This window comes from Petaurus breviceps, unplaced genomic scaffold (genome assembly GCF_028583685.1).
Source record: "Petaurus breviceps papuanus isolate PSGF00001 unplaced genomic scaffold, PetGlider_PUasm1.0 91133, whole genome shotgun sequence".
Lineage (NCBI taxonomy): Eukaryota > Metazoa > Chordata > Mammalia > Diprotodontia > Petauridae > Petaurus > Petaurus breviceps.
Window position 1 is genome coordinate 30,642,488 of NW_027187419.1, and position 131,035 is coordinate 30,773,522.

The 131,035-nt window shown below is 39.4% G+C and overlaps 2 protein-coding genes across 3 annotated transcripts in view; both read right to left on the reverse strand.

The window, feature by feature from the left end:
* Positions 1–25,837: 25,837 nt before the first annotated feature.
* Positions 25,838–83,841, reverse strand: PANX1 (pannexin 1). 2 transcript variants are annotated; one of them, XR_011166803.1, is made up of 6 exons: positions 82,922–83,841; positions 55,439–55,578; positions 39,932–40,155; positions 32,880–33,538; positions 27,733–31,165; positions 25,838–27,603 (listed from the first exon to the last, which is right to left on the reverse strand). XR_011166803.1 is itself a non-coding variant. In XM_069080536.1 (5 exons), the coding sequence occupies exons 1-5, from the start codon at positions 83,100–83,102 to the stop codon at positions 31,077–31,079; spliced, it is 1,293 nt and encodes a 430-aa protein (XP_068936637.1). In that variant the 5' UTR covers positions 83,103–83,841; the 3' UTR covers positions 25,838–31,076. The 2 variants fall into 2 exon arrangements, 1 of the variants encoding a protein (XP_068936637.1); XM_069080536.1 differs by having other exon boundaries at positions 25,838–31,165.
* Positions 83,842–113,236: 29,395 nt separating this feature from the next.
* HEPHL1 (hephaestin like 1) overlaps positions 113,237–131,035 on the reverse strand; it is a 93,537-nt gene continuing 75,738 nt past the window's right edge. Inside the window, exons 14-20 of the mRNA XM_069079896.1 lie at positions 129,475–129,615; positions 127,113–127,219; positions 121,923–122,145; positions 119,797–119,936; positions 115,574–115,736; positions 113,741–113,815; positions 113,237–113,646 (exon numbers count right to left, since the gene is read on the reverse strand). Coding sequence (XP_068935997.1) covers positions 113,447–113,646; positions 113,741–113,815; positions 115,574–115,736; positions 119,797–119,936; positions 121,923–122,145; positions 127,113–127,219; positions 129,475–129,615 — 1,049 coding nt within the window. The 3' untranslated portion in view covers positions 113,237–113,446. The remainder of the gene's footprint in view (positions 113,647–113,740; positions 113,816–115,573; positions 115,737–119,796; positions 119,937–121,922; positions 122,146–127,112; positions 127,220–129,474; positions 129,616–131,035) is intronic.

Below are 131,035 nucleotides of genomic sequence, written 5' to 3' on the forward strand. Positions count from 1 at the left end.
ACAGAGAGAGAGAGAGACAGAGAGAGAGAGAGAGACAGAGAGAGAGAGAGAGAGACAGAGACAGAGAGACAGAGAGAGAGAGAGACAGAGACAGAGAGAGACAGAGACAGAGTAGGGTAGAGGGAAGGGGGAGAGAGAGGAGTGTAAAGACAAAGAAAAAGAAATCATGCTGATTCTTGGCAGTGGATAAGACTGAGGAATTTTTTCTCTTGCTATGAAAATAGCAATGTTCTATGATATGGTCATTTTGTAGTGGTTTGAGAAGAATATTAAAAAGTAATTCAATAAATAAAAATATGGTCTCTGCCCTTTGACTTTCCTAAGTCTATTAGAAAGTACAGGTATCCTTCATTAGAGAAAGAAATAGTTGGAGGAAAGGAGGGAAGAAAGAGGAGGTGCCTGGGGTTGAGTTGGTCAATGTAATTTATGTAAAAGGCTAGATGCCTCATTATAAATTAACAAATTAGTACTGTGGTTTATGAATCAGTCCCTGGTGAGCCTGGTAAGGATAAACTGGTTTCCCAAAGCCTGATTACCCCTAGGTGAATTGATATAATTGCTTTTCTGACTTTACTAGTCTAATCCCAGGGTGCTCCTCAGAGCAGGGATTTCTGAGGCACTGGTGGGGGTGGATGGTACTTGTGTATAAGAATAGTCTGCCTGGAGGAAAAACCAGGCATGTAAATTGTTTGTCCCTGGCAATCTAAGAGTACCTCTTCCTGCTCTAAATTATATCTATCCTAGGGGGCGGCCAGGTAGCACAGTGAGTAAGAGCACCGGCTCCAGTGTCAGGATGACCTGGGGATCGAATCCAGGCTCAGACACTTAGCACCACACCCAGAAATAACTGGCCGTTTAACCTTGAGCAAGTTACTTAACCCTGATTGCTTTAAAAAAAAAATAAATAAATTATATCTATCCTATCCCCTGCCCCTCTCCTGGGAAGGGGCTTCTGATCTTCATCTGGGCTCCTGATTCTGTAACCTTTGGGTATTCCCTGGTTAGACCCCTCTCCCCTCATTCTGTAACCCCACCTCCTTGCTTCCTTGATGTATATAATTATCCTAAGGCTTCCCCTGAATTTAGGCTGCGACCTACCAGTAGCTATAGTTACAGAGTACTGGGTCTGGAGTCAGAAAAATCTAAGTTCAAATCCTACCTTAGTCATTTATTAATAGAGTGACCCTGGGTGAGTCACTTAATCTCTGTTCGCTTCAGTTTCCTCATCTGCAAAATGGGAGTAATAATAGCATCTACCTTGTAAGGTTATTGTTAAGCACTGAATGAGATAATATTTGTGAATTATTTTGCAAACTTTAAATGGGAGCTATTATAGACTGAGAGTATTCTATGTCACAAATTGATGCCTTCACAGATCGATAAATTTCTGGTAGTGCAAGGAAGAAAATATTATCTCATTTCTCCCTCACAACAATCCTAGGGTGTAGGTGTTATTATTAACCTCATTTTACAGATGAGGAAACTGAGGCAAAGAGAAGGTAGATGGCTTGTCTAGAGTCACAGTTGGCAAGTGTCCAAGGCAAGATTTGAACTCAGATCTTCCTGACTCCAGGTCCAAGTTTCTACCATCTAACTACTTACATAAGTTATTTTCTTTGATCTTCACAGTATTTCCCATCATGTAGGTACTAGTATCCCCAATTTATAGATGAAGGATATAATAATTGTTTGGAAAGGATTTAAGTTCTATCAAGAGTTTCCGACATTTGCCGCTTGCAGTTTTCTGTGGGCAGTCAGTGGTATTTTTTATACCTCCAGTTCCCTCTGAATTAGCTGTGGCTGGACTTCTTCCACTTACACTAGAATTACTTAGAGCTTAGAGGGAATTTAAGGATCATCTAGTCTAGCCCCTTTGTTTTTACAAATGAGGCAGTTGAGACCCAGAGAGGAAGAGAAGAGACTTGACCAAGGTTAGCCAATATAAGCAGAGCTATTCAAATACAAATCCTTTAACTACAAATCTGAGGTCATAGTCACTACACAAGGGCTGACTCTCTGAAGATGGCCATATGCCGCTGCTTATGTGGCCATTGTGATTACCTTCCCCTAACCCCTTCTAAAGTCCCTTAATGCTGGTTCCTGACATGCTCCGCAAATTCTCCTTTGTTGGGCTCATTTCTATTAAGGCCCTCTATTCCCATTCTTCTTTAGGTCAGAAGAACAAATAAGACATCCCCTTAGAACTCTGGCTTTAGCAGAATTGAAGATAACCCCATTGTGAGGATAGAACTAGTGTGTCTATAGCCTCTTTCTTCCCACCCACAAGATGGGGAGGCTTTACCTAAAAGAAGACAAAGACGCCCCTGGAACCATCAAGTCACAGGCTTCACTAATGCAGTTTCCTGGTCATCAAAGGGAATACAAAGTCCCAGTTATGTGAAGTCTAAACTCCTTGGGCTTGGTAAATTTCTGAAGTTCACCTGAGGCACCTACCTTACCCTGTGTAACACCAAGCATGAGCTTCCCCAAGGTTCTGATTACAAGCATAGTAGACTCCATTTATTCAGTAACAAATTAAGGTAAAACATTCACAGAAAATCAAAATACAGCATTCACCATGTGTAACTCAATCATTTAGTAAGTCCTCAATTCAATAACAAAGTACAAAGTCAAAGTGTTATATCCCTAGGTAATACATTCATTTAGTCAATCACAAAGTCTTCTTTCTTCTCAATTGGAGATTAGTTTCCAAGCATAAACAAAGTATATTCACCTTGTCAGTCACAAAGTACAAAGGTCAAAAGTTTTCCACCCCTGGATCACAACTGAATTGCAATATCATCAGTCACCAAAAAGCACCCTCTCAAGAGGCAGTGGAAAACACAAAGGCATTCATCCCTAGGTCACAACTTGGTTACAATATCATTACAGCATTCAATACCCAAGGAGACGTCTTTTCTTCATCTTGACCCAAGGCAAGTTCACAGCAGGTTCTGCTCCTGGGAAGACAAAGCTTAACAAAGACATAACGTAACATTCATTCTCATTGCCGGCATCCTCTTCAATTCACCTTCCTCCAGTGAAATCAACCTAGGCCCAACAAGGTCCGAGGCCTTTATCAACAAATGAATCTGACAAAGTAATGTCAAAACAGACAGTCATGCCTCCTCAGTTCTCAGCAGTTCCGAGTGGCAGTTCTCAGAAGTCCTGGGCAGCTCCAACTGGCCCTCAGCAGTCCAGGTGGCTTTGGCTGGCAATTTTCATTCTCTCTCATTATCTCTCTCTCTCTCTCTCTCTCTCTCTCTCTCTCTCTCTCTCTTTCTCTCTCTCTCTTCTCTCTCCTCTCTCTTACTTTCTGCCTCCATGATGCTGCTCCCAAAAGTTCTTCTGGCCTCTCTCAGCTTGGGCCTCTCCCTATCCACGGCACTAGCTCCTCCCAGTTCAGCCCCCTCTCTCTTCATGTCAACAAGTCCATCCCACTGAGGGGTTCAAATTCCATTACCATTACACCCTGACCTGCTGACCAGATATATTTTCATAAGGAGAGAGGCAACCACATGACTGTACCCTTGCTGTATAACCTTGCTGTGTTAGGGTAAAGTGAACCTTTTGTAAATGCTTAGTGACTTCACAAATATGAATCCCAGTATTGAACAGTGCTGGCATTAGGGCTACCCTCTGATAACCATTTTTAGAAAGCTACACCTACAAAGATGAAGAACAGACTGTAGACCTGTGATGAAGACACACAAGTGTGCTGTGGTTGAAGCTAGTCAGCCTCATTCTCTTACTCTACTACCGAGGTAGCTAGGGGATATGGTAGATAGAGCCATACATTGGGCCTAGAGTCAGGAAGACCTGAGTTCAAATCCCACCTCAGATACTTTATTTGTTGTATGACCCTGTACAAGTCACTTTAAAAAAAAATCCCCTTTTGCCTTAGTTTCCTCATCTGTAAAATGGGAATAATAATTATAGTACCTACTTGATAGTGTTGATGTGAGGACCAAATGACATACTATTTGCAAAATGCTTAACAGCTCCTGGCATATAATAAATGGTTATTGACTGAAATATTTATGGAGCTCTATGGTGTGAAAGAGCACTGAATTTGTTGTCACAGGACCTGAGTTTGAATCTAGACTCTACCACTTGTCTTCTCTAAGACCTAAATTTCTTCCTCTGTACAGGAAGTCAGTGGGATATTACCTGTAAGGTCCCTTTCAAATCTGGGTCTGCAGTCCTTAGAGAGTACAAGGAAGCAGAAGTCATGCCGGTAGCTCCTAATCGGTCAGAACAAATGAACTACCAAGTCTCTAAGCTGAAGCTCCCTCCATGATCTGTTCTGAGACCTCATCATGATGTGGGGGGAATGGGCTTCCAAAGGATATAGCAGAGGTTTATTCTGCACTTTCTGGAAGAATAAACCAAGCTAGAAGGTGTCAGAAAATGGGCCAGGGAATGAATGAACTTTATGCAGTTGTCTGAGGATTCACTTAGTTAATGTGGTGAGGTTTGCCACTGGGCTTGCCACAGGTTGATGAATTTTTTAAACTGCAGCTCTCAGATAATCTGTTAAGTTATAATTAGATCATAATCTGCATCAATGGAGAAAATAGTCACAAAGTGAAATCACAAGTCCTTTGAGTGCTGAAATAAAAATGTGAGATTATACATGCCAATTATAACATAAGTTGCTTGTAGTATGGCATCCTTCCTAAGGCAGATCCAGGGGTACCCTGGTTAATATCACCTGCCTTCACATCAGCTGTCAAGCAACTGCAACTGGAATCTCTCTCAAACAGAATTTAACAAGAGAGAGAATATGGGAGCTGGGTTCTCTGTCCTCCTCAGCGCTCTACATATAGGAAGAGAGATGGGGATGATGCCATCTATTATTATCTATTGCCAAGTGTCCATCAGAAGCTTCTAGAATTTCCAGGGTCAACTTCTGTGCCTTTCATCTGTGTGGCTTGAAATGCTGTCATGGTATATGAGAGCAGGAAGTTGAAGAGGAGCTGAGAGTACTGCGTGCATTCCCTTAAACAGCTTGGAAATATCCCTGACTCAGAATCCCTGTGAAAAGCAGCCAGATGGTTGGTGGGCCTAGCGGGCTGTGTGGGCATCCTGGGCCTCTGTCATGCAGCATATTAGGAAGAGGAGTTGGAAAGGCCAGAGGAGGGGATTCCCAGCTCTGTGGGTGGGTTGCATAAGACTTCATCTCTCACCCTACACCCCCATGTGCAGAGTCAGGATTCCTTTTTGGAAGAGGTTTCTATAACAGCTCATCGTTCAGTGTTCTGCGTCACAGAGGAGAACTGGCTGGTTAGAGCCCAAAATAGGCCACTGGCTCCTCCCTGACTACCTATCCTTCACTCCAAAAAGCATCTTTCTCTCTTTGTGTGTGATAAAAGAGGAGCTCCTCATGTCCACAGCTCCTTAGATTGTAGATAGAGACCTACAGCAGGGGCCAGAGTCCTTGCTGGCTGCAGGAAGACTTGTAACTGGACCAATCCAGATAGACAAGAAAGAAATCGATTCCTTACACAGAAACCAAATTTCTACAAGAAGTCTGCACCATCCAGTTTCTGTCAAGACATAGAGTTCAGGGAGATAACCCCTGAGCCACCAGGACACTTTTGTTTTCAGACATGTTTTTCTGTTTTCCTAAATTCTAATGCCATTTTGCTTTTTTGGGTAGCATTTAATTGCTTTCCTCATTACCACCTTGGAAGGTCAGGTGGTACAAGTATTATTAGCCCCATTTTACAGATGAGAAAACCGAGGCTCAGAAAGGTTCACCAGGATTAGGAATTCAAAGGGATTTTAGAGATTAATTAGTTGAATGCATTCATTTTTATATGTGAATATCCTGAGACTCTAGAACAAAGCCTGGCAAGTGGGTCTTTAGTTAGTGCTCATTTTTGGCAGATGGATAGTAATTAGAGAAGCTGGAATTTGGGTTCCATGAGTTCAACATTGCCTCTTCACTATACCACACTGTTTACAAAGCAAATGCCAATGGGCTTAAATACCCAGAGGGTTATGATTTTCAGAATTACCATATTAAGTACTGGGGGAAGATCCCTAATCTTGAAAATCTATGCTGTTGAGGTCTAACCACAGCTCTGGCTGAGCAGTGATAACCACTTAGCCACCAGTGGTTATCTGCTTTATTTTGGAATCAATGATTTCTAAATAATTTTTTATGTTAGCTTATGTAATAATATAATTCTACATTTCTGTAGTATATAATAAAATAAAAGAGCACTTTTCTGTCCTGGGTAAACTTGAGTCTGTAGGCCCTGAAGACCTACATCCCTAAGTACTGAAAGGAAGGAAGGGGGAAAAAAGCAACCAAAAGTCACCTGTGTGATGGCTGGAAACTCTAGGCCAGTGAGCTTGATTTTGATTCATGGCAAGATTATAAGCTAGACCTGGATCCAGGGGAGTGAGACCAACATGGGGAAGGGTCTCTAGATCATGACACAAGAGTATCTAAGAAGGTTTAGCCTGAAGAAAAGAAATCTTGGATGTGGGACATGGAAGCTGTCTTCAAGTATTTAAAAAGCTTCAAGGTAAAAAAGATCAAAGAAAGAGGAAATGACTCATGTTAAAAAAAATAGTAGTTCTTTTCATGGTGACAAAGGTCTGAAACTCATCAGTTGGGAAATGGCTGAACAAATTGTGATGTACGAATGTAACGGAATAGTATTGTGCTGTAAGAAAGGATGAAAGGGACACTTTCAGAAAACCTGGGAAGACCTATATGAACTGATATAGACTGAAAGGGGTTGGGAGAAGAATTTATACAATAACAGCATTAAAGAAAGTTTTGTGAATGGCTTACCAATTCTAATCGCCCCGTTCCAGGGGGCTGATGACGAAGCATGCTCCCCATCTCCTGCAGAGGGGCGATGGACTCAAGATGCAGAAGGAGACATATGTTTTGGCCGTGGCCAAATTGGGCCAATTTGTTTGCTTGCCCATGAGTATTTGTTACAAGGCTTTTGCTTTGCTTTTCTTCCTTCCTAAAGGAAGGAGGAGAAAAAAAATGCGTATGAATTAAAAACAGAAAATTTAATTAAATGAAAAGGTTTTTCTATGGAAGAGGGATGGGACTATTTCAGCTCAGCCTGAAGCGGTGGAGATAGAATAGGTGGAAATGTCAGGGAAGTAGATTTAGGTATGAGGTCAGGAAAGGGCTTTCTAACAATTAGAACTGTTGATAAGTGGGAAGGGCTGCTGCCTGCCTCAGCCAGCAGTGGGTTCCATTTCAATGAGCAAAGGTGGGATGACTCCTTACCAGGTACATGGTAGAGATGCTTCTCAACCAGGGATGGATAGAACTAGTTGGCCTCTCAGGTCTTTTCTAACTCTGTGGCTCTATGGCTGTTCTCACTTTTGCTAATATTTTTAAAGCCTCATCACACTCTGCTAGTCACCTTCCCTTCCCTTCCCTTCCCTGAGAGGAGTAAGAAAAAGAAAAAAATTTTTTTTCTGTGTATGTGTATATCTGTGCATATCTGACAGCATATCATTCTGTTTTCTTTTCTTAAAAGATGATGTCCTTTAGGGTAGGAGATATGGAATATCAAGGATTTGCTTCAGAATGGGGCTTCTGTCCAGATACCTAGGATGTTTGGGAGAGATTAAATTTTTGTTGTTCAGTCCTTTCAGTTATATCTGACTCTTTATGACCCCATTTTGAGGTTTCGTTGGCAAAGATACTGGAGTGGTTTGCCATTTCCTCCTACAACCACTGTAGAGATGAGGAAACTGAGGCAAAAAGTATTAAGTGACTTACTCAGGGTCACCCAGTTAGTAAGGGTTTGAGGTTGGATTTGAACTCGGGTCTTACCAGCTAGGGCTGGTGCTGTATCTACTGCACCATCTAGTTGCCCCACAGATTAAATTAGAATCATAATAGTAACTGGTAGTTATATAAGTGCTCCAAAATTTGTAAAGTGCTTGCCATATATAATCTCAATTAAGCCTCACAACAACCTTGTGATGATAGATATTATATCACTGGTCAACAAGTTAACAAGTATATTTATTTAAATACTGGCAAAGAAATTTGAAGGATGAAGAACTTTGCTGTTTGGAAGTCACATATATCAGATGTCATTTATTTATTCCCATACCAGGAATATTCATTTTTTCTTTCATTAGTTATTTTTTCCAATTTCTTTATTTTTAGTTTTCAACATTCATTTCCACAAGATTTTGAGTTACAAATTTTCTCCCTATCTTTCCCCTATCCCCACCCCAAGAGAGCAAGAATTCTGAACACCCCTTCCACCAAATGTTCTCTCTTAGATCCTCCCCCATACCCCTCCCCATCCCCTCACCCCCGCAACTTTCTAGTAGGGCAAGATAGATTTCTGAACCCCAGTGACTGTATATCTTATTTCCCAGTTGCAAGTAAAAAACAATTTTTTAACATTTGTTAATGAAACTTTGATTTCCAGATTCTTTTCCTTCTCCCTTCCTCACCCACCCCCACTGGGAGGACATGCAATTCAACATAGGTTATACATGTGTAGTTACACAAAACATTTCCATAATAGTCATATTGTGAAAGACTAACTATATTTCCCTTCATTCTATCCTGCCTCCCACTTATTCTATTTTCTCCTTTGGCCCTGTTCCTTTTCAAAAGTGTTTGCTTCTAACTACCCTCTCCCCCAATCTGCCTTCCCTTCTATCATACCCCCTTTTATCCCCTTCCCCCCTACTTTCCTATAGGGTGAGATACCCAATTGAGTGTGTATGTTATTCGCTCCTTAAGCTTAATTTAATTAGAGTAAAGTTGACCCATTCCCTTTCACCTTCTTGCTCTTCCCCTACATTGCAAAAGTTTTCTCTTGCTTTTTTATATGAGATAATTTACCCTAATCTATCTCTCCCTTTCTCCCCCTCCCAATATATTCCTCCATCACCTCTTAATTTTATTTTTTAGATATCATTCCTTCCTATTCAACTCATCCTGTGCCCTCTGTCTATGTATACATGTACACACATATACACACACTCACATATGTATTTATACACACATACACCCTCCTATACATACATATATATGTATGTGTAGATATATATATATATATTATATATTCCCTTCAACTATCCTCATACTGAGAAAAGTCTCATGAGTTACAATTATCGTTTTTTCATGTAGGAATGTAAATAGTTCAACTTTAATAAGTTACTTATGATTTCTTTTCCCTGTTTCCTTCTCATTTTTCTCTTGCTTCTTGTATTTGAAAATCAAATTTTCTGTTCAGCTCTGGTTTTTTCATCAAGAATGTTTGAAAGTCCTCTATTTCATTGAATGACCATATTTTCCCATGAAGCATTATACTCAGTTTTGCTGGGTAGGTGATGCTTGGTTATAATCCTAGCTCCTTTGACCTCTGGAATATCATATTTCAAGCCCTTCGATCCCTTAATGTAGAAGCTGCTAGGTTTTGGGTTATTTTGATTGTGTTTCCATAATACTCAAATTGTTTCTTCCTGACATCTTGTAATATTTTCTCCCTTGATCTGGGAACTCTGGAATTTGACTATAATATTCCTAGGAGTTTTCTTTTTGGGATCATTTTCAAGAGGAGATAGGTGAATTCTTTCAATTTCTATTTTGCCCAGGGCAATTTTCCTTGAGAATTTCTTGAAGGATGATTTCTAGGCTCTTTATTTTTTATCATGGCTTTCAAGTAGTCCAATAATTTTTAAATGATCTCTCCTGGATCTATTTTCCTAGTCAGTGGTTTTTCTAATGATATATTTCACATTGCCTTCTATTTTTTCATTTGTTTGGATCTGTTTTATAGTATCTTGATTTCTCATAAAGTCATCAGCTTCCATTTGCTCCAATCTAATTTTGAAGGAATTATTCACCTCAGTGAGTTTTTGAAATTCTTTTTCCATCTGGGCAATTTGACTTTTAAGGGCCTTTTCCTTATGACTTTTTGGGTTTCTTTTGCCATTTGATTTAATCTATTTTTAAGGTGTTATTTTCTTCAATCAGGCTGTTGACTCACTTTTCATGATTTTCTTGCATCATTCTTATTTCTCTTCCCAATTTTTCCTCCACTTCTCTTACTTGATTTTCAGAATCCTTCTTGAGCTCCTCCATGGCCTGTAATTAGTTCATATTTTTCTTGGAAGCTTTTGATGCAGGAGTTTTGACTTTGCTGTCTTCTTCTAATTCCATGTTTTGATCCTTTTTGTCCCCCCAAAAAGTTTTTATGCTCTGATTGTGCTTCCTCTGTTTGCTCATCTTGCCAGCCAATTACTTAACTTTTGAGCTCTTTGCCACAGTAGAACTCTGCTTTCACAGTGGAGAGTTCTGTGTGCCAAATTGCTGGGATTTTCACAGTTGTCAGAGCTACGAGGAGGGTGCCCTCTCTACAGCCACCACAAGCTCTGTCACACTAGCATTCCTCTTCCCAGGACCACCACCCAAGACTGTGACCCAGATCTAAGCAGGTCAAAGCAAGAGTGATTACCTTCTGAATGCTTGCTTGGTCCCCCTCTGATCTTCAGACCAGGAGGTCTGGAGGCAACCACATGGCAGCAGCTGTGGCCTCCTCACTGCTGCCACCTCTTGCCCCAGGGACAGAGGCTGGACCCTACTCTTCTCTCATCCAGTTCCAACAGAGTTCCCTACAGAGCTTTTACTTTCTCTTTGGCATTTATGAGTTGAGAAGTCTGGAAACCACCACAACTGCTGGTGATTCACTCTCCTGAAGTCTGCTCCCGCTGGTCAGAGCTGCAAGTCTGGGCCAGTGGGCTCAGGCGGGACTGCACTCAGCTCCCAGTCCTGTGCAGTAGACCCTTCCTGTCGGCCTGCCAGGTTGCCTTCAGCAGGAGATTTGTTTCTCTATGTCACTTTGTCACTCTATGTCACTATGTCACTCTAAAATTTGTTTAGAGTCATTTTTTTTACAAGTATTGGAGGTGGTTGGAGCAGGAGCTCAAGCAAGTTCCTGCTTTTACTCTGCCATCTTGGCTCCACCCCAAAAATGTTCATTTTAAGGAACTGATCTTTGGGAAAAACAAAAAACAAAACAAAACAAAAATTAAGTTACAAATGAGTTCTTTTGTCTAAACTCAACTACATGGAACAATGGAAAAAGCACTGGGCCTAGAGTCAGGAAGATCTAAGTTCAAATCCAGCTTCAGACACTTACTAGCAGTGTGACCCTGGGCAAGTCATTTAACCTCTGTTTACCTCCATTTCCTCATCTGTAAAATAAGAATAATAAGAATAGCATCTACCTCACAGTGCTGTTGTAAAGATCAAATGAGATAGTAAAAAGTAACACAATGTCTAGAACATAATCAGCACTATATAATTTTTTTTTTTGCTTTTTGGAGGGCAATTGGGGTTAAGTGACTTGCCCAAGGTCACACAACTTGTTTTTGTGTTAAGTGTCTGAGGCTGGATTTGAACTCAGGTCCTCTTGACTTCAGGGCCAGTGCTCTATTCACTGTGCCACCTAGCGGCCCAGAACTATATAAATGTTAAGAAATTTCAATTTCACTTTCAACTCTATAGCACTATGTGGCAGACAGTGTACTAAGAGCAAGGAATACAATGAAGGTCAAAAGACAGTCCCTGTTCTCAAGCATCTCACAGTCTAATGGACAGTATATCATATAGAACAGGAACCTCACTTGCCCATGATCACACAGCTAGCAAGTGTCAAATACGGGATTTGAACCCAGTCCTTCAGGCTACAAGACTGAAATCCTGTCCAGTACAATATACTGCCTCTGAATCATAGACTTTCAGAGTTCTAAGCGTCCTTTAGAGATCATCTGATTCCACTTCTTTTATTTATAGATGAATGAACCAAGGTCCAAAGAGTGACTATTAGAAGCAGAGAACGGTATATGATGTTTTTACCTTACTTCTCTCATTCCCTGTCTCTTCTTGCAATCCCACTCACTGGGAAATCATAAAATCCTCTTTCTTGCTTCTGAGAACTCGTCATCTAAGGAAAACCAAATACCCTTGGCTTCCTGCTCCTTTTTAATTAATTCTGAGCAGATCAGTGCTCAAGGATGAATCATCTTGGTTAGAAGCCCAAATCCCTAGCTGACATATCAGAGAGACTGCTTGTAGGTAAGTCAAGTGAGAACAAGAGTATAGAGCATCACCCACACACGCAGTGCTTCCTTCCCATACATAGAACAGTATCCTTATTCTGTCCTTCATTGTCCTTGGACTCTCCTTCAGGCTCTGACACTCGGGAGCACATCCTTCTTCTTGATATTCTCTCTTTGTTTGCATTTACAAAATCATCTCAAGATTACAAAGCACCATCAGAAGTCACAGGATCATAGATTGAGAACTGGAAGGGACCTTGGAGGCCATCTTGTTCAATCCTCCTTGTTTTACAGGTGAGGAATTGAATTGTAGGGAAATTAAGTGACTTAATCAAGGTCACACTAGTCTTAAGCATCAAAGGCAGGATTTGAGCCCTAGGAAGGACCTGAATGGGGCTGTTATACCTTATACCTACACTGAGCTTAAGTACAAAGTCCCTGACCTCAAAAGGCTTAAAATCTAGTAGGAAGATAATAATTACAAATAAGAACAAAGTTGTTTCAGTTCTCAAAATACATATATATGTATGCATGTGTAGGAATATCTATATCTATCTGTCTGTCTTTCTAACTAAAAAACTCAGGTTTTTTAAAGATGAATAACTGTCTAGCTATGCATACCTCCTTCCTCTCGTACTTGTGAATTTGATTTTCTTTTTAATGTTGTTCAGTCGTCTCAGTTGTGCTTGACTATAACCCCATTTGGGGTTTTCTTGGCAAAGAAGGCTATTTCCTTCACCAGATCATTTTACAGATGAGGAACTGAAACAAACAGGGTTAAGTGACTAGCCCAGGGTCATCCAGCTAGTAAGTATATGATGTCAGATTTGAACTTGGGAAGATGAGTCTTCCTGACTTCAAGCCCACCCCTATATCCACCTAGTTGTGCCACCTAGTTGCCCTACTTTTCACCTAATACTTTACATTTATTCCTGTGAAATGTCATCTTATTAGATTTGGTCTGATGAGTTAGCCTGCCAATATATTTTTGAATCCTGACCTTTATCCAGTAAGCTAGTTCTCCCTCCCAGATTGGTGTTGTTATATGTATATTACTAGAAGGACAGGAATTTAAGAATACATACATGCATATGAATGTATTGCATGTGAATGTATAATGAAGTATATATGTGTATGTGACAAAGGTGGCTCTTGAACCACAATGCCAGTCCATCTACCTCATTTTGTAGATGAGGAAAATAAACCCCAGTGAGATTGTCACCTAAAGGTCACAAAATCAGTCAGTGACAGAGCTAGGATTAGAATCTATTGTTCTAATTTGGAACTATGCCCAAAGGGCTATAAAAATATGCATACCCTTTGACCCAGCAATACCATTACGAGGGCTGTATCCCAAAGAGATCATACTAATGGGAAAAGGGCCCACATATACAAAAATATTTATAGTAGTTCTTTTTTGGGGGTCTGAGAATTGGAAATTGAGTGGGCACCCATCAATTGAGGAATAGTTGAACAAGTTGTGGTATATGAATATAATGGAATACTATTGTTTCATAAGAAGTGAAGAGGTGGACTTCAGAAAAACCTGGAGAGACTTATATGAACTGATGCTGAGAAAAGTCAGCAGAACCAGGAGAACATTGTAAACAGTAATAGCAACATTGTGTGGTGACTAACTTTGATAGACTTACCTCTTTTCAGCAATGTAAGTGTCTAAGACAATTCCAGGACTCATGATGGAAAATGCTATCCACATACAGTAAAAGAGCTATGGATTCTGAATGCAGATTGAAGCATAGTATTTGCTCTCTCTCTTTTTGTTTCTTCTTTCTTGTGGTTCCTCTCATTAGTTCTAATTCTTCCTTACAGCATAGCAAATTTGAAAATATGTTTAATATGAATGTATATGTAGAGACTATATCAGCTTGCATGCTGTCTTGGGGTGAGTGGAGGGTAGGGAAGGGAAGAAAATTTGGAACTCAGAATCTTATGGAAGTGAATGCTGAAAACTAAAAACAACTTAATTAATATTTTAAAAGAATCTATTGCTCTGAACTTCCCATCTAGTGACATTTAGTTCTGTGACACTTTATCTACTGTGTCTCCTACCTGTCAGGACCCTGACCTCGTGTGCCATGCCACCCTCAGCCATCATCCTGGGGAGCAATTCCCGTGGAGTTGCAACCTGCCAACTGCTTCTGCAGACACTACAGCCACAGTTACTGACGACCCAGGAAAGAAAGTTCTAGTCAAACCTTGGCACTGTGAGATAGTTCAACATCAGAAACTGATAGGATTTTAGTAGTGGAAATGATATTAGAGAAGAAACATCAATATCTGCTTTGCCACTGCACCCTAAGGGTCTTGGGACTTTTGCATCTGACTTGCAACTGAAACTTTCTATATGTAGTGTCTCCTCCCATTAGAATGTGAGCCCCTTGGGAGAAGGGACTGTTTTGCTTTTCTATGTGCATCCCCAGTACTTAGGAGAATGTTTTGTACTTAGTATGTATTTAATGAATATTTCTTTCTTTCATTCATTCATTCATTTATGAGGTTATCCCACCTTTGGAGGCACTTTATTCCATTTTGGGGCATCTCTAATTGTTAGAACCTTTTCCTTAGATTGAGCCTGATCTTCCTCCTTGCAGCTTATACCCATGACTGCTTCTAGTTCTATTTTCTAGGGCCAAGTAGAACACATCCACAATCTCTTTTCTATATGACAACCCTTTAAATACTTAAAGAAGCTAGTCTGTCCCCAATGAGTTTTATTTTCTCCAAGTTCAACATCTAAAGTTCCTTCAACTAAGGGGCGGCTAGGTGGCACAGTGAGTAAAGCACCAACCCTGGAGTCAAGGTGACCTGAGTTCAAATGTGGCCTCACACACAACACAAAAACTAGCTGTGTGACCTTGGGCAAATCACTTAACCCAAATTGCCCTACCTCCCCCACTCCAAAAAGAAAAAAATAAAATAAAGTTTCTTCAACTAATCTACTAATCTGATTATCCTTCTCCAGATTCTTCACATAGTCAATGACCTTTTTAAAATGGGGCATCCAGGACTAATATTTTTAAAAGTTAAAAAATACATAAAAAACACCTCTCAGTCATATATTCAGGGTCCAGTACAAGCTTCCAACCAGCTTCCCAAATTTTCACATTCTATGCCACTTCTTACATGCTACATTTCAGCCAAATTGGAATCACTTCCCCAGCCTCATCCTATCCTTTCTCACCTCTATTTCTTTTCCCATTCTGGACCTCATACCTAGAATGATTTCCTCCCCCAAATTCTGCCCGCTGAAAATTTTCCTTTCTTTTAAAGCCCTTCCTAGGTGTTATTTCCTTAATGAGACCTTCCTAGCCTTGGATAGTGATCCCTTCAAGTTGATGGGTTTTATAACCTTATGTTCATTTTTTTGTTAATTTCATTTCTTCCTTTATTTCCTGAAGTATATTTATTATGCCAGTGAATATATCTTGTATTAGAGTTCTAATTTCCTTTCTTGGGACATTATTGATGTTAATTCATTATATTTTCCTTTTGACCACTTCATTTTCTTTTAATACATTATATCTATTCATTGAGCTGGACATTTTCTTTTGTTTGATCCTCTTTTTATTATTCTTTTTCTTTTTCTGAGAAACAATATTCTTTTATGGAGATTTTTTTTTATCTCTCTGCTTTCCTTTTTCTCATGTTTTCAAGTCTATTGCCATATTTGAAGAGGTCATTGAGGAGTGGAGTTCTTTTGTGACCTCTCCTTTCATCATCTATTCTCAAGTTCCTCAATAAAAAAAAAAAATTCCTCTCTCAAAGCCCCTATCCCATTCTGTTTGCACTTCTCCTATCTGCTTACCGTAATATAATTTTGTCTCATAAGGTAAAATGTAAGTACCATGAAGCCCAGACTTTTTTGTCTTTGAATCCTTGGATTGTGTATTTTGTGTAGTAGATACTTAATGTTTACTGAGTGGAAATTTTTTTATTGTATTGACGTGTACATATGTCTGTATTAATTTATCTATTTCTGCCTAGCTATCATTTATCTATCTTCTATTGTTGCCCCCTTAATAGATCAGAATATCATAAGGACAGGAACTTTGTACCCACAGGGTTTCCTACAAATATTATACTGCCATATTTCTGTTCTCCATTCTCTACCTCCCCCTCCTTGAAGTTCTCTTCCTATGACCTGTGTTCCTAATTTTTAGGAGCTGAGGATCTGGGTTTACTTCTCTTGTATTCTACATTCAAGACATAACACAAGGAAAGATACGTTGACTATGAAAATCTTTTACATTGATTAATTCTGAATTTTCCATCTTTCAGAAGAGCACATTCATTATGGCAAATAGGTGCCTTCTCCAGGCTCTCCTCATCCCCCAATACTTAGCTCAATAGTACATCATACAATATAAGTACAACTCTGTGTGACACATCATCTTTCAGGCTTTTGATGTCTATATCTTAGCAAGAAAGGTCAGGAATGTGTCTGAGCAGCTGGAAGGAGGCAATGGTTCTGCCTCCCAGCATTTGGCATTTACTCTGTCACCCATTCATTACATGGGAGAAGGAAAGAGACTTGAACTTTGAAAACTAAAGACCACTGCTCTCCAGAGTCATTTATAGCCTTGCCATCATAGATTAAAATGGAAGGTATGGAATGTTTGTTGTTCACAGAGGCCCCAACTGTGAAAGATAAAAATTAATAGTATCTCTGATTTTTACTAGATCAACTTTACAATGTAATTGATTTTATGCTATATTGATTTTTATAATTATTAGTATCTGCCTGAATTCACTTCACTCTGAAATGTGATCTTTCCTAATCTGAATTAGTTTAAAGGAATGGTTGGAAGGAAATGTTATCACTCATGTGGTTAGCCCCTGGAAATTTGTCTATTGTCTGTAAACCTCAACCAGCTAAATCTGCTAACACCCCCTTCCCCAAGACATGTCTTCTGTCCTTAATACTGATAGCAGAGGTTTTATTTCTGCCAAGGGGGCATCAAATCTGGTGGTTCTGGTACCCTAACAAAGATTACAAGAGGCAGGTGAGTCCCATAAAAAAATGAACATTCCTGAATTGTCAGAACAAGAGTGATTAACCAAACCTGAATGCCAACCCACTTTTCCAAGTGTAACCAACTGTAATGTTCTCAAACTACCCAGGTCACTCCCACCCACCCATTCCTGAGTGTTAACAAAGAGGATACCCTTCTCCTCGCTGAGGTTGCTGGCCTTGCTACAGTGGCCAGTCTGACCCTCTTTGTAAAGTTATACAAGTCACCATTAATAAACGGATTATGTGTGGAGTATATATCAGTTTACTTTTATTACATTTATTCTCCACACAGTCTAGCAACCTGTAAGTTTAATTAAGAAAAAAAAAAGATTAAACCTGAGGGTACTAGCTATCTGCTAGGAATCTTGTCTTTGTTCTAATGAACTTGAAGCTTGTGTCTAAAAAGTTCCCGAAGCATTTTAATTTATTTAATACCCAACAATTTGAGAGAACAAAGACAGGAGAATCTGCAGGGATTTTTGGTTTTTGTTTTTGTTGTTGTTGTTTATTTGTTTGCTTTGCTTTCTGAGGTAAAAGTTTCTGCCTTTTTCTATAAGACCTGAAACAGAAAAAGACCTATGAGCTCCAAGCTAAGAGAATATAACAGTATGTCCTCCTCCCTTAAGGGAGAGAGAGTCAAGGATTTAAGCTGATCCTAATTCACACAGAATCCACTGGAGTAGCACCTAAGCAGACACTACATGACCAGCATCCCCCAAAGGAGGAGGGAGATGACATCTTTTATGCCTTTTATTTTTATCTTATTATTTTTATGACTGAAAGACCTGCGGGGTCTGTAATGTTGGAGACATGAGTGGCCTCTTTATTAATGTGCTCTGGTCATATGGGTTTTTTTCTATGTGTGTGCACCTCTAGCAGGCATCCTAGCTAAACTGTGCATTTGTGGGAGAGTGAGCCCTAGATTTATAGGCTGAATATTTGATTACTCATTGATTAAATGCCTTTGCTTTGAACTGGCTGACTACTAAGGGTAAATGCATGGGTGGTAGCTTATGAGCTATGGCTTTAGGGGAGTTGGAGGCATAGAGTGCCTTGAAGTTGAGATAACTATTTCTGGGGTATCTGTCTCATGAGTTGAGAAATACCTTCAGATGCTACAAAGATTCTTAATAAATATTTTCAGGATTGAATATCTACATATCAGCTAGAAGGCTGAGATGAACTGAATGACCCCTGGATAGGAGAACTTCAGAGGTACTCAAAAGAAGCACCCCTTTCACATCATGAGTGTGCTCCTCTGAAAGACAACTCAAAGTCTATCAATCTGGAAGGCTTTCATGGTTGGTGTATCTTGCCTCGTGTTATGTCCTGAATGAGGAATACAAGAGAAGTAAAACCCAATTCCTCACCTCTTACCACAGGGAGGGAGCTTCAGTGTGAGGGGAGACAGAGAGTGGAGCACAGGAGTATGGTGGTGTAGCTTCTCTGTACGTATCTGGGAACAGAATATGCTTGGGGTAGAAGATGAAGCCAAAAGGAAAAAGAGTGCTCTCTCTTGCCTTTCCACCTTTGGAACATGAGCATTGCCAGCCAGGACCAGTCACAACTTTTCTCTTCTTACCTGGCAATTCAGTTCAGCCACCACCTCCAACTTTGCTCTGACTTTCTCTGTGAATGTGTTGGGGGGTTGGGGTGAGTAGGGAGAGAGGAGTGGGGGTAAGGAGTGAGAGCACATGTTCTAGCCTTGTCCCCCAAGAACACAAATGGTGCTCCAAATCCTTTTTAGCCTAGGACAAAGGAAGGAAAACCCCAGCTCCTGTTTAGTTAAACTTTGAAGAGTTTATAAAAACATTCCTAAGGTGGTATAGTGGATAGAATGCCAGGAAGACACATCTTCCTGAGTTCAAAACTGGCAACAACTGTGTGAGCCTGAGAAAGACACTTAGCCCTGTTTGCCTCAGTTTCCTAATCTATAAAATGAGCTGCAGAGGGAAATGACAAACCACTTCTGCCTCTTATGAAGAAAGTAGTGGGGGCAGCTAGATAGAGCAGTGAATAGAGAACTGGCCCTGGAGTCAGGAGGACATGAGTTCAAGTCCAGCCTCAGACACTTAACACAAAAACTAGCCATATGACCTTGGGCAAGTCACAACCCCAATTGCCCTCCAAAAAACAAAAACAAAAAAAAGCAAAAAAAAAAATAAAGTAGTGCAAATATTGGTATCCCCATTTTACTCATGAGCAGACTGATGTTCATAGAGGAGACAGGAGGAGCTGGTGTTGAGAACATAGAAGTTACTCGAATATTTGTTCTATTTGAAATTCCAAAGAAAATGTCCCCAGTAAACCAAATCATCACCCAAGGATTAAATGGCAGGTAGAGGATTTGAACCTGGGTCTTCCTGACTCAAGGCACCCACTAATCCCAAATTCAGCATTCAAGGCACATTGGATAGAGTGCCAAGCCTGGAATTAGGAAGACTTCTCCTCTTGAATTCAAATGTAGGCTCAGATACTTAGCTGGGAGACCTTGGACAACTCACTTAATCCTGTTTGCCTCAGTTTCCTCATTTGTAAAATAAGCTGGAGAAGGACATGGCAAACTGCTCTAGTATCTTTGCCAGGAAGACCCCAAACAGGGTCACAAAGAGTTGTTCATAACTGAACAACAACTAGTCCAACCCTTTTATTTTATAAGAGATCAAGAAAAATGAAATTGCTCATACAACGAATGAGTGGCTGAGCTTGGAGCTAGATCCTGAATTTTCCTGAGTTTCCATCCTAATCTTCCTACTTAAAAAGAGATCCAGGAAAGGAGTCCAGTCCCCAGTCCCCGGTCACGGAGAGTCAGGCATGACTGGAATGACTGAACAACATGAAGCCAGCACTGGGTTTAACTCCCATCTCAGTTAACTACTAGTAGTGTGACCATGGGTAAGGCACGTATCTTTGAGTTTCATTTACTTCATCTGTGAAACCGGGATAATAACAGCATGCAATTCACAGGCTTGTGGTGAGGATGAAATGTGATAATGTAGAATAACAATCACTAACATTTATATAGCATTTTAAGGTTTACAAAGATCTCATTTTATCCTCACAACAACTCTAGTAGGTGAATGCTATTATTGCCCCCATTTCACAGATGAGGAAACTGAGGCAGAGGTTAAGTGAATTGCCCAGGGTCACATAGCTAGTAAAACGTCTGAAGTGAGATTTGAATCCAGGTTTTCTCAAGTCTGGGACCATCAATTTATCCAATGCATCACCTAACTCTTTCATATGTAAAGCATTTTGCAGATCTTACTGTGCTATATGCTTTATTTATTTATATACTTTATTAACAAAATGTGTATCTGAACATAAACTGGCAAAAACAAGAGAAATCACTCCCTCGAGAAAGACAAAATTGGTTGTTTCTTTTTAATGTGGTTGTCTTCTTCTTTTGGGGAGTTAGGGACTCTGGGACCAGGGAGCTGAGGATCAGCCAGAGGGCTCCCCCAATTCATCTGCTCCTTCCATCCTCTGGAACCACAGTTTTGCCTCCAGCTCACAGAATCATAGCTTTAGGGCTAAGAGGGACCACAGAGGCCACCCTGACTTGAAGTGACGTTTTACATCTGGCCTCTTCATCATGTACACAGCTGGAATTGCGATAAGAATTTCTCTTAAGACATGTCAATCAACAAGAAAGCATTTATTGAGCATGTGCTATGCGCCAGATATGGGTAGTAAGTACCTTAGTTGGTATTTGAATCCAGATCCTTTGACTTCATTGTTACCGCCACACAGGGCTAACTGCATAGGTTGTAATGCGCAGAGATATATTACATTTCATAAGTGTACATATTTTTTAACTCTAGGAAATTTCCATTTCTGTGGTGGACAGGTATATTGTGACAAATTCAGTCCTCTGTGTTGTAAATAGAAAAGGCACAGAACCTCAGACAGGCAGTAAAACACAGAAGACACCATTTTGAAATGCAGGTCAAGCCTTATCTCCAGTGCCTCCTAGGCAGTTTGTTCTCATTGAATGTATCATTGCTTATGCCAAGTGATAATATTTTTTTATAAAGTACTTTGAAGGAGGCAAGGGGGTCTCATGGGGCCTCTGTACTTAACAGTGTCTTCTCCATTGTAATGGCTCTCATATTTCCCAAAATGAACTGAATTGTTTCACATTAAAATCCTTATGGGTATCCAATCTACCTCAAACTACCAAGGACAGAAAACTTTTCTTTTAAAATGAAGAAGCTTCCATGGAAGCCTAAATTTAATTGGATCTTTAATTTCCGATCAAAATGCAGATTTTGCTCAACAGGAGACTTAGAAAGAAAAAAGACTGTTGGTATTTCTATTTCCTGCTGAGTTCTACCCATGGAGCTACAATTTCTGATAAATAAATCCTGATCTCATAAACCTTTATTTTGCTTCCTGAAACATCATCTAATTAGTTTATAAAGGACTTCAGTTCAAATTCTGGGTGTGATCTTAATGCATATGTGACTTTGCACAATGAGGAAATTGAATAACTGCTAAAGTCCCTTCTAGGGCTGTCTATCTTACATCAATTCATAACTCTTGAACCTAGTCAAAAGCCCCCTTTAAGGAGGGTACCCCAGGCCAGCCATGTCACATTCCTCTCTAAGCTATACCCCCAACTTCCTCTACCATTCTCCTATATCTTTGTCCTAAACTCCTCCCTGATTTTTCTGTTTTCTTCAGTTTTCTTTTTTTTTTAAAATGTTTTCTTCCTCCATGAGAATGTTTGGCACATAGCATAAGCTTAATAAATGTTTCCTTGCTGATTGACATATATTGAGAGAAATTCTTATCCCAATTCCAGGCGTGTACTAGAGGCCAGGTGTAATTTATGAGGATGGCATGGTGAAATGAGTCCTGTACTTGGGGTCAAGAGAGGCCAAGATTATAAAAAGCATGCCATTTGCCTATTCTGCATTTCATTTCCTCTTCTCTAAAATGGGAATAATATAGTGTCTACTTCACAGGGCTATTATAAGAATAAAATGAGATCTCTGGAAAGCTGTTTGCAAACCTTAAAGTACTATGTATGTCAATCTTTATTATTATTTTATGAAAATGGGATAGAATAGGGCTGAAATCCCCAAACTCCTTTCTGCAATTCACATTCTGAAATTTGGATGATGAGACAATAGGGGTTCACTGGATAGTCAGTCAACAATCATTAAGTGCTTATATGTTCCAAGAACTGTGCTAACTCCTGGGGTTACAAAGAAAGCCCAGAACAGATTCTGTCCTCAAGGAGCTCACTGTCTGTTGGAGAAGATAGTATGCAAATGTACATATAAGATATATATATATATATATTCTAGGTAATCTAAAACAGAAGGCATGGGGCGGGAGGTGCAACATGGTGGGGGCTGGGAAAGGCTTTCTGTGGAAAGTGAGGTTTAAGCTGAGCCTTGGAAACGAACAAAGGAATCTAGAAAGCAGAGGTGAGGAAGGAGAGCACCTATGGCTTGGGGGACAAGTATTGCAAAGGCACGGAGATGGGAGATGGGAGTATTGTGTCTAAGAACCTCAAGGAGGTCAGTGCAGCTGGATTATAAATTACATGGGGAACTGGATAGGTAGAATGGCCAGGTTGTGAAGGTCTTGAAATGACAAACAGGATTTCATATTTGATCCTGGAGGTAAAAGGGAATTACTGAAGTTTACTGAGTCAGGGTGGGGTGTGGCATGGTCAGACTTGCACTTTAGGAAAAATCACTTTGGCAACTCAATGGAGGCTGGATTGATATGGAGAGAGACCTGAGGCAGAGACTAATTAGAAGGCTGTTGAAATAATCCAAGTGAGAGATGATGGCCTGGAGAGATACTGTGAATGTAGTAACAAGATTTGGTAGTAGACTGGGTATGTGAAGTGGGTGAGAGTGATAAATTGAGGATGAGGCTGTGCAACTGGGAGGATTGTGGTGCCCTGGACAATAATAGGGATGCTCGGGGCAGCTAGGTGGCACAGTGAATAGAGGGCTGTCCCTGGAGTCAGGAGGACCTGAGTTCAAATTCGACATCAGAAGCTTAACACAAAACTAGCTGTGTGACCTTGGGCAAGTCACTTAAACCCAATTGCCCTACCTTCCCCTCTCCAAAAAAGCAAAAAATAAAATAAAATAAAATAAATGGGGATGCTGGGAGGAGCGGAAGATTTAAGGAGAAATATAACAAATTCTGCTTTGGAAATGACTTTGAGATGCTAATGAACACTCAGCTAAAGATGTCAAAACACCAGTTGGTTATAAGCAAATAATTTAGCAGATACTAGGGCTGGGCATATGAATCTGGGAGTTGTCTGCCTAGAGAAGATAACCAAACCCACAGGAGTTGATGAGATTACCAAGGGAGATTAAATAGTGGATAGAGGAGGGACCCAGAGAAAACCTTGGGGGACACCCATGGTTAGTGGGCAGGACACAAAGGAAATATCAGCAAAGGAGACAGAAATATAGTAGGGCCCTCCTTTGTCCTATATTTCTCCCCATTTCATTACTCTTGGTTCTTCTCTGAAACAATAGATCTCTTTCAGAGAATCAAAGAATTCCAGAGTAGAAGGGGCAACTGTCACCACTGAGTCCAATCCATACCTAAATAACTGCTCTTGCAATATCTGACATCCTAAAAAAGACCGCCGTTAACTTATGCATGATCTATTCTAATACCCTTCTCATTTGTCTCCCTTGCTTCAACTCCCGCTCCACTCCATTTCCCCTACAACTGCCATAGTGACTTTCCTAAAGTGTAGATGTGACTATGTGATTGCCCCTGCTCAATAAACTTCAGTGGCTCCTCATTACCCCCAGGATCAAATGTAAGATCGTCTGTCATCTGAAGCCTTTATAACTCGAACTGTTATTATCTATTGTCTTTCCAGTCTTCTCATACTTACTTCCACTTCCACTTTGTCAAAGTATTTGGTAAAAAACAAACAAAAAAACTACAAAGCAAATGTCAGTGCTTATAGCTAGAGAGCATTTGTGTGGTACTCACTGACAAATGGTCATTCAGATCCAACACATTTCCAAAGAACTCGATGAAAAATGCTATAAATATCTAGAGAAAGAACTGATAGAGTCTGAATGTAGATTGAAGCATACTATTTCTCACTTCATTTTTTTGGTATTCTTTTCTTTTGGTCTGTCTTCTCTTTCACAACACTACTAATAAGGAAATATGTTGTACGTGATTGCACGTATAGAATCTATATCAAATTGCTTATTGTCTTAGGGAGAAGGGCAGTCGGGAAAAAATTTGGAACTCAACATTTAAAAAAAGAATGTCAAAAATTGTTACATGTAATTGGGAAAAATGTTATTTTTTTTAAAAAAATGGTCATTTAAAAGCATAAGGGGCAGTAGTGTGGAGCTGGTAAATCTCATGTTGAAAATATGTAGCCACTTCAATCTGTTCAATTGGGCAGGGGCTTGTACCTGAGGGAAGGTAATGGAGGAGCCCAAGGGTAACATTGAAATGTGTAGGGAGACTTCAAGCTGGCATCCCATGTAGAGTTTCTCCTCCCAAACCAAATGAGGCAAGGTTAGTTTAGGTTTTGTGGGGTCATCTCCGAGGATACAGAAAGGGGCTGCAAGATGTTCAGTGACCACCATGCGAAGCCATATCCCCCTTTTGAGAGAAGAGCTGAATGAATGATTCCTGGCAGCCGAAGGTATATTCTCTACCTCCTCATCTAGCCCAGCAATAAATTTCCTAATCAAAAATCCTGAAAATTAAGCCTTTGAAATTCTACAATCTGGGATCTTTAATCAGGGGTTTTCTTTTTTTAGTTATTGTCAGCTGGGTTTCTAAAAATCCTGGTTGCGTGAGATGCAGTTGGGAGAGTAGGGGGGCAAGATGGGCAATGCATGTCTCGTCTCAAAAGTCTATGAATATGATTCCCATTGTGAAGAAAGTATGGTAATGCAAGAATCAGAAAACTCCAAAAGACTCATGATGGAAAATGCTACCCAGAAAAAGAACTATGGAGTCTGAATGCAGAGTGAAGCATACTATTTGCTTTTTCGTTCTCATGGTTCTTCCCATTGGTTCTAATTCTTCTTTACAACATAACTAATGTGAAAGCATCTTTAATATGAATGTATATGTAGAGCCTATATCAGATTGTATGCCATCTTGGGGAAGGGGGAGTTGAGGGATGGGAAGAAAATTTAGAACTCAAAATCTTATGGATGAATGTTGAAAACTAAAAATAAATGAATTCATTGATTTAAAAAAGACACATACATGAACACACATGCACACTTTGTTTCTTCAGAAAACTTTTATTTGGGGGATGGGGCCACTTGACAGTGCAAAACTACAACATTATGTTTAATCTTTCTCTGTAAACATAGCAGCCTTATTTATATCTTATTTCCATGAAATTTTCAGTCTTTCACCACTTTTTAATGGAAGTCTGCAGAGGCTTAGTTATTGACCTTTTCAAGGAAACAAGCAATGTATTAGCATCTATAAACATCAGATTGCAGTGAATTTTTTTGTAAGTAATTGGGGTTAAGTAACTTGCTCAAGGTTACATGGCCAGTTATTTTTTTGTGTGGGTGCCAAGTATCTGAGGCTGGAACCAATCCCAGGTCTCCTGATGCCAGGGCTGGCGCTCTTACTCACTGTGCCACCTGGCCGCCCCAAATATTGCAGTGTTTTGAAGACATTTATGTCTTATGAAGAGATATTTCAAGAAAATGTGTTGGAGTTTTTCTTTGGGGGGGGGGGGGTAGGAGGAAGGGGTCGCATTCTCTTTTCTTTTTGAGACAGAGAGACATAACAAAGTCTTAAGCTGTTATCCTCTCCCTGTCTGCTGGGGCCACCTTTATCAAAGGAGCTAAGCAAAAACAATTTTTTTCTTTTAGAGTTAAAAAAATAACCAAGTACAGCATTTTCCAAATTAATTTGCTCAGTGAACTCTATGGATCTCTAAATATAATGATGGGTTCCATAAATGGTGGTCCAGGGCATCTGGAGGTATAAAATATCCCCATGAAAAAAGGCCAGGGAGATTTGGCAGAAAAAAAAAGAATGAATTAAGCCTACTTCCATAGTACAAAAAAAAATCATTGTTTACAATAATTAATATTTTGTTTATGAAAGTAGTTCCATATTTAGTGTTTTAGAGGGAAAAAGATCACTGACATTGTCTTCTGGAGCCCCCAGTCTCATTAAGTAGAGCACCAGGGTTCTAAAGAGTGGTATTTGGGAAATGCTGTCAGTGTTGGGAGAATTTAAGTCAACAAAGCACTTCTTAAACAGTGGATCAGCATTCGAGTTACAAAAAATTTGGCAAAAGTAAAAGGTTTGTGAACATGCAATGACCAAAAATTGTTCAAAATCAAATGCTTAAGGAATCTGAGATGTTTTTGACAGTGCTTGCCCCGGTTGCATCAGGCAATTTCACTGTAGTCTTGGTTCTGAGCACAAAACAGGTGCACTTTGCATCGTGCATGTCCTCAGGCCACCTAACCCTGGTCAATAGCCCCATTTTGAAAGAGACCTTTAACCTGCAAGGTTCATAGAACTATAAGTAAATTTTAACACAATCATTTCCCCTCCAAAGCACAAGAGTCACTCATGGATCTAACATTACATACTGAGTACTTGTTATACTTAACAACTGTCACCTAAGATATATTCCTCCCTCTGGTAGACAGACCAAAAGGCTCAATAAATTCATAGCAAACTTGGAAAGACTTCACAAAGAAATAATTTATTTTTATCAAGTCTCATACTATAAATGGCAAATTATCTTTACAGCTGAAATGGGAACATAAGAAGCAAAAAACTCCACCCAATTCAAAGCATACTACATAGTGGTCACTTGGAGTTAATTACTAGTAATCATGTCATGATACCATGCCATCCTCCTCAGTCTTTTGAAAAAAGTTATCTACCTATAGTTATGGGGCAAAATGGTATTACTACCAAGAACACTGCTCAGACAGAACTATTTAATGATGAAATCATAGGGTGAAAACTCAATTTCTGGAAAGTGAAGATTTCAATTGATCTCCACACACTCAGAGATCACTCTATGTAATTTCCATGGCCTTCAAAATTTCAAGTCTTCATGATCGTTCCAAGTAAACATTAAATGGTTTTTGAAAGCTTAAAGTTGTCCCAATACAGAGAATATGAAGCCCTTGACTACCCATAAGCAGGAACCTGGTAGTTTTCACAGAATTGCAAATAACTACACGAATTTTGCCCAAGTACAAAGAATCACCAAAGGCCATTAAAAAACCAAAGCCTCACTTCATAGGGAATAGAATCTTAAAGTAGTACAAATGCTATCACCTGTGGCTTAGGCTCAGCAAAATAAATAGAACAATGAACCTATGATTATGTAAGGATTAAATTTTTCAGAACTTGGATTTGGCCTTTAAAAAAGCTGCTGAACTAATTCCCATTTGGGCAAAGATGGTTCCATCTGCTTCATTCAAGGCAGAGATAGTGGCTCTAAAGCAGGGGTGGGGAACCTGTGGCCTTCTAGGTCCTTGGGTGCAGCCTTTTGACTGAGTCCAAGTTTTAATGAACAAATCCCTTTATTAAAGGGCTTTGTTCTGAGAAGTTTGGATCTAGTCAAAGGATAGCACCTAGAAGGCCACATGTGGCCTGGCCTTGAGGACACATGTTCCTCACCCCAGCTCTAAAGGGCTTCTTGTATTTGGGCAAGGCCCATTGTAGACAGTTTCAAATATCCCTCTTGCAGAGTGAGCAGATTTTTGCACATCCCTGAAAGTAAAGACTAACAATGTTCAAAAGACACGGAAATTACTTAGTTTTTCTACAGCAAAAGATTTTACCAAAAATCATGACTATTCCACTGCCAATTGGAATCATCGTGGTACAGTGGAAAGAGGGCTAACCTTGGTGGTGCAGGACCTAAGTTTAATGATTCTGCCCCTTCGTGGATGACCTTGGTCAAGTCACCTAGCTTTTCTGGGCCTTGATGTCCTCATTTTTAAGATGCGAACGTATTACTCTAGATCTAGGAGCCTGCAAATCAAGATTGGCTAGGAACCTGCCACTAGATAAGACCCCATCCAGCCAGTCAAAACACATGGGACCCTGGAGAAATTATGGAAGGGACAGGGCAGCAAACAGTCCTCTAGAGAGAAGGCAGATCATCTGTGGCACCTCCCCTTAAGTGGTAAAGAGTCTCTACAAAGTGTGGAGATGGGCTTGTTATAGATGTCATGGAGCCAGTTACCCACCTGGAGAGAGGTTAAGAGAGGAGGAGAATTCTTTTTCTTCTTCCAACCTCTGCCTTCCTCTCCTACTCATCAGCACCTCTGGCCAGAAAGTGGTCAGAGAGAAATAAAAGAGGGTGAAATTCAAAACAGTTAGTTGTAGCAACCCTAACGAGAAGTTTCAAAATGACTAGATATGATAAAATAATAACATTGGTTGGTAGTAGTGAATAAAATAATAACATTCATTAGGTACAGTGCTTTAAGGAAAGGGTCCACCTACTTAGTCCTTACTATTTTTTAATGCCCTGAGAGCTAAGACTGATTTTTTACATTTTTAAATAATAATTTTCATTTTAAATTGAAAATGTAAAAACCATTCTCAACTTGTAGGCTGTGCAAAAAAAAAAAAAGGCGAGACAAATGTGTGCCGCAAGATACCCACCCCTGTTTTAGGGTTTACAAAACACAGTGCTTAAGCATCATCTCATTTGATCCTCTCAACAGCTTGGTGAGATATTATTATCAACACCATGAAATTTGGGTGCCCATTTTTCAGAATAGGTAACTGAGGCTCAAAGAGGTTAAGTGATTTGACCAGGATCACCCAGTTAGTATTTCTCCTGATTCTAAGTCCAGAACATTTAGCTAGATCATCTCTTCCCATGCTAGTCCCAGAGAACCTAGAGCCATTGGTAAGGGCAGTATATTGGTATTTAAAACTCTGAAAATAAGACTAAAAGAGGCTGCATGAAGGTGATACATAGGATTCTCTAAACAAACATATGTATACTGTAAACCATCCTCCCATCATCAGGAGAGCTAGGCTTGAGCATCTCTGATATGAAGACATACGTGATAATGCAGTGTAAGGAGACCAAGTTATCAATGTGTCTAAGGTCACAGCAAGATACATTCCAAAAGGTAGCACTACAAACTCAAAGAGTACCATGAAACGGAAAAAGATTTTTAACACTGACTTCTTAATATACATCATTAGCTATTCTAGAATTCTAGTCACAGAAAATTCAATCTATTTTTTAAAAAACTATGAGGGAGACACTATGACATCATCTGATGCAACTGTCCCATAAATAATTACGCTGGGTAAACAACCCGGCCTGACTAGTGAAAATTCAGGTCTGTTCAGCTAAAAATCACTATTCACTTCTAACTATAAACATGGCTTACAGTCAAGACCACAAGAGGTTCACAAATGCAATTTTTAAAAAGATTTATATTCATAAAATTTAAATGGGGGTAAGATCTACATCAGGGGTGGTGAATCTGCAGCCTTGAGGCCACATGTGGCTTTCTAGGTCCTCAAGTGCTACCCTTTGACCAAATTCTAACTTCACAGAACAAATCCCCTTAATAAAAGGATTTGTTCTATAAAACATGGACTTAATCAAAAGGCTGCACCCAAGTACCTAGAAGGGCACAGGCTCCCTGCAATGGCTTCAAATTCTCACGTGAAAAAAATTACCTGATCTACCTACCTATACATAGCATGTCTGTACCTGCTGTTATTTATAAAAACTGTCTATAAAATATTTCAGGAAAACGAGTGGCCAAATGGCTCTAGTACCAAGACTTGAATCCTTTCCTAAAGTGACATATTTTGGCAGGAATTATTTAGTGCTTTCTGATAGAAATCCAATACAGGTTTGCCTCACTTTTAAGCTAAAGAAATGCCCCCTTCAAGTTGTATTTTAATTGAACCATATCTTAAATGTATTAGGTGAGCTCAAGGTTTGAAGAAACCCTGAAGGAATTCCCTTTTGGGAAGTGGTTCTCTTTGCAATATGAAATATTCTTTCCTTTAGTTTTCTATTTTGCCAGTTTGGATTCTATGCCTGGGTTTTTAAAGCATTTGGAGTCATTCAGATGTGGGTTTAATAAGTTATTTTTTGTCTCTATTTTATTTTATATTTCATCTCTGTTTTAACTAGCCTCTCTCAGGTTAGTGTTCCCTACATCTGGGACTTCCTGACTTAAATGTCTGTTTTACAACAATATTTGTTGCAAAAAACCCCCATAAACAAAAACAAACAAAAAAGCTCCCCCCCCCCATACCCAAGCCTTTGTTAAAGACATTAGATGGGTCTGATCTAGAAACTGCTTAAATTAAGGGGATCAAAAAACCTAAAATGTAATATAAAGGCTTTACCAATAGAATCTAATTTTTATTATCCCCAAAATAAGACATTTAGGAGGAAGTCAGTTTTTCTACCCACTTGCCATCCATATATAGTTTATAGGATGCTTTATGGTCCAACAGTGATTATTAAGTAACCTGAAGCTTAATATTCCCTGATATCCTTACTTGATTTTTATCTTTTGTAAGTTCATATCTTTATGTTGATCTGGAATTGATCACCATTATCCTCCACAGAAGGGCTTTTCTTTAGCTCTCTTGCTGGTGCCACTTCTTCACACCTTAACTGCTTTATTATTTATATATTAAAATGGTTCTGGTAGCTATGAAGCAGTCTTCTTAGTTCTTGGGTAATTTATTCAATATGTTCTTAAACCACCATTACCTTGTCTCTTGTTCACAATACTGAGAATCTTTGAGCTCATCATCCCAGTGCAGACACTAAATCAGTTCCTCACAATCCTCACCTATTGTGAGTTGGTCCCAATCCAAGGTGGATAAATAGACTGATCCTTTGATTTCTCTAATCAATAAGGCTTGCACCATAATCGGGATGCTACTCATCATAAAAGTCACAACACTGAACATTAGAAGGAAAGGGTCACTGTGAAGACTCTAGAAGTCTCTGGCGAATTTTCTTCTCTTCATTATTTGCTTTGGCTTCATCGATTAGATCCTGATCTGTCAAAACTGAAAACAAAACAAAAACTCCACATTTTAGATGGCAGCATTAATTGAAGGGAACTAATCTTAGCCTCTAGAAGTTGCTTTTCTCCTAACTGATCTGGATAGACTCTGAAAAAGGTTTCCCTTTGCTTTACCAGGTTTTGGTTTTTAGGCACGTTTAAGTATTTGGAAGTCATTCCCAGACAACCATTCAAATCAACAATTACATGAGAACTTAATGTTAATTGTCACCATCCAATGCCTTAAAAAAAAAATCACTAAAAGCTTCTACCAGAATTATGGAAACTGAAAACAGGTTATTTTTGAAAACATGAAAACTGATCTGGCTTAGCTTCCCAAAACTATCAAAGTATTTAACCAAATGTGAGAACTTAAATTTTGTCTTTTAGTCGGCTTAATTAAGCATCTGGTAGGCTGATGAGGTAAACAGAGCTAGTTTGGGCAGAGGAAGCTTACATGAATTCTACGTAGTTGTCCAACTACTCTTTGGTTTGCCCCCTTGTCAATAATCTGAGAACTGTTCCTTCCATTATAGAAATATGCAGGTAATTGTGAAATCTGTCTTACTGACAAAGACTCACCAGGAAGACAGAAGGTATACACACAAATATGCATATCTTAATAGTTATACTTCAACTTCAACAGATCTGGCTTGGTTTTTCCTGAAGTATCAAAGGATTTCAGCAAGTTTTAGAGCTTAAATTTTGTTTTTAGTCAATTCTGACCACGCCTCAAGTCACATGTCAACTTCAAGAGGCAGACAAAACATAGCAGAGTCAGTGTTTCACTGAGACATAATTAATGGTTTCACTGAAGGCTGGAGAGATTCTCAGAAATGGGAGGGAGAGCGTGGAAGCCCCAGAATGGGATAGGCACACATATGCATAGATAGATAGACAGACAGAGAGATAGATACATTTGTACATACATACACAGAAAGAAAGACAGAAAATAAATAGCAGATAGATGAGAGAAATAGATATATAAATATAGATAGATATAGATAGATAGATAGATAGATAGATAGATAGATCTATATTACTTAAGTTCACTTATATTTTCTCCCAGGAAAAGATAGTAAAGGCTCAAGTCATTGTATTCTTCCGACCTGAAGTGCAGGATATCAAAGGTGGGCAGGATTTCATACACTTAGAGTCTGATAGATATAGATATATAAAGATATAGGTAGCTAAAGAGATTGATGGATAGATATATAAAATAGATACAGATAAATGAGGGATAGGTGGGAGAGAGGTATATAAATGTAATTATATAGATACACAGATATAGTTATAGTTTGAAATATAGATAGATAATATGTTATGTATATGTATTATACTATGTACTATATTGTTTTATATTATAAATAATATTACATATTATATTATACGGAAATACAGAAAGATAGATGGATAAATACACAGGAGATATGGAGGCAGAGAAGCTAGGAAAGAGAAAAGGAAGATGAAAGGAGGGAAAGTGAAAGGGGCTCTGTGGTTATCTTCTCTTTAGAATTCTTTAGGATGATATTGAACCTCTCCTCCTTCCAACCAGGACATGCCCATTCCTGTCCTCCTCCATACTCTATATTATCTTCCCCTAAAATATGTTCGAACTTCCAATAGAGGTGGTAATAATATCTATGTCTACCCAAGAAAGGGTGGCTAACAGTCCTCTGAGGGCTGTCTTTTACCTCTGACCTTAAAGGCATCCCTACCGTTAAGTTCTGTCGCATCATTCCCAGTTTCTGCTCCCTTTTTGTCTGTAGGCTTGATGGTTTTACCATCTACGACATCAGTCTTGATCATCCCAAGGTTAGACAGGAGTAGCATGGGGTCAATCCCCTGACTGTTGTTTTTAATGTTCTCCAGGACTTTGAGACACTTAAAGGACTTAAGTTCACTTATATTTTCTTCCAGGAAAAGATAGTAGAGGCTCAAGTCATTGTATTCTTCCGACCTGAAGTGCAGGATATCAAAGGTGGGCAGGATTTCATACACTTTGAGAATGTCGGTCTTCTGCCTAAAGGGGACCAAGAATGTGTACAGGACCACAGGCACCAGAACAGCATAAACCACCAGGTTAATGAAACTGAGAAGCTGGAAAATCCCAACTGCAATGAGCTTACACTGAATCTGTTCAGGAACTGTGCTGTCATTCTTCAGGATTCCTGACTTGATGCTACAGACAAACTCATCAGACAGGGAGGAAAGGCTGAAGTAATAACCCAGGTAGACACAGGCCAGCAGGATAATTATGAAGGTCGCAGCCCTGCAGATGAGGTACTTAACTATTAGATTCTTTGACTTCTTTTTTGTTTTCAAGTACTGTTCCACTATTGGGTATTTAAAATGGCTTTCAGAGATTTCCCAAAGGCTTTAAAGAAAAAAAGAGAGAGAGAAGAGAATGATTAAGTAAAAATTGAATTAGAACCTCACAGAATAAGTGGATGGGTCTACACTTCCATACATCCAATGCTATTATGTAATGAACCAAAGCTGTGACTTTATAAGGGCATGAATAGATGTAGTCAAAGAAATGGAGACCCTACATTAAATATTGAAGAGTTTATTTGATTTTTAAATATATTTTCACTTACACATTTTACTTAAATATTTCTTCTATATTTCTTACTTGTTTCTTGTAAATTTCTTATTCTTATATTTTCCTTATTGTAGTGGACATCCAAGAAACAGGACAGCAAAGCCAATTATAATTTGACAGGAGTATTTATTAACCAGCTGGTGACTGCCTCTCAGAGGGAAAGACAGTCCCAAGTTTTCTGTTAGACATAATTTTATAGACAATGTGATTGCTAGCAACAGAATATGTTTCTAAGGGGTGCAATGTCTTTAGCATTGTTTCTATTGAAGCAAAGCATTCTCAGTATTATTATTATTTTTTAAGCAATTGGGGTTAAGTAACTTGCTCAAGGTTACACGGCCAGTTATTTCTGGGTGTAGTGCTGAGTGTCTGAGCCCGGGATTCGATCTCCAGGTCGTCCCAACACTGGAACTGGTGCTCTTACTCGCTGAGCCACCTGGCTGCCCCTAAGCAATTGGGGTTAAGTAACTTGCTCAACGTTACACGGCCAGGTGTTTCTGGGTGGGTGCTAAGTGTCTGAGCCCGGGATTCGATCTCCAGGTCTTCTCAACATTGGAACCGGTGCTCTTACTTGCTGTGCTACCTGGCCGCCCCCTCAGTATTATTCTTATTGAGGCAAAGCATTCTCAGTATTATTCTTATTGAAACAAAGCCTTAGTATTATTTCTACTGAAGCGAAGCGAAGCCATAGTCCCTTAGCAAAGCCTTGGATACAAACATAAACAGATCTGAATCCATGGGAATCTGTGGCATGTTTTTAGCAACACAGGTGAAACATTTCTTTACTACTGGAGCCTATTAGGTGGTTTCCAAGGAACCTAGTAGGGGTCCCCTCTAGCAGGTTTAAGGGGGTTTTGGTATATAATTTCTGGTGGGCACTTCACCTATATATATTTATTTATATATTTCATTTAAATATTTCTTAATTACATGTAAATTTTTAAAATTAATCTTTTATTTTTAGTTTTTAACATTCATTTCCACAAGATTTTTAGTTACAGATTTTCTCCCCATCTTTTCCCTACCCCCTATCCCCAAATAGCAAGCCTGCTGAATACCCCTTCCCCCAATCTGTTCTATCTTATATCCTCTCCAATACCACCCCCCAACTTTCTAGTAGTGCAAGATGGATTTTTATACCCCAGTGCCTGTATATCTTATTTCCCAGTTGCATGTAAAAACCGTTTTTTTTAAATTTGCTTTTAAAACTTAGATTTCCAGATTCTTTCCCTTCTTCCCTCTTCACCAACCCCCACTGGGAAGACAAGCAATTCAATACAGGTTGTACATGTGTAGTTACACAAAACGTTTCCATAGTAGCTTTACTGTGACAGACTAACTATATTTCCCTCCATGTCCCTTTTCAAAAGTGTTTGCTTCTAACTACCCTCTCTTCTATCATCCCCCCTCTTATACCTTTCCCCCTACTTTCCTGTAGGGTAAGATACCCAGTTGAGTGTGTATGTTATTCCCTCCCTAAGACAAATTCAATGACAGTAAGGTTGACCCATTCTCTTTCACCTTCCTGCTCTTCCCCTCTATTGTAATAGTTTTCTCTTGCCTCTTTTATATGAGATAATTTACCCTATTCTATCCCTCCCTTTCTCCTCCCAATATATTCCTCCCTCACCTCTTAATTTTATTTTTTAGATATCATCCCTTCATATTCAACTCATCCTGTGCCCTCTGTCTAAGTATACATGTACATACATATACACACACTCACATATGTATTTATACACACATACACCCTCCTATACATACATATATAACATATGTATGTATACATATATATTCCCTTCAACTATCCTCATACTGAGAAAAGTCTCATAAGTTACAATGATTGCTTTTCCATGTAGGAATATAAATAGTTCAACTTTAATAAGTTCCTTATGATTTCTTTTTCCTGTTTACCTTCTCATGCTTCTCTTGCCTCTTGTATTTGAAAGTCAAATTTTCTGTTCAGCTCTGGTTTTTTCATCAAGAATACTTGAAAGTGGGGCAGCTAGGTGGCACAGTGAATAGAGCACCCACCCTGGAGTCAGGAGGACCTGAGTTCAAATACAGCCTCAGACACTTAACACTTACTAGCCTTGTGACCTTGGGCAAGTCACTTAACCCCAACTGCCCTGCTCTCCCCCCTCCAAAAAGCAAAAAACCAAAAACAAAACAGAAGAATATTTGAAAGTCTTCTATTTCATTGAATGACCATATTTTCCCTGTGGCATTATACTTAAGTTTTGCTGGGTAGGTGATGCTTGGTTTTAATCCTAGCTCCTTTGACCTCTGGAATATCATATTCCAAGCCCTTTGATCTCTTAATGTAGAAGCTGTTAGATCTTGGTTTATCCTGATTGTGTTTCCACAATATTCAAATTGTTTCTTCCCGACAGCTTGTAATATTTTCTCCTTGACCTGAGAACTCTGGAATTTGGCTATAATATTCCTAGGATTTTCTTTTTGGGATCTTTTTCAGGAGGTGATCAGTGGATTCTTTCAACCTTTATTTTGCCCTCTGATTCTAGAATATCAGGGCAATTTTCCTTGAGAATTTCTTGAAGGATGATTTCTAGGCTCTTTTTTTTGATCATGGCTTTTAGGTAGCACAATAATTTTTAAATTTTCTCTCCTGGATCTATTTTCTAGGTTGGTGGTTTTTTCAATAAGATATTTCACATTGCCTTCTATTTTTTCATTTGTTTGGATTGGTTTTATAGTATCTTGATTTCTCATAAAATCATTAGCTTCCATTTGCTCCAGTCTAATTTTGAAGGAATTATTCCCTTCAGTGAGTTTTAAAAATTCCTTTTCCATCTGGCAAATTTGGCTTTTTAAGGCATTCTTCTCCTCATTGGCTTTTTGGGCCTCTTTTGCCATTTGAGTTAATCTATTTTTCAAGGTGTTATTTTCTTCAGTATTTTTTTGGGTCTCCTTCAGCAGGCTGGTGACTTGCTTTTCATGATTTTCTTGCATCATTCTCATTTCTATTCTCAATTTTTCCTACACTTCTCTTGATTTTCAAAATTCTTCTTGAGCTTCTCCATGGCCTGTAACCAATTCATATTTTCCTTGGAAGTTTTTGATGCCAGAGTTTTGACTTTGTTGTCTTCTTCTGGTTCCATGTTTTGATCCTTCTTGTCCCCAAAATTTTCTATGGTCTGATTGCACTTCTTCTGCTTGCCCATCTTGCCAGCCAATTACTTGACTTTTGAGCTCTTTGCCATGGTAGAACTCTGTTTCCAGAGTGGAGAGAGCTGTATCCCAAATTGCTGGGATTTTCGCAGTTGTCAGAACTATGAGGAGGGTGCCCTCCCTACAGCCACCACAAACTCTGGCACACTGGCCACACACCCCAGGACCACCACCCAAGACTGTGACCCAGATCCAAGCAGGTCAAAACAAGAGCGATTATCCTCTGAATGGTTGCTTTGTTCCCCCTATGATTTGCAGGCCAGGAGCTCCAACGGCAGTCATGTAGAGATGCCATGCCTCCTGCCACCTCTCACCCTGGGGGCAGGGGTGGGACCACACTCTTCTGTCACCCAGTTCCAATAGAACTTTCTTTTTGGCCTTTATGGGTTCAGAAGTCTGGAAACCTTCATGGCTACTAGTGATTCACTCTCTTAAAGTCTGCTCTGGCCAGTCTGTGCTGCTGGTCAGGGACATCCCAGGTCTGGGCTGGCAGGTTCAAGTGGGACTGTGCTTGGCTCCCAGGCTGGTGCTATAGACCCTTCCTGACAGCCTGCCAGGTTGCCTTCAGCTGGAGATTTGTTTCTGTCACTTTGTGGGTTCTATAACTCTAAAATTTGTTTAGAGTCATATTTTACAGGTCTTGGAGGTGGTTGGTGCAGGAACTTAAGCAAGTTTCTGCTTTTACTCCACCATCTTGGCTCTGGCCCTACATGTAAATTTTTTAACAACCATTTTTTAATCTTTTGAAGTTCCAAATTCTCTACCTCCCTCTTGCCCTGTGCCTCAAGCAATTTGATATTGATTATACTTTTGAAGTCATGCAAAGAAAGTATATTTCCATATTAGCCATGTTGAAAAAGAAAACATAGAAAAATAAAGTAAAAATAAGTATTATTTAATCTACATTCAGAGTTCATCAGTTCTTTGTCTGGAAATGGATAGCATTTTTCATTATGGGTCCTTTGGAATTGTCTTGGAACAACTGACCAGAGTAGCTAAGTCTTTCACAGTTGATCATCCTTACAATATTGCTATTATTGTGTACAATATTCTCTTGGTTCTGTTCCTTTAAATTTTCATGAATTTATATATGTCTTTCCGGGTTTTACTGAAACCATCCTGTTCATCATTTCTTAAAGCACAATAGTATTCCATCACAATCATATACCATAACTTATTCAGCCATTCCCCAATTGATTGGCATCCCCTGGATTTCTCTGCCACCGCAAAAAGAATTGCAATTAATATTTTTGTGTATATAGGTCCTTTCCCCTTTTCTTTAATCCCCTTGAGATAACTACCGTGGTGGTACACATTTTGCAGGGCCAAATTGTATGCACACTTTTATAGCCCTTTGGGCATACTTCCAAATTGTTCTAAAGAATAGTTAGACCAGTTCACAACTCTGCCAGTAGCATATTAGTGTCCCTATTTTTCCACATTCCCTCCAGCATTTGTCATTTTCTTTCTCAATCATGTAAACCAATCTAATTGGTTTGAGGTGGTACTTCAGAATTGTTTTAATTTGCATGTCTCTAATCATTAGAGATTTATAGCATTTTTCTGTAACTATTGATAGCTTCGATTTCTTCTTCTGAAAATTGCCTGTTCATGTCCTTTGACCATTTATCAAATGAGGAATAGCTCTTATTTTTATAAATTTGGCTCAGTTCCATATAGATTTGAGTAATTGGGCCTTTATCAGAGAAATATACTGTTAAGTGAATTTTTGTTGGCACTGCCATTCCAGAATTTGATTTGAGACATTATTTTAAAGTTGTTTGGAGGGCAACGTTGAGAGAGCTCAGCTGAGTTCTTTTCCTACTCCACCATATTGGATCCCAATAATCCATAGTATATTTTATAAGAAGGAATGGGATTCATAAACTTTTTGTCACCTTTCGAAGATAGAAGGGAATTTAGAGAATGTCAAGTTCACCTGCTCATTCATTTAATAAACAAAGAAAGTGAGACTCAAAGGAGATAAATAACTTTTGAAAGCGCACATGGTAAGTTTGTAAAGAGAGCTGGGACTCCAACCCAGGTCTTCTGACTCCAAGATCAGTGCTTCGTCTACTGTGACATGCTCGATCCAACAAGCAAAAGAGCACCATTCTTCCTCAAGGCAAAACCCAAAGACTGAAGAGTAAAGCAGTATCTTATTATTCTATCCCAAATAGGCAACTAAAAAACATAGGTATAGTAGGCCAACTATGTAATGCATATAACAAGGGCTAGTAAAAATACCTCTAGGTCCTGATTAATGCAATAAAATGAACAATGAATTCTTGGAAGTATTTCCACTATTCAAATACACAATCCACATTTCTATTAGGGTGGGACCAACTGCTATTATTTTATATTATTATAACCTTGAATAGTGTAAATTCAAATACATACAACCATTTCGGAGGATTCATTTTTCACACTGAGACCTAGCTGTATAATTGCCTAAGTCTAACAAATTAACTCACAATTGAAAATAAAGAAAAAAGAAGAAAATGACATACATACATGTATATGCATATATGTATATACATATGCATATGTGTTTTGGATATGTGTATATATGTGTACATGTGTGTATTATATAATATATACACATGTGTATTATATTGTATGTGTGTATACACATCCATGCATCCGCGTGTGTATATTTGGATATACACCATGACAATAAAAAGAATTGCTATAATGTAGGAAGAAAAATTGCAAGCAATCTGATAAGCTAATTCATATTTTAGAAGCATCAATACTTTACCAAATTATCCCTGAGAAAGCTTGTCTTTTCAAAAGAAAAGGGGATTGTTTAACCTAAAGGAAGAAACAGAATTCTAGCGGTAGAAACGCAGGCATTATTACAGGTGGATGAGACAGACAGAGATTTCTGGAGACTGGTTTTAGATTGGTCTAGGCCTCAGGATTAGAGCAAGAAACTGTCAGGAGTCTGTTAGAATCCCCATGCAGTCTTACCTTTGCCCAACATTCTCATTCACATTCACAAATGGGCTGGCGCCATCTCTCATGTCAACACCACGGACACTCTTTACAGCTTTGATGGCCCGGTTGTAAATTTTGTCAAGTTCTTCCATAATAAACTTCATATCTGAACAAAGGTGAGGGGCTGCAGTGAAACGCCAAAACAAACTAGGCATGTACAACAATATGGCGAGCAGCAACAGAATGTAAGGGAAAAACTAAAGGGAGGAAACAGAGAGAGAGAGAAAAGTCATTAAACCAAATCAGGAATCTCCTTTGGGTTTCCTATTTCACTTCTCTCTTCTGTCCAGGGCACCTTCATGAGTCCAGAGAGGCAGATTCACAACCTCAGAGTCCTCCTCAACTCCGTGCTTGGTTATCTTTTAGGTCCAATCAGTTGCCAAGTTTCCTTGGGTTGACCTTCACAGCATCTCTTGCCTTCTCTCTCCTCATACTGCTATAATCTTGTTTTTAAGCCCTCATCACTGCTCTTCTGGACCACTGCAATAACCTTTTAATCGGTCTCCTTGCCTCCAATCCACACTCCCAAAAGCTGCCAAATATTCCCAAAGCACATGCCTGATGATAGTACTCCCCTCCTCAGAAAGTCCCAGTATTTCCCTCTTGTAGATAAAACACAAACTCTTCTACTTGGCTTTTAAAGCCCTCCTTAGTTGGGTTCCAGTTTATCTACTTCATGTCCATTATTTTCCCTCACATGCTGCATTACAGTCAAAGTAAATTGGTTGCTTTTCCCCATTCTCTTGTTTTTGTGCCACTGTATGAGTCTTCCTTCTTGCCTGGAATACACTCCCTCTTCCTCTCTACTTCACTGAATCCCTGGCTTACATCAAGGCCCAACTCAGGTACCACCTGCTTCAGGAAGCCTGTCCTATGTACTCTCCCTTCCTTTCCCATTACCCCCACATCCCTGGCTGCAATTCTGGTAGCTTTCCCCCTCCAAATTGCCTTTGTACTTAATTTTCTGTTTACATTTTTTCCCCAATAGGATGTAAGCTCCCTAAGGGCAAATCCTTTTAACTATTCATCTGTGGTTATCCCTAGCAATCAGCAAAGTGCCTGGCACATAGTAAATGCCTAATAAACCCTTGCTGAATGAGCTAACTGAGCCTGTATGGTTCTATTTTCAATTTCTCTCCCATGCTAAAGGGTATATAATGTACAGTGTGTGATTATGAAGGAAAGGCATTGTTTTGGATGTATGACTGATGTATTCTGGAACTGGACAGAACTGATCCATGGGAAGCTAAGTGTTAAGAGAACATAATCTATACCTGGTTAATTTCCCAAGTGGGCCATGAAAGTATTTAGACAAAGAGGTCCTTTTTTTGACCTGGGTGGTCATGTGTCAGCTGGGGACTAGGTGAGAGAGAGTTAAGTCTGCAAGGGTTTGAATCTGGTTTACACCTGTGCCAAAAATGAAAGAGGTACCTCTCTCTCCCTCCACCCTCTGTGGGAAAGTCAGATGATCAGTTTCTCCTTCCAGCCTAAGAAAGAAGGCCTAGGGAGCAGTATATAAGCAGGGACTCCAAGGGAAGAGTGGATTCTGTGTTACAATGGCTTTTTCTATTAGGACTGAACACACCTGAATTGGGAATTAAATGATGCTCTCACTACTGCCCTTGGGTGCTTAGTCTCCACAGCGGGAAATCAACTATAATCTTGGGATTTGCTGGTTTTTTTGCACAGTGCCCAGCACACAGCAGGTGCTTAGTACATTTTTACTTATTGATTGCTACTGATGGGACAGGGAGGATAGCTAGAGACATGGATGCTGGAACCTCATTGACATTACTAGATTTATAGCTAGGGGATATACAGTCTCATAACTGACTGAAGATAATGGAGAATAAACAGACCTGATATATTAATTTTTGGTTAGCAACAACAAGGCACTTGGCTTTCTTTTTTTGGTAAATTTTTTATTCATTTTAAACAAATACAAAAATGAAAAAAGAAAAAAAATGGGGCGGCCAGGTGGCTCAGCGAGTAAGAGCACCGGCTCCAGTGTCGGGATGACCTGGATCAAATCCGGGCTCAGATACTCAGCACCACACCCAGAAATAATAACTGGCCATGTAACCTTGAGCAAGTTACTTAACCCCAATTGCTTTAAAAAAAAAACAAAAAAACCCACATTGCCATGTATACAGCTGAACATAAGAAAGGATTCAATATAAAACAATAAAATTTCCATTTCAAGAAAACCTATATAATAAATACTACACATTGTTTTCCAAGCTACCCAGATTTTCTTTGCTTCCTAATAGGTTTTCTTTTGTTCTCTGCTGTGTACTTTTTACTCTCCCCCACTAGAAGGCTACAATTAAACATGAAGACACACATATTTATACATATATACCAACACACATATATATATATACGTAAATATCTATACACATATACACACATGAATAGGTTTTCTTTTGTTCTCTGCTGTGTACTTTTTATTTTATTTCCTCCCCCACTAGAAGGCTACAATTAAACATGGAGACACATATTTATGCATATATACCAACATATATATATACATAAATATCTATACACATATACACACATGGATATATATATATATACATTTATATGAATATATGTAAGACCTATGTACATTTCCACTTTTGATCTCTTTCTCTGATGGTGGATAGCATCTTCCTTTAGAGGTCCAAGTCTATTCATATAAATCTAAATCTAAATCAACTAGCTCATTATTTCCTACACCACAGCAATATTCCAAAATGATCACATTCAATCTGAGACTGTCTATTAAATTTTTTTCCCAACTACCTACATTCTTTCTATTCTTGGTGACACTGGTTTTATTTATACAAGAAAATTATAACTTAAAATAATCAGAATTATCCATTTTATACTTCAACAATGCTATCACCTTGTGATGTAGTTTAAGGTCTGATAGTGCCAAATCTCCTTCCTTTACATCTGTTTTTTGCCCTGGTTTCTTTGAAATTCCTGACCTTTTGTTCCTCCAAATCGTCTTTGCAATGCTTGGCTTCCTAAAGCAAAATGTACCCTGAAAACCTCACTTACAACAAGGAATCCCTCATATGGACGTTAAAATCATACACAATTCCTTGACAAATGAAACCACAGAGGTAAGATAACAAGGTTAAAGAACGAAGCCTTCGTTGTATTTGTAATGGGAGTCTGGTGCACGTGCAGAACAGCTTGCTAAGATGATGTCTCCCTGTGGAAGATGCTAAGGGAGTTGCCTCTAGTATAAGAGTGAAGTTGGCCTGAAGAGACTCCCATGTGGACATTCTGAAATGTCCACAGAAAGAAGATGCTAAACGGTTCTGGACTACGCTACGAGGGGAAGAGCCACGAAGACTCCTTTCCTCTTAGCTCCCTTTCCCCAGCTGAGGTTACAGGGCTCCCAAGAAGTGAGGCCTCCTTGGTCTGCTCATTTGTTCTTTTCTGTTCTAGGTGCTAGAAGAGGAGTCTCTGACCTTAGAAGTTTCAAAAACTGGGAGAGTGAGTCATGGTAATGCAGAAATCAGAATCTAGGCCAGATTTTGCAGTGAGTTTAGTATAAATACCCCTTGTAGCATGGTCTCTCCACTAGATGCCACTGGTGAAGGAGCCACCCTGTTCTCCTAGATATAAATGCAGCAAAGAGAAAGCCAGTGCGGATGGCAACAGTTCTGCTATACAGGCAATAGAAAAAAGCTCTTCTCAATTATGTGGTAGGCCATCCAGAAGCAGTTTCAGAATGTCCATATGTGAGTTTCTCACTTGGAATAAACTCTGCTTGCTTAGTTTTTCTTGTGAAATGTCCTCATATCAAAACTGTTCACAGGAAGGTATGAATGCCTCCCCCCCCCCCTCCTTCAATAACCCACAGCTGGCAGCAAATAGAGACGAACTGCTTATTCATGAAAAGGAGGAAATGTCTGTTGTCTTGGAGGAGCAAGGCTACTCTATTCTTAATCCAAAATTCCTGGCTCATCCCCCAAGAGCCTTGTTGAGGGGAACACAAACATTCAGAGGAGACATGGACACCCCTGCTGCAACACAGACTTCCTTCTCCAGCTAATCCCACACTGGGATGTAACTAGGTTTATCAGAAAATGTTAGCTGCTTCCCACGGTCCCCTTGGGCATACAATAGTGGGTGATTAAGGAAGCCTCTGGCTGCCTTATTCGAGATTCCCACTAACACAGCAAGGGAAGTTTTCACCCAGGCCCAGGCTGGAGAGTTTGCATTGTTGTGAAATGTAATTACTAGGATAACAAAGTCAGCCAGGATTCATAGTCTCAAAAGCCAGGCATTATCTACCATAGCCCACTGGAGAAAAGTATGATTTTCACCTTGGTCTCAAGAAATCTATTTCTAAGCCAGCTTGGTTTCAAAGGAAGAATAATAGCATATTATCTCAAACTGAGTGAATGAATGAACAAGTGGATGTTCATTGGGCAGTGTAATTTTGCCTACCTGCCCCAGCCTTGTGGTAATCAGTGCTAATGAACAGCTCACGCTGACTCATTCTAATTAGGAAAAATGGGTATTTAAATATATTAAATTCTGGGTATTTACTTTTTCCTCTGAAGTTTTCTCACACCAAGGCCATGTTCATAGGAAAGAATAAATGAGTGCCGCCTGTACCATCACCACTGTTTCCTGCTTTTCTCTATATGCCTAACTTTTCTCCCCATTGACCAATCAAGCAATCACTAAAGATTTATTAAGCACTTACTATGTGGCAAGCACCATACTATGTTTCAAAAAACCATACTAGGTTTCAAAAAAAGGTAAAAAAAAAAACCAAAAACAAGAGACCCTGCTCTCAACATTGTAGTGGGGGAGACAAGTAGATCATTATGTACAAGATATAGACCTTTGAGGAGAAGGCAGCAGGAGATGAGGATGGAGTGGGAGTGGTCAGGTAGGGGACTCCTGAAGGAAACCTGGGATTCTGAGAAGTGGAGATGAGGAGGAATGGGGGACAAAGGCACAAAGAAGCAGATAAAACATATACAAGGAACAGGAAGAAACCAGTAAGGATGTCCTGTAGAGTGCAGAGTGGGCAGTAATACCTAAGACTGAAAAGACAGGAAGGGGCCAAACCTTGGCTGAGTTTGTGAGAACATGGGATTAAAAGTTAATTCACCAAAACAGGCACGTGGAAAAGGGACCAATTATAGCCTTTAATATTTCTCTTCACCCCAGCAAAAAACATGGAAAAAAAAACAAAACATGAGGATGGCTTTTTTTTTTTTTTGCTTTTTGGAGGACAATTGGGGTTAAGTGACTTGCCCAAGGTCACATGGCTAGTTTTTGTGTTAAGTGTCCAAGGCTGGACTTGATCCAGATTTGAACTCAAGCCCTCCTGACTCCGGGGCCAGTGCTCTATTCACTGCACCCCCTAGCTGCCCCATGAGAATAGCTTTTGAAAGACTTCTTAGCACTCTAATCAACACAGTAACAAACCAGAAATACAAAAGAATGAAGATGAAAAACACCATTCATTTCCAACAGAGAAGTGATAAACTTAAAATGCAGACATACATTTTCAGACATAGCTAATGTGGGAATCTGTTTCAATGGGGTGGGTTGAGGTGCAGAAGGAGGGAGAGGTTACTGGGAGAAATTAAAAAACAACGAAAAACATGGCACTGGGGGAAAAGCATCTTAGTAAAGGAGACCTGATGTTTGTATATGTGTCTACAAACTTTCTCCCTTCAAAATCTGATTTAGGATATTCTGTGAGAGAACGATAGGTCGTTTGCTGAAAAGATACTGTCTGTCCATTTCTGCCTTGGGTAGAAAGGCCTGGGCAGAGTCAAGAGGCTTCCACTAGAGGCTTCATTTCTACATTTTCAGATCATTTATAACATTTGTTTTGTTCCTTTACCTCCAACTCTCCTGCTATCCACCCAGATGTGGTCTGGAAGGAAGGAATGGGGAGTCTAGACTGTGGAAAAGTTTCCATCATGGGAATGGAAGGGGAAAGAAGACTTAAGGGATATCAGTGGACATGAGAAGTGAGAGCAGCAATACTGAATAAAAGGTTTGGTTGGGTTCAGAATTTAGTGACTGATTTGGTTCCACTGCAAAATGGAGATAGATAAATTGAAAGGATAGTGAAAGCATCTTTCTGAGGCATAGAAGAAGGGCTGCCTTTGGAGTCAAAGGGCCTGGGCTCAAAACCCAGCTCTGAAACTTTCTGCCTTATATGACCTTGGGCAACATCTCTTGGCCTCATTTCCCTCATCTATACAATGAGGAGGTTGTTCTAGACTGTTTCTAAGGTTCTTCTAAATCTTATGATATTCACCCTCTCAAATGCACAACTAAACTACTGAATAAAGGCCCTGTCAGAGGCACTGTGGTATACAAGAGGAGTCTAGAAAGACCTGGGATTCAAATCCTACCTGTCTGACATTACTAGTTATATGACTTTGGACAGGTCACAACCTCTTTGAGCCTAAGTTTCTGAATCTTGAAAAACAGGGAGAATAAGTACCTTGTAGAGTTGCTGTGAAGATTAAGTAAGGTAATCAGACCATAGATTTAGAGTTGGAAGGGTTTTTAGGGATCATCTAGTCCAGGGGTGAGAAACCTGTGGCCTTGAGACCACCTCTGGTCTTCTAGATCCTTAAGCGTGCCATTTTGACTGGAATTTGGACTCAGCCAAAAAGTCGTACTGAGAATTTAGAAGGCTACAGGTGGCCTAGGCCAACCCCCTTCATTTATAGAATAGACACAGAGAAATGAAATGATTTAGAACATAAAAAATGTTTTGCAAACCTTAATGAATTACTTAAATGCCAACTATTATTATTACTATTGCCCTTACCAGTGATTCAATAGGAGTAATCTCTCCTTCCACCCCAACCTGGCCCCAAGGAAGCACCTAATCTTAGAAGAGAATTCTAGTTCAAAGGTATTTTATCCTTGGTCCTCACCAGGGCCATCACTGGAGTTTATATAATCAGTGGATATGGCTTTGATAGTCAAAAGGAACCTAGCTTTGGAGTTAAAAGTGACCTCAACGGCTATCATGTCCAATTCCTCACTTAACTGATGAAGAAATAGAAGTACATAGAGGTTATAAAACTTGCCCAGGTCACATAGCCAGTGTCTGAGGTAGGATTTGAACCTGTTATTCTTGACTACAAATTCAGTGCCCTACCAACTATTACATTATGCTACCACGGATAAATGTTATTCTTGATATCTTCTGTTTCTGGCAAACCGAGGGTCAAAGAAAAATTGGTTTTAAAGTTTTGATTTTTTTAAAGCTACATTTTGAGCTTTTCAATGCTGCAGAAAGGTCGTAAGCAGTATTATACCCCGCAAATCTCTTTGAATAAATGATACTATACTGCCATCTGCTGGGATCTATTTAATTCTTCTCAACTGTCAGTATGCATATGAGAACCATCAACCAAAGCCTATGCAAAAGAGGAGGAAAAAGAAAGGGATAGAAGAAGGAAGAAGGAGAGAGAAAAGAAAAAGAATGGGGTCCATATGGGGACATTTTGTGGTTTCTCTAATAGACGAGGCAGTTAGGTGGTGCAACAGATAGAACACTGGGCCTGGAATCAAGAAGTCCTAAATTCAAATGCAGTCTCAGGCACTAGCTGTGTGACCCTGGGTAAGTCACTTAACCTATGTTTACTTCACTTTCCTCATCTGCAAAATAAAAATAATGAGAGCACCTAAATCCCAGGGTTATTGTGAGGGTAAAATGAGATATTATTTGTAAAGAACTTAGTAAACCTTAAACCTTAAAGTGCTACATAAACACTAGCTCTTAGTATTATTATTAGATAGACAGGGCATTTATTAAGCTCTTGATATGTGCTAAGGACGCGAGATACAAATACAAAAAACAAGACAGTCCCTGCTCAAGGAGCTTACATTCTAATAGGAGAAGATAATACATAAATGGGTGCTGGAGAGTAGATGGGGGGAGTAAGAGAGCATCTTGACTGAACTAACCCATTAGATGATGAATATTTGCAAATCAACATGCCAGACAAAGGGAGATACAAAGATAAAAAATAAGAAAGGGCCTCTGTACTCAAGGCATAACCGTATTACAAAATAAACATAATACCAGTCTCTGAAGATGGGAAATTCCAGGTCATCCAAAGGGCCATGGGGAGATGCATGGTGGGTATTAAACAGGTTGTATTGTATTTCAGGAAGAAGAATTACACACAGGAAGCAGTGGAAAAGGTATCATCAAAAAGACACATAAAGGGAAAATGAAGAGGGCTAGTCTTGAACCAGGGTATCTAGGTAGCACAGTGGATAGAGTGCCAGGTCTGGAGTAGGGAAGACTTCATCTTCTTCAGTTCAAATCTGGCCTCAGACAGCAGCTGTGTGATCCTGGCAAGTCATATAACCTTGTTTGCCTCAGCTTCTCATCTGTAAAATGAGCTGGAGAAGGAAATGACAAACCACTCCAGTATCTTTTCCAAGAGAAACCCAAATGGAGTCACAAAGTGTCGCACATGATGACCGAATAATAGCTAACAATTATATAGCACCTACTACATGCCAGAATGTATGCTAAGTACTTTACAATTATCTAACTAGAACAAGTCTTAGATAAGACGTCCTGATGCTGCACTAGATCTTGTCTAGAGGAGGTTCTAAGTCTATGATTTGAAGGCCCCTGCCATATTGGATGGATACTCTGTCAAGGATTCACTGAAAGATACACAGAAGAGTCAAACAGGGTAAGAAGGAATGGAAGAGTGGCAATCCATACCACTGGAGGGAACACCTTCTTCCCCAAGATAGGTCGCACACGTGCTGAAATCTGTGAGAGGTACAAAGGAAGACAATACACCATCCAAACCAAGAAGGGGATGGGGAGGGAAGGTTCGGGGAAGCCTTTGGGAAGAAAATGGCATTTGTAATGAATTTGAAAGAACAGACAGATTTCACCAAGCCCACAATGATAAGGCAGGGATACCATGCATGAAGAAGAACAAAAGCCAATCCTGGCCCAGATCAGCTGTAGCTGTAGCCTAGACAGGAAGGGCATTTGTGAGACACGAGCCAGAAATGTAGATGCTTGGATGCCAGAGTAAGCAGAGTGGACTTGATTGAACAGGGACAAAGGAATCACAGAAATAAGACAGCAGACAGTTTCTTCTGGGGAATATAAGCTCTTGAGAGGGTTTTCAACTTCAGCTCGAGGGCTGATGAGATGATGGCTACACACACCAAATCTGTGTAAGCACTGTTCGGAGGAAAGTGAACTGGAATAGGAAGGAGAAGGGCTAGGTTCTGCACACAATGGAACTGCAGTTCTTTCATCTGCAAAATGAGGTCCTTGGAGGTGATTCTAGCTCTAACACACTCTGATTTAACAACATTCCAGATAAATATTCTTAGTTTGAGTCTTCACCACTATTGAGGAATGTGGAGAAAATGCCTTCATGAAGGAAGGAAACAAGTATTTATTAATAAAGTGACTCCTATGAACCAGGCACTGTACTAAGTGCTTTACAAATATTTTTCACTGGATCCTCACAAAAACTCCAGGAGGGAAGTAGGTACTGTTACTATCTCCGTTTTATAGTTGAGGAAACTGAGACAGAGGTTAAGTGACTTGCCTAGGGTCACACAGTTAGTATCTAAAGGTAGATTTGAATAATAACTAACATTAAACACTTGCTAGCTCTGTGACCCTGGGCAAGTCACTTAACCTTGTTTGCCTCAGTTACCTCATCTGTAAAATGAGTTGGAGAAGGAAACAACAAACCGCTCCAATATCTTTGCCAAGAAAAGCACAAATGGGGTCAAAAGAATCGAACATGGCTGAAACAACCAAAACAACATCAGCTAACATTTATATAACACCTACTACATACTGGAATCTATGCTAAGTGTTTTACAATGACTGCATTTGATCTTCGTAACAACTCTGGGAGGCAGGTGCTATTATTATCCCAATTTTACAGATGGGGAAACTGAGGCAAACAGTTTAAAATGATTTGCCCAGGGTCACAAGTTAGTGTCTAAAACTGGATTTGAGCTCAAGTCTTGCTGATTCTAAGTCTAATTCTCTATCCACTGTGCCACTTAACTGCCTCTAAGCATGGTATCTTAGTAAAGATCTTCTAAGATCTTTACACATTGAAGAAACCTCTGGGTGAATGTAACATGGGCAGGAAAGCAGTCTAAGGGAAGATAGGAATAATTCTGGTCCTGGAACTAATGCCAGCCCAACAAAGTAGATAGAGGAAACAATATAACCATAAAATACAGGCTCAAATGCTACAACTGAGCTAGGGAAATTTTTGCTTCTAGTAGATCAAAATAACATGAATGTAAATGCAATAATATAATGTTGTAAAAATGGTGAATAAAAAGAATACAGAGAATCATAATCAGATGCATTAACTGATACAAAGTAAGCATGGCACAGGTTGACATTGGAGATAGATCATGGCAATAAAGGGAATTACTAAAAAGTACCTTTGATGTTGTAATTGGTCAGAGGAGACTACCCAAGAGGGGCTTCATTAGGACTTAAAAAGGTCAAGGGGAAAGTGATGATAATCTTTGGGTTTGGGGGAATGTCTCCCCTAGGAAGTGGGCAGAGCTAGGAAGATATGAGCTCACTGCTATAGTCCGGGGTGCAAGCCTTTATAGGTTCCTAAGATAGTTAAATAATTCAAATACTGGGAAATCAGAATGACAAACCATCAGGTACTTTTTAAGCTCTAAGAAAAGGGTCTTATTAAATCCAAAGTACCTAGCACAAAAATTACTTAAAGATATTAGCTGAATTAAATTGTTTTGTTTAGATAAAAACTATAGCATTATTGAATATATAATAGGTTATATTTGAATGACTAAATTAATGAATGAAGAGGCATTTATTTATATATCTCTATGGTCCCAACACTGTGCATTCCCCACCACTCATCAATATGGAACCTCTTTGGTCAAGCCAGTCTCTTTAATCGCCCTCCACAGAAATACTAATGTTCCTAAACTCTATGCTTTAGCTCATGCTGTTTCCCCTGCCTGGAACCCTCTTCCACTCCTCTCCAGGTACCCAAGTCCACCTATCCTTTAAAGTTGAACTCAAGTCCTACTCCTTCATGAAACCTCCCAAACTTCCTAATAAACGAGTTGAACAGCTAGACCCAAAAGGTACTCATCAACGGTCAGATATCTACTTGGAGGGTCTCCAAAAGAATCTGAGCTTGGCCCTTGTGCTGTTTAACATCTTGATGTTATTGATCAATTTCCCTGATCGCTGACTTGGATAATGTCATGTTGGCATCCTTCTCCAATAGGCAGATGACAACATATTGGCATAGCCAACATATTGGAAGATGGAGTCAAGATCCAAAAGGATTCTGGCAGACTAGCACAAAGGAACAGAATAAAATGGATTTTAATGCTTAAAAATACAAAATTTTACACAGGTTAAAAAAACCCAGTATTTTAAAGTATGAGGTGGTAAAGGCATGGTTAGGCAGCAGTTTGTATGAAAAAGCTCTGGCAAGTTTTAAAGACTGCAATCTCTATGTGAGTCAAGTATGAAAGGGCAGGCATCAGAAGCTAATGTGATCTTGGTCTGCAATAAGAAAGCTTCCAGGAATATAGAGAGAACAATCCTTCTGCGCTCTGTCCTAGACTGATTTTACTGGAAGCATTACATTCACTTATGGACTTTACTTTTAAGAGGAAGAATGCTCATAAATTAGCAAGAGGAATGCAATCGGGATGATGAAAGGCCCTAAGAATTCGGTCCAGTTAGGATCTCCAGAACCAGAGGTGGCAGAACTAGACAGTGCTTAGGAGACACAGAAAAGACACAAAATTCTGTTGGATAAGGGCCTCATATGGTCTGACTTGTCTAGACAGACTCTGGTCAGGCTTTCCTTTACTCCCCAGTCGTCTCTTCTCTAGACACCTTACATAAACTGCTGTGTATGAACCACTGTCTGCCCCTTGGCCACCACTCAAACCCCCCACTTCTGAAACTATGGTCAATTCAATACTGCCATTGCTATTAGGAAGGATATTGCACAAATCTCCTTCCCCATGGTTCCATTAACCATCCCTGTAGGTTTCAAACCAAGATATCCTCCCTGGCCATCTTTGTGGAATTCCCTTATTAGAATGTAAGCTTTTTGAGTGCAAGGACTATAGTAACTTCCCATTGATATTTGTGACCCCAATGATTCGCACACAGTAAGCACTTAATAAGTGGTTTGTTTGGTTTTTATTGTCAGTTTGCTCATCTGTAGAATGAAAGGTTGGATTCGATCTGGAAGAAGTCACTTCCAGCTCTAAATCTATATAATTATACTAGCCTCTGGAAATACAAAGACAAAACCTGAAACAGTTTGTGCCCTTGGACAACTGACATTTTACTGGGAGCAAAGGAAGTCCTATAAAGCCTACCATTTATATGACATCATTTTTCACAGTTATAGTCCTCTTGTCCAACATTTTTTTTAAAATAATATTTTCTTTTTCTCCCAACAACATATAAAAACAATTTGTGTTGTCTAACATTTGAGGTGCCCTGGTGATCTCTCCACAATGAGATAATAGATTCCATGAGGGATTTTTTTTTCTGTTTTATTTCTCTCATGTGTTCTCCCTAACCCTCCCCACTAGCACAGGACTGAATACAAATGAACAGCTGTGGTACACAGAGCAGAAAGAATTCTGGATTTGGAGTAAAAAAAACCTGGGTCCTAGTTCCAACCCTTCCTAGTTCTGTGACTTTGAACAAGACACAATCACTCTGTACCCCAAGCTTTCTCATCTACAAAGTGAGGATAATGAATAAATACCTATTACTGTGCTAACTACATCCTTATTGTGGGGAACCAAACAGACAATAAAGGTAAAATGCTCTGTAAACCATAAAGGGCTATATAATGTCAACTAAGAACAAATACATGCAGCTTTAAAATCTAGTACTTTCAAGGAGAAAATAACACAAAAAACTTTAAAAACTGCAAATGGAGGTCTTTACCTCTGAGAAGAAATCTATCCATCTACTGTTGGAAGATAATAATAGTAAACATTTCTGTAGTGTTTTCAGGTTTACAAAATGATTTACATGTATTATCTCATTTCAATCTGAGCTAGGTGCTATTATTATCCCCATCTTACAGAAGAGAGAGCTGAGGCAGACAGAAGTTAAGTGACTTGGGGCGGCCAGGTAGCACAGCGAGTAAGAGCACCGGCTCCAGTGTTGAGAAGACCTGGAGATCGAATCCCGGGCTCAGACGCTTAGCACCCACCCAGAAACACCTGGCCGTGTAACCTTGAGCAAGTTACTTAACCCCAATTGCTTAGGGGCGGCCAGGTGGCTCAGCGAGTAAGAGCACCGGCTCCAGTGTCAGGATGACCTGGATAAAATCCGGGCTCAGATACTCAGCACCACACTCAGAAATAACTGGCCGTGTAACCTTGAGCAAGTTACTTAACCCCAATTACTTTATAAAAAAAAAAAATAGTTAAGTGACTTGCCCAGGGTAACACAGCTAGTAAGCATCTGAGGCTATATTTGAACTTGGGTCTTCCTGAATCCAAGTCTAGCTCTTTACCAAAGGAATATGTTTTCCACCCCCCACCCCCAGGATGTAGACAAGTATTTTTAGAAACATGCACTCCCAGCATATCTGGGTGGCTCCTGGTTGTACAATTTGCACCTGTGAACTCCACTCAAGAACTGTGTTTTTTCTGTACTATTTTGTTTCCCTGGTGACTAAAGTCTATAGTTAAAAAAACCCTGCTTGCCCTTAGGGCTGAAATCCAAAAAATCAAGCAGGAAAAGAGAACCCAGAAGAAACAGAATAGGGTGCCAACTGTCAGGCCCCCAACAATAAGCCAAATCCCATGAAATAAACATTAAGGAGACTAGAGTGAGTCAGGCAGAAATGCTCCTTTAAAAAGAGGGAGAATAGCAGTGTTGTGTCTGTCCTGCAGCAGAACAGAGCAGAGCAAACTCCAGCGTTTGGCTTTTCAGGACTGGATAAGCCTGCTGAGAGCTGCGTCTTTGTGTTCCTCTAGGCAGATGGGGATTATAAAAGATGCACAACTACTCCATTTGTTTTCATGATGGACAAAAGGAATCAGTGGCTGGTACTGAAGGCTGGCTGAAACAGGGCTCTGCTTTCATTAACACATAAAAGGCGGTTATGAGCCACTTCATCACTAAAGGAGCTTTCTTCTTGAGAAATGCCATTTGGTGCTTTACAGCAAACTTCATCAACTTTAGAGTTAGTTATCTGATGTGATTTTTTGCCTTCTGGGCAGACAAGCATCACTTTCTGTGACAGTCTATCTTCCATAGAACATTTAGTTCCAGCTCCAAGGGGAAACTCTATCGTAACTCTGCAGTTTAATCCAACAAATTCAAAAGAAAAAAGCACTGAAAATCACTTTAGTTTCCATATTAGTAATTTTGTTTTCTAGGTCAATTGGAGGAATGTTCAGATCCTGACCCTGTCACATGTGGGCAAATCACTCTACAATTCTGAGACTATCTTTCTCTGTGATATAAGAGGGTTTTGAATGAAAGAAAAACATTTACTAAGTGTTTATTTATGTACCAAGCACAGCACTAAGCATTAGGGATATAAAACCTAGACAATCCTTGTCTTCAAGAAGCTTACATTCTAGTAGGGTTAGACAGACAGACAGACAACAACAACAACCAATTTATATAGTCCTTTAAGGTTTGTAAATAGCTTTACATACATCGGCTCTTCTGAGCTTTACAAAAACACTGAAGGTAGAGTTTATTTTCATTTGGAAGAGGAAGAATAGGCAGGGAGGAGGAAGAAGAGGAGGGCAAGGGCGAGAAGAAGAGGAATGTGTGGGATAAAAGAGTTCAGAGTCTGAATCTGAGACCAGAAAAGGTCTTTATTTTTTCTCATGAGAGAAAATCTCTGCCCCTGTCACTCAAATGGCATCTGCCAGGGAGAGAGCAACAGGCAGAAGCAAGCCCATGGTTATATAACCTTCTAATGCAGAAATCCAACCCCCCAACTGGCCTTCACTCTCACTGATAGGGAGGCTGGCCCACAACCTAAGCGCAGGAATCTATCTTGGAGACAAAGGACACAGAAACATGTGGGTGTCCAGTGCAAGGCCAGGAAGGCAGTTTTATCTGTATTTGGCATATCTTGTGCTGATGTGGCATTGGGGAGGGTCTCCATTGCTCTAAGTCCCAGATTCCTGTAAGGTCAGGTGACTTCTAAACTTAAGCCTAGTGGATGCTGAAGCCACTCTAGTTTTGAATTTTCAGAATGGGGAAACTTCACTGCAAATTATCCCTCACAGGAGGAAGAAGGGGAAGAGGAAAAAGGAGAGAGAGGAGAAGGAGAAAAAAGTTGAAAAGGAGGATTTGAATTTAGACCTTCCTTATTCTAAATCCAGAGCTCTATTATACAACCTAGCTGCCCCACTCTCTCAGGTTCTAACGTGCTGGGGTCATGAAGTTTTACCTACACATACCTTATGAAGCCACAATGGGAGGTTTTCTGAATCATTGTTCAAGAAATGCCTTTGCTGAACTGCTGCCCAGCAGTAGGAATCCACAAAAGCAGCCTGGCGCCAGGAAAAGGAACTGGGAGAGAAGCAGCTTATCTGTGTACCTAGGAAACAAAGCACAATATTGCTAAGAAGTGAAAACATCTTCATCTGCAACAGAAAAGTGTTACTATAACTGTTCATACGGCAGAAAATACCAAATGTGATATGGACTGCCACTCCCTTAAAACGATCCTTGTGATGTCAGAATTTCAGTAATGTCCTTGCATTCTTACTCTTAAAATATTTACTCTTAGATTAGATTGAACTGAACCACACTCTAGGTTTACCCACCCAGGGATTTTGCCTTGTGGGGGAGCCCAGCTTAAGTTAGATCTCAGCTTCTAGTGTCCTTGCCCACTTCCATTGGCTCTCATGGCATGAAAGACAAAACAACCAGAATGAAGTGGCTTTCTTTGCCTGGACTGCCAAGGGCCACTGTCGTCTCATGACCAGGATTCATATTGCCTCCTCCCATCTCCTCCTAAAACTTTAAAAACTTTCCCATGGTTCTATTTGATTGGGAAACCCACTAGACATCTCCCAGGGTGTCAGGTTTGCTACCCTGTTATCCTAATTGAAGATGTTTTATTCCTCAACTCGTGGCTTTGATTTATTTCTGGACTTGACATCTGTAATGTACCTTCTGATCATTCATTCACTCATTCATTCCCCCAAACAGTATCCACTTCAATAGGCAACTACACAAAACATCTCCTAGGTAGGGGTGACTGGGGGCGGGGAGAGGTTGTCTGGAACACGACTCAAAAGATGTTGACAACATGGACCTTGCCAGGAATCTGACAACAATTTAGTCTAGGAAGACAGAGCATGTCTAGCTGTTAAAGCTGGAAGAGACCTTAGCACTCAACTAATCCAAACTCCTCAATCTATACACTCAGTTAAAACTTTCTGTCCCCAAATCCCCTAATGGAGGAATATTTACCCCTTACACCAAACCCTTCAGTGGAATATGAATTCTTTGGGGGCAGAGAATGTGTCCTTTGGTCTTTGTATCTTAGGCTTAGCACAAATACCTTGCTCAGAATAGGGGCTCAATAAATATTGGTTGAATTGAAATTAAGTGGTAATAAATAGTAATTACTGATATTTACATAGGGCTTTAATGTTTACAAAGTACTTTACATAAATTATCTCTCAGTTGATCCTCCCTATGACTCTGGAGGTAAATCCACATTTTACAGATGAGGAAAGTAAGTCTGAAAGAGGCAAAGTCATTTACCCAAGGTCACATAGCTAGTAAGAGTCTGAGATAAATTTGAACTCGGGTCTTCTTTTTTTTTTTTTAAGCAATTAGGGTTAAGTAACTTGCCCAAGGTTACGCTGCCAGTGTTTTTGTGTGGGTGTTAAGTATCTGAGGCCGGAACCAATCCTGGGTCCTCCCGACTCTGGGGCCCGCACTTTTACTCACTGCGCCACCTAGCCGCCCCAAACTCCGGTCTTCTTGAAGATAAGTCTAGAAATCTATCTACAACTCTTTTTTTGCTCTTAAAAGGTCTGATATGAATGGTATGGACCTTTTGGTCCCAGTCTTCTTTCCATTATGCCAACAACACATCATGTAACAAAGCGCTAAGATATTGTCTGTGTAATGAAGATAACCTACCATTTCACCCACTGTTAACAGAGTATGCAAGGTTCCTGCCTCTGTGATAGTAATGGCAATTAAAGATTCCCCTGTATTGGCTTGGTTTTCAAATTGATTGTATTAAAACCCAGAGTTTGTTAATCCCACCTGTGGGATGGGCTTGTTGATGTGAAAAGAAAGTCCTGACTGGGAGGAGCTGGTGACGTAGATTTGGAGAGACAAGAGAGAGGCGGAAGTTCTTTTTGGAAGCAGCACCTCGTGTAGAGGGAGAGACTAAGAGATTGCTGGTGGCCGCTTTGAATTGCCCTGGACTTTTGAGACCTGCCCCCTGAGCTGCCAAGGACTGAGGAGACATGGCTGTTTTGCTGGTACTTTGTCTGTCTGTTTTGATGTTATTTTGCCAGATTTGTCCACTGGTGAAAGACTGTCCTGTTGAAGAAGTCCTGGAACCTGGCATTTGGTTAAGAAGGCCTGAGACTGTCCTGCAGACAGAGAGTGAATACTGTCCACTGGTGAGGGACAGTACTGAGAGTGAATACTGTCCACTGGTGAGGGACAGTACTGTTGTTACAGGGGTCTGGAGACTGTCCGGCAGACAGAATGAATACTGTCCACTGGTGAAGGACAGTGCTGTTGTTGCAGGGGTCTGGGAGCCTTTCTGTTGGTTTAGAAGCCCTGAAGAAGGATTTTCTTGTTGTATGTTTACAGAAATCCTGGGAGAGGGCTTTGCTAATGTGTTCAGGGGTTCTAGGACTGTTCTACAGACAGAGGATAAATTCATGAAGGGATTGGCAATGTATCTTATGGCCTTGCTAAGCCTTGTCTCCCCAGGAACTAAGATTGCTGAGAACTTGCCTCGTGTCAAGATGAAGAAAAGACCTCCATTTGGGTATTAAGTGCTGTGTTTAAACTTGATGTAACTCTGGGGTAGATTCAATTGTGATCCAGGGGTGGGGAACTTTTGACCTTTTTGTGTTCTATGGTTGAGCAAATGAATGTATTTTACTTATGTTTGGAAACTAATCTCCATTTGAGAAGAGGGGCTTTGTGGTGGACTTAATTAAGGTATAGCCTAGGGGTGGAGAAGTATTTGGAACAGAGACTTTGTAATTGATTGAATGATTGGAAAGTCCTGGGGTGGGGTAGGCCTTGGAGATGATTTAATCACACTTAGTAAATGCTGTATTTTGAATGATGTCATGTTTTGATCTTCTCTGTTCTGGGTTTGTTACTGAATAAAATAGAGAGCACCTATGCTGGTATTTTGAACCTGGGAAGTTGCCTTTGCTTGGTATTACATTACAGCCTCCCCCTCAAAAACTTATGTTTGCTTCCATGCATGCTTTCCCCACCTGCTTTGGGAGCAGTAGGCATGCCTCTGCAGGCTTATTAGCTAACCTTACAAAACTGTGCAAAGGTATTAGTAATGGGTACCAGTCTGGGGCCAAGAAGCAGGATATTGCTAACTGATCTCTCAAAGGACCAAGCCTAAAGACTGATTTCTTAAATACTGTGTTCTATGTGTGGCCATGTGTAATGTAATACCAAGCAAAGGCAACTTCCCAGGTTCGAAATACCAGCATAGGTGCTCTCTATTTTATTCAGTAACAAACCCAGAACAGAGAAGATCAAAACATGACATCATTCAAAATACAGCATTTACTAAGTGTGATTAAATCATCTCCAAGGCCTACCCCACCCCAGGACTTTCCAATCATTCAATCAATTACAAAGTCTCTGTTCCAAATACTTCTCCACCCCTAGGCTATACCTTAATTAAGTCCACCACAAAGCCCCTCTTCTCAAATGGAGATTAGTTTCCAAACATAAGTAAAATACATTCATTTGCTCAACCATAGAACACAAAAAGGTCAAAAGTTCCCCACCCCTGGATCACAATTGAATCTACCCCAGAGTTACATCAAGTTTAAACACAGCACTTAATACCCAAATGGAGGTCTTTTCTTCATCTTGACACGAGGCAAGTTCTCAGCAATCTTAGTTCCTGGGGAGACAAGGCTTAGCAAAGCCACAAGATACATTGCCAGTCCCTTCATGAATTTATCCTCTGTCTGTAGAACAGTCCTAGAACCCCTGAACACATTAGCAAAGCCCTCTCCCAGGATTTCTGTAAACATACAACAAGAAAATCCTTCTTCAGGGCTTCTGAACCAACAGAAAGGCTCCCAGACCCCTGCAACAACAGCACTGTCCTTCACCAGTGGACAGTATTCATTCTGTCTGCCGGACAGTCTCCAGACCCCTGTAACAACAGTACTGTCCCTCACCAGTGGACAGTATTCACTCTCAGTACTGTCCCTCACCAGTGGACAGTATTCACTCTCTGTCTGCAGGACAGTCTCAGGCCTTCTTAACCAAATGCCAGGTTCCAGGACTTCTTCAACAGGACAGTCTTTCACCAGTGGACAAATCTGGCAAAATAACATCAAAACAGACAGACAAAGTACCAGCAAAACAGCCATGTCTCCTCAGTCCTTGGCAGCTCAGGGGGCAGGTCTCAAAAGTCCAGGGCAATTCAAAGCGGCCACCAGCAATCTCTTAGTCTCTTTTCTCTCCACGAGGTGCTGCTTCCAAAAAGAACTTCCGCCTCTCTCTTGTCTCTCCAAATCTACGTCCAGCTCCTCCCAGTCAGGACTTTCTTTTCACATCAAAAAGTCCATCCCACAGGTGGGATTAACAAGCTCTGGGTTTTAATACAATCAATTTGAAAACCAAGCCAATACAGGGGAATCTTTAATTGCCATTACTATCACACCATGGGACCACAATCAAGAATAAGAATTACATACCTGAGAAACATTTGGGTGCCCAAGAGGAATGGATTTCTAATGAATAATGAGGAGGTGCCTTTTGTTTTGGTACTTTAAAACAAGCTATTATAAGGTACCACACCACTGAGGTTATATAACAAGGTGAGGATAGGGGGCACACCATGCATGCTTACCTGCCAAGGAGGACAACAGAATGGGTACTGCAGAGCAGTGAGAATAAGCCACACATATAGCCAATAAGAGCTAATCCCTTAAATAAGAAGTATTATAAAATTTCATTAAGAGAAGGAAAAGGTATTGGGTCATTAGATAATGGAGAGTCTTTTGCTGTGCACAATGAGCCCTTGTTAAATTTCTTTCTTCTATAGAGGAAATTTGTCTTTTTTTCCCCCAGATTGGGGAGTCTAGCATGCTACTGTCCTTATAGGTACTGGCTGGGAAGGGGAGGCAGGCTGACCCCCAAATCCTTTGATGCTGTAAATGTTTTTGACACCAGAGAGCAGAAATGGGACCCATAAGTAGAGATTTCAGAAAGACATTCTGGGTCCATATAAGGATAATCTCAGAATGAGATCTATTTAAAAGTAGAATGAACTAAACAGCCTTAGGAAGTTATGGATTCCCAATTATTAGAGGTTTTCAAGTAGTGGATGAATAAACACTGGTCCTGTATATTCTAAAGGGAATTCCTATTTACATATGGATTATCATAGTCAAGCTTGAACTCTTCCCCACTCTGATATTCTGTGTCTGACCAAGTATAACTGAACAGCAAGGGGAAGAAATGTGCATTCATGAAGGTCTAGTCAAAATCTCTGTAATATATGACAAGTTATTGCCAGATGTGGCAGTGCTCAGCACAGCTATAGGGAAGATGGAGGCAGTCAGGTCTGACAAGCTTGGATATTCTCCATTGCAGTGGGCTGTTCAGATTAGGTGTCCTCTTTAGGTTTGGCATTAAGATGGTGAGCCCTTTGGGGGAAGGGGGTACCAGGTTGCCCAAAGAGAAACAAACCAGCCCAGATAAGAAATAGAGCAGGTTAACCCTTTGTGCTGATCAAGGTGGGATTGGCTATGGGGAGCTCCTGTACTTCCACTCTGAGCAAGAAAGGGAGACCCGGCTGAGCCTGTGTCCAACTCTGTGTCACCAGCCTGCTTTTAGTCTTTTTGCTGGCTGGAAACCCAGGCAATACTTGGGCCATTGCTTGGCCCTGTATTCATGCTGTAAGGATTGGCAGAATCAGATATAACATAACTAATAGAAAAGACACCACCACTTCAGGGCCAGAAAGCCCTGAGTGGGTTGGTGACAGGTGAAAAGTATTGCCAAGAGCATGTAACTAACTTCTCAACTTCCTTAGTCTGGTTCAGATAAGACTTGAGTTTGGCCAATTCTTTCTTGATATTTTATCTCAGTATGCTGATATTATTGGTTCTGTTTTTAGGAGGCTTGCTCAAAAGGGCTCTATGACTGACTGTCTGGGCCAAGAGTCAGTGACTGCCCACTTATGAGGAAGTCTCAGTATGCAATGCATCTCTATTTATTGCAAGGGGCAAACAAGAAGGCGGGCAAGAAAGGAGGACAAGAATACCAGAAAGTAGACCAATGGAGTTGAGGTTGCCAGGATATCAGAGGGTTCATCTTGAGTGGGTGTATCCAGGTGACAAGGGATACTGAATAAAGTATCATCACATGAGAAAATCCTTCGATGATTTAAGCATTTCTAAATAGTCATGGCCGCATGTTGGCTTCTCGGGCTAACAAAATGTATGTAGAAGATTATACTGGGAATTTTGGAGCTGGATGGAGTATTGTCTCCATATTGTCTTTCTGCTCTGTGGGTTTTTTCCTTTTTAGAAATTTATATTTTCTTTTTTATTACAAACAAACATCAACAAACACAAAAATTTCAGTATGCAAAGAAAAACAAGAGAAGATTGTACATGAAACCATGAACTATTTTGTGGTTCTAAAAAATGTACAGAGGAAATTTAACACAGTAGTGATAAAGTCATCCAGTAAACATCCCCTTCTGAACTTTTTTGTTTTCTTCAGTGTAATTTTTAAAACTTTTTTTGCATCTCTATCAGAACCCATAAACTCAGCCTGCTCCCAATGTTGTCTCTTGAAACATATAAATACAGTCAAGCAGGTCTGAAAAGGGAAGCTTCTTTCTAAGCCCTTTTGCCAAGAAATGGATAGAATGATTTAATCATCTTTGCAATAATCAGAGTTTTTTGAGATCTTTCAGAATTGTCTTTTACAATACTGTGGTCACTGTATAAATTGTTCTCTTGGTTCTTCTCACTTCACTCTACATCAGTTCATATATTCTACCCCAGGTTCCTTTGAGATAGAAGGGGTATTTGTAATATTCATAATTTCTTAGAGAGCAATTTCTTGTTACATAATATGCCACAATTTGTCCAGCCATTCATCAATTGCTGAGCACTCACTTTCCAATTCTTAAAAACGCTGCTATAAATTTTCTGTATATATAGGTCCTTTCCCTGTCTCTGAAATCTTTGAGGGTACATACCTACTAACAGTATCACTGGGACAATAGTCATAATTTAGTGGTTTTGGAGGTACAGTTCCAAATTCCTTTCTAGAATGGCTGGACCAATTCACAGCTCCATCTGGCTCTTTTCTCTGATACTTTTTCAGAAAGGCAAATCATTTCCAGAGACCTCAAAAGTTAGTCAACTAGAAAATCTACTTTGGCTGCACTGTACATTCGTAGTTGTTAGACTGTGTTCATAACAGAGAAGACAATGCTTAGCATGGTCAAACATGAAATTTAAATATTAGAACAGATTTTTAAAAAAACCCAAAACATTTAGAAAAGCTAAGTGAGGAGGTAGATGCTCTCCCCTGGTTTTCTGGAATTACCTCCAAGGGTACAGAATGTATAGAAGGGATTGCTGAAGCATCATGAGTGATTTTTGAAAAATGACCACAGAAAGGAAAGGTGCCTCAAAGCAAGAGACAGGCAAGTATCCTGATACTTCAAAGGCAAGAAAAAGGCACACACTTAAGACTCTAGGCCAGTGAGATCAGTGATGATTCCTGGTCATTTTTTGGATGGAATATTAAGTCAGGATAGTTGATGAACTCTTGAGAAGGAAGAAGAGCTACTCTTCATAAATTCAAGCCACCAGGTCCAGATGTTTTTTTTTTTAATTTTATTATTTATTTTTAACATTCTTTGCTTTTAAATTTTGAGTTCCAAATTTTCTCCCTACTTCCCATCCTTCTGCCACCCATTAAGAAGACAAACATGTGAAATCATGCAAAACATACTTCCATTAGCCACACTGCAAGAAAAAAGCAAGAAAAATAAAGAAAGTGGAAAAATTATACTTCAGTTTGCACTCTGAGTTAATCCCTTCTCTTTCTGGAGGTAGACAGCATTTTTCATCATGAGTGCGTTGGAATTATCTTGGATCACTGCATTAATCAAAGTAGTTAAGTCTTTCATAGTTGATCATTGTCACAATATTGCTGTTATTATGTACAATGATCTTCTGGTTTTGCTCACTTCACTCTGCATCAATTCACACACATCCTCCCAGGTTTTTCTGAAAACATCTTGCTAGTCATTTCTTATAGCACAACAGTATTCCAACACAATCACATATATGCCACAACTTGTTCAGTCATTCCCCAATTGACTGGAATCCCCTCAATTGCCAATTCTTTGCCACCATAAAAAGAGTTGATAAAAATGATTTTGTGAAAAAGATCCTTTCCTTTTTCTTTGATTTCTCTGGGGTACCGACATTATAATGATATTGCCAGGTCAAAGGGCATGCAGAGTTTTATAGCCCTTTGGGCATAGTTCCAAATTTTCCTCCAGAATGGTCAGACCAGCTCACAACTCAACCAACAGTATATTAGTGTCCCTATTTTCTTACATCCTCTCCAGCATTTGTCATTTTTGTTTTCTGTCATGTTAACCAATCTGATAGGTGTTAAGATACTACTTCAGATTTGTTTTAGTTTGCATTTCTCTAATCAACAGTGAGTTAGTACATTTTTTCAGATGATTATAGACAGATTTGATTTCTTCTGCTGAAAACTGCCTATTCATATCCTTTGACCACTTACCAATTGGGGAATGGCTGTTATTCTTTCCCTATTTCCTGCTTTTCTTCTAATTTTGGTTCTAATGGTTTTGTTTGTACAAAAACGTTTAAATTTTATTTAATCAAAATTATCCATTACATTTCCTGTGATTCCCCTCTCTATTGGTTAAAGTTTTCCATACTCCCCTAATTTGCTTATGATATCACTCTTCATGTCTAATTCATGTAGCCATTTTGACCTTATCTTGGTATATGGTGTGAAATGTTGATCTATGCCTAGTTTTTACTTTCCAGTTTTCCCAGCAATTTTTGTCATCAATAGAGGCCATAAGGAGCCACTAGAGTTTATTGAGAAAATAAACTCAGGTGACACGTTCAGACCTGCACTTCAGGAAAACAATTTTGGCAACTGTGGGGAAGATGGATAAGGGAAGCGACTAGAACCTGGGGGGTCAACTAGGCTACTGAAAGCTGATACAGTCTTGAACTAATATACTAACCATGTGAGTAGAGAGAGGGTGATAAATATGAGGGATGTTGTGGAGGTAGAAATGACAAGATTTAGCAATTGACTGGATATGTACAATTAAGGAGACTTGAGGAATCAAGAATGCCATTGAGGTATGAACCTGACAGAAATCAGGACATTACGAAGAGGGATGGGTTGGGGGGAAAATAAGGAGTTGTGCTTCAGACATGATATATTTAAGATGTATGTATATGGGACTTCCAGGTCAAAATATCTAACAGGACTGATAATGGTGATAATGGCATTTAGCTCAACAGACAATAGAGAATAATAGCTAGCATTTCTAGAATACTTTCCATGTAATTGAGTCACTTCTGCCATGCTGGGCTTGGTCACCATAACAAGGCAAAACAAGGGTGGAGGATCCTCTAGATTACTCAAGTGAACTTACATTCTGCAGTTCATAGCTCTGAGACCTAATATCAGAACTTATAATCACTATCCCTATGGAATCATGTCAAACTGGTTAATACTGACTGGAATAAAAGAGGAGTCCAATTAACCACCTATCACAGAGATAACAAAAGCAAAAATGGAACCATTCCTGCCCTTAAGAAATCCACATTCTACTGGGAATGATGACAGATCTATGTGTGTGTATACATATATGTGCATATGTGTGCACACAGGTAGATATTATACATATAGAGATATATGTGTGTGTACATATACATACATACACACACATATATCTCTATATGTATACACACAATACACACAGAATATGTATACACAAATACAAGGTGATTTTGAGACGTAGGGTACTGGAACATGGAGGGAGGCTTAGACAGAAAGACAAGCTGAGTCTTGAAGGATACAAAGGATGAGGAGATGGAGGTGAGAAAAGAATTGCATTTCAAGCCCTGGAAGTAGCCGATATAAAGGCATAGAGACTAGTGTTGGAGAGAATGTGAGGTGCAGCAAGAAGGCCGGGTCTGTTGGACCACAGAGTTTGGAAAAGAGAATAATGTACAGTAAGTCTGGAAAGGCAGCCTGGAGTTCAGATTTTGAAGGGCTTTAAATGCCAAGCATTGGAGTTCATAGTTGATTTGTGACCGTGGTTTCTCTTTCTCTGTGTTCACTAGCCACCCCTTTAAAATTATGCTTTATAATTTTGCTAGGAATAAAAGTCCATCTTATTGACCTACAGCTTAAGAATTCTATTTTTTCCCTCTTTTTTGACTATTCAAACGTCTGTCTCTCCAGAGCTATGGTTCCTCTCCCGTTTTATGAGATCTTTTAATGATCTTGCTGACAGTGACAAAGTAATGATACCTGTCCACTCTTTGAACATCCTCAGATGCAGTTTATATGGTTAGAAGCTCATCAGAGACAACTAGATGCATAATCACTATCACCCTACTTGTCTGAAATCAGCTCCCTATTTGTCATATTACTGTATTCTTTCTGAACTAAAACGTCTTCTCTCTGGAAGAGAAAATAAAATTTTAATAAGAATTAAATAGTTTTTCCTCCTCTCTAATCATCATCAATACATGCACTATAAGCTGAGGTCCTACTTCTTCCCAAATAGTCCTCTCTTCCCCACTGGAGTTACAACATTCTCCTAATTTTCATCTGATTAATAATCTGATTAATAGCAGATAAATGACATTTTATATACTAAAAGAACTTATAGATATAATTGTGAATTATTCAGCAATTCCAGAGAATAATAGAAGTGGCAGAAGCCTAAACAGGGACATATATTCCTTTTAACAAGAGTTTAAGAAAATGTGACCAATAATTTTAAAATTAATTTATAAAATTCTAGCCTGAATTATTAAACCAAAGTACTATGCACACCAGAAAAAGGGAACAGTCATCACAAGGAGCCAACAAGGATAAATTTAATTTTTTGATAGAGCATTAGAATTGTAATATGAAAAAGATACTGTAAAAACTATTAAATCTGTTAGTGAAAATCAGACATTAACTCTCTCATGATGCCATTGTGTAATGAGGGAGTCTATGAGGGTGGGGGTGGGAGAAGGGTGACATGATTTTTTCTGTGTGAGGGAACTCCCCATATGGAAATTCTCTTTTCTGATAAAACCTGACAATTCATCTTTAACTTGCAGTCTTTGAGTTACCCGGGGAACTAGGCAAGTTAAACGACTTCCTTATGGTCACGTGTCTAGGTATGTGTTAAGAGCCAGAATTTGAACCAGGGTCTTGCTGAATGCTAATTGTTCTCAATCCACTACTGAAATGGAATCAAACTCAATAGAGTTGGATCCTTGCAGGTGTAGCAGCAAGCACCCCAGCGTCCCCAGGGTGGCTGCTCACACAGGTTCTTAGATCTGCTTTGTTAAAGGAAAGCAACTCAAAATGGGTTAACAAGCTTACTTTAATCAGTCAAATATGTGTCCTTGACTTAGTTCAGGGGAAAAAGGTCAGCACCCCGAACTTCAGAATATACAGACAGAATTACCAAGACAGAGAAACAGAGTAGACAGTTCCAACCATTACATCCAAACCAAATCAACATCTGGGTTTTTCAAAGCCGGGGGCTCTCAACAATGGCTTCCCAGAGTTTCATCTGATCAAATCACAGAACACTTCTCAAAGTGAGCCCCAAAACAAAGCTACACATCAGGGCTTATATAGCCTTCTCCTGGCTCAGAGAATGTAACAACCTTATTGACTCACTGGCCAATCAAGAAGTATCTACTGAAAAACAAGCCTCCCACCCCAGGCTCCAGGTGCACTTTAGCCTAGGGGCAGGGAAGATCTTTAAAATTTACATTCCCATTACAGCAGGCCACATATTGATTTAGATAACTACACATTAATATTATCTATGTTTTATTGTATTTTACCTATTTTGTTAAACATTTGCCAATTGTATCTTAATCTAGTTCTTGTAGCACTGATTGTTGTAAGCCAAATATCCACAGGCCATGAGTTTGACACCTATGACTCCTTAACATTGCACTTTATCTTGTCCTTTGAGATAAGATTGAGAAATTTGGGATCAATGATAGGGCAGTTAAATGGATTCATAAGTTGTAGATGTACTATATACAAAGACTATAGATTAATGAACTATTGTAAACCTGGAGGGGGTTATTTTTTTTTTCCACTGAATTCTGTCTTGGCCCTGTCCTTTTTTCCATTTTTGTCATTTAAAAAATGCTCATAGGTTTATAGAGGACACAAAACAAGAAAGGACAACTAATACACTGGATGACAATGAGAATTCAGTAAGACTTCAATGAGATGGAACAATGCAGTTAAGTCATTAAGGTCAAATGTACTCCTTACTTCAAGTATCTGAGACTTCATCGTTTTAAGTAGTCCTTTCACTTACACAGATTCTAACCCCCTTATGCTGTAAGTAAAACATTTTTGTGACTTGGTATGGATGAAAATAAACTCAACATTTTGTGTCTAAGGTTATATCTATGAGTTTTTGTGTCCTTAACTAGCCAGGCTGGTCCCCAGACAAAAACCACCATCACCACCACCAAAAAAACACACTTCCCATGAGTAGGGTTTAAATCACAAATCCTTTCTAGCTTGATTAAATGTATCAGAGATTATGCCTGTTTGCAACAGGCTTCAAAAAGTCATCACCTCTACACTATGATGAGACATCAGAGCAGAAGTTTAGTGAAAGAAGGCTAAAAGTAAGAGCAATAAATATAAAAACTGATTTTCAAAGAGTACTGGATTTGGAATTGGAGCACTTGAATCCTGATTCTGCTTACTTAAGTATGATGTGATCTTGGGCAAGTTATTTGCCCTTTTCAGGGCCTCATTTTCTTACCTTTTATATGAGGAAGTTGGATCAGAACAGTTCTTAACCCTTTTTATGCTATGATCCCCGCAGGCAGTCTGGTGAAGACTATAAACCCAATCTCTGAATAATGTTTTTTTAAAATAAAATAAAATAGATAGGATTATAAAGGAAACAATGCTAGTGGAAAAAAAAAAAGATGTAACTTCTTTTCTCTTCCAAGTTCATGGACCTCCTGAAACTTGTCCACAGATCCTTTAGGAGTTCATGAACTTCTGGTTAAGAAACCAGGACTAAATCTAAGATCCCTACCACCTCTAAACCCTAGAATCCCAAAATCTAAAAGTTCTTAACCAGAATAAAATAGATACTTCTAAGTTTTAGCCAGCTACTCCCTGTTCAAACTTCCTCCCCTCCCACCAAGGCAAAAAACTGATTCAAGTAACCAACCCTTTCAAATCCATGAGACACTAGTACCCTTTGCATCTGAAACTGGAAAGCTGGAACTGTAAAAGGCAAATACAGCCCTTTAGGCCAGGAGTGGGGAACCTGTGGCCTTCTAGGTCCTCAAGTACAGCCCTACTGAACTCAAAGGACTGCACTTGAGGACCTAGAGGGCCACAGGTTCCCCACCTCTGCAAACCTTTCTTGGTTTATTACTAGAACTGGCTTATAAAAGGAGGCACAGAAATACACTTGATCTTAACCTCAACAGACCAAATAGTGATGCTTCTTGCAAAGTTACAGTTGTTCCACTAAAACTGGTGCAATCAAATCTCATTTTCTAGAGTATAAACTGATAGATCAGAAATAGTCCCTCTTACTATCCACATTCTGAGATACATTGCTCTAACCTACTCAGACCCTGAGAATTATTATTTCTCTACTGTACCTATAGAAAACTGGGCAAAGGTCATTCATCAGAGCAAGACATATAATCTGATTAAACAGAGCAATTTCTTCAGGAATTACTGACCAATATAGACATCTGTGTAATATCACCCCACTGTGAAGGAAAATGTGTAATTTTCAAATATGTACTGCTTAATTACTTTAGAAAACTACTAAAAGGTACGTTGTTTAATTTTGGCAAGAATGAAGACAGCAAAATATAGTGGGAAGAACAAGTCAGCAGACAGCCTTGCTGTGTGACTTTGGGGACATCTAATACCCATTCTGGGGCTAAAGTTAATTATTTCTGCATTGAAAGAGTTGGACTAGATGATAAATTTCTACGTCCTTTCTAGCTTTAAAGTTTGATTCATGAGGCAGTAGCAAATATAGGTAGGGGGCTCACAGGTAAGACCAGAGGTCAGCAGGGAGGGGTGGTTATCACTGGAGCCAAGAACAGTATCAAATAGGGCTAAGATCAGGGCGGGAGATAAGAGCACGTCACTGGAATTTTTTTCCCTCCTTATTTATATTTCATTAAGGATATATGTAAAGTGCTATGCCATATTTAAAGTGCCACATATGATGGGGGGGGGGCTTGGGTGCCTGTGCTTGAACCCCAGTTCCAAAATCACATTTCTCCCTAGCCTCAAAACACTGTCTCAGGCACTTTCTCTCCAGCCAAGGGCAGCAAGCCCTAGCAAAATATTATATCTCTTCCTGATACATCTGCGCTTACAGAAATTTGGTAGTTTGAACCAGCTGTGTGCTGAGTCATAAAGATATTTACTACTCACTGATCCATATGTATCCTAGGATCTAGGATCATCATATGTATACTCTCTTAACTTTATCTTGTCTAAGAAGACACTGATGGGGGAAGCCTGGGTATTTCTCAGGCAACCTTGAGGGTTAGTTGACTTAGTGACTTTTCAGGCATAAAACCACACCTTCCTGTAGCCCCTCCTTGGGCTATTTCCCAGTGAATTCTGGGCAATATGCCTGTGTAGCAGATATTAAAAGTGCATGTTCCTTGAATTAATCACTTCTTATCCCACCCTGACTCACCTAGTTAGCATATTTGGCACATGTTTTACAATAGTTTACCCTATTTAAACTTTAACTGTACCCCTTTACGGTTGCAGGTTCCCTAAGAACTCTTGCCCACTGTAAAGTGAAACAATAAATCTTTGCCACCTTGACTTAGAGAATGCTTGAGTCCATGAATTCATTCCAGACAACTTTCTGGGAACTCTGGTTTTTGGGGTTCCTGGAGATTCTGAACCTTACCACATATATCATATATTCATAATAATAATGCTGGGAATTCCATTCAAGCAAGCAGGCTAAAGAGTGAGAAGACATGAACCAAAAAGAACTCTTTGTCCTAAAAAAAATCCCCATGAGCCAGAGGAATAAGAAAAAAGGCATAAGACTGAAAAAAAGAAGAAATGATAACGTATGAAAAATACATCTAGTGTACCCCAGAAAGCAAGCCTACCATATCTGCCATCGCATTAAAATGACAAACTGCTGCTACTGCTCAGGCAAAGGGTAGTGTATTTAAGGTAGGTATGAGAAATGTAGAACATAAGTTTCATGAGGGCAGGCTCTGTTTCATCTTTGGTTTTGGACACTCAGAATCTAGCTTGGTACCTGATACAGAAAAATTTGCTGAAATGAAAATAAGGTCTCCCTAAAATCCCAGAGGTACTTCTTGGTCCTATTTGTCTTGGAATCGTTACAGTACATATAGCAATAGCTCTTAGGCATCTTGGTGGTGCAGCAGATAGAGCACTGAATCTAAATAAGGAAGACCCGAATTCAAATTCCGCCTCAGATATCTACTAGCTATGTGAACCCTGACAGCTACCTTCACCTCTCTCAGACTTACAGGGTTTTGGTAAGGATCAAATGATATAATGTATGTAAAGTGCTCTACAAACCTTTAATGCATCTAAAAAATACTAGCTATGATCATTATTGGGCAGCTAGGTGTCCCAGTGGATAGAGTGCCAGGTCTGGAGTCAGGAAGACCTGAGTTCAAATCTGACCTCAGATACTTACTAGATGTGTGACCCTGGGCAAATCACTTAATCCTATTTGTCTCAGGTCTTCTTCCATAAAATGAGCTTGGAGAAGGAAATAGCAAACCATTATCTTTTTTAGCAAATCAGTATCTTTACCAAGAAAACCCCAAATAGGGTCATGGAGAGTCAGACACAACTCAACAACAACAATGATCATTATCATCACTGTCATCATCATCATCATCATCATTATTATTATTACATAGTTTTGAACCAAACAGCCTTTCTATTTATGGGCTTTATTTAAGTCGATCAATAATCATTTAGTAATTGCTGACTATGCATCTAGAACCACACTAAGGTATGGACATATAAGGACAAAAACAAAATATTCTCTGCCCCAGGGAAGTTTACATTATATTGGGGGAAAAAAAAAACATGTAAATGTCTAAGTATATATAATATCAAGTCATTACAGGAAGGATGCAAGTGAGAAAGGCCTCATGTAGGAGACAGCACTTGAGTTAGGCTCTGGAGGGGGTCAGGGGTTCTAAATGGCATGAGAGAAAAGAGCCTATTCTAAGCACAAGATGACAGTCTGTGTAAAGGGATGGGGGGCAGGGTGATGGTCCTTAGTGCTGGTGCTGTTGGCTTGAGCTATTTGTAACCCTGAGTCTGGAGTCCATGGTGCAGCTTAAGGAGCTAAGTGTATTGTCAAATTCTTTGATTGCATGAGTAAGAATGAGAATGGCCTTTATTTTACCAATGAAGAAATTGAGAGTGAGAGAGATTAGCCAAATTGTTCAAATGTCATGCAATGAGAACTGGGACTAAATTCTACGTTCTCTGACTCCAAATCTTGGGCTTCTTCTGCTGTATTTTTTAGGTCCAATAAGGAGAAACCCCACTGTGGGTCCATAAAAAGGAGGGGAGTGAATTGTGTAGAAAATAACCATGACTTGGCAGGGTCCTAAATTGGTTGGTGGGTTGTTGTCCTTCGTTCTCGAAGAGGATCAAAATGACATCCCTATGCTAGAATCAAGTTTCAATGTGTCAGACTGTGGCTGATCAGACCAATATGAGCTCAGAATGCTCTACCACAGGTCAGGTATGAATAGCCCATGTGAACATTTGAGGTGGATACTCTAAATCTGTGTACCCTACATCTCCTTTGAGCTGTTTTGATTCTGCTTTGCTCATAGAGCACAGCACCTTGTCTGATGTGGACAAGCCATGCTGAGTGGTCCTGTGCCAGTGTCTCCCATGTCACACAATCAATTTCAAAGTTCCTATGAGAGACCTTGAGAGTGTCCTTGTATCCCTTCTTCTGATCCATGTGAATGCTTGCCCTGTGTGAGTTCTCTGTAAAATAGTCTTTTTAGCTAGCGTACGTTTTGCATTCAAACAACATGGCCAACCCATGGGAGTTGTGCTCTCTAAAGCAGAGTTTGAATGCCTGGAAGTTTAGTTCCAATAAGGATGTCTGTGTCTGGTACCTTATCCTGCTAGGTGATCTCCAGAATCTTCCTAAGACAATTCCAATGGAAGCAGTTCAGTTTCCTGTATGCCAGGTTTCTCAGGCATACAACAATGAGGTCAGCACAATGGCTATGTATTCCTTCAGTTTGGTAGTTAGTCTAATACCTCTTCTCTCCCATACTTTTCTTCAGAGCCTCCCAAACACTGAGTTAGTTCTGGCAATGCATGCGTCAACCTCATTATCAATATGTACATCCCTGGAAAGTATACTACCAAGGTAAGTGAACTTATCCCCAGCATTCAAAACTTCTCCATTTGCTGTAACTGATGGTTCAATGTACGGATGGTGTGGTGACAGCTTGATGGAGCACCTGTGTTTTCTCAGTGTTAATTGTTAGGTCAAAATAAGCACAAGCAGCAGAGAATTGATCCATACTTTGTTGCATCTCAGTTTCAGAGGCTGCATTAAGTGTGCAATCATCTGCAAGCAGAAAATCATGCACCAACAGTCCCTCCACTTTGGTCTTGGTTCGTAACTTTTTCAAATTGAAGAATTTACCATCAGTGCAGTAGCTGACCTTGATGCTGTGTTCATCCTCATTGGAAGCATTTGACAACATGGCTGAAAACATCATGCTAAAAAGCATGACAGCAAGCACACAGCCTTGTTTCACTTCTTTGGTGACTGGGAAGGCACCAGAGCATTGTCCATTATGTGAACCCAGGCAAACCTGCCATCATGAAATTGATATACGATACTGACAAACTTCTCCTGGCAACCAAATTTTGTTTTTTTGTTTTTGTTTTTTTTTTAAAGCAATTGGGGTTAAGTAACTTGCTCAAGGTTACACGGCCAGTTATTTCTGGGTGTGGTGCTAGTATCTGAGTCTGGATTCGATCCCTAGGTCATCCCGACTCTGCGGCCAGTGCTCTTACTCGCTGTGCTACCTGGCCGCCCCGGCAACCAAATTTTGACATAATTTTCCATAAGCCCTCACAACTAATAGTATCAAAGCCATCATATACAAAATATAAAGCCATCAAAGCTGGGAAAACCATTCTTGATACATATACTTTGTCCTGCTCAGGCATTGTGCAATGAGCTTAGTTGGGAATTTCCCCATTTTTAAAAGATGAAGAAAAAATTGGAGGAGCACAAAAGCACAAATTATTTTAACACTATATGTAAGATATTATATATCTTTTTTCTTTTGAATAAACTGCAAATAGTTCAGTATTTTAAAGTTTAAAAGTCTTATTATATTCCTTGATTTGTTTCTTGTTTTTGTTGATATGTTAACTTTATAGTGAAATTATTTTTTAAAATAAATGGAAACAGGGCAGCCAGGTAGCACAGCGAGTAAGAGCACTGGCCTCAGTGTCGGGATGACCTGGGCATCGAATCCGGGCTCAGATGCTTAGCACCACACCCAGAAATAACTGGCCATGTAACCTTGAGCAAGTTATGTAACCCCAATTGCTTTTTAAAAAAAAATGGAAACAAATGTCTTTAAATTATAAAAAGATTGTTCTTGTGCCTAATTGTTTTCCAGCTCCACAATGATTGCTTTAGAAGGCACTAACCCTGAAGCAAGGGATTGAGACAAAGAATCATAGATTTGGAGCTAAAGAGGCCCTTAGATTGTGTAATCTAAATCCTTCATTTTATAGCTAAGGAAACTGAGGCACTGAAAAGTTATAGGCCCTGTTTGTTCTAGGTCACGCAGGTGATTATTAGTAGAGCTGTGATTCAAACCCAAATTCTCTAACTACAAATCCTGTTCTTTTTCCAATGTGACACAACAATTCCTGTAAAAAAGATAAACAATAAAATAAACTACAAATACTATAAACTGCATGAGGGCAGGGATCATTTTAAAATTAAATTGGGTATCTCTCCTTCTGCCTAGGGCAGTGCCTTGCACATGGTGGATGCTTAATAAATGTTGCAAAGAGAAGTTATAGAATACGCATCCCTGGAGTTTTTTTTTTTTTAAATACACAAATGAGATAATAATCTATCTCCTTCAGAAGAGTTAGGCCTATACACATTTAGGGATGGTAAATTTTTGGATGCTACCTTTTGCAATGATTACATGAGCAAACTGTTTTGCTTAAAAAGGAGGTTTTTTTAGGAGCAGCTAGGTGATGCTGTGAATAGAGCACCAGCCCTGGAGTCAGGAGGACCTGAGTTCAAATCCAGCCTTAGACACTTAACACAAAAAACTAGCCATGGGACCTTGGGCAAGTCACTTAGCCCCAATTGCCCTTCCAAAAAAAAAAAAAAAGAGGAGGTTTTTAAAAAAATCACAGGAATGACAGATCACCTAAACCAGATTTTGAATCAGAGGCTTGTGAGTGCAAAAACAAAGATGCCATCACCATGACTGCTGCCAAAATTTATGGATTAGAAGAAGCATAACAACTGCTCTGAGTGGTCACAGGCCTTGGTTATAAACACAGCAGTTAACTAAAGGGTTATTACTGGTTTCAGATGGTGCAGTGCAGGGCAAAGGAAGGGGACGGCATAGAATTAGAGAATATTCTAACTGGACAGACGTCTACCAATGCTTTTCATTTCAAAGTTAAGGAAATAGGCCTCGGGAGGTAGTGGTTTGGGTAAAATCAATCATTCAACAAGGATTTATTAATCTCCATGTACCATCCTAGGATACATGGGGGAAAAAAGTCCTTGCCCTAAAGGAACTTATATTCCACAAAATGTATGGGATGTGTGTGTGATAGAGAAAGAGAGAGGCAGAGAGAGGGAGAGTTAGACTAAATATAAATAAATGCAAACTAATTAAATACAAAATAGTTTGAGAGGAAGGGCACTAGCAGTTGGTGGGGAACAGGAAAGGCTTTATGCAGAAGATAGTGCTTTATGTGCATTTCAAAGGAAGAGAGAGACTTTTATCATAAATATATGAGAGTTAGGGGAGCAAGGGGAGGGAGGTTTACACTCTGAGCTGGAAAGAGCAAGAAAGAACTAATATTTAGGGTAAGACATATTGCAGCTGGGTGGTGCAGTGGATAAGGTGCCAAGCTTGAGATCAGGAAAACTCTTCTTCCTGAGTTCAAATCCAGTCTCAGACACTTACTAGCTGTGTGACCCTGGGCAAGTCACTCAACCCTGCTTGCCTCAGTTTCCTCATCTGTAAAATGAGCTGGAGAAAGAAATGGTAAGCCCCTCCAGTATCTCTGCCAAGAAAACCCAAGATGGGGTCGTGAAGGGTTGGACATGACTGAAAAACAATATAAACTGAGTTTTGAACAAAAATAGGCATTAAAGAGGAAGAGGTGAGGAATGAACATATTACAGGCTTAGGAGATGGACTGTATAAACACATGCAGACAGGAGATGAGATGTTAAACGTAAGCAGGAGGAAGAAGAGAAAACTACAGAAGGAATTCATCTAAGTAGGGGCAGAGGAAGGTCTAGAACTCAGCTCTTCTGACTCTTAGTTCCTTGCTTTTCCTATTTTTGTCATTCTGAGTTCACAAAAATTCTGCTTTTAATAAACCCTGAGAGAGAAAGGGGGCCCTGTAACAGTTTTTCTACAAGCATAGTTTGAATGTGCCACCCAAACCGCTTCCACCAAACTATAGACTAATGACCCCTTTTTAAAAAACAAGCATTTCAGAATCAATTATTATGCGCCAGGCACTGTGCTAAACACTTGATAAATATTATCTCATTTGATTCTCCCAACAACCGTAGGAGGTAGGTGCTATTATCACCCCCATTTTACAGCTAAAGAAACTAAGGCAAGCAGAGGTTAAATCAGTTGTCCAGGGTCACATGGCTAACAAGTATTTAAGGCTAGATTTGAAGTTACATCTTCCTGACTCTAAGTCCAGCACCCAGCTCAGTGCTGGCCACACAGTGTGCCATATTTTGGTTTTTATTGTTTAGTTATTTTACTTTTTTGGGGGGGAGGGCAGTTGGGGTTAAGTGACTTGCCCAAGGTCACACGGCTAGTTTTTGTGTTCAGTGTCTGAGGCCTTATTTGAATTCAGGTCCTCTTGACTCCAGGGCTGGTGCTCTATTCACTGTGCCACCTAGCTGCCCCTGTTTAGTTATTTTTCAATTGTGTCCAACTCTCTATGACCCCATTTGGGGTTTGTATGGCAAAGCCACTGGAGTGGTTTGCCATTTCCTTCTCCAGCTCATTTGACAAATAAGGAAAGGAGGCAAACAGGGTTAATGACTTGCCCAGATAGTATCTGAGGTTGGATTTGAACTCAGGAAGAGACTCTGGGTCTCATTCTATCCAAAGGGCCACCTGGCTGCCATTTGTTCCATTAGGATCCAGAAGGCAAAACAAGCAGAAATGAGACGAAGATGAAGAGAGGCAAATTTGAGGTCAATATCTGGAAAAATTTCCCAAACAAGAAGAGCTGTCTAAAAGTAGAATGTGCTTCCAAGAGGTGATGAATGGTTCCTGATTCTGCCCCTTGTTAGGTGTGTGATCTTGCTTAGCACAGCTGAAAGAGTACTAGTTCTGGAGTCAGGGGACCTGGATTTAAATCCTGTCTCTGACACTTACTACCCATGTAACCTTGGGCTTATAAGTCTTAACCAACTTGGGCCTCAGTTTCCTCATCTTTGAAATGAGGGGGTTGGAACTTGATTCTCAGGTTCCTTCTGGTTCTTGGTGGCAGCTAGGTAGTGCAGTGGATAAAGAACTGGACCTGGAGTTAAGACAAACAGTTCAAATCCAGATTCACACACTTACTAGCTGTGTGACCCTGGGCAAGTCACTTAACCCCGATTGCCTCCCAAAAAATGTTAGCGTTTCCTTCTAGTTCTGAATCTATGATTCTATTATTTCCCTCAACTCTAGTTTCCTCATCTGTAAAATGACAATATTGCTAGTGATGATTTCTAAAGTGCCAACTCCTTCCAAATCATGTGGTCTTTATTAATATCACTTACGTAGATACCATTATGTATCAAGAGGCAAATATGAAGGACAGAGGGTTATGACTACAGTAGGATCTCAAATAAGCATTTAAAATGTAAAGAAATAATCCATCCCTTATGATTCACAGAAGCTACAGGGCATCCATGGGGTTTCTGGGTAGAGAAAGGGAAGCTATGATTCTATTAGTCTGGATATAACTTTGCAAATATGAAGGTCTAAGTGAGAAGGGCCTGAAGTCACGATCATAGAATCCAATCAACCAAACATTTAAGTACAACAAGCATTTAAGTACTTACTATGTGCTAGGCACTGTATAAATTTAGTGCAAAGATGAATATTAAATAGTTCCTTTTACTCACAATGAAAAATGCTATCCATCTCTGGAGAAAGAAGTGATGGAGTTTGAATGCAGATCAAAGCATGCTATTTTTCTCTTTACTTTTTTAATGTTTTTTTGTCTGTTTTATATCATGACTAATATAGAAATATGCTTTGGGGAAGAGAGGAAGGATGATGGGAGGGCAGGCGGGGGGGGGAGGGAAGTTGGAAGCACCCACTTTTGAAAAGGGACAGGATCAAAGTAGAGAATAGAACAAGTAGGGGGTGGGATAGGATGGAGGGAAATATAGTCAGTCTTTCACAATATATCCACCATGGAAATGTTGTGCATAGCTACACATGTACAATCTATATTGAATTGCTTATCTTCCCAGTGAGGGTGGATGAAGAGGGAGGAAAGGAAAGAATCTGGAATCCAAAGTTTTAAAATCAAATGTTTAAAATATATATATATATATATATGTTATTATTATTTTACATGTAACTGGGAAATAAGATATGCAGGCACTGGGGCATAGAGATGCACTGTGACCTACTGAAAAGCCAGAGGGGAGATGGGGGAAGATATGGGAGAGAGCAGATTGGGGGTGTGGATATTCAGTGGGATTGCTGTTTTGGGGTGGTGGGTAGGGAAAAATGGGGAGAAAATTTGTCATTCAAAATCTTGTAGAAATGAATGATGTAAACTAAAAAATAAAAAAGAGAGGAAAAAAGAAAAAAAAAGAAATATGCTTTGCATGCCTCCATATGTATAACCATATCAAATAGCTTACCATCTCAGAAAAGGGGGGGGGGGGTGTAGGTAAAGGGAGAGGAGAGGGAAAGAATTTAGAACTAAAAACTTTTTAAAATGCACATTAAAAATTGGTTTTACATGTAATTGACAAAAAATAAAATATTATTCAGAAAATAAATATAAAAACATTTCCTTTCCTCAAGCAGTTTATATCCTATCGAGGGAGACAATATGTGTATATTTAAGTATATGCAAAATATATTAAAAAATCTACACATGTGCTCTTTGACTTAACAATACTAGAATTCTCCTCAAAGAAATCAAAGAAAGGGAGAAGGACCTATACATACAAAATTAACTATAGTGGTTCTTTTTGTAATAGCAAACAAGTGGAAAGCCAAGGGTTGTCCATCAACTAGGAAATGGCTAAAGAAATGATTGTATATGAATGTCATGGAATATTATTGCACCTTAAGAAATAATAAAAGGGATTATTTCAGAGAAACCTAGGAAGACTTGTTTGAACTAATGCAAAGTGAAGTGAGCAGAACCAAGAGAACAACACTGACAAACAACTTTAAAAGATAAGAACTCTGATTAATGCAATGACCAACCAGGATTCCAGAGGACCAATTAGGAAGCACGCTACCTACCCCCTCCTTGACTGTGATGAACTCAAGATGTAGAATGAGATACACATTTTTAGACACAGTGAAAAGATAACAAATTTGTTATAGACCTAGTTGGCTGAGTTATATGATTCCCTCTCACTCGGTTCAGCAGCACATGAATAAAAATGGAGGCATGTGATGGAGGGGTTAGCTTTGGTGGTGAACCTGCAGCCTTGAGGCTACATGTGGCCCTCTAGGTCCCCATACTTCAGCCTTTTGACTGAGTCCAAGTTTTACAGAACAAATCTTTTTATTCAGGGGATCTGTTCTGTGAAGTACAGATTCAGTCAAAGTGCCACACTTGAGGACCTGGAGGGCCACATGCGGCCTTTAGGCCACAGGTTCCCCACCTCTGTTCTACACAATCAACAAAACAATAAATTAAGTACTAATCTGTATTTCTGAGATGGAAATGCTCACACTGAAATTTTAATAATTAGCTCTCTGTAAGACCAGGTTCCATCAAACCCCAGGAATACTTATAGAAAGAGAGATCACACATCTGCTGGAGATCTAGTGTCATTAGTACAACCTACTGTATCATGGGTTTCTTGTGGAGAAAACATTTTGTATCCCTTAGGGTGCTCCATATAGCCATGAATTATCATTACTGCATTCCTAAAGCCAACAGAGGTTTTTACCACAAAATTTGGTACTTCGATACACAGTCTCCTATAGTTTGCATAGCAAACACTTAATAAATGATCTCTCTAACTACCTGCCCCTGCCTTCAAGGAATTTTCAATTAGTTGGGAAGAAAAACTCCAACTTCTACTTCTTTTGTTCCTGCTAATTCTATACGCCCCTCTGTCCCATTATTACCATGCCAGGCACATGGTCACTAACTGACACATGGACCAGAAGGCTAGAGTGTGAATAATCCAATCCATCTAACAAAGATCATACTTTTTATTGCTTCACACACTCTGAAATCCTTAGCGGACCATCCAAAATACAAAAAAGATAAAAAATCCTTCCAGCCCCAATTCAAAAAACTAAAATAACTATCTGCCAATAAAGTGGTAGCCCAAGGAAATTTCTGTGCCTGATGTTTATGATGAACAGGGCTGGCCCCACATCAGGGCAAGACCAAGCAAAGGTTCTAGACCCCACCCTGACTATGGAACAAATCCCGGCTTGGCCAGGTCTCCTCCACTGTGCTGTTGTGTACCCTTTCTCACAGATTTCAACCCAAGTTTTACTGACTTCAAGTTCAGTATTCTAACCATTACTCTATACTGTCTGTCATTGGATGGGTAATCTCAAATTATAGCTTCTTCAGCTATACAATATGGATACTAATGCCTGCCTACCAGTCATACCCAAACGTAGAGAAGCTTGGTATATGTAAAAATATGTGCACTTTGCAACTACAAGATGAATATCTTCCATTCATGTCTTACTTTGACCACATTTTCTTTCTTTCCCTTCATTTGGCAGAGTAAGTTGATGATTCATAAAAATGGGGATTTCTTCCACATTACTCCCATACCAATTATCAAGTTAGTAGAATTCCTGTTGAACTGACTCAAATCAAGGCTGCAATTCTCAAATAGTCTGAGAAAAAAATCATATGAAACCCCACTATTTTATACCAGGAGCACATGAGTTAGTATTCCAAATTAATCTCACAGTGATCACTGCGGGAAGGCTCAGCTGTTCCAAGTTAATGCCACCAAAAATAATCAACTGTTGCTTAGTCATGTTAGATCTTTGGATACCCCATTTAGGGTTTTCTTGGCAAAGATACGGGAGAGCTTTGTTATTTCCTTCTCCAGCTCATTTTACAGATGAAGAAAATGAAGCAAACAGGGTTAAAGGACTTGACCAGTGGCACACTGCTAGTGTCTGTGGTCAGATTTGAACTTGGGAACAAGACCCTTCCTGATTCTCGGCCTGGCACTCTACCTACCGCACAACTTCAATTCACATAATGACAAGATGAAAAAGGCTTTCTTTTAATACCAAATTTATAGTGGGAGCTTTAACAGCTCCTCACTTTGGACAAGTGACCCAACCTCTCTGTGTTTCAATTACCTCCTGAAAAATGAGTCTCATGGAATCAAAGATTTACAGCCAGAATGGACATCTGAGTCCACTGTGTCCACTGAATCCAAACCTCATTTTTCAATGAGTCAGCTAGGGAGAGAGACTAAATGAAACCAAAGTTTACTCAGATAATAAACACCAGAAGTTATATTTGAACCCATCTCTCTTGACTCCCAAAACAATGCCCTTTGCACTGTAGCTACCTTCCCATAACTGCCCTACATATCTCCCATAGGATAGTACAATATAGCATAAAAGATGTTTCATTCATTGCCACATATGCCTAACAAAGTGCCAGGAATGCAGTAGGCACTTAATAAATGCCCGTTGATGGAATATCACTACTACCTTTTGATAGTCAATTTCATCTCCTTCTCTAATCACCTAGTGCTCAATGTACTAATGGCTGAGAGCCTATTATCAAAAAACATGGTAGAAGTGTTGACCAACATAGCCCTATTAAAAAAATTTTTCAAGGAACCTTGTCAAATCTATTTTGAATTACTGTTTCCTATTAAGTTAGTATTAAATATTATTGTTAATATTATTATAATATTACATATAATTATTATAAATATATAATATAATAATAGTATTAAATACTAATTTAATTCTGGAAAAACACTTTGGGACATGCTGTTACTTAAATACAAAATATAATTATCAGATAGCAAGTTATATATATATATATTTTTTTTTTAAACAGAAGATAAGAGTAATAAATATTTTCTAAAAAATATATAATTATCCTTAGAGTCACTGGGTAGCACAAGGTACACTGTAACGAGTCAAAAGACCCAAATTCTACTTCTGGCTCTGTGGCTGTTCTAGGTTCCTGAAAAAGCTTCTTAACTTCAGTTTCTTCGGCTCTAAAACGGAGACATTTATACTACCTCCCTCACGTGATTTTTATGAGCAGTGTGCTATATAAGTGTGATGGTGGTTGTTGTGTTGGTTGTCAGGAAGTGAAAAAGTTTACAATCTGAGCCCAGGGTCAGAAATATCCTGTAACTGACCTGCGAAATGAACTGCAATTGCAGTCAGTGCCTTTACAATACTTTTCATTTATTTTGTATATCTCTTTTGTACACATACCTGTGAACATACATGTATCCTCTTGGTAGAATGTAAGCTCCTTGAGGCTAAGATTTGACTGGCTTTTTTTGTTTGTTTGTTTAGCTAAGTGCCTCACCACCGTGCGTGTGGCATAGCAGGAACTTAATGTTTGTTAATGATTTCCTTATAAGCCCTTACACATTGAAGTGCAAGTTGGCAAAGTGAAATATTTCTACAAAACGTGCATTAAATCTTTAAACAAACCAATGCACTCCCAAACCGCAACTACAGGAATCGCCAAAAGCACACAGAGATATTGTCCCCGCCTTAAGGCGTGGAAAGATAACTCTCAAGGCCAAGAGATACTTCAGACCCAATCTGTCCTGATAAGGCAAACTAGCACTTGTGGCTCGTCCTTTCCTCCGCCCAATTCCCCCTTTCCCTTCCCTCCTCCCGCCCCCAATTTACCGATGGAGATCTCCTGTGCGAAGGCCAGCGAGATGAGGAGCAGGGGCAGCCCCACGGCGATGCAAGTGACCATCTTATCCACAGCCAGCTCCAGGCGCAAACCCTTGAACTTGGGCTCAGTGGGCTCCTTGAGCAGGAAGTCCGAGAACACGTACTCCGTGGCCAGGTGGGCTATAGCCATGGCTGCAGCGCTGGTCCCCTCCAGAACAGCCGGGGAAAGCTAGCCTTGGGAACCCGGCGCAGGACTCCACATTCCGGAGCTCATGACGCTCGGCCGCGCCTGGGGGACGGACTGACAGGAGCTCAGTTACTCACCCAGCCACAGCCTCGGAGCGCCCAGCCCAGCTTTCACTTTCCTTTTGCAGACTACCCAGTCTCATCCCAGCTTCTTTTGTTCGCAGTCGGTGGCTGAGCACGCGCTCCGAGCGAGAAGGCTCAGCTGTACTAAGCACCGCCGTTGTTGTGGTTGCGGCTGCAGCTGCCTCGAAGCTCTGGGCAAGGTTTAGACCTGGCAATTGGCTTGCTCGAGCCCGCGCGCTCCCAGGGCCAGATTCTGGGCCGGGGGCAGGCTCGCGCTTCGCCCAGCACCCGGGCAGCTCCTGCTCCACGCGGCTCGTAGTACTCTCTTCCCGAACGCGCGCTATATCTCCCCACGGACCTCTCTGCTCCTGCCCAAACGCTGGACTGCGCGCGCGCCTCCTACCCCCAGAAGCCCGGCTCTCCCTAGGCTACCGATTTCGCCACCTGGCGCCCCGTTCATTGGCTTAGCCGAGAGCTCCGAGAACAAAGCTAGCTGAAGCTCCTCCCTAAGCGCCTCCCCAAACTGTTCTGTGGATGCTGCTGCTGGTGGTGAGAGAGAAAACTCCAGGTGGTGCCCGGGGTCCCTACTCCAAGCTCTTGAAGTGTTCTATTAATTTTACACCCTGCTTTCCCCTCCTTGGCATCATCTGGGAAGACTACGACAACAAAGGAGGGTGTGGTTGGAATGAATGAGTGGAAGATGTTGAGTGGATATATGGGAATGTGGGTAAAGAGTAGCACATCTCATCACTTCGGATCAACTGTTTGAGAAACATTTTGCCAACAGTGTAACCCCTAGGAAACTGTTGCTTGTGCTTCTTGTCCGACCCACCACAAGCGACTTGTTTAAATTCTGTACCTCTAAGCAAACATTTCAGAAAGGGCCTCACCCTCTGTTGATTGCAAAATAAAATGTTCTGGAAAGAGGTATCATAGGATTTAGGGCTGGAGGGAACCTTCGAGATGAAGAAGCCTTGTTTCATTCTCCTTTCACATCTCTCACATCTCTCCCTTTTTCTCCATTCACGTAAACCACCATAAACCATAAAACTCACGTAAATCTCTCACCTGGACTATTGTAAAATCCTTCCTATTGGTCTTTGCGCCTCAAGTCTCTCCCCTTTCCAATCTATTCCCCAAACAGGTTCCAAAGGGATGTCTGGAAGCACAGATCTGATCAAGTAATTCCCCAGCTAAGTAAGAACCAATAGTTAAATGGTTAAATACAAATTCCTCTATGTGAAATTTAAAACCCCTAACAATCTACCTTAACGTACTTAATACACATCACTCTCCTTCATACAGTTTATATTCTCACCAAACTGGCATACTTATTGATCACCTCACATGACATGCTTCTCTACTTCCCAGTATCCCTTACACCTCACTTGGAATGCTTGTCCTCTTCACCTTTACTTCTAGGAATCTAGTTTCCTTCAAAATTCAGCTCAAGTTCTACCTCCTACATGGAATCCGTCCCAATCTCATTTCTCCTAGTACCTCCCACACCTAAAATTTTTATACTGGTTTGTCTGGACCTGTGATTTCATTGGGGGAGAAAACATTCAGTGAGGAAACTCCCCCTACCCACATAGATTTTCAACTTAGAATTTGAGAGTTACCTCAAACACTGACAGTTTAAGTAACTTGTGCAGGATCAGGAAGTAAAAATATAAGAGAAGGACATGACCAGGCCTTCCTGACTCTCCTCCACTAAGCCATGCTGCTTCAATGAATTCGCATATGTTTTATATTTACTTATCAAATTTTATATTTATTATATTTACATGTGTATCCTTTATTTACCACAGCCAAATGTGAAGCTGCTTGAAGAAAGGGACTACTTTGTCTCTTGTCTTTCTCCCTGCAGTGCCTAGCACAAGGACCTGGAATAATAGGTTTATGATAATTGCTTATTGATTGATTGATCTTGCCTAGTACCGTCCTTTAAAATGAGAGAAATGATTATTAATAACCAGTGATTTGGGAAGATTCAGAGTTCCCCCTTTTTTAAAGTCCTTATTTCGAAGGTCAGTCTCTGATGGACATTTGTGATAATGAGATTGAATTAACTTTCTCCACAATCTTGTTCAGACCCTACCTAACCTTACAAAGAATTTATTTATTAATATTAATTTATTATTATTTAATTTAATTAATTAACAACTAATATTAATTTAATTTAACTCTACACAGGTATGGGTGGGGATAAGTTACTTGATTAGATTGCCCAAGGCTGGGCAATTTAGAAGTAAACGACATAATCAAAATTATATCTCCCAGTCCCTCATTTGAATAGGCCCACCTCTCTTTGTAATATTCATTCTCTCTCATTAATTGCTAACCAATCAGAATTGACAGCCACCCTCAGGAATACCCACTTTTCCAAGGGCACATAAACTGTGAGGACACTGCCATGATTTGTCTTTGGTCCAAGAGAAATGGTCAAATTACCATTCCTTTTTATAATAAAATGCTAGCATTATTAATAAAATGATTACCCACAAACTATGTCTCTCAAACTTTTTAAATGTTGCAAACAGATGAGGATATTGAGACCCAAGGCATTGTCCAAGTGACAAACATGGTTTCTGATTCCAAATCCAGTAGTTTACCACTGTCTGAATGGATCTTCAACTTTCATATTCTCCACCCAGGCCCAATATTTGTCATTGTTGTTGTTGAGTCCTTTAGGTGGTGTCTCGTTCTTTGTGATCCCAATTGAGGTTTTCTTGGCAAAGACTGGAGTGGTTTGCCATTTCCTTCTGTAGCTCATTTTACAGGGTTAAGTGATTTGCCCAGGGTATATAACTCATGTCTGAGGCTAGATTTGAACTTACGAAGAAGAGTCTTTCTGGCTCCAGAGCTGGCGCTCTATCTGCTTCACCACCTAATTGCCTCTAATATTTTTACACAATGGAAAATAGTAAAATGAACATTAAGGTCAGTCATGATGGTAAGGAAGTTAGGAAAGGTCAGCCTAAATGTGGGGAGGGAGATACAAAAGAGAGCAAGAACAAGTCTCATCTCCTTTATGAGAAGAGGAAAAAAATGATTTTATAGGATGATATGTACATAACTCAGGTCTTTTTTTTTTTAACAAAACCTAGGGAGCCAAGCCATCTTCTGCCCTAGATTGCTCATCTTTCCAGTAACCCCTTGCAGAACTCTTCCCTAAGTCAATTATCATAAGAAGTAATGGAATTAAAATCAATGCATGACAACCTTCATTGTAGCAATGATAAATATTAATCTTTAAATTGCCCCTAAATAGAGACTTAGCCTCTGTCAGGGCCATCGTAGAAAACATCCCTACAAAGCTGCAGAACCCACAAAATGACACAGAGAAGCTAACCTCCCGCTGAGGACAGCCTGGCAGGCCGGCAGGAATTGGCCGGCCAGCGCAGCGCTCTGGGAGCCGAGCCCAGCCCCACGCCGAGGCTTTAGCCCCAGGGCAGGCCTGACCAGCCGCCAGCCAGAGGGACTCCAGATCAGCAGCAGCTGTGGCCGTTTCCAGATTTATCAATACATAGATGCGAAGGACAAGGTGAGAGGCCAGTGCAGTCTGGACTTTGGGACCCAGGAAGTGGGAGTGCGTGGCTTTTACTGCTGGAGCAAGAAACCGCTGAGACGCCAGCACAGCCAGCCAGTGCCACGTGGCGGCTTCAGCTTCTGGCCTGCAGAGTGTAGGGGAACCAAGCACCAGTCTGAGGGGTCATCACTCTTGCTTTAACCTGCTTGGATCTGGATTGCAGTCTAGGGTGGAGGTCCTGGGGTATGTGTCCAGCTTGCCAGAACATGTGGAGACCTCAGAGAGGGCACCCATCTAATACCCCCAGCAGCTGAGAAAACCCCAGCGTTTGGGACGAAAACTCCCCTGTCTGGTGGCAGAGTCCTACTGTGGCAAAAAGCCCAAAAGTCAAATCATTGAGTGGCAAAATGAACAGGCAAAGGAAACAAAGCAGACAGAAGATTCCAACGTTACACTCCTATTTTGGGGATAAGAAGGAGCAAGGCATGGAACAGGAGGAAAACAGCACCAAAAGCTTCAAAGGAAAATACAAGCTGGTTACAGGCCATAGAGGACCTTAAGAAGCAGATAAGAGAAGTGGAGGAAAAATTGGGAAGAGAAATGAGAACAATGCAAGAAAATTATGAAATGAGAGTCAACAGCCTGACTGAAGAAAATAATACCTTAAAAAACAGACTGACTCAAATGGCAAAGGAGGCTCAAAAAGGCAATGAGGAGAAGAATGCCTTAAAAAGTCGAATTTGCCAAATGGAAAAAGAATCTCAAAAGCTCACTGAGGAGAATCATTGCTTCAGAATTAGATTGGAGCAAATGGAAGCTAATGACTTTATGAGAAATCAAGATGCTATTAAACAGATCCAAACAAATGAAAGAATAGAAGGCAATGTGAAATATCTCATGGGAAAAACCACTGACCTGGAAAATAGATCCAGGAGAGATAATTTAAAAATTATTGGACTGCCTGAGAGCCATGACCAAAGTAAGAGCCTGGAAAGCATCCTCCAGGAAGTTCTCAAAGAAAACTGCCCTGATGTTTTAGAACCAGAGGGCAAAATAGAGGTTGAAAGAATCCACTAGTCACCTCCTGAAAAAGATCCCAAAAAGAAAACTCCTAGGAATATTATAGCCAGGTTCTGGAATTCCCACATTAAGGAGAGAATATTACAAGCAGCCAGGAAGAAACAATTTGAATATTGTGGAAACACAATCAGGATAACTCAGGATCTGGCAGCTTCTACACTGAGGGACCGAAGGGCCTGGAATGTGATATTCTGGAGGTCAAGGGGGCTGGGATTAAAACCAAGAGTCACCTACCCATCAAAACTGAGTATCATGTTTCAGGGGAAAATATGGTCATTCAGTGGAATACAGGACTTTCAAGCATTCTTGCTGAAAAAAACAGAGTTGAATAGAAAATTTGACATTCAGATACAAGAAGCAAGAGAAGCATGAGAAGGTAAACAGGGAAAAGAAATCATAAGGAACTTATCAAAGTTGAACTATTTTTTTTTTTAAGCAATCAGGGTTGAGTGGCTCGTTCGGGGTTGCATGGCCAGTTGTTGTTTCTGGGTGTGGTGCTGGGTGTCTGGGCCCGAATTTGATCCGGGTCGTCCCGGCACTGGAGCCGGTGCTCTTGCTCGCTGAGCCACCTGGCCAAAGTTGAACTATTAACATTCCTACATGGAAAAACAATAATTGTAACCTATGAAACTTTTCTCAGTAGTCGAAGGGATTAGAAATATATGAGGGTATGCGGGCATATGAATACATATGTGAATGTATGTATATACGTTTACAGGTATACATAGATAGAGGGTACGGGACCAATTTAACAGGAAGGGATGATACTTAAAAGGTGAAATTAAGAGGTGAGAGAAATATAATGAGAGGAGATGGGGAGAGACAGAGTGGGGCAAACTATCTCATACAGAAGAGGCAAGGGAAAATGGTTACAATGGAGGGGAAGAATAGGAAGGCAAAAGGGAATAGGTCAACCTTATTCCTATTGAATCTGGCTTGAGAAGGGAGGGAAATACACACTAAATAGGGGATCTCACCCTCCAGGAGAATAGTGGGGGAAGGGGATGTGAGGGGGGATGATGGAAGGGAGGGCAGGCTGGGGGGAGGGAAGTTGGAAGCACCCACTTTTGAAAAGGGACAGGATCAAAGTAGAGAATAGAACAAGTGGGAGGTGGGATAGGAGGGAGGGAAAAATAGTCAGTCTTTTACAATACATCTACTATGTTATTGTTTTGCATTAGCCACACATGTACAACCTATACTGAACTGCTTGTCCCCCCAGTGGGGGTGGGTGGCGGGGGGGGGGGAAGGGAATGAATCTGGAATTGAAAGTTTTAAAATCAAATATTCAAATATATATGTGTGTGTGTGTGTGTGTGTGTGTGTGTAAACTATTATTAATACCATCTTACATGTAATTAAGAAAAAAGATATACAGGCACTGAGGCATAGAGATCCACTGGAAAAGTTGAAACGGGTATGGGAGAAAATATGGGAGTGAACAGATTGGAGGTGGGGTTATCCTGTGGGACTGCTGTTTTGGGGGGATGGGTGGGGGAAAAACGGGGAGAAAATTTGTAACTCAAAATCTGGCGTAAACGAATGATGTAAATCAGCAGTTAATAAAGCATTTAAATTAAAAAAAAAAAAAAGAAAACATCCCTACAGGGGGTGAGAGGTTGGAGTAAATGAGGTTGTGTGGCACAGCGGAAACCATCCTGACTCTGAAGTGAGAGGAACTTTGGTTTCCAGCTCTGCCTCTGATGCTTAATAAGAGTGGGTGTGACATTGGAAAGTCACTTCATGTTCCTGGGCCTGCCTCAGTTTCCTCAATTACAAAATGAAGGAGTAAAAGTTGATGTTCTCCAGGGTCCCCTCTGCCTCTAAATCTATGATCTGTCCATAGAACTGTCTATGAGCCTAAGGAACATACAATTGTAGTAGGTGTCAAGATGATTATCCCTTTATTATTTGAGTCACAAGGTGAAATGGTGTTTCCTCAAGGTATACATGTGTGGTACAAGGTAAGGATGGTAGCTGGTAGAAACTGAAGAAAGCAAAGAGGAAGAAGAGCCTGGAGAAGAAATGATGTGTTAAAGGATTGTGAACAGATTATCTTGCACTGAAGAAATGGCACTAGCATATTGGAGAATTTCATAGTTTTCCCCCAACCTGGCCTGAGAAGTCTGGAGACTAGATGGCCTGTCTGTGGAACCACAAGGAATAGCAGGAAAAAAAGAAGAGAGAAATACAAACCCACCCCACTCACATCACCACCCTTCTAGCAGCAAGACACAGCTTGTGAGTAAACAACCTTGGTTCCTTCCCAAAGGAGCTCTCATCATGTCATCATGGGGATGGTGAGTAACTCCAGAGATTTGCTCATGTCTTGGGGCCTACAAGTGAATTCAAGGTTTTCTATTTCAATTTCCTCCTTTTTAATCATAAGTCAAGAAGAATTTATTAAGGTCCTATGAGCATCTAGAATCTACTAGAATCATATCTAAATACAAAGAAGAAAATAATCCTTCTACTAAAGGAGTTTACAAAGAGTTAGTGACAAGGACATGTATAAGTATACACAGAATAAAGAGAATAATTACAAATACAAAGTAGTTAACTATAAGGTCGTTTGGGAGGAGAGGCACTGGCAGTTGAGAGTGGGGAGGAATCAGGGAAGGTGGTACTTGATGTACTTTCATGTAGAAGGTGGTGCTTGATTTATGGATTGAAGAAAGAAAGAGATTTTATGAGATGGAGGTGAGGAGGAAGTTTATTCCAAGTCCAGGGGATGACCAGTAAAAAGGCAATGAATGAATGAAGTAAAAAGCATTTATTAAGCACGTACTATGTGCCTAGCACTGCACTAAGTACTAGGGATACAAGTAGAAAGACTAAGACAGTCGTCAATCCTCTTTCTCACATTAGCCCGCTCTAGTCGAGGGAGACATTACATAAAAGGAAGTTTGGCTCAGTACGTGAAGAAAGGCCTGAATGTCTTAAGGGAGCAGCAACTGCAGTGGGGCAAGGCCTTAAAAGTAGGTAGGATGACAGCATCTGGGATCTGCAGGCTGTAGAGGCAGAATAGAAATTAAGGCCTGGAGGACCTTAGGATGCAGGGCAGATAGTAAGGCTTGGTGGTCATCCATCCCATGAGGAGCAGAGTTGGTGATTTCTATTTCATCCAAATTGTTGTGACAGTGAATCAGCCTAGATGGGTTCTGGGTGGCCTGGGGAGGGGAAGAAGGTGAAAGGGGGAATGATTCCCTCCCCCTACCACCCAACCATATTAGGTGAGTTCTTTTCAGTCCAGTCACAAATATGTGGGTCTGAGTGGACCCACCCCATCATAAGTTGGACCTTCCTGACTTTAGAATGGGTTGACCTTGGCAATGAGAAGAATCAAAAGAGGAAGACAAGGTATCTCCATGGTAGTAGGGAACACAGAGCTATTCTTAGTGGACTATAGAATAATCTAGGACCAAGGAAGGGTAGAGAGGGGGAAGTCATTAAGAGAGGACCATAGATGGAGTACCCTGTGTAAGGATCCAAGAGAAGGCTAGTTTAACCAAATTGCAGAGTCTGAGTAGGGAAGGATAATGCACAATGAGACTGGAAAGATAGGCAATAATAACAATAAAAGTATAATAATACTTTGTTATGACATTATGTGAACTATTGGATTTGAAAGTGGAGAGCCATCATCAGTATACTGAATGGTACCATACACATATCCTCATAAATTTCCTGGATAGAAACTTTGAGTGAGGAGAGTGATAAAATCCATCCAAAGTACACATAGTTCCTTTTTATAACTAAAGAGCTTCTGACACAAGAGTTGCACCCAACACACCTCTCTTCTTGTTAGAAGTAGTTTCCTCTCTAGGAGATCCCTATGCCAAAAAAAATTACAAAATTAAAATAAAAAAAATCACAGGTGTAGCTCCAATCCTCTCTTACCTACCTCACTAGTTTACTGTAAGCAAATGTTTTGCAAAACTTAAAGAGGAAAATTCTCCATTTTATTGATGAGGCCATTCACAACTCCATATTTCAGTCAGCCAGTCAATAAATATTTACTGAGCACTTACTGTGCTAAGCTCTGAGGATACAAAGACAGGCAGAAGACAATCTCTGCTCCCAAGGAGCTCTGGGTCTAATGGGAGAGACAGCATGCAAACAGCTGTGGGCAAAAAGGTTAGAGGCAGGGTACACTGGGGGTAGGCTCAGAGGGAAGGCACTAGAATTAAGGGGATAGGGAAAGACTTCCTGCAGAACGTGAGATTTTATCTGAGACTTGAAGCTAGGGAAGGAAGGAGGCAGAGAGGAGGAGGAAGGGCTTTCCAGGCATAAAGGCAGACGTCACTGTTAAGAATGGCCTGTAAATTAGATTGAAATCTGCCTTCTTTCAAATTTCTTTCATTGCTCCTAGTTCTTCCCTTTGAATCATACAGCAGAGGTCTATTATGCCACTTTTTAAGAAGTAAGTCATTGTTGAGGGATTTGTCATAGCCTCTTTATATTTACAATGAGTCTTTCCAGTGGCCTATGGATTATTTGTAATTTTGATTCTTTCAAGATTGTGGTATTCTACACAGCAGTTCTTCAAATATTTGAAGATAGCTATCTTCTCTTTCCTCCTTTAAACCTTGTCATTTGGGAGTGGAGCCAAGATGGTGGAGTAAAATTAGGAACTTGTTTCAGCTCCTGCAGCAACTGCCTCTAATAATGGTAAAAAAAAAAAAAAAATGACTCGACAAATTTTAGAGCTACAGAGCCCACAAAGTGACAGAGAGAAACCAATCTCCTTCTGAAGGCAGCCTGGAAGGTCAACAGGAAGGGTCTATTGTGCCAGATTGGGAGCCAAGAGAGAGAGAAATATATGGGGAGAAGGAGAAAAGGAGAGATATAATAGGGTAAATTATCTCATATAAAAGAGGCAAGAGAAAACTATTACAATGGAGGAGAAGAGCTGGAAGGTGAAAGGGAATGGGTCAACCTGACTTTCATTGGATTTGGCTTAAGGAGAGAATAACATACACACTCAATTGGGTATCTTACCCTACAGGAAAATAGGGGGGGAAGGGGATAAGAGGGGGGATGATAGAAGGTAGGATAGATTGGTGGAGAGAGTAGTTAGAAGCAAATACTTTTGAAAAGGGACAGTAGAAAATAGAATAAGTGGGGGACAGGATAGGATGAAAGGAAATATAGTTAGTCTTTCACAATATAACAACCATGGAAAGGTTTTGCGTAACTGCACATGTACAACCTATATTGAATTGCTTGTCTTCCCAGTGGGGGTGGGTAAGGAGGGAAGAAGGGAAAGAATCTAGAAATCAAAGTTTTAAAAACAAATGTTTAAAAAAAATTGAGTTGTTTTACATGTACTTGGGAAATAAGATATACAGACACTGGGGTATGGAAATCCATCTTGCCCTACTAGAAAGTGGCAGGGGAGGGGATGGGGGAGGATATAAGAGACAACATATTGGGGGAAGGGGTATTCAGTAGGCTTACTATCTTGGGTGGGGGATAGGAGAGAGATGGAAAGAAAATTTATAACTGAAAATCTTGTGGAAATGAATGTTGAAAATTAAAAATAAGTAAATAATATAAATTAAAAAAAATAAACCTTGTAATTTTCAAAATTAACATTCTCCAATTCCTTGAACTTTCTAATAGGGTAAGATTTCCAGAATATTCATCATTCTGGATACTTTCCTATTCATCAAATTACCCTTCTTAAAGTTTAGTACTTCCCCAATTGGTAAATGGTCAAAGGATATGAACAGGCAGTTTTCAGAGGAAGAAATTAAAGCTATCTATAGTCATATGAAAAAATGTTCTAAATCACTATTGATTAGAGAGATGCAAATCAAAACAACACAGAAGCACCACATCACACCTATCAGATTGGCTAACATGGCAAAACAGGAGAATAATACATGTTGGAGAAGATGTGGGAAAGTTGGAACACTAATTCATTGTTGATGGAGCTGGGAGCTGATCAAACCATTCTGAAGAGCAATTTGAAACTATGCCCAAAGGGCTATAAAAATGCACAAACTTCTTGCTGTAGCAATATCACGTCTAGGGCTGCATTCCAAAGAGATCATAAAAATGGGAAAAGGACCACATGTACAAAAATATTTATAGCAACTCCTGTGGTGGCCAAGAACTAGAAATTGAGGAGATGCCCATCAATAGGGGAATGGCTAAACAAATTGAGGTATATGAATGCAATGGAATACTATTGTGCTATAAGAAATGATGAACAGGTGAACTTCAGAGAAACCTGGAAAGACTTATGTGAACTGATGCTGAGTGAGGGGAGCAGAACCAGGAGAACATTGTACACAGTAACAGCCACAGTGTGCAAGGACTGATTTTGATAGACTTAGCCCTTCTCAGGAACACAAGGACCTAAAGCAATTCCAAAGGACACATGATGGAAAGTGCTAGCCATATGCAGAGAAAGAGCTATGGAGTCAGAATGCAGAAAGAAACAGATTATTTTCTTTTTTGTTTTGTCTTATTTTGTTTTTTTTTTCTTTTTCATGTTTTTTCCCATTCATTATAATTCTTCTATGAAACATGACTAATGAGAAAATGTGTTTTAAAATTTATGGAAGTGAATACTGAAAACTAGAAATAAATAATTTTAAAAAAAGTTTAATGCCCAGAACTGGACATTGATGAGGCCTGAGAATTGCAGAGGACAATAGGAGAACTAGCCCCCTGGTCTGGATACCTCTTTTCTATGAAAGTAGCTTAAAACCGTACAGCTACCTCATGCTGAGTTTGCCAACACCTTAAGCCCCCAGGTCTTGCTATCCTCCCAAATCAGCCAAACCTCTTCTTTACTATTGATTGGTGGTGGTTGTTGTCCTTTGTTCTACAAGAGGACCAAAATGACATCACTATATTGTGGTCAAAAAACAGTGTTTGACTGTGGCTGATCAGGCCAATACAAGCTCAGAATGCTACACCACAGGTTGATCACAAATAGTCTACACGAATATTTAGAGGGGAGATTTCTCTAAATTTGTGCATCTCGCTTTCCTTTGAGCTACTGTAATTCTGTTTTGCTTATACAGTACAGTGCATTCCTTGATGGGGGCACACCATACTGGGCAGTCCTTTGCCAGTGTCTCTCATGTCTCACAACTGATTCCAAAGTTCTTCAGAGATACCTTGTATGACTTTTTCTGGACTCCATGTAAGCACTTGCCTTATGTGAGTTCTCCATAAAATAGTCTTGTAGGCAAATATATTTGGCATTCAAACAACATCTAGCACATTGGAGTTGTACTCTCTGCAGTAGAGTCTGAATGCTTGAAAGTTTAGCTTGAGAAAAGACCTCAGTGTCCAGTACCTTATCTTCCCAGGTGATCTTCAAAATCTTCCTAAGACAATTCAAATGGGCATAATTCAGTTTCCTGGCATGGCACCAGTATATTGTTCAGGCTTTACAGGCATACAACACTGAGGTCAGCACAATGGCTCTGTAGACCTTCAGTTTGGTAAGCAATTTAATAGCCTTTCTCTTCCACACTTTCTTTTGGAGCCTCCCCAAAACTGAGCTAGCCTGGCAATGCTTGTGTCAACCTTATCATCTATGTGTATATCACTGGAAAGTATACTACCAAGGTAAGTGAATTTATTCACAACATTCAAAATTTCTCCATTTGCTGTAACTGATGGTTCCACGGTGCAATGATGGTGCAATGCTGGTTGGTGGAGAACATCTGTTTTCTTGGTGTTAGTTGTTAGGCCAAAATTAGCACAAGCAGTAGAGAATCAATCCATCTCAGAGGCTGCATTGAGTGCACAATCATCTGGGAACAAAAAACCCTCCTTCTGCTTTGGTCTTGGCTTGTAGCCTCTTCAAGTTAAATAATTTACTGTCAGTGCAATAGTTGCCCTTGATGCCGCAGTCATCCTTATTGAAGGCATCTAACAACACTGCTGAAAACATTATACTAAAAAACATGGGATGAAGCACATACCCTGCTTCATTCCATTGGTGACTAGGAAAGCATGAGAGCATCATCCATTATCCAGAACCCATGAAAGCACACCATCACGACACTGATACACAATGCTAATAAACCTCTTTCAGTAACCAAATTTTGGCATGATATCTTACAAGCCCTTATGACAAAGGCCTTAGTCAGATTGACAAATGTTGTATACAGACCTCTGTTCTGTTTCTGGTGTTTCTCCTGGAGTTGTCAGGCAGCAAACACCATATCAACAGTTCTTTGGTCCTCTCTGAAGATACACTGGCTCTCAGGTAGATCTTCCATCTTCCTATATCCTTCAGCATCTTTCAGGTGAAGGATCAGCCTATTAAGGAGGTGTAAAGCCAAGCATGAGCAGCTTTCCAGAGGACTGCTGCTGTGAATAGCTTCAAAGCTCTGATTACACAGTATAGTGAACTCTCTATTTATTCAGTAACAAACTAAGACAAAACATTCACAGAAAATAAAAATACAGCATTCACCATGTTATGACATAACAACTTATTACAAAAAGGACCACGTAGTTTTCACCAAAGTGGTCACATAGTTTTAAACAAAGTACATTCATTTAGTAACTCAATCATTCTTAAGGAGGCAAGCCTCTTTAATTGACACAAAGTACAGAGATCAAAAGCTTTCCACCCCTAGGTCACATGTCTTAATCTCTTCAAACAAAAAGTCTTCTTTCTTCTTGATTGGAGATTAGTTTCCAATCATCCTTAATTAGTAAGTCGTCCTTAACTCAATCATCTAACTGCAAAAGTCAAAGTTCTCCATCCCTAGTAAATCATGATCTTCTCAGTTTGCATTAAATACCCAAGGAGAGGTCTTTTCCTCTTAACTCGAGGCAGGCTCTCAGCTTCCATGGTTCCTCTTCCATGGTCCTAGTTCCTGCCAGCTCCTTGTCCAGTTCCTGTTCCATACTGAAGCTGACAGTGTCTAGTCCACCTCAAGCCCTTCACAGTTTCTGTTTCTGGGAAGACAAAGCTTAACAAAGCCACCATAACATTTACACACATTGCCAGCATTCTCATCAATTCACTTTCTGCCTGTGAAATCAACATAGACCCAACAAACAATCATTAGTATAGCCCCAGGACCTCTGAAAACATCAGCAAGACCCTCCTCCAGGATTTCTGTAAACATAAAACAATAAGATCCTCTTTCAGGGCTTCTGAACTAGCAGCAAGGTCCCAGGGCTTCTGTAACAACAGCTCTGTCCTCTAACAGCAGATGAATCTGACAAAGTAATATCAAAACAGACAGACAACATACTGGTACCACAGTCATGCTTCCTCACAGTTCTCCTCTCTTCTCATTTCTCAGAAGTTCTCGATTTGGTTCTCAGAAGTTCTTAGGAGAAGTTCTGGCACCACAAGTTCTGTTCTCCATTCTGTTCTCAATTCATAGCAGTTCTTAGAAGTCCTCAGGATCCTGGCAGTTGTCTCTCTCTCTCTCTAAGCAATTCTCATTCCTGTCAGTTCTCTGTCTCCATCAGGAGCAATGCTTGCTCCCAGAAGTTCTGGCCTCTCTCAGCTTGGTCTTTTCCTAAATCAGTATTAGCTTCTCCCTGTTCTGCACCTTCCTGTTATGTCAACAAGTTCATCCTACTGTGGGATTCCCAAGTTCTGACTCTTAATAAAAAGTGAAAAAATCATTAACTTGGAACAAGGTGCTAAGTACCTGTTTAATTGCAAATACAAGGGGAAGGGAAGATCTTCAAATTCCCATTACAGGAGGACTTTTTCAAGAATCTTGCCAGAAATGACTAAGAGAGATACACACCCACATCCCCACTCCATGATTGTTAGAGGACATTCTATTTCCTTTTCCTTTATAGAGATGGACAATGGAGGCATCCTTGAACATTTAGGGGATATTCTCCTCTTGTCATATTAACCAGAAAATTTCAGTCAGCTTTCTTGTGAGCAATAGACTCATTGTCTTGTAAATCTCATCTGGAGTAGAGTCAACATCAGGCACTTTGCCACATGAGAGGAGCTTTATGGCATTCCAAACCTCTTCTTCATCTGAGAGTTTGGCTAGAGAGGTATTGATTATAACCTTTAGTATAATGATCAGTGGCTTCAGCATTGATTGGTGATGGTCTGTTGAGAACACTACAGAAGTGTTCAGCCCATTTCACCAGCATCATATCCTTGTCACTAATTAATGTGGTTCTATCAACACTGAGTAGTTGAGATGCACCGTAGGTCTTTGGCCCATAAATAGCCTTTAGGTCATCATAAAAGTTCTTTGGATCATTACTATCAGCATAAAACTGAATTTCATCTGCCTTCTTACTGAACCAAGAATTCTGCATCTCTCTAAACTTCACTTGCACTCCACTTTTTATGGAATTATATGCTTCCTTCTTAGAGATGGATGAACTATCCTGTTGGTAAATCCTGTGGAATTCTTGTTTTTCATTTAGCATCTTCTGAATTCCCCTGCCATTTTCATCAGACCAATCTTGATGTTTTCAAGTGTTCTAGTCTAGATGAATAAGTGTAGTGCTGTACACCAAATCTCTGAAAGCTGACCATTCTTTTCTGCTCCACTGTTGCCAGTCATTTATTGAGTCAGCTTCCCCTCCAAGTTAGCAACAAACTGTTCACTCTGGGAAAAAAATGCTCTAATCAGTTGACATTGCATCTTCTGGTAGTTGTCTTGCTTTGGGGCCACTGCTTTTATTGAATGCGAATGTTTAGAATAGGGAGGATAAGTCTATGATCATTCCAGCACTCTGTCACTTTCACATCACTTTCATCACTCTCACATCCTGTCTGTCTCTACCTTACAATGTCTGTTAAATGTCAGTGATTGCTGTTGAGGGTGCAACCATGAAGTTTTACTATGATTAGGTAAATGGGAGGCAGAGTTGATGATGGGGAGGTCAAGAACAAGTCTTCAGTAGTAAGTGATATTTGCTCTTGTTGTTTGTGACTCCATGCATCCCAAGGACTCCATACCAGTTTTCTAGATTCAAAGACTGAGCCATCTCTGACTCCTTTCTCCCTCACCTCCTACACTATATTCATTGCTAAAATCCTTCCATCCTTCCTTTAAAAGCTATATAGTTTTCTTTTCTTTATATTCTTGCTGCCACCTACACTGCTTAGGCCCTTAAAACTTCTTACTTGTATGATTGAATTAGTCTTCACAGTGGCCTTTCTGTCTCCAATTCTTCTCCTTTCTCATCAATCCTCCATAGCGTTGGGCTGCCTGATTAATCGTAAAGCAATCCTTCAAGTATTTCTTTCTCTTGCTTAAATTGTCAACTGAAAAATGTGCAGATCTTTCAAAGCTGGCATATGAGATCCTTTACAATTTGATGTCCACTTACCTTTTCAGTCCTATTCTCCATTATTCCCTACTTCTAGTCAAAAGAGTTTACTCATCATTACTTTCTCTTCCCTACCTTCATTCATTTTTTTCCATGTGGCTTTCTCCTCCTGAAATCACCAGTAACTATGAAAATCACACCCACCATTCAAGGACTAACTCAAGCTCTTCCTCCTACAGCTGATCTCCCCAGCTAAAAGACTGATTCTATCTAATTGGAGTATTCCTAGGTTTCCAAATGGTCTGTCCCTCCTCTGTACACCTATCATATTTTGTATGTATTTCGTACATGGCACTTGCAGCACAGAGCTTTGTATTCTGTTCTTAATTTTGAACTTGCCTTATCTCACCCCAGGTGCACCAAAATAACTTATGACAGCACTTTTTGTGGTAGGGAAAAACTTGAAGCAAAGTAGATACTCATCAATGAGGAAATGGCTAAAGAAATTTTGGTACATCCATATAATGGAATATTACTGCACCATAAGAAATGATAACTATAAAGAACATAGAGAAACATAGGAAGCTGTATTTGAGCTGATGTAGATTGTAGTGAGCAGAACCAGGGGAATTATATAAGCAATGACTACAACAATGTAAATGGGAAGAAAGTGAAATGGAATTCTTCATAATTTAAATGATCGAGATTAGACTTGGAGAACAGTTAAGAAAATTAATCTCTTATGCATTCCTCCCTTACCCTAACCCCAACACGTACTCACACACACACACACACACACACACACACACACACACACACACACCTTGACATAAGTAGAGAACTATGGGCATAGAACATTATATGAATTGTCAGGCTCATTGACATGCCTGTTAGCTTTGCTAAATTGCTTCTTTTCCCCTTTTCTTGTTTATTCTTTGTTATTAATACTCCGTGCAGAAAAAGGTGATATAAAACAAAATATATCAATTAAAAAATAATTTGCCTTATCTCTTTACTAAATAGTAAAATTCTTGAAAGGAGGGAGTCTGCCTTAAAGATCTTGAAAAAGTCAATAACAGTAGGCCCCATGGCTGAACTAAGGAAAAAGCTTTCTTCTTAGCAGGTTTGGATCTTCTCAGTTCACAAATGACCTACCCCTTAAAGGGATAGAATTCACACACACACACACACACACATATACAAACACACGCACATAAAAGCACAGAATCTGGCTTAGAGCTTGAAAAGCAGAAGTGACCATTTTTTTGCCTCTGACCATCAGGGAGAACTGAGAAACAGGCACTAGAGACACTGGCAAGAAGACATGTTGAAAGATCATAGATTTTGAGTTAGAATGGACCTCAGAGGTCATATAAGCCCCTCTTAATATTTTCCCACTTTGCAGAGGCCCAGAGAAGTGATTTGCCCAGGCTTAGTTATCTGCTCTGAAAAAGCTAGAATTTATGGGAAAGTCATGAGGAAGATACGGTCATAGGACGATTATTCCCTATTTGTTCTCTTCTCTAAGGGGCAGAGAAAGACTCATAGGCAGCACTTTCCCTCTGTCTCTGGCTCCATGCCCAGAATCTGGTGTTCTTTTTTGCATTTTCATTTTCAGAGTACTGGTTTTCTTTTCTGGCACACAGAGCAGCAGTTAATACCAAGAGATGATCACATCTCTTATGTGCATTTATTTGCAGGAAGTGTTTGAGTGTGCATGTGTTGTTGGGGTTATAATTAAAAATTATATTTCCCAATTTGTAGAAACCATTTTAGATGAATTTACATGCTTATAATGAGCTAGGAAATTTCACCAAATCCTGTGTGCTTACAAGTCCTCATTAAATACTTCCCTTCTATAACAAGACCTCATGTTTTTTAAATTGAGTGAGAACCAGAATATTAGACCATTCTCCATGGTACTTCTTAAAATATCCCAATAGTGTATTTTCTAGAACTATAAAAAAAAATCCATCCCCCCATCTCAGAAAAAGCACTATTCTCTCATTTCCCCATTATCTTCCTCTTCTTCAATACCTCTGATACAAACACACACACACACACACACATGCACACACACATATGCATATACATATATGTATAAGACATTATTGAACTTTATTAGAACTTCACCAAGATGTTTAGACAATGCCCTATCTATGTATCTGTAAATATCTTTCTGGAGCAATATTGGCAATAGTCCGGCATAGGATGTGGGCATAAAGTTTTAAAAGACTAAAGTATTAACATGCTATGTCCCTGGCCTCCCAGCTTCATTTTCCCGAATGAAAAATTGACTCTCTCCAGAATTCACCAATTTGGTGACATATTTTTTTGGTGTGGATTTTTTTTAATCAAATGTCTTATTAACTTCTAGTTTACATCATTCATTTCCGCAAGATTTTGAGTTACAAATTTTCTCCCCGTTTTTCCCCTACCCACCACCCCAAAATAGCAGTCCCACTGGATATCCCTTCCCCCAATCTGCTCTCTCCCATATCTTCTCCCATATCTCCTCTGACTTTCCAGTAGGGCACAGTGGATCTCTATGCCCCAGTGCCTGTATACTTTATTTCCCAATTACATGTAAAATAATATTAATAATAAATATATTAAACATTTTATTTTAAAACTTTGAATTCTAGATTCATTCCCTTCCTCCATTGTCACCCACCCTTACTGGGAAGATAAGCAATTCAGCATATGTTGTACATGTGTAGCTATGCAAAACATTTCCTTAGTGGATATATTATAAAAGACTGACTACATTTCCCTCCCTCATATCCCACCTTCCACTTGTTCTATTCTCTACTTTGATCCTGTCCCTTTTCAAAAGTGGGTGCTTCCAACTTCCCTCCCCCTCAACCTGCCCTCCCTTCCATCATCCCCCCTCTCATCCCCTTCCCCCCTACTCTCCTGTAGGGTGAGAAACCCTATTTAATGTGTATGTCATTCCCTCCCTAAGCCAAATTCAATGAGAATAAAGTTCACCCATTCTCTTTTGCCTTCCTGTTCTTCCACTCCATTGTAACCATTTTCCCTTGCCTCTTCTATATGAGATAGTTTACTCCATTCTGCCTCTCCCCATCTCCTTTCATTATATTCCTCTCTCACCTCTTTATTTCACCTTTTAAGTATCATCCCATCCTATTAAATTGGTCCTGTGCCCTCTATCTATGTATACCTGTACACATATGTACACACATTCACATATGTATTCATATTCCCATATACCCTCCTATATATACATATACACATTTCTATTCCCTTCAACTATTCTCATACTGAGAAAAGTTTCATCAGTTACAATTATTGTTTTTCCACGTAGGGATGTAAATAGTTCAACTTTGAAAAGTTCCTTATGATTTCTTTTGCCTGTTTACCTTCTCATGCTTCTCTTGCTTCTTGTATCTCAATGTCAAATTTTCTATTCAACTCTGTTTTTTTCATCAAGAATGCTTGAAAGTCCTCTATTCCACTGAATGACCATATTTTCCCCTGAAACATGATACTCAGTTTTGCTGGGTAGGTGATTCTTGGTTTTAATCCTAGTTCCTTTGACCTCCGGAATATCATATTCCAAGCCTTTCGATCCCTCAGTGTAGAAGCTGGCAGATCCTGTGTTATCCTGATTGTGTTTCTGCAATATTTAAATTGTTTCTTCCTGGCTGCTTGTAATATTTTCTCCTTGATCTGGGAATTCCAGAACCTGGCTATAATATTCCTAGGAGTTTTCTTTGGGGGATCTTTTTCAGGAGGTGATCGGTGGATTCTTTCAACCTCTATTTTGCCCTCTGGTTCTAAAACATCAGGGCAATTTTCCTTGAGAATTTCTTGAAGGATGATTTCTAGGTTCTTTTTTTATCATGGCTTTCAGGTAGTCCAATAATTTTTGAATCATCTCTCCTGGATCTATTTTCTAGGTCAGTGGTTTTCCCAATAAGATATTTCACATTGCCTTCTATTTTTTCATTTGTTTGGATTTGTTTAATAGTATCTTGATTTCTCATAAAGTCACTAGCTTCCATTTCCTCCAATCTAATTCTGAAGGAATAATTCTCTTCAGTGAGCTTTTGAGATTCTTTTTCCCTCTGGCAAATTCAGCTTTTTAAGGCATTCTTTTCCTCATTGGCTTTTTGAGCCTCTTTTGCCATTTGAGTTAGTCTATTTTTTCTTTAAAGAAATCAGGGTTGAGTAACTTGCTCAAGGTTACACAGCCAGTTATTTCTGGGTGTGGTGCTAAGTATCTGAGCCCAGATTTGATCCACAGGTCATCCTGACACTGGAGCCAGTGCTCTTACTCGCTGAGCCACCTGGCCGTCCCTAAGCAATTGGGGTTAAGTAATTTGCTCAAGGTTACATGGCCAGGTGTTTCTGGGTGGGTGCTAAGTGTCTGAGCCCAGGATTCGATCCCCAGGTCATCCTGACACTGGAGCCGATGCTCTTACTCGCTGTGCTACCTGGCCTCCCCGAGTTAGTCTATTTTTAAGATGTTATTTTATTCAGTCAGCTTGTTGACTCTCATTTCATAATTTTCTTGCATCATTCTCATTTCTCTTCCCAATTTTTCCTCCACTTCTCTTATTTGGTTTTCAAAATCCTTCTTAAGGTCCTCTATGGCCTGTAACCAGCTCATATTTTTCTTGGAAGCTTTTGGTGCCAGAGTTCTGACTTCACTGTCTTCCTCCTCTTCCATGCTTTGATCCTTTTTGTCCCCAAAACAGGAGTGTAAAGTTGGGTTGCTCTGCTTGCCTTGCTTCCCTCTTTTGCTCATGTTACTACTCAATTACTTGACTTTGGGGCTTTTTTTGCCACAGTAGGACTCTGGTACCAGACAGGGGAGCTTCGTCCCAAATGCTGGGGTTTTCTCAGCTGCCAAAGGTATTAGTTAGGTGTCCTCTCTGAAGCCTCCACACGCTCCACCCCATGACCTCCACCCTGGACCACAATCCAGATCCAAGCAGGTTAAAGTAAGAGCAATTACCCCTTACACTGGTTGCTTGGTTCCCCTACAATCTGCAGGCCAGGAGCTGAAGCAGCCACTTCTTGCCCCAGGGGCAAAGGCCGACCACACTCCAGAATTACTTAATCCCAAAGTCCACAGGGCACTGACCTCTCACTTTGTTCTTAGCATCTATGTGTTGATAATTCTGGAAACTGCCACAGGTGCTGGTGATCTGAAACCCCTCCAGCTGGCGGCTCATCAAGCCCACCCTAAGCCCACCACCTCTGGCTAGCACGGGTCTGGGGTTGACTCCCAGAGCACTGCACTGGCCCCTTCCTGCCAATCTTCCAGGCTGTCCTCAGCAGGAGGTTAGCTTTTCTGTGTCATTTTGTGCATTCTGTAACTCCAAAGTTTCTTCAGAGTCACTTTTTACATGAATTGGAAGAGGTAGAAGCTGGAGCCCTGCTGGTATGAATTTTTCAATTAACTAATTTATTTTTAATTTTCAACATTCACTTGCATAAGATTTTGCATTCCATATTTTCTCCCCATCTCTCCCTTTCCCCTACCCCAAGATGGCATGTAATTTGATATATGCTCTACATATACATTCATATTAAATGTATTTTCACATTAGTCACATTGTAAGAAAGAATTAGAACCAATGGGAGAAAGAAGAAACAAAAAAGAGAGAGAGAGAGAGCAAATAATGCTTCTATCTGCATTCATACTTCATAGTTCCTTTTCTGGATGTGGACAGCATTTTCCATTATGAGTTGTTTGGAGTTGTTGTAGATTCTTGCATTGCTAAGAAGAGATAAGTCTATCAAAGTTAGTCATTGCACAATGTGGCTGTTACTGTGCACAATGTTCTCCTGGTTCTTCTGACTTCACTCAGCATCAGTTCATATAAGTTTTTTCAAGTTTTTCTGAATGGTGACATATTTTTAAACTTGGTTTTGGAGGCTCCTGAGAAAAGAAAGCCAAAGCAATGCCATTATGTGCCTCTTGGGAGGAAGACTCTCAGGCAGGGTTGAAAGGTGTGTCCATTTTAGATACTTGCTGCTTCCCTGGAGCCTCATTCCAAAGTAATAGTGAGCTGTCACTATAAAAGAGAGCATTTGGAGTTGTGAGGTATTGGAGATGTCACCAAGAGCTGATAGTGTTGATGGACACTAAGCCCTGACAGTTTCCTTTCTCACTGTCTCCATTCCAGGAGAGGAAATTGCTCCTATCAACTGCCCAACTCATCTGACTGCTGTCTCTCTTCCTTTCCAGTCAGGGGAAAGAGTTAAAAATGAATCTGGGATTGTAAATATACTAGCTTATATCTTCTATCAAGACTTATCAAACTGTTTATTGCGCCCCAAATGCCCTGGGGGATAATACTCTCAGGACCTTCTACATACTAAACAATAGGATACCTAGAAGCTGAAATCCACTGATTAAAGACTTAGTTTTTCTGAAGAGAAAGTATTTAATGAGGTATTAAATTCTTAGGTTAGAAATTAAGAAATACATGCATAGGGTAAGTTGATACATGTAAAACAAATCCAACATTTTCACCCATCACTGCTCCAGCATCATCTGTACAGACTCCAATGCAATTTTTCCACTGTAGAACTTCATTTGTGAAAAATTCATCAACTTTGATAAATATATATATATATATATCTTCCCCTTTTGTGTGCTCTTCCGAGTGACAAAACAGTAATTCCTCATGTATGCTTCCTTCATAAACATAGCTTACATAAAATAATAACTGTGCCATGTTAGAAATGTCAATTGTTTCATCTAACTGAATTGCAAACTTTGACCTTCCCCTAAGCCTGGTAATAAGCTGCTGGAATTGGCCATTAATAATTTCAGAAATTCTTTTGGAAACAGTATCATTCGATAAAGGAATTTCATTCCCATACTTTTTCCCATGAACTGTTTCTGACATTTTAATAGCAGCAGGTAATGTGAGATCTTCTCTTATCATGTAAGATTTTTTATTTTTTGCAATTAAATAAGAAATTTTATAAGCTGTGAGTAAATATTTTTCATTGACAATAACAAATTTCTCAAAACATTGTTTTTTCTTTATTTGAAGATTTTAAAAATCATTCAAAATATTCCTTTGGTTCATTGCAATATGCAGCATGCTTGGTATTAGGGAGTCATTTTAGTTTAGCTGATTTCATACCCTCTGCAAACAAAACTTCATTACAAGTTAAGCAAAGAGGTTTTCCACACCATCATCATTATTAGAAGTAAATCCACATTGCAGAAATGATTCAACATATTTTCTTTTTCTTGTCAATTTAGGTGTACTCAACCTGGTAGCAAAGACTCTGTCACATTGTCATCAGTATTTTTACCTCTTCTGTCTAACTTTATTCACTTATCCATAACTGAAAAATATTTTGTCCTAAAATATAAATACATATTCCTAATAATTTCTCAAATGAATACTACTTTTAATTTATGAAATTACTTTTCATATGAAAATTTTTATGCTTAATTTTAAAAATTGATTTTCACATTTACATAGACATACAGCAGTGATGGTGGAGAAATATTATTAAAGGGCTTTTGTCTTTACTTGCTGCAATTAAACATATTCCTGTAAAATGAGATAACAGCAATTTTCAAAATCAAATATTCTAACACAATACAATCAAACATTTAACACAATACAATCTAATTAAACATTTATATTTCTGTAAAAGAAAGAGATTACAGCAATTTTTAAAATCAAACATTTTAACACAATACAATACAATACAACCTAACACAATATACTAATTTGATACTTATATGCTGAGGAATGATGCTAGGAAAATATTAAAAGTCTTTATTTTCCAAAATTAAACCATTATGTTTCTGTAAGAGCAAAAAAACCCAACTTTGTATATACAATAAAAACACTATAATTCATGATATGTGATAGTTTCGAATCTGAGCTGGGTGTTTCTGGCAGCATCAGCATGCACAGTGTGAAGTGTGCATGTTGTGTGTTCAGAACCAAGGCCACAGTGAAGTTCACCCCATATGGAGTCTCGATCCATAGTTTAAGAAGTGTTGATCTGGTTCAGAGAGGCAGCATGGTGTAGATAGTTAGGGGAGAACTGGTAAATGTTTAACAAGTTCTGCTCCAAAAATGCATTCACTACATACTTTTAAATTTAGTATGAGTAATTAATGTTTTCTCCATTACTTTTTAAAGTCTTGACAATCTACAAAATAATAAGTCAAACCCTAATTTGTAGCATTTGCTGATTTCTGAGGTATAAATTTTCAAATGGAAATTTAACAATTGGCTCTTGTGAGTTGGTGTGAATTAGCTACAGCACATGACTTGAAGGTAAATCCTTCTTCACATACCATTTACATGTGTGGCCCTGGGCAAGTCACTTGATCTTACCTGGGTATCAATTTTTTTTTTATGTGCAAAATGAAGGGATTGGATTTAAGACCTCTAAACGGTCCATTCCGACTCTAATCCATTGACAGCTTCCTTTCCCTGTCTCCATTCCAGTTGAGGAAATAGCCCTCATCAACTGCCCAATCATCTGAGTATCTCCTCCCTTCCAGCAAGGGGAGAAGTTTAAGTGAGACTAGAATCACTAATAAACTATGCTTACATCTTCTATCATGACTTATCAAGACTGTTGATGACTATAAACCTAGTCTTTTTATGGATGAGGAAACTGACTCCCAAGGAAGTTAATATAGATATATACAAAATTAATTTTAAGTGATTCCTTTACATTTCTTGTCCATTTTATTATTATTAATGTTATGGTTATATTTTATATCATCTTCATTGCTAAATATAGCTTTCTTCCTCTACCCAATGAGTTGTCTATTATAACAAAGAATTAAAAAGTAGTTTAGCAAAAATATTTAGCAAAAAATATTATATTTAATATTTTATATCCACAGCCCCCTACCTATGCATCCCCCACTTATGCAAAATACAAAGGGATTTTTGAGGGACACCGACAGTTGAGGGAATCAAGAAAGGCCTCTAGTTTCTAAAGACAGAAGTTAGGAAGGAGTACATTCCAAGAATATAGAACCCTCTGGGCAAAGACATGGAGGTGGGAGATGGAGTATCATGTATAAAGAATAGCAAATAGGACTAGAATATAGAATGCATGAATGAGAACAAAGACGGGAAAATGGGCTGGATCTAGATTGTGAAGGATTTTAAATGTCAGGAATGTGTACTTTGTCATAGAGATAATAAGGAAAATGAAGGGGTGGGAATGATGAGATGGTAGAGTGATGTGGTCAGACCTGTTCTTTAGGAATATCTATCATTTTGGAAGCTTTAAGGAGGATGGGTTGGAAAGCGAAGAGACTGGATTCAGGGAGACTGATTAGAAGGTTCCTGCAATAGTGGAGGAAAGGAGACATGAGGAATTGAACTAGAATAGTTGTGCTCTGAGTTGAGAGGAGACAGATGTAAAGGAGATAGAATTGACAAGATTTGGCCGCTATTTGGGTATGGGACTGGGAAAGTCATATTTTCATTTACATTTCTTCCAACTAAGGTTCAGATCTGCTCAACTGTGCCCTCTTGAGGACTGGAAGTGACACTGAAATTTCCACATTTCAAGTTTGTAACAAATTAATGAAGATTTTTTTTTTCCCAAAGGACTAAGTAAGAAAACTAGAGAATTCTGCACCATTCACAACAGAAAGCCACTTCTGTCTGTGATCCATTGAAGACCTCTCTTTCTAAGACTTATTTTCCTGGCTGAAGCCAAGTCAGGGACTGGTTATTCTTTAATACCCTACCACCAGCAACAATTATCAAGTTTAAAATACCTAGATGGTAATTTGCTGTCAGTTGTTCATAATGATATTGCTAATGATGGCATTTAGGCAGGATTTTAAGAAATGTCCAGTATGGGTTGGTTCATGACTCCAATCATCAAGTCTACCATATCATGGCTAAATAGGCAAGACTTTAAGATTTTTGTTATCGTCTTTAAACATTTCAATATGATCTACATAATACGTAAACATATGCATGGTATTAGCACAACCATTTCAGAATAATTAAAATGACACTCTCAAACACAATGGAAAGATGGTGGGCACAAGCAGGCTGCAACATGTTAGTAGAATGTAACAACTGCCGCAGACTAGATTGAAGAAATGGCATGTTAGACATTATTAAGGATATGTCTGTTTGGAGAAGGAGATACGTTAATAAAGTTGTGACAATAAGTGTCCAGATAAACAACTAGAATGGATAGCACCATCTTGGAGCTTGGTTGTGTTATTCGGTAGCGTCTGACTCTTTACAACCCTATTTGGGGTTTTCTTGGCAAAGATATTTGAGTGGTTTGCCATTTCCATCTCCAGCTCATGAGGCACACAGGGTTAAGTAATTTTCCCAAAGCCATGCAAGGTCACATAAGTGTCTGGAGCTGGTTTTGAAGTCAGGAAAAGGAGTTTTCCTGATTCCAAGCAGGGCACTTTATCCATTGGGCCGCCTAGATGCCCCATTCCCTTATAAGAGGAGAAAGCATGGTAAGTGTACCCACCCTGATAAAACTATGAATCTTTCAAGAATCCAGCCAAAATATTAACAGTTTTTGAAAGATATATTTTATTTTCCCCCAGTTACATGTTAAAAGAATTTCTTTAACATTTGGGTTTTCTTTTAAGTTTTGAGTTCCAAATTCTATCCTTCCCTCCTTCTTTTCCTCCCCTCCCCCTCTCTGAAATGATAAGCAATCATATATAGGTTATATTTGTGCAATCATGTAAAACATTTCCATATTTGTCATTCTGTACAAGAAAACTCGAATAAAAGAAAAAGAATGAAAGAAAGTAAAAAATAGCATGCTTCACTCTGTATTCAAACAATATCAGTTCTTTCTCTCAAGGTGGATATTGTGTTTTATCATTAGTACTTTGGGAGTACTTAGAGTACTAAAGTCTTAGAGCATTGTATTGTGGAGAATAGCTAAGTCATTCACAATTCTTCATTGTACGATATTGCTGTTACTGTGTACAACTTTCTCCTGGTTCTGTTTATTTCACTTTGCATCAGTTCATGTAAGTCATTTCAGGTTTTTCTGAAATTATCCTTCTTGTTATTACTTATAGCACAATAATATTCCTTTATAATCACATACCACAGCTTGTTTAACCATTCCCCAATTGATGGGCAAATTTGATTTCCAATTCTTAGCCACCACAAAAAAGAGCTACTATAAATATTTTTGTACAAATAGGTGCTCCCATAGCACCAGCCCTGGAGTCAGGAGGACCTGAGTTCAAATCTGGCCTCAGACACTTGACACACTTACTAGCCATGTGATCTTGGGCAAGTCACTTAACTCCAATTGCCCTGCCCTCCCCCCTCCAAAACAGCAAAAAAAAAATGGTCTCCCCCTCCTTTTATGTCTTTGGGAGATAGATCTAGCAGTGATATTGTTGGATCCAATAATATGCAGGATTTTGTAGCCATTTAGGCATACTTCCAAATAACTCCTCAGAATGGTTGGATCAGTTCACAACTCCACCAACAATGCATTAGTGTCCCAGTTTTCCCTTCCAACATCTATAAATTTTCTTTTTTGTCACATTAGCCAATCTAATAGGTTGTAAAAAAAACCAGTTGTTTTAATTTGAATTTCTCTAATCAATAGTTATGTAGAGCATTTTTATATGACTATATATAACTTTGACTTCTTTATGTGAAAACTGCTTATTTAATATCCTTTGACTATTTATCAATCGGGAAATGACTTGTGTTTTTATAAATTTGACTCAGTTCTCTCTATATTTGAAAAATGAGACCTTTATCGGAGATATTTGTTGCAAAAAAAAAAAAGTCTCCAGTTTTCTGCTTTTTGCTTGTGCAAAAATGTTTTTATTTTATATAATAAAATTATTTATTTTACATTTTGCAATGCTTTCTGTATTTTCTTTGGTCCTAAATCTGTCAAATAAACTATTCTATGCTGTTCTGATTTGCTTACAGTATTACCCTTCATATGCAGATCATGTGTCCATTTTGACCTTATCATGGTATAAGATACTGATCTTTATGTAGTTTCTGCCATATTATTTTACATTTTAAAAATAACAATCTTGTGGTTATGAAATGATTTACATACCTTAATGTAAGTATTACTATCCCCATTTTGCAAGTGGGGAAACAAAATCATAAAGAATAAGTGACTTGCCTATGTAAATGGCTAGTGATACTTACACACTAATCTTCTGATCAACCTCAAGTCCAGTGTTCTTGCTACTATTCCTCCATGACTATTTTTTTGTTGGTTTTTATCCTCTGCCAGAAGGACCTCACATACATACCCCAATTCCACTTTTACTGATTAGAATATTCTCTTTGTACTGAGGTGATTAAGTGAAAGAAACCATGCATGTTATAATCTATTACTGTATGAAACTTTATTAAATAGAGTACTAGAAACTAATCTTTTATACATATAGTTCCATCAAAATTAAATCAAATGAAAAGGAATATATCAAAATAATTTGCTTATTCTAATGGACAAAAACTTACGAAAGATATTACACAAAAAGACATTTATTATTGTCATTATTATAATTTCTACTATTAAGTAATTTTACAGTATTCACAGAATTTGCTTGTGAACACCATGCTATCACATTACTTATTAGAATGCATTATATAATTTTTTTTGTTCTTGATTAAGTGGTACTAAGATGAGAATAATTGAGATTCCCTGATTGACATTAGATATTCATTTAGTCAAGAACAGAGCTAATAGCTATTCAAGTACTGTTAAGATTTTTGGTGTTATAGCTATCTTAAATTATCCTTCTCTCTGCTTATAACCCTAACCCCTACATGTAAAAGAATATGCATAAAAGATTCCTCCACCAAGATTTATATTTATGTATTCCTCAGTTGCCCCCATATTTGCTTGATCTACACTAAACTTAGATACACTACCAGTACACTTAACTGCTTTGCAGTGAGCTTCTTGGCCTTAGTAATGATCTATTAGCCTAATGGTAAAGAATATTGCTTTTCTCTGTCTTATTTATTCCCTAGTAATGGGGAATAAGGGACAGGGAGTGTTCAGTTAGCTAGGAAACTGGTTGGGTCTATAAAACTTCAATACTAATCTACAAAGCTGTTTAAATAAAAGCTTTTTACAAGTAAAAAAGGAATTCCTTTTGGAAGTCCCTCCTTTCTAGACACGCCCTTCTCCTGACTGCTTCCTCTCATCTCTTCCTTTTATCCTCTTCTCCCCCCAAAAAGTTCCAGGTATTAAATAAAGTATGAAATCTATGGTTTGTGAGAGGTCAGTCATGTAGATGCATTGCTTAAATAATGTTTCTTATACTATTTTGACTGCAATAGAAGATGCAGCTTTGCAATGATCCCCTAAACTGAATGGAAAATCAGATTCAAATATTCAGTACTGAACTCCTCTGCTGGGCAGCAACTCTCCACTTCTGAAATTCCCACTACAGTTTGATGAAAGCCCCCTACATTTCGCTGCATATGGAGGCCAGACTCAACAGTGGGAGGACCTGGCCTATTATTTCACAGATTCTAAAAACCCTAGTTTTCTAAATATAAATATGAAGTTGATTTAAAAAAAATATAAACCTTGCTACAGAAATGTATTGTCAAAACATCTAGTATTGAGTAAGTTTGTAAACCTTCAAGTATCACTAAAAGTTTGCATAAAGCAAGCAGCAATGTTTAAAAACAAAACAAAACAAAACAAAAAAACCCTGATAGCCTTACTTTTGGTAACTAACCAGTGTAGACCCTATTGGTACAATAGGAGAAAAAGAAAGGTTGGGAGCACTGGTTTAGTGAGCAAAGAAGATTCATTGTTAGGTCATATTCTGCCAGCAGATGCTTTTTAAAAAATCCTACAGATTCAGTAGGTAGTGACTTTTCTTGAATACCTTAGGGAACAGTTGGTTTGGATGCAGGAAAAATCAGAGCCTTCTCATTGGATTGCTACAGTGCTTCCTGGTACTTTGAAAGCAAAGTGAATCACCTAGGAACTAAATTTGATAGCCAGCTAGGACAGCTTGATCTCTAGAGTAGGAAAAATAGAACATGAAAACATCTTTCCAAGTGTCCTTCAGGCATCCCATCCTCCCTTAGAAGATAGCCTTGGAATGGACTTTTCTCAGCTGAGCTAATGTCCTGTGTGTGTGTGTGTGTGAGTGTGTGTGTTTGTGCATGTATATATGCATATATAGTGTGTGTGCGTTTATCCCTGAGAAATAAAAGCAAATGACTTTGAGTTGCATTTTGAGGGAGTCAGTATCTATGTTGTCATTGTAAACTTGGCCTTATGTAATCTTGTTGCGCTGGCTTTTTTCCCCATCTGGGCATGAAGCTTGCCTCCTTTTTCTCCATGTTGGCCGAGGAAGGGCAGGTTCACAAAGCGTCGGTGGGAAGGGCACAGGTCTGAATAGCTCGGTAAGCCATACGGTTTCTCAAAGAGCGGAGAATGAGGAAGAGAGCTATGACCACCACAAAGAGGAGGAGGCCAATGATAAAAAGGATGACTAAAGCCACCTTTGCCGCTCTGGGAGCCAGATTTTTGCCAAAGAAATGTATCTTTTCATTCTCGATTCCTGTGAAAACAAGAAGTAGTGTCAGCAACTTCTGCATTTCTCTAATGGATTTTTAAAAAATACATGCATAGATGGGTATGAGAAAGGCAATAGCTACCATCGGTAGGCACAGTGGGAGGGATTGGTTCTTCTTTAGAAGAGGTCTTAGTGGAATAAGGAATCCTGTTGTCTGGAGAAATTAGATAAAGAGAATGTCTTAGCAACAAGAGAACTCCCAAGAGTAATCTGTTCCACTGTTCACAATACTGTTTCATCAGTGTTTCATTCCACTCATTGGGACTAAAACATGGAGCCTTCCTGTCATATTCAGTGGTTCAGTAGGACTCACTTTAGTCTTTACTATGAAGACCTTTTAGGAAGTCTCTCTTCTCACCACATGTATTCTTCACATCACATAAGTGACTTGTGATCATACCCTTCCAGCTTCATCTCATATTATTCCCCTTCATGGGCTGTATGTTCCAGCCAAATTTAACTATTCCTTGTCTGCAAACTATGTGCTTACACCCTTGCAGTCATGAAATTCTCTGAGCCTGAAATGTCTTCCCTCCTCACACTGTTTCTTTTTAAAAAATAGTTTTCATTTTAATCTTATTTATATTCTGAACTTGATAGTTTTCCAGCCAATCCTGGGCCATGTTGCATTATTGCATAATTGGTGGAGAGAATGTTGACTCAATGTTGCATAGCATCTGCTTAGATAAATGAATTTTACTATTAGATAAATGAGTATTTGTTATTCATTATTTGTGATGGTCCTTTGTGTAACCTGCATTTGCTGGGAAGAGGCTTAGATGGTGTCTATAAGGTTGGGGTTCTCTCTTTTAATATATATTGGTCAGGGAAGCCGTTTTATGTTTGGAACCAACTGTGTCCCTACCAGGGGTGAGGAGCCTTCCGCCTTGAGGCCACATGTGGCCCTCTAGGTCCTCAAATGTGGCCCTTTGACTGAATCCAAACTTCACATAATAAATCCTCTTAATAAAAGGTTTAGGGCCTAGACCAACATATTCAGGGGGTCAAGCTGGAAATTGGGGACATGCAGAAAAGTTAATTCTCCTTTAGTTCCCAAGAAAATCTGGTACCATACATGTTTTTCTTTTGAAGAAATGAAGAATAATACTGCCTTTTCAATGCATACAATATCCCATCAAGCATTCTCTCCACTGGTGTGGAGAGACCAATGCAAAATGCTCCAGCCTTGGCTGAATATCCAGGTTGAACTAGCAACTGAGCATTTCCACAAACAAAAAGTACAGAAAATTAAGATGACATGTAAAATATCCTGAATCTCTGCCATATATAGCTTGTTTCTTTTCTTCTTTAATGGAGGATATTGGTCCCAAAGCTGTCCCATTTGTGTCTCCCTCCAAACTTCCTTCTCTTTCTATGCCTTTTTAAAACGTCACTATCACACCCTTTCTCCCCAGTTCTCTCTCCCTTTTGTAACCCTGTCTTTGTAACCAATAAACACAGGCAAGCAAGACAAATCCTTACATTGGCCATGTCCCCCCAAAATATGCCTCATCTTGCACCTGTATTTCATCATCTCTCATGAGGTGGGAAGCATGTTTCATCATCAGTCCTCTGGAGTAATGGTTGGACCTCAACCCCTTTTATATGTTGAATTACTACCTGTCCTATAAAGCCTAATGCTAATGCTGCCTTCTTCAGGAAACCTTCCCTAAAAGCTCCAGTGGGTGACTGGATTTTTCCTTTCAAATTTCACATAACCCTTGACTTTGTAATCATGTAACATTGCCTATTTTAGTTATTTGTATTTGTGTCTTATCCCCATTCCACTGTAAAGTCTATGAGAGTTAAGTCCCACAACTTATCAAATGTTGTTTCTCTTTTAGAACCAAGTACAGCAAGCAATATTGATTGCATTATATAGTATTAAATAGCAATGATTCAGAATCAGCACCTAAGTTCCTGAAGACAGTATAGGTTGTTTCCATGCCTGCATGGATGTGATCAGTCACATGACAATGCAGGAGCCATGTTCCTGGATGATCTGCAATCAGTTCAACGGTCTGAAAGGTCCCAGGAAAGAGATCATACACGTCTTCACGAAAAGATTTATCTGACTGTAGAAACAAAATAAATCCTTGAGTTTCTCTTTGCCTGGCCTCAGTGATGCTAATGGGGGGGGGGGGGCCCATAAACTCTCTTCACCCACAAAATGTCTTCAGATTATTCTTATCATCCACAGACAGAGGTTTAACCCACAGTTGATGGTCGTGATAGTAGTAGCATCAGCATTCTGACTATTTCCATTAAAAGTTATCACTTGGCCCCAGCTTTCATTCCCCTGACTTCCAGACCCAGGCAAGCTTACCTATCTGAAATAACAGTACTCTAAGGGGTTTCTATTTAAATGGTGCCATTAAATGATTCAAAGTGTTATGATATTAAATAAGTTGTTAAGGTAATTTAAAGGTTAAGCTTTAAAAAAATATTCCCAAGTCAGGTGAAGGCTATTCCATATTAGAAGGTAATCCTGAGGGCCCTAGGGTCCTTAACACCCCAGAGTAGTGCCTCCTCAACAGAGATGGCCTGGTGCATAATGGTATGATTTTAGATGGAGCAGGACAGCTCCATCCAAGCATGTTCAAAACAATTGTCTAACATGCTCTAATTGGTATCAGAAATGTCACTCATTAGAGATTTATTCTATTGATTTAAGGCTTTAGCCCTTATTCAAGTCCCTTCCTTTCTATTCCCATTGCAAGCATCATGATCTACCATGGCTTCCTAGACCTCAAATCTTCACCACAGCAAAATCCTTTTAATCGGCTGCAGTGAGGGGAAAAAACAAGTAGCCCAGTGAGGCTGGACCATAGAGTATTGACTGGGCACTAAGCTCTAAGAAGAATGGAAAGACAAAGAAGGTTCAGGTTGTGAAGAGTTATTAAATGCCAAAAAGAAGAGCTTATATGCAATCCTAGCAGTAACAGGAAACCTCTGGAGTTGATTGATTCGAGAGATTTGTAATATGGTTACTGCTTCGCTTTTGGAAAATTGTGTTAACAACTGTATTGAGGATGGAGTTACGATATGGAGGGATCAATTTAGAGGCTAGTCTAATAGTCCAGACTAGAGATGATGAGAGGATGAAGTTGTAGTGTAGCTATGTGTAATGGGAATGCAAATTTGGAAGATCTTCCCTGCTCCTAGGCTAAAGTGCACCTGAAGCCTGGGGTGGGAGGCTTGTTTTTCAGTAGATACTTCTTGATTGGCCAGTGAGTCAATAAGGTTGTTACATTCTCTGAGCCAGGAGAAGGCTATATAAGCCCTGATGTGAGGCTTTGTTTTGGGGGCTCACTTTGAGAAGTGTTCTGTGATTTGATCTGTATTCTGGGAAGCCGTTGTCCAGGGCCCCCCCGGCTTTGAAAAACCCAGATGTGGAAACCCAGATGTTGACTGGGTATGGATGTAAAGGTTGGACAGTTTGAAATCTGTCTACTTGATCTGTTTCTGTCTTGATAATTCTGCCTGTATACTTTGAAGTTCGGGGTGCTGACCTTTTTCCCCTGAACAAGGTAAACGATATATGTCTGACTGATTAAAGTAAGCTTGTTAACCCATTTTGAGTTGCTTTCCTTTATCAAAGCAGATCCAAGAACCTGTGCTGGCAGCAAACCCTGAGGACGCTTGGGGTGCTTGCTGCTACAAAATGGCGTCACGAACAGGATCTGCAGAGTAAAAGGAAAGTATGGGGACTGGGATAATTGTTTGTTTCCCAGTTGTGGTAGCTGTGATTCTGTGGAGCCGTGGAGCAGGAGAGGAGAATGGCCTGAATGCAGACTTCGCTGAGCTGAGAATGGGAATGGTGAGCTGCCTGCATCGGGACCTGGGCAGAAGCCAGGAGCGGCTGCTGTCTGCAGGAGGAGAAGGAGCCCAGCAGTTCGGAATTCAGCCACAGGAAAAGATAAGAACTGAGCAGCAAAGCAGGGGCACTGAGTGTGTTTCCTGGCTGCATCCCACAGTTTGGGACCCAGGGGGAGGATGGACTTGTGACTATGGCGGGTGGGATGAAGTGCCTTGGACTCCCAAGGACCCCACCTTGTTGGTTTTGTTGCCCAGCCCCCTCTCTGTGCTTGGAGGCAGAGGCTGGAGCTGTGTGAGGGGAAGTACACTCCCCCAACTTTATTTGCCCTCTTGTTTTGAATTGAAGTGATAATGCTATGTACTTTGTGTTTGTTTAAGGGCCAGTAGCCACTTTGGTAACTTTAGTTCTGTATCTTGAAAATGTGACCTAAGAGATGTTTAGTGCTAATTCAAAAGTAATGGACATGAAAGATCTTGGGGCTGAATGTAATGGGAATGCAAATTTGGAAGATCTTCCCTGCCCCTAGGCTAAAGTGCACCTGAAGCCTGGGGTGGGAGGCTTGTTTTTCAGTAGATACTTCTTGATTGGCCAGTGAGTCAATAAGGTTGTTACATTCTCTGAGCCAGGAGAAGGCTATATAAGCCCTGATGTGAGGCTTTATTTTGGGGGCTCACTTTGAGAAGTATTCTGTGATTTGATCTGTATTCTGGGAAGCCGTTGTCCAGGGCCCCCCCCCCCCTTTGAAAAACCCAGATGTGGAAACCCAGATGTTGACTGGGTATGGATGTAATGGTTGGACAGTCTGAAATCTGTCTACTTGATCTGTTTCTGTCTTGATAATTCTGCCTGTATACTTTGAAGTTCGGGGTACTGACCTTTTTCCCCTGAACAAGGTAAACGATATATGTCTGACTGATTAAAGTAAGCTTGTTAACCCATTTTAAGTTGCTTTCCTTTATCAAAGCAGATCCAAGAACCTGTGCTGGCAGCAAACCCTGAGGACGCTTGGGGTGCTTGCTGCTACACTATGTGAGTAGAAAGAAGGGGGACACACGCAAGAGATGTGGAGATAGAATTAACAAGATTAGACATCTGATTGGACATGTGGGCTGAGGGACAGGGAGGAGGTGAGGATGACACACACCATGGCTGTGGACCTGGATCACTGGGAAGATGGTGGTGTCCTGGATAGAAATAGGGAAGTTTGGAAGAGGGGTGGGTTTTTTGGGGAAAGATAATCAGTTCTGTTTTAGATATGGCAAGTTTATCCCCATATTACACATGAGAGAACACGTTCAGTTTAACTGATTTGCCCATGATCCCACAGCTGGTTAGGGATCAGAAGTGGGAGTCAAACTCATATGTCTCCCAACTCCAGGTTCAGAGTTCTTTCTATTGACCTGTGATACCATCATGGTGACGCAACTTATTGCATGTTAGGGATGATTCTTTTGGTCTCTTCTACCTCTAAGTATCTCTGATTTAAGCAAAGTTAAGGAACTCTTTTTAACTCTTTTTCCAGAACCCCTTCTATTTGAATGGGTTCATTAATATCTTCCTGAAGGTCAGGGATTTTCCATTGAGGGATGTTTGTAGAAAGTCTTAGGATAAGAAGATGCTGGGTTCAAATCCCATTTCTGCTATACACTTGACTAGCTCTTATGACCTTGACTAAGTAATTTCATTTCCCTGGGCCTCAGTTTCACCATCTGGAGGAACAGGATGACAATATCTTCCTTGTCTATCTTCACAGAATTATTATAAAGATCAAATAGAATAAGCTACATAAAAGCATTTTCCATCTATAAAATACCATATGCATAAAACTATCCTTTTTAACTGGTATATATTACATAAGCTAAACAGGTAATTTTTTTAATGAAAACTGTGAATGTGTAAAATATATGTGGGTCATAAAATAGTATTGGGAGGACACCATATTGATATTATTATATTCTGCAATCTTTGTGAATAAAGAGAGATACTGTGTATGGTATGGAAGAGGTGGTATGGTAAGATGGAAAAAGAATTGGGATTTGGAGTCAAAGGACCTGGGTTTAAATCTCTACTTTCCTATTTATTAGTTACCTGACCTTGGACAAGTAATTTTTCCTCTCAAGGGCTCAAGTTTCCACCTCTGTAAAATGAGAGTTGAGTTCACTTCTAAAATGCCTAGATCTTAAGATCTCATAAATTATAATACATCACAAATAGAATGAAATAACCTCTGTTTCATGGTGAAAGTAAATTAATTCTATGCTGTGGAGTCTCCCCAGAAACATTAAACATTTGGGACTCATGTGGCTGTAACTTACCTTGAAAAGAAAACTTTCTGCATGAAAATGGACGGTATGTATGTCAACTTCATTTCCTATTCCCAAAAGGTACCAGTTTGTCATAGTATTTTCATTCATTATTAAACCATGGAGATTTCCAAAGATCTTTCCATTAATTGCTGTGGAAAGGAATAGCTGCTCATTAGTATAAGGATATGCATTATTTAATCTATCTTTGAACTGACAACAACTTTGGGCAAAAAACATTTTCATTGGTTTTCTAGATTTGGAATAATCTCTCTCACATTTATAAATATTCCTACTTACCAACTCAAACCTGTCCCATATCTGTCACTAGTCTGAAAAAAACAAAAGCATTAAACACAACTCCACATTCTGATTGATATGAACTCCTAACAATGAATGAACAATAAAGTATTTATTAAGTGCTTTTGTTCAGTCGTTTTTCAGCTGTGTCCTACTCTTTGTGACTCTGCTTGTTTTTTTTTTTTTTTTTGGCAAAGATACTGGAGTAATTTGCCATTTCCTTCTTAAGGTCATTTTACAGATGATAAAATTGAAGCAAACAGGGTTAAGTGACTTGCCCAGGGTCACACAGCTAGTAAGTATTTAAGGCCAGAGTTGAACTCAGGAAGATGAGTCTTTTTGGTTCTAAGCCCAGTGTTCGGTCCATTGTGCCACTTAGCTGCCCTGTTAAGTACTTACTTTAGACCAAGCTATGTTCTATATTCTGGGAATACAAATAAAAAAGACAGACCCTGCCTTATAAGAGTTTATATTGTAAAGAGGAGTGGTGGTCAGAGAGGGATATATTATTCCCTAAAATATAAGGATGGTGAACAGAACAAAAAAGGCAACCATTGGAAAGCTACAAACTCAAACTTTCTAACCTCAAAGGTTAGATTTCAAACTATTATACCTCAACTAGGTCCTCAAAGATGCTTGGCAATACTTTATTCATCTTTAGTTACTACCAATTAAATTCCTCACAGTGGAAGTTTCAAATCTTGAACATTCTCTGAAGTTCCTAACCCCCACTCCTCCTTCTTCTCTGAAGGTCTGTCATATGGGGAAATGCTTACTGTGCTTGGCTTTAGATTAGGCTCATTCTACTTGGTCTTAGAAAGTACAACTGGTAATAATGGGTAGGAATTATGGGAAAGCAAATCTATTTTAAAATAAGGAAAAAAATGAGAGCTGTCCAATGATGGAATGGGCTGTTCTCTACTAAAAGTATTTTTTTTTTTTGCTTTTTCGAGGGCAATTGGGGTTAAATAACTTGCCCAAGGTCACACAGCTAGGTTGTGTGTGTGTGTGTGTGTGTGTGTGTGTGTGTGTTTTTGTTAAATGTCTGAAATGTCCAAACTCAGTTCCTTCTGACTCTGGGGCCTGCCCTCTACTCACTGTGCCACCTAGCCACCCCTGTCTACTAAAAGTCTTTAATCAGAGTTTGTGGCTACTTATTAGGGATGGTGTGAAGGAGATTCATAGTCCAGGGAGAGTTGGGCATTTGGTGTCCCCTTTCAGCTCTCAGGTCTATAATTCTAAATGCTGTGATAATTTCCCATGCCCTGGAGGAAAACAAAATACACCTCCAAGGGAGACAGATAGGAGCTCTTGCCTAAATTTAGATGAATATGCAAAGATACATGCCTTCAATTATTTGAATTAAACCAAAGGCTAACCAAGGTGCTATGTTGAAAGATGAATGGAGAACTTTTTTTATATGTCCTTTTGGAAAGAGGAGCAGGGCAAGATAAGGAAGATAGTCACAGAATCTCAGAGTATGGAGGAACTTTGGAGGTCATCTCATACAATCTGTAGCCGAATAGAAATCCCCTCTACAACAAGTGGTCATCTGGCTTTTTGTCTGAAGACCTTGAATGAGGGAAAAACTATGACCTCTTAAGACAGCCCATCCTATTTAATGAACAACTCTAAACATGAGGAACTTTTTCCTTGCTTCTTCTTTACTTCATTATAATAAGTCTAAATCTATTTCTCTTCAACTTTCACCCATTGCACTAATTCTGTCTCTTAGGATCAAACTGAAGTAGGACCAGGGACTTTCAGTAATTAGATAAATTCCAATGGCCATATTTTTGATCTGATCTTTTCATGTCCTTAGCCCAACCCTTACATACCATGCATTTTGTTGCTTTCCACAAAATCATCTGTGTGCTTAAAATTTTTGGGATCTTTATTGAGATATTTTTTGATATTTTCATTCAGATACCAGGATTCATTTTCATTAAACACCAAAAACAGAAGAGCAAATTCATAGTCAATATCACTTCTTAGTCCCTTTTCATTCAGCACTCCTTCTCTACAAGTTATCAAAGGACCCATCAAACCACTGTATGTGTCCTGGAAGGAAAAGAGGCAATAGTTAAAGGTATATTTAAATGTACCATTTAGCTCTTTAACAATTTGAGTAAAAGACTCTGTAAAATACATTAAGAAAAATTTTAATTATTTGAGATAGTCATGTTAATAAACCATATCTTATAAACCTAGGGCTGAAATGGAATTAGTGCAGAAATTAGGTCTCAAAATTTATTTTGTACCCCTGACTATACCTAGCACTGGGAAATCCTCTGTTGAATAAACTTGCTCCAGATCCCAGAAGACAGAGCTACATAATTTAAATTTTATCACTTTCTTATAGACCTGAACTACAGCTTTGGTGTGTAGAGACTAAATACTAACCATCCATTATCTGAAATGGAAGTTGAGATAATTCTTAATTTCAGTTATGCTGATAAATACTGAAACTTTTGTTAAATCTGGCTTTAGCTTGAGTTCCAATCATAGCACATATTTAATGTTTGTAGTTATCTCACTTTACTACCTCAAAAGACTTATGATTTCATCAATTCAAGTATTCACTCCACTGACACAGATTGCTACTAAAGGTGAATTACTCTGGCCAAAGAATTTGTCAGCTGGTGACCAGAATTTTGATTGTGAGCTTCTCTGAACTTGGCTGATCATAGGATGTCAGAAAAGCAGTCTACTTCAAGGCCTAAATTTGAACCTCTTTCAGGCTGGTAGATGCTGCTAGGGTTTTGAAAGCAGCAAGCTACAGTGGGAAGAACATTGATTCTAGAATTGAAAAATCTAGAACTGATTCATCTTCTGCTAACTGCTAGCATGCACCATTGGGCAAGCTGCTTTAACTGGGCCTTAGTATCCTCATCTGTAAAACACAAGGGTTGGGCTAGATGGCCTCTGTTGATCCTCCCAGCAGGCAGGGAGGAAAAGAAATCTATGATCCTTTGAGAAACCAAAGTTAATTTCATGTGACAATGAGCCATAAGAGAAGGACTTTAGTGGAGGCATGAACTGAGATGTGAACCAAATATAACCTTATACTCTTAATATGTATTTAACCTTTATTTTATAAAATCACATCAGCCTCAAAAATCAGATTTTAATTTGGTGGGGGTGGGGGTGGGGTAGCTGATGCTGGTCTTAGAGTCAAGAATATCCAAACATCTCTAAACTTCAGTTTCCTCATCTGTAAAATGGGGATAATAATAATAGCACCACCTCATAGAGTGATTGTGAGGATCAAATGAGATATTTGTAAAGCTCTTTACAAACTTTAAAATGCTGCCTAAACATTGAGTAGTAGCAGTAGAGCCTTTGCTCCATTTGCCTCCTCATCAGCCTCACAGTCACATGGGTTCCTTCCCCAGGACCCTGTCCCCAACTGCCTTCCAGTCTCTCTCTTTTTTTTTAAAGCAATCGCGGTTAAGTAACTTGCTCAAGGTTACACGGCCAGGTGTTTCTGGGTGGGTGCTAAGTGTCTGAGCCCAGATTTGATCCCCAGGTCATCCTGACACTGGAGCCGGTGCTCTTACTCACTGAGCCACCTGGCCACCCCCTTCTAGTCTCTTTTTATGCTTTGTCTTTCTCTATTAGAATGTAAGCCCCTTGAGAGCAGACCTTACCACTTAGCCTAGTGCAGTTTAATGAATGCTCTACTATCTATATCTAAGTCTAAATCCAATCTGTCTGTATATCAGTGAAGTGGGGATATTTACCTTTGTTGTGAGGTTCAATACATATGCACACGTCTACCTATAGACATATACACATATATATTTATAATATAAAGCACTATGTAAGTTTTAATTATTGTTACCTCTAAGTGAAGTTAATCCCTTTTGTTTTAAAAATGCTCTGTGTGGTTAAAGTGTCTTGTCTCTTTTCCCAAAGTATAACCCATACAAAGTTACATATCCAGTGAACAAAAGAATAAAATATAATGTCACTTCTAAAATGTATTTGATTGTTTCTAATTCAAAAACCCCAAGGGACCTCCTCCAGCTGGTTTCTATAAGAAATTAACATGGAAATTTCCAGAATGACGCTTTGGAATTGACTCATATGTCCTGTGGTCTTTGTGACTGAGCCCAAAGTGGGACAATGCAAGGGGGAGAATGTATGAGACAGCTAAGTCAATTCTTGCTACTTGAAGACATGTACAATTCTCAGTGATTGAGGCTTCCAGATCACCTTCATACACCCAAGGAAGTAAAAAAGAAAGTTGACTAAGGAAAGACAGGAAACTCTTATGAAGTAATTCCATAGACACACAAAAAAACCCAATTTAAATGAAAAGGAAAAATGGGAATTCTCTGAAGAAACCAATGTGGTTTCAAAAGAACTTACCAAATAGTTTAGCTATTTTTTAAACAGATCTATAGAAAAGATGACACCAAGAAAGGACAATGGAGGATAAATGCAAAAAATGTGACATGGTCCTGTAGAAGTTGTATCAGGAGAACTAATGTCTAGAATGTTATAATGTTATAAAAGAGTTGACTGAAGGAACCGGGAATGTTTAGCCCACAAGAGATAAGACCCATGGGGCCATGATAGCTGTCTTTTAAGTATTTGAAAGAATACTACATGGAAGAGAGATTAGACATGTTCTATTTGGCCCCATGGGATTGAACCAGAAGAAATGGATAAAATTTAGACCTGCTGTCAGGAAAAACTTCCTAATAATTAGGGTAGTCCAGAAGTAGAATGATAGATTAGAGACAGGTTCTCCCTTCTTGGAGATATTAGAGCAAAGGATAAATGACTACTTGTTGGCTATGTTGTTGGGGATTTTTTTAGTGTATGGGCTAGACAAAGAATTTATTAAGATACCCTCTAGTTCTCAACCTCTGTGGTATTGGAGTAACCATGGGCATGTCATCTACCTTTCAAACCTCTGACCTTTAGAGGTAGCTAGGTGGCAAAGTGGATAGAGTGCTGAACCTGAAGTCAGAAAGATTTGAGTTCTGAAACTGCCTCAAATATTCACCAGACCCTTAAAAAGTCATTTAACCTCTTAGCCACAGTTTCCCTATCTATAAAATGAGAGCTATAATAATGTAGACATATATCTCAATATAGTATCTCAGAGGCTTGTTGTGAGGATTAAATGAGGCAACATGTGTAGTGCTTTTCAAACCACAAAGTAAAATATAAATGTTACTATTTATATTTGAAAAATGAGGGGGTTGGACTTTGATGACCTTTTGATGGAAAATCCTTTCTAGCTCTATATCTATATCTATGATCCTATGGCCTGACAAGGAATAGTCCACAAGAATAGTCTTTGAAAATTCAGGGTTATCTCCATTCCAGAGTGAGGCATGTAGGTAGAACTTTATCAGAAGAAAAGGGGATTAACAATTATTTGTTAGCAAAACAACAATAACAAAAAACAAAAACCACCTCTCACCACTACTGGAAAGATAACTCAAAGCATATATGCTATTAACAATGATGCAATAGGGTCATTTCTCTGGAGGAAGAGCAATATATCTTTTAAAAATGAACATATTTTCAACAATAGTTTAACAAATTTAGCATAATTGAGATAATATCTTGAAATAAGAATTACAAGCTTTTTACAACTATATGACAGATTTCTTCAACTCTCTGATATTAGGAGAAATAGAAATTAAATCATCTCTGTGGTTTCATCTCATAACCAGAAAACTGGCAAAGATGACAGAATATAGGAAACAGTCAATGCTGGATAAGTTATGGAAAGATAGGCACACTAATACACTGTTGGTGGAGCTGTAAATTGATCCAACCATTCTGGAAAGCCATTTAAAACTATGCTTAAAAAGTGACTAAAATGTTCATACCCTTTGAGATCTTATAGCAAGGCATATGCCTTAAGTAGGTCAATGACAAAAACAAAGGTGTCATATATACCCAAATATTTATAACAGCACTTTTTTTGTTAGTAGCAAAGATCTGGAAACAAAATATATGGCCACAGATTAGGGAATGGTTTAACAAATTGTGGTAAATGCATGTAATGGAATTTTACTCTGGAATAGAGTGGAATAAGGAACAATGAATTTGTATTTACAAAGACTACAGAGAAGCATCAGAAAACATGGGACCTGTTGAATAGGAAAGTAAACAGAATCAGGGAAACAACATGCATAATGACTACAACAATGTAAATGGAGGAACAATAGCAAAAAAAAAAAATCAGAGCTGAAAAATGTGAAATTATAATGATCAAAAAGAGATATTAGACTATACTCCCTCCCTTCTTTGAAGATCTGGGGAAGGTGGGGTATAAATGAGTTTGAACACTATCTATCCAGTCCTAGAACTGATTAGTTTTGCTGAACAATATTTTTTCCCTTCATTCAAAAATGTTTTATTTTAGGGGCGGCCAGATAGCAAAGCGAGTAAGAGCACTGGCTCCAGTGTCGGGATGACCTGAGGATCAAATCTGGGCTCAGATACTTAGCACCACACCCAGAAATAACTGGCCGTGTAACCTTGAGCAAGTTACTTAACCCCTATTGCTTTAAAAAAAAAAGTTTTATTTTAAAGGATGACTTTCTGGGAGAGGGAAGGTCAGGGAAATATAGGGAAATGAAGATGATGAATAAAAATTTAATTAAAAAGTTAAAACAGTAATGACTGATATATGGATGACAATCTCTGTGGGTGAATTTCTCCTAGTTTACCAATGACTGATTAGATATGTACCATTCTAAACCCAATCGGCAATCTAAACCCACTTACCAATCACTTAAGTAGCACAAAATTTCAATGACAACTTTATATTTATTTCAATTTCTCTCTCTATTATTTTTTAATACTTACTCCAAGAAGTCCCAAATTTAAGGGTTACAGCATTAGCTTTTCTTTTTTCCTTCTTCAATTTTTTTTCACTATGAATGACATAATCCTTCACCTTGTACATCTTGTCACTAATTGAAGGATCAAGCTAAAGATTTTTTTTTAGCTTTACTTCTATGTATATGAATATCATAGCTGCTGCTCTATGTTACCTTCATAAAATTTGCTGTTGAGTAGTAGGCCCAAGGGATACAATTTGGATCAGAGGGGCCTGGCCCTGACCTTTTAGGGATATTCCACTGGTATGTTTTTACTTCTCCTGAAACAAATAAAAATAAACAGAAAGACTTTGTTAATACTAGCCTTGGGTCAAGGCCACTTACCTGAAATATCCAAATATGTAATCGTACATATTAGTCTCCCATAGGATCATACCTTTCATTTATAGTATAGATGTAGCTGTCAAGTCCTAATTGTCCACAGAGTCTTCATGGAAAAGCTTCAATTTCAGACAGTTTTCCCTTCCACAAACAATCACAAATATGTGATGTATTCCCCATTTTTCCCCTTAAAATATCTTTTATTAAGAAAGATATCAATATATGACTTTCATTGACTGTTGTAAGAAAAACATTTGATATGACTGTCAAATCATTTATACTCAGGTAATTAAAACTCATTTTATTAGTTAGGATAGATTACATATTATTAGAAGGGTAAATATGCCTCAAAATACATGTTTTGCAACCAAAGATATATTCTTTTAAAATATCTTTTGTTTTATATGATTGCTATGTCTCTGCTCAATTAGTGTGAAAGAAATGATTATTTCCCCCTTATATGAATAACAAATTATTAACTGAGATTAATAGGATTCCCCTTTTTATTTCCTCATTCAGAAATAAAATGACTGTAAGTCACTCAGTCAGTCTCTAAAGGACATTGCTGATAGATGAGATTGCCCAAATCCTTAGGGTATGTGTAGCCTTTCCTTCTTGGGTGGAATTCCACCCAAACAGAAAACCTTACAAAGAGAATCTGATTTAGGTGAATTCTGGCCCATTGTTTTCTACTCAGGCAGGCTTGGGTGGAGTCTAGATTGCCTGAGCAGGACTGGTCTGGGTAGAGGTGAGTAAGTGTAACATAATCAAAGTGACATTTTCCCCAGCCCCCATTTTAGAATAGGCCCACTTCTTATTTTAATATTGATTTTCTCATTAATTATTAACCAATCTGAGTTGATTTCTACCTGTCGGGAACACTCACTCTTCCAAGCATGAAGCCTTTGGTTAATGAGAGAAAGTCAAATAGCCATCATTTTATTAATTTTCTGCTAGATATAATAAATAAAACTGATTATTACTCAGACACTTTATCTCTATTCCACCACTACACCCAACTAGTCCAGAACGCTACCCCAATGCAGTTCTAAAATAGGGAAAGGCGAGATCATCTAAACCAGACTTGTCAAACACGTGGCTTACACATGTGGACCATAACACACTATGGTGCCCAAACCAGATTAAAATGTAATTGGAAAAAATTTAGCAAAATAAATAAAAATACAATATAACATAGATAAATTAATTTGTGGTTTTCTAAATCAATGAATGGCCCATAGGAATCCCTGTGTGTGGTTTAGTGGCCCCTGTTTCTATCTGGATTTGACACCACTGATCTAAAGCATTGCTGCCACAAAAAAATTCAGGGATACGAGTGAAGGAAGAGTTGCTGTCTGCTCCTGCACTTACTCCCCCGATGCCCTTGTGAAAGAACATTGTTTACTTTATCCAACACTACATTACAATTCTCTATGCTCTCTCTACTTCCTAAATAAATCCTACCTATCCTTTAAGGATCCTGTCAACACCTTCCTCCCCCATGAAGAGACAATATTGTGGTAACAGGAAAAACACTAGAGTTGGAAAGGAAAGACATCCTCATCCTGCTACTTATTATCTGTGTGTCCCATCTTGGGCCAATCACTAAACCTACATGGGCCTCTGTTCTGTCACATGTAAATCAAGAGGGTTGGAACTTAATGGACTCTAACTCTAAACCTACTATCCCATGGCCTTCTATGGATTCTATGGATCCTTGCTTTGCTTCCTACTAACTGTGTGACCTTGGCCAATCCACTAGGTCATCTGTAAAATGGGGAGGAGGATATTGATTAGGTAATCTCTAAGGTACCTCTCAGCTCTAGGCCTACAGAGATGATGCAATCAAGGGTTCCCCAACTACCCCAGCCCTCACTCATCTCCCTTTTCTCCCAACTCCTACATCACTTCAGCGTTCCCTCACTGTCATAAGATTCAGTGCATGATTATGCTGCCTTGAATGCTTATTTGAATGTTTCCTGGGTATTATCTGTGATTCCCCAACAAAATTGTAATCTTCTTGATAAAACCTGGAACTGAACACAGAGGAGGAGCTCAGTAAATATTTGCTGATTGATTGATTCATTGGCTCTCTTATATCTAGAGTAATTATTGAGCCCTTAGGTGATGTACAACAGACTGCTAGGCCTGGCATGGCCTCTAAGCTGTCATCAGAACCTGAGATATCCCTTACCTGGCATTGTGATTGGCACTGCAAATCTTTCCCCACTATTCACATCTTCTACACCATGGGCTGATATGGAGTAGGGTCTGGTGGCTTTGTTCTTAAATACAATGAGGATGGTGTCACCGACCTCTGCACGAATTAGTGGTCCTAAGGTAAAACAATAGAACCATGAAGATTACCACTGCTCTTTTCAATATTCATACATTTAGCATTTAGAAAAGGTTTAACAAAGCAACATCAGGAACAATATACACACATACATATATATGTGCATATGCACACACACACACACACACACACACACACATAAACAAGAACTGGCTGTAAAAGCTCCCTAAGCTTCAAATGGGGACAGTAGTAAGTTATAGTAATGACCTCATAGGCGTAGTGAGAGGATCAAATTAAATGTATGCACAGTGCTTTGCAAGCCTTAAAATATTATGCAAATGTCAGGTATTGTTTATTACTGTAGCTTGGAGTATTTTTGTCAACAAGGTCATCAAGCTGTCATAGAAATAAACATATTCACTATAAAAGTGAGCTTTGGAGAAAATAAATTCTATGTGAATTTGTCTCTGAAAAGCATCTATTTTCTTTTCTTTTTTTTTTTAAAGCAATTGGGGTTAAGTAACTTGCCCAAGGTTATACGGCCAATATTTTTGTGTGTAGGTGTTAAGTATCTGAGGCCGGAACCGATCCCAGGTCCTCCAGACTCCGAGGCCAGCGCTCTTACTCACTGCGCCACCTAGCCACCCCAAAAGCATCAATTTTCATCATAAAGTTAATTTCAATATTTCATATTGTGATTATAAGAAAATTTAGATATTTGATAGCTATAGATATGTGTGTATGTATATGTATATATACCTATTACATTCATATGTACATACCCAAAACATATAAATAAAAACCATACGATAATTTAGAAATGCAACTCTTATATGCATAGCTTCACTGGGCAGGGGTAAAAAGATCACGAGGTTTCACTTACTCTTTAAGGGTGTGGATTTACCGAAGATGTGTCTATTCTGCCCTTTGCTCCAACTTTACAAATGAAACTCTTGCTTTTGAAAATGAATAGCAACAATTCATCTGCAATCATACTATTTTAATTCACTTCCCATCCCTTGAAGCTCAACTTAAATGTCACCTCCCTAATAAAGTACTTTTTGATCTCCACTACCTATACCAGTTTGTAATAACCTTTCCCCTCAGACCTTATAATAACATTATCATGTGATATTGTATGCTTTTGCTGTGTTGATATCTTATCTCCTCCATAAGGGTAGAGGTTGATGTCTTATCTAAACATTTATGATGCCTATAGTAGTGTGGTATTCCACTTTAAGTACTAAGACTTTAAGTCAGACACTGGTACACTAGAGTCTAGAGGACCTGAGCTCAAATCTAGCCTCAGACACTTAACACTTACTAGCTGTGTGATCTTGGGCAAGTCACCTAATCCCAGTTTCCCTGCCTTCGCCTCTCCAAAAAAGAATGAAAGAAAGAAAAAAAGAAAGGAAGGAAGGAAGGAAGGGAAACTGGGATTAGGTGACTTGCCCAAGAT

Excerpts from the sequence above, each read along its gene's own strand:
- PANX1 (XM_069080536.1), bottom strand. The coding sequence starts at position 83,102 with ATGGCTATAGCCCACCTGGCCACGGAGTACGTGTTCTCGGACTTCCTG. Across the intron at positions 33,539-39,931 it reads AATGAGAATGTTGGGCAAAG|CCTTTGGGAAATCTCTGAAA; the intron begins GTAAGACTGCAT and ends TTTTCTTTAAAG. Across the intron at positions 31,166-32,879 it reads TGATGCGACAGAACTTAACG|TTTTGACAGATCAGGATCTA; the intron begins GTAGGGATGCCT and ends TTTTGTTTTCAG.